General features: G+C 31.0%; 9 protein-coding genes across 14 annotated transcripts; 6 read left to right on the top strand and 3 right to left on the bottom strand.

The window, feature by feature from the left end:
* Positions 1-17,048: 17,048 nt before the first annotated feature.
* On the top strand, positions 17,049-23,802 carry TGA02 (bZIP transcription factor 2). Of its 2 annotated transcripts, none has more exons than XM_006574815.4 (11): positions 17,049-17,477; positions 17,642-17,745; positions 18,277-18,356; positions 18,474-18,677; positions 19,461-19,517; positions 19,618-19,677; positions 20,298-20,375; positions 20,457-20,508; positions 21,393-21,664; positions 22,162-22,407; positions 23,368-23,802. In XM_006574815.4, exons 1-11 carry the CDS (start codon positions 17,395-17,397, stop codon positions 23,512-23,514), a joined length of 1,383 nt encoding a protein of 460 aa, XP_006574878.1. In that variant the 5' UTR covers positions 17,049-17,394; the 3' UTR covers positions 23,515-23,802. The 2 variants fall into 2 exon arrangements, with proteins under 2 accessions (XP_006574878.1, XP_006574877.1); XM_006574814.4 differs by having other exon boundaries at positions 17,058-17,477; positions 19,461-19,538.
* Positions 23,803-24,243: 441 nt separating this feature from the next.
* LOC106797816 (uncharacterized) lies at positions 24,244-25,089 on the bottom strand. Its single transcript, XM_014772977.3, has 2 exons — positions 24,681-25,089; positions 24,244-24,482 (listed from the first exon to the last, which is right to left on the bottom strand). Exons 1-2 carry the CDS (start codon positions 24,982-24,984, stop codon positions 24,430-24,432), a joined length of 357 nt encoding a protein of 118 aa, XP_014628463.1. The 5' UTR covers positions 24,985-25,089; the 3' UTR covers positions 24,244-24,429.
* A 39,088-nt stretch (positions 25,090-64,177) lies between these two features.
* Positions 64,178-71,219, top strand: ALMT4 (aluminum-activated malate transporter family protein). 2 transcript variants are annotated; one of them, XM_006574813.4, is made up of 8 exons: positions 64,178-64,304; positions 64,410-64,812; positions 65,078-65,215; positions 66,561-66,830; positions 67,745-67,881; positions 67,972-68,118; positions 68,905-69,570; positions 70,672-71,219. In XM_006574813.4, the coding sequence occupies exons 2-7, from the start codon at positions 64,470-64,472 to the stop codon at positions 69,523-69,525; spliced, it is 1,656 nt and encodes a 551-aa protein (XP_006574876.1). In that variant the 5' UTR covers positions 64,178-64,304; positions 64,410-64,469; the 3' UTR covers positions 69,526-69,570; positions 70,672-71,219. The 2 variants fall into 2 exon arrangements, with proteins under 2 accessions (XP_006574876.1, XP_014621652.1); XM_014766166.3 differs by having other exon boundaries at positions 64,200-64,304; positions 64,414-64,812.
* A 10,867-nt stretch (positions 71,220-82,086) lies between these two features.
* LOC100796862 (serine/threonine-protein phosphatase 2A 65 kDa regulatory subunit A beta isoform) lies at positions 82,087-89,780 on the bottom strand. Its single transcript, XM_003518626.4, has 13 exons — positions 89,461-89,780; positions 88,703-89,116; positions 87,526-87,772; positions 87,291-87,403; positions 85,892-85,971; positions 85,494-85,635; positions 85,333-85,413; positions 84,181-84,285; positions 83,793-83,975; positions 83,610-83,702; positions 82,770-82,909; positions 82,619-82,685; positions 82,087-82,480 (listed from the first exon to the last, which is right to left on the bottom strand). The coding sequence occupies exons 2-13, from the start codon at positions 89,093-89,095 to the stop codon at positions 82,361-82,363; spliced, it is 1,764 nt and encodes a 587-aa protein (XP_003518674.1). The 5' UTR covers positions 89,096-89,116; positions 89,461-89,780; the 3' UTR covers positions 82,087-82,360.
* A 4,895-nt stretch (positions 89,781-94,675) lies between these two features.
* Positions 94,676-100,002, top strand: LOC100796330 (uncharacterized WD repeat-containing protein C2A9.03). Its single transcript, XM_003518625.5, has 9 exons — positions 94,676-95,010; positions 95,148-95,315; positions 95,451-95,537; positions 95,668-95,808; positions 96,151-96,261; positions 97,287-97,378; positions 97,450-97,555; positions 98,474-98,560; positions 99,369-100,002. The coding sequence occupies exons 1-9, from the start codon at positions 94,891-94,893 to the stop codon at positions 99,780-99,782; spliced, it is 1,326 nt and encodes a 441-aa protein (XP_003518673.2). The 5' UTR covers positions 94,676-94,890; the 3' UTR covers positions 99,783-100,002.
* Positions 100,003-109,144: 9,142 nt separating this feature from the next.
* Positions 109,145-112,737, top strand: LOC100795810 (probably inactive leucine-rich repeat receptor-like protein kinase At3g28040). The gene is made up of 2 exons (XM_003518624.5): positions 109,145-110,973; positions 111,060-112,737. Exons 1-2 carry the CDS (start codon positions 109,427-109,429, stop codon positions 112,534-112,536), a joined length of 3,024 nt encoding a protein of 1,007 aa, XP_003518672.1. The 5' UTR covers positions 109,145-109,426; the 3' UTR covers positions 112,537-112,737.
* Positions 112,738-113,680: 943 nt separating this feature from the next.
* LOC100795273 (eukaryotic translation initiation factor 3 subunit H-like) lies at positions 113,681-117,677 on the bottom strand. The gene is made up of 12 exons (NM_001254033.2): positions 117,542-117,677; positions 117,365-117,444; positions 116,858-116,974; positions 116,655-116,758; positions 116,441-116,507; positions 115,554-115,687; positions 115,430-115,478; positions 114,978-115,049; positions 114,795-114,896; positions 114,657-114,724; positions 114,168-114,320; positions 113,681-113,990 (listed from the first exon to the last, which is right to left on the bottom strand). Exons 1-12 carry the CDS (start codon positions 117,555-117,557, stop codon positions 113,933-113,935), a joined length of 1,020 nt encoding a protein of 339 aa, NP_001240962.1. The 5' UTR covers positions 117,558-117,677; the 3' UTR covers positions 113,681-113,932.
* A 2,772-nt stretch (positions 117,678-120,449) lies between these two features.
* On the top strand, positions 120,450-126,420 carry LOC100794743 (sphingosine-1-phosphate lyase). Its single transcript, XM_003518622.5, has 15 exons — positions 120,450-120,754; positions 120,850-120,895; positions 121,386-121,537; positions 121,683-121,742; positions 122,273-122,497; positions 122,576-122,717; positions 122,842-122,892; positions 122,995-123,086; positions 123,581-123,707; positions 124,895-124,910; positions 125,253-125,360; positions 125,460-125,514; positions 125,606-125,752; positions 125,868-125,946; positions 126,153-126,420. Exons 1-15 carry the CDS (start codon positions 120,567-120,569, stop codon positions 126,273-126,275), a joined length of 1,611 nt encoding a protein of 536 aa, XP_003518670.1. The 5' UTR covers positions 120,450-120,566; the 3' UTR covers positions 126,276-126,420.
* A 7,622-nt stretch (positions 126,421-134,042) lies between these two features.
* LOC102660341 (protein LAZY 1) lies at positions 134,043-136,894 on the top strand. Of its 4 annotated transcripts, none has more exons than XM_041011853.1 (6): positions 134,043-134,313; positions 134,398-134,496; positions 134,589-134,655; positions 135,166-135,959; positions 136,255-136,444; positions 136,689-136,894. In XM_041011853.1, the coding sequence occupies exons 2-6, from the start codon at positions 134,491-134,493 to the stop codon at positions 136,706-136,708; spliced, it is 1,077 nt and encodes a 358-aa protein (XP_040867787.1). In that variant the 5' UTR covers positions 134,043-134,313; positions 134,398-134,490; the 3' UTR covers positions 136,709-136,894. The 4 variants fall into 4 exon arrangements, with proteins under 4 accessions (XP_040867787.1, XP_040867783.1, XP_006575827.1 ...); XM_041011849.1 differs by having other exon boundaries at positions 134,115-134,313; positions 135,142-135,959; XM_006575764.4 differs by having other exon boundaries at positions 134,144-134,496.
* Positions 136,895-144,179: the final 7,285 nt, after the last annotated feature.

Raw genomic sequence — 144,179 nt, 5'->3', positions numbered from 1 at the left:
GACCGGCTCAAGAAAAAGGCTTTTATTCTATCATTTGTGAATCTGACTCCAAGAATGCTCTCTCTCTCTTGTGACTTATGGAGCTGCAGTTACTCATTGTCAAGGAAACTGTTTTATGGATTGCACGTGACATTCTTATCTTTTATTATTTTGGTAGTTGAATTAGACTCTAGTCAAAGTAGTGATTACTAAACTCTAGGAAAGTAGTTCCTAAATTTTAGGAGAGAATATTTATGTTTTATCTTAATTAGTTTTTTTGTTTTTGTTGCAAGCATTATAAATGTATTGGGTTGGTAACACGATAAAATATAACTCTTTTGATTTGTTTCTCTCCAAAATATTTACATATTATTCTCTTTGTTTTTAACATTGCCTTTATTCATTAAAAATCCAGGTAGTAGAGCTTTATTCTTACACGACTGGTAACATGGAAGGTGAAGCAAATTTTCCCATGTTACTCTTCTCATCTTTGATGGAGAGAGTTATGATCTTTGAGAATTGAAAATGCAATTCTACATGGAGTCTTTAGATTTATGGGATGTTGTGGAAGAGGATTATAAAGTATATCTACTGCCTAAAAATCTTACCATGACCCAAATTAAAAATCACAAGGAAAGAAAGATGAAGAAGACAAAGGTGAGGTTATGTTTGTTTGTTGGTGTTTCACAAATGATATTCACCAAAATCATGACTCTCAAAACACTCAAAGCAATTTGGGATTATCTAAAAGAGAAATACACTAGAGATGACAGAATACAAAGCATGCAACTTAATTTAAGAAGAGAATTTGAGCTTTAAAGGATGAATGAGTTAGAGACAATCAAGGAATACTCAAACAAATGGTTGGGTATTAGCAAAAGATAAAGTTGTTGGGCAGTGATTTTGCTTATTCGAGAATTGTAGAGAAAATTTTGGTAACGGTGCCAGAGAGGTATGAAGCATCAATAGCTTCATTGGAGAACACAAAGGATTTGTCTAAAATTACTTTAGCATAAGTGCTACATGCCCTGCAAGCTCAAGAGCATCGAAGGTTAATGAGGCAAGATCATGTTGTTGAAGGTTCTTTGCCCGCCAAACATCATGAAGTTGATAAAAACAAAAAGAATTCTTTCAAGCAGAATAAGGTGTCAAGCAACGAAAACACACCAAACATCAAAATTATAGGCAAGGGAAGAAAGAAAAACTTTCCACCTTGTCAACATTGTGGCAAAAAAGGTCATTCACTTTTTAGATGTTGGAGGAGACCAGATGCAAAGTGCAGCAAGTGCAACTAGATGGGGCATGAAGCTGTGATCTGCCCTAACAAAAATCACCATGATGAGGGATTTCATATTGCTAATCACGAAGAGGAGGACCAATTGTTTGTGGCCACATACTTCTTGAGTAGCGAATCAAGTGAAAGTTGGTTGATTGATAGTGGTTGTACCAATCACATGACTTTTGATAGGGCATTCTTCAAAGATTTGAGGCCAACAAATGTTACCAAAGTCAGAATTGGTAATAGTGATTATATCTCAGTCAAAGGAAAGGGGACAGGTATAATCACAAGTTTTGCAGTCACTAGATGTATTATTGATGTTCTATTCGTTCCTGAAATTAACCAAAATTTGTTAAGTGTCGGCCAACTAATTAAACGAGGATTTAAAGTTGTATTTGAAGACAAATATTGCTTAATTAAAGATGCAACTGGTCAAGAAATCTTCAAGGTGAAAATGAAAGGAAAAAGTTTTTCTCTAAATCCATTGGAGGAGGAGCAAGTTGTTTTCTATATCATAGAAAATCACATAAAAATCTAGCACAAAAGGCTCGGACAATATCATCATCAAGCATTGTTGCAGTTGAGTGAAAAAGGATTAGCACTTGATGTCCTTGTGCTTGAGGATAAAATTTTAAATTGCAAAGTCTGTCAATTTGGCAAGCAAAATAGAAAACCTTTTCCAAAGACAGCATGGAGAGCATCAAGAAAGCTGCAATTGATTCACACAGATGTTGCAGGGCCTCAAAGAACACCTTCATTGAAAGGCAATCTGTATTACACTTTATTTATTGATGACTTCACCATAATGTATTGGATTTTTTTCTTTAAGCTCAAATTAGAGGTGGCTGAATATTTTTGGAAGTACAAAGTTAAAGTAGAGAATGAAAGTGGTCTCAAAATTCAAATTTTGAGGTCAAACAATGGCACCGAGTACACATATGCAAAATTTAATCAATTTTGTGAGGATTTCGGCATCCAACATATACTTACTAGTCCTTATATGCCACAAAAAAATAGGGTGAGTGAGAGGAGAAATAGATATATCTTGGAGATGATGAGATGCATGTTGTATGAGAAGAATTTGCCAAGGAAATTTTGGGTAAAGGCAACAAGTACTGTCGTTTTTCTTCAAAATAGACTTCCCACCAAAGCATTGAAGGATCAAACACCATTTGAGGTTTGGTATGGTTACAAACAATCTCTAAAATTTCTTAAGATATTTGGTTGTTTGTGCTTCACTCATGTACCGCAGAGCAAGCGAGACAAGCTAGATAAAAAAGCATTAGCAGGAGTTTTTATAGGCTACAACATAGTCAGCAAAGCCTATAAAATTTTCCAACCGCAAACTGAAAAATGTAGTTGTTAGCAGGGATGCTCACTTTGTGGAAGATGAAGAATGGAATTGGGATAATCCAAGGATGATAAATCAAGCTTCTAAACATCTAAACTTAAACTTTCTTGCACCAAGTTTAGAAATTTGGCAAAATGAGCTAGTTGATGATGTTCTGGAAAGAGGTACTAGACTTATCTTTGGTATTTATGATAGGTGCAATATTGTTGCATGTGAACCTACAGACTATGAAGAAACCAAGAAAAATCAAATTTGGGTTACTGCAATGAGGGAGGAGCCCTCAATGATAAAGAAAAATCAAACTTGGCATCTAGTAGAAAGACCTAAAGACAGGAATGTGATTGGAGTCAAATGGGTATATAGAACTAAGCTTAATGTTGATGGCTCTATTAATAAACATAAGGCAAGACTTATAGTGAAGGGCTATGCTCAAGTTTTTGGAGTAGATTACTCAGAAACATTTGCACCAGTTGTTCGATTGGACATCATTAGGTTGTTGCTTACTGTTACTATGCAAAAGAATTGGAAAGTTTATTAACTTGATGTTAAATCAGCCTTTTAAATGGTTTCTTACAAGAAGAAATCTATGTTGAGCAACCTCAAGGCTTTGTGAAGGAAGGAGAAGAAGATAAGGTTTATTTCCTCAAGAAGGCTTTTTATGGGCTAAAACAAGCCTTAAGATCCTGGTACAATAGAATTGATGAACATTTGCTGAACTTGGGATTTTCCAAAAGCTTAGCTAAAGCAACATTGTACATTAAGAGTGAAGGAGTTGACATTCTTATCATCTCACTCTATGTCAATGATCTCTTGGTAACAAGAAGCAACACAAGTCTTGTGGAAAAACTTAAGAAAGAAATGATGGAGGAGTTTGAGATGACAGACCTTGGTTTAATGACCTTCTTTCTTGGCATGGAGATCAAACAAGGAGAACATGAAATCTTCATTTGTCAAAAGAAGTATGCCAAGGAGATTTTAAAGAAGTTTAAACTTGAAGAATGCAAAGAAATGAGCACTCCAATGAATCAAAAGGAAAAACTTTGCAAGGAAGATGGAACCGAGAAGATAGATCAAGCATATTTCAAAATCATGATTGGGTGTTTGATGTACCTTACAACAACTGTGAATATATGTATACATGATTTTGATGATGTCAAAAGAAGAATCAAACAAGGCTCATTTTGCTTCAAGATTAATCAAACAAGGCTCATTTTGCTTCAAGATTAATACAAGATTGTTTCAACAAACAAAGCCTTGATTCAAGATTTCTTCAAGATCAAGCCTTGCCTCACAATGAAAGGTTTCAAGTCATTCAAGGCACATGTAATCGATTACCAATGGTTTGAAAGTGTGTAATCGATTACACATCATATGTAATCGATTACTAGAGACTCTGAACGTTGGGAATTCAAATTTTAAATGAAGGGTCACAACTGTTCAAGAAAAACAACTGTGTAATCGATTACACTAATTCTGTAATCGATTACCAGAGAGGATTTTCAAGGAATATCGCCAACAATCACATCTTATCATTTGGATTTTGAATGGCCATCAAAGGCCTATATATATGTGTGACTTGGGATGAAATTGAAGAGAGAGTTTTGCTTGACAAAAATGTCTTATCCTCTCAAAAGAAAATGAGAGAGATTCCAAGAGAACTTCATTGTAAAATGCTCTCTCAAGAACTCTTTGGCAAACACTTGTAAATCCATTAAGAGTTCATCCATGGATCTTCATTGTAATATTCTTCTCTTGAAGAGAGAATTCTTCTTCCATTCTTCTTATTCAATGAGATTGGTTAAGAGACTGTAAGTCTCTTGTTGTAAAGCATCTGAACACAAGGGATGGGTTGTCCCTGTGTGATTCAGACTTTGTAAAGGATTTTACAAAGATAGTGGAAATCTCAAGTGGGTTGCTTGAGTACTGGACGTAGGCACGGGAAGTGGTCGAACCAGTATAAAACTATGTTTGCATTCTCTTTTCCCTTATCTTATTTATTTTGTTGCAATCAATTGTGTCTTGCATGTTTAAAGAACATTAAATTGATTATTGTTGCTTCTTCTACATTCTAAGCCTATCCCTCTTAAGATTATTGAGGCCACAAGATCCAACAACAACTCGACCTAATATTTTAAATGCTATGAGCATTTTGTCTTAGTTTATGAATTGTGCAAGTGAAATGCTTCTAAAGGATGCAAAAAGGGTGATAAGATGTTAAAGGCACTAGCAATTTTGGCATCAAGTTCAAGAGAATTGAAGAGTTCAAGCTAACAAGTTTCTCAGATAGTGATTAGGGTGGCTCAATTGATGATATGAAGAGTACTTCAGGGTATTGTTTTTGCTTTGGATCAGGAGCTTTCTCATGGAGCTCAAAAAAACAAGATACAATTGCTTAGTCTATAGCAGAAGCTGAATTTGTTGTTGCCGCTACTGTTAACCAAGTTTTGTGGCTTAAAAAAATCTTGATTGATCTTAACATGGAGAGAGTACAAGATTTTTGTTGACAATGAAGCTGCTATAGCTATTTCTCATAATCCTATTTTTCATGAGAAAACTAAGCATTTTAATATTAAGTTGTTCTTTGTAAGGGAAGTGTAGAGAGATGGAGTTGTTGTTCTTGTTTGTTGCAAAACAGAAAATCAGGTTGCAAACTTATTCACCAAGCTACTATCGATTAATAAGTTCGAGTTTCTAAAAAAGAAGTTAGGACTTTGCAGATTCTAAAACAAGAAAAAATGCTAAGAAAACTATTTTATGAACTGCACGTGACATCCTTATCTTTTATTATTTTAGTTATGGAATAAGACTTCTTAGTCAAAGTAGTGGTTATTAGACTCAAAAAAATAATTTCTAATTTTAAGAGAAAATATTTATGTTTTATCTTAATTAATTTTTATATTTTTGCTGCAAATATTATAAATGTATTGTGTTGGTAGCTAAATAAAATTCTCACGTCAAAGTGCAATTTTGGACATCGGTGCTCCGTGCTCTTGATCTTCTTTCTATCACTCTAAGAGTTATTCCCTTTTGATTTTATTTTTTTATAAAGAATCAATTTTTTAAAATTTTTTTATTCATTTTTAAATTATTCGGAATAAACCCCACAAATCAACATAGGATTGAGTTAGACTTAAGAAATCTCAACTCACAAGAATATGGATCGGACCTAGGCTGGCACAATTTCACTTAACCCGGTGGATTGAATCAGCTTGACCCATCCATTTTGTCAGCCCTAATCCTACATGTTAATCAACGCCCTAATCCTACATGTTAATCAAGTGTTGTTATGCTTAGCCTATAAGTAGGAACCTCTTGTAAGCTTTTAAGGCATTCAGATTAAGTAAATGAAATGTTTTTCTATTGTGAGAGTTTTTCCTTTGTTATTGGATCAATAACTTTATAGTGTTGATTGTTAGAATTGGACAATTCATTACTAGAGGATCAACACATCTCTTAAAGTTTTGATAAAAATAAAGATATAAATTTATGTTAATTGTTTGGTTAAATGTAAGTAAACATGACTAATTAGTGGAAGCAACACAAGATAAGATCTACTTTGTTTTGTATAAGTTTTCCATTGTACTAACACGTACTTGTTCTCATGGTCCAATCAATCAAAACATACATATAAGTATTCATCCTTATTAAAGTAAAATCCAATTTTGCTAAGTGAAAGTGATCTTATTAAAAGGAACATGGCTAATAAACTATATTATCCTTCCTGTTATATGTCTAACGGTCGTTTGAGTTATGAAGAACAAATTTAGAAAGTATTGATCCAGAATCAATCTAGACACGCATCATCTGTCATTAGCTGGAAACAAAGAATTAAAGGTCAACAATGATCATATTTTGAATGCTCAAGATCCTTCACGATTTTACTCATCTCTCAATATGAAAAGTGCATCAAAGCCTCACAGAACACAACGAACAAGTAAAGAAAAGTGATTAAGTCGTGCATTCAAAAGAGAAACAAAAGAACATCATTTTCAAGAAAAACACTGAGCTTGGAGAGTTTATTCTTTGTTTAACAAAGTTCTGTTATAAGATTAAGACCTTTATTGTAAACACATTCTGTGAGTGTTAGAATCATCGATTCTATTTCAAGTTAAGTGAACCAGTATAAAACTAAATGTTTCTACTACTCTCCTTTAGCTTGTCCAAATATTTATAAGGCATATTATTGATACATTCTTACACATAAGTTTTACCCTAAGAATTGTCTTTTGTAAACCATTGGACAATAGTCCATTTCTACTTAAGAAAATAGTTCCTGTTACTGGATGATAGTCCCTATAAAACCTCTTTGTTTAACAAATCACTTCCATTACGAAAAGCCTTTCAAAAGTTTATCTAACATATTGTTCAACCCCCTTTTAGTGTGATTTATTGTATTTTAGTACTAGCAGGCCACAGTTAGGGTCACGATATCCTTGATAACTTTTGTTCTACTGGCAGGTCGTAATTAAGATCAAGTTCCACTTTCTATCCTTTACCCATTTTCAAGACAATTTGTTAGTAGATTCATATCACTTCTTGGGTGGACTCAAGGCCATTCAAAAAGGCTTTTAGGCCTACCAAACCAACTTATTTTAATAAGCATAAATAAATATTTGTTGCCGTTATATCAAATCAAATTTGTTAAAATGTATTAAAATCTTACAAATAGCTACTTAATGAATTCTATATCAAAGCTAAGAAGAGAACTAGAAAAAAAATTAGTTTATACTTGTCCATTCAATATGAGCTACATCTAATTCTCCTTCACACAAAAGTAAAGGGTTCCATTAATCAACTTATGATTGCAAACAAGTATTCTTTCCTGTCACTCCTGGCTACACTTAGTATTCTCTAGGTCACTACTGGCATACTCATAGACTTCCCTTAAATCTAAGAACACTCAAGTATTGTTTATCACTAAGCTACTCCTGACTTTCACCAACAAAAGTTTGATATGAATACAAGATTCAACAACTCTCAGAGAGTGGATAGAATAGATTAAAATCGAATAACAAAAATGATTTTTCTTAACTAAGAATATACACATGTATCGTCCACTAAAAAAGTTCTACTTCTTTCTTTCAATTGCTTAATTTGTAATGTTTTTTGATAATTCATATGTTGCATTGTTCCTCTTCTTATTGCCTTCAAAAAAATATCCATTGAGTATTTTGGCACTGATCTCTTGATGTGGCTTTGTTCACCATTAAGGATAAAGTCTGGTGTGGCGCACTCTAATCGGAGAGAGAGAAAAAAGGTAAATGTAAACTTTAGCTTTTTGACAACATCCTTTTCTGCTATGATAATGACAACAGATGAAAGTGTTCTTATGAGCTGACTTTTTCCTAAATCTAAAATTTAATTACACAATAAAATATAGATATGACTTATGAAAAAGCAACTTTACGTTACTTTCCTTTGCAATGATCTTACCATTGGTGAGTACTCGATGTAGAGAAGTGATTTTGTTGCAGTGAGATGTCCATTGGTTGTGGAGACATTAACTAATCAATATCAATATGCATTCGTTGTTGTGAGGCATCAATTCACTATGGCGAATGATAGAGTATTTTTATGTTTTTTTCAAAGTTCAAAAATGAAAATCAAATGGAAAAGGTGTTGATGCATCTAAATTCCATGAATTCCTTCATATGTGACCTCGAAACCTAATCGTACTTCTGATTTCAACGCAATCGAGATTTAATAAAGTGATATAATCCTAATTCCTTAGGTAAGAGATCCTTAATTCTTAGACTAGATTCCTAATTCCTTAGGAAACCTAACCTAGAAGTTGGAAAAAAATTAGAAATGTCTACAATGTAGTGTTGAGTCCAAAATCCTTGGTGTTTTAATTATGACGAACCTTCTGAACACAAGTCATAAACCATGAGTTTATGCCTACTAATGAGCTTAAGTGTATTTAGAAAAGATAAGTTGTGTAAATAGTACCAATTGAAGTAAAATCAGGGCTGTCATTGAAGTGACAAAAATATCATAAGAAGGGGGTTGAACTAAGGTTTTAAAAACTTTTTAATTCTTCTTTGAAAACAAAAAAGGTTTTGATGTAAGTTCAAAATAAGTCAATTTAGAATAAAGAACTATTTTGAGCTCATAATGAAAATTCAAGTTGCTTAGAATGAATGCAAGTAATTATGGAAAATGGGTTCTTTTGCAGTTCACAACTTTTGTTTCAAAGAGAGTTATTTATATAAAATGACTTTGATGAAAACAAGTTTAGTTTTATATGTTAGTGAGAAAAGATTTGTCTAGTTTAGTGTTTAATCAAAATAGTTAACATATCTGTCTAAAAATCAAAGTAAAGAGAGAGAAGGAGAACCCATAGTGATTTTTAAACTACTTCACCTTAACCTTGGGTTACGTCCAACCCTCATTCTTGAAGATGATATTTAACTATCACAACCAGCCATTGTTGAACCAACAACTACTAGATTTCAACAACCTACCAACACTCCCACTGAACTTCCAACCAAGCCTTAATTATACCAGTTACATTATTGGATTTCAACTTAGCCAACCACCGCTAGACATATTATAGTAATGGGTATTTCTATGTTTACTGCATAGATTATAGATCTTCACCTCAAAGAGGGATTGCACTCAAGAATAAAGTCTCTCACTTCTATCTAATATCTATTACAGATTTACAAGCACAATACAGAAGTGGGTCACTCTTATAGAGAGGGTTGTAGCAAAAAATTGAGATTTATCATTGAGAGATTTTTGCTCAAGTTGTTATTTTTTGGAATGCTTAAACTTCTTGAAGATGCCCCTAAAAAAAACCTCATAAAGCTCCCAAGAAGACAGTTGAAGTGGGCTCCACTCAATTCAAAATCTTTTGGAGCAAGTAGGTACACCTGATAGTTCTTATGAAGTGACAACTTGTAGAGCCATTCTAAGGTAGTCATTATGAGGTTCCTATTTCGAGGAACCTTTCTTATGAGCATTCTGAAGTATCATCATAATAACGATTATGATGTTTGTTGAGAAAGAATTCATACTTGATAAATTTTGTTGATGAAGTTCAATCTGATATTCCATTCTGAAGTAGCACAACTTCATCAAAATTAATGCTTCTTCACAACTCCAAGCATTCTGAACTAGATTGTTTTATAAACATTAAGTGAAAATTCAATTGTTGGTCTATTAGTGTTATGTCCAAGGTCAGACTATGCCGTATCTCCAGTCTTCTATTCTGATGCTTCTTATGGACAAATCTTTCTTTCTTTAGTCTTGCATTAACTAATGCACTTAGCATATTGAAGTGCCTTCAAACATTGAAATTCTTTCCAACTTCAACCTTCTCATGTGCCCTCTGTATGTGTGATATCATATGGAAGATTTGATGTTGTTCCTTGAAAATCATTCTGAGGTAGTCATTCTGAACTCCATTCTGAAGTTCAGTCTTCAAAGTCATGCTCTTAATCATTCTAATGAAGACCATGTGTTAGCTTCATTCTAATGCTTGACGCTCTCTATGTAGTCTTTGATTTGAGACCTTGTTGTTTACTACAATGTCATGGATGAGTACTTAGAGGGATGAAATATTCATCATGTTATGATGGGCTTCAAGATTTTTTTTGAATTTACAACATACTAATAGTTTTATCATTGAATTCTTATGAGCAAACTTTTTTAGAATCATTTTGAGTATCTCAAAATGAACATATTTGTTCTTTAATAATTTTATCACCGAAACACTTGAACAAAATCGTAGTAATCTCTTAAACCCATTATCCTATCAATTTGCTTAACGAATTATTTGTCATGATGAAAACTAGGGATATGGATTAAAAAATCTTCCATTTTTTTATGATGACAAATCTTTAAGAGCACATTGAAAGATGACACTACCATTCTGGGTGTTTTAATTTATAACTCCCCATAGGAGTGTGAATTAGTTTTGTTTCATTTTAATTAAGTGAGGAGGCTCCCCTCAATTCACGCACTATACATATTATGACTCAAATCATATCAAAATGTAGAAAAACAAACAGAACACAAAAAATTATACATATTGAGGATTTAATTATCTTAATACTTTCCAAATAGTCTTTTCAAACTACTTTGTTAATTGTTAACAAATATATTTACCCAACAAAGTACAAAAGTAATTGAACAATTAATGATGTATTTAATTTTCAAGCATAAAAAATTCCTATGATTATAGACTAATAGGAAATAACATATTTCTTTGAGTCAAACATATGTTCAAGAGTTTCGAGCAGAAAAATAAACATGCTATAAGATTTTAGGCTTGTTTTCTTTTGAATTAAGGTTTATTTTATTATATCATAAACAAGTTTTATTGTAAAAATTGTTCCTGGAATCAATTTGAACACACATTTTAGTTACATTGAATAATTCAATATCAATTTCATTAAAATAATTCTTGTTGGATTGAAGAGTGAGTAAATGGTCTTGTAATATTAGATAAATCAGTGCATGTTGAGCAACATATAAGTGACAAAGACTCATGTACCTAATACCTTAAGGTTTTTTAATAGACTTATGGTGTCAAGTTCACTTGTGTGATTTTTTTGTGGTTCATCAATGAAGATCTCTCAGTGTTTTATCCCATAGTATTCCATAATAAGTGATATCAAAGTCAATGTTTCAACCTTTTTTTGATAATGACGATGCTTTATTAAGAAGAAGGGCCAATAGGCCTAACATCATCAAAGTTGATGTTTCACCCTAGTGATTGACTTCAATGACTATTGAGTAATAGTAAAATTAATGGTAGATCCGTGTATGAAAATCCCTTGTATTAAAAGTATTTCTTTTAGTGATGTGGAGGTCAGGCAATATGTCCTATTGATGTTAGCTAAAAATGACATGGTCCATTGAATACTCATGGATAGAAAAGCTTTTGCTTAAGGAAAACATACCATGTGAAAGAGACTCACACTTGACACCAATGAATCCACAGAGGAGGCAATGGGGGCAATTGCCCACACAAAGTAATTTTTTTAGGCAAAATTGCAAAATTGGTCCTCCTACATGTCTCCAATTTTGATTTTGGCCCCTCTTTAAAATTATTCACGCATTTAGTCCTCCTTTTATATCCAATTATGCAATCTTGGTCTCCCAGCCCAGATTTGGATGTTGACCGTTAGCAACTTACGTTGACTGACACGTGTCAACTTTTGAAGAGTCTGTCAAAGGGTGCATGATTTTTAACCCAATAACATTTTTACCCCAAGCCTTGAATGGTAATATCGTAAATTCTTCTATATATTCTCTCTAAAAATCCCAAATTGGAACTGCGAACCCTAAGGCAATCTCGTGTGCGTGAGGGCTTGTTGTTGATTGTTGACGGTGGTGTTCGTGTGCATGAGGTGTCGCTATTGATTGTCATAGGGAGATGGAAGTGCCTTTTCTTTGCAAGCAAGTTAGGTTATTTTATTGAAGTTTTCTTTATATTATAATGACGGATTGTTGACCTTTGTGGGGTATGTTTGTTGATGTGGTCCATAGAGTGTTTTCCAGTGTGATTTTTTTTTCAGGTTATGGGGTCCACAGGGTGTTTGGTGCTTTTTTTTGTTGTTGTGGTGGTCCCTTATGTCTTCTTTGGTAGGGTGGTCCCAATTTTGTCTTCCACGAGGTGCGTGCTTATTTTTTTTATCAACAACCCTTCATTGGTTATCGTTTAACTTGGAAACATGAATGATGATTTTTTTTTGTGGTGGTCCCAATTTTGGCTTTTGTTTTTGTTTTCTTGTGAAAACCTTTGGTGGGTGTCATTTTTATTCATTTTTTGGGCTTTGTTGTCGTTCATGATTTTTTATTTATTTAATTTACATCTTCAATGGGTTTAATTGAATAAAGCCATTTGCTTATGTTAATAATATAAATTTTTTGCAGGCACCCCGAAGAACAAACAGTGAGGTTAAAGATTCACCATGGTGGGATGTTTATTTATAAGCCATTTAATGTGCATATCAATGGTCAGATCGTTGAAGAAGAATGGGGTTGGAATGTGGATATTATGTCCTATATTGACTTCATGAAGTTGATTAACTCTCTTGGGTACAAATCATTCAAGTGCTTATGGTATAGGGACCCCCAAAAAGCACTCAGCAGAGGGTTGAAGCCACTTAATTGTGACTTTAATATTTTGCAATTGGCTGAAGATGTTTTTGGTTTTGATGTGGTTGAAGTGTATGTGGACCAGGAGGTGTTTGACAAATCTGCAAAAAAAGTCGAATAATGTGAAGGGAGATGAGGTTGATGTAATTGATGGAGTGGAGGCTGAAGCAGTGGTAGAGGGTGAAGATGAGGCTGGGGGGCAGGTTAATGGATAACCTTTGGTTGAGGTTCAGGTTGATGAACAAGGTTTGGTGGAGGTTCAGGTGCAGGGTGAAGATGAGGCTGGTGTTGTAGGTGAGATGGAGGTTGTTGTTGAGGGTGTGATGGAGGATTATGTTGAGGCTGAGGAAGATGATGATGATACCAGTGGTTGTAGTGAAGTTTTAGATAGTGACTTTGAAGAAAGCTGGGATTGGACAAAATCGTTGGACCCTCAGACATTTAGTCGGAGTAGTCGCCCAACATTTGAGACTAATGAAGTAGGCTTAACAAATTCTGATTTTGATGATGAAGATGGATACTCTGATGAGTTGGATACTCCAGATGAAAGTGACGATGAAGGTCCTCCAAAAGTTAGATTTCCTCATTTTAAGGTGCCTGAAAATGATGAAGATGTAAAGTTTAAGGTAGAGTTGCAATTCATTAATAAGAAACAAATTCTAGAGGCTATCAAAACCTTTGCTATAATGTCTAAGAAGAATATGAAGGTTAAAAAAAATGACAACAAGAGAGTCATTGCAATCTGTAAATAAAAGGGTTATCCCTTCTAGTTATGGGTCAACAAGTCCATTCAAGCGAGTTATTGGCAGGTAGTGACATTCAAAGATGATCGTTGTTACTTTAGAACTGCCAAAAATAGTAAGGCTACACTTGACTAGGTGGCAAAAAGGTTGATGTCTTTATTAATGCATACTCCCGACATGAAGCTAAAAGCCTTAATTGCTTATGCTGTAGAAAAATGGGGATTCATCTTGACTATGGATCAGGCATACATAGCAAAGGTTAGGGCAATGGAAAAAATTGAAGGTGCAACCAGAGATCAGTATAAACATTTGAGAAGTTATGTTGCTGAGATAATAGAAAAAAACAAGAACAACCCTCTGAAGATCAAATGTGACTTAACTCCTCATGGTCCTGTGTTTGAACGTATCTATGTATGGCTGGAGACTTGTAAGAGTGCATTTGCAACCACTTGCAGGCCTTTGATAGGATTGGATGGCTACTTTCTGAAAGGAGAATATGGTGGCTAATTGTTGTTTGCAGTAGGTAAAGATGGAAACAATCAAATGTTTCCTATGTAATGCACTCTTGTGTAATTATGTTTTGTTGTTTAGTTCAAGTTACTACTTTGTTTAGTACAGATTTCAGTCTCTATTTTGTTCTTAAAACTCAAGTTAAATCTACTTTCTAGTGAAAACAAACCACTAACGAGTGGGCAGAGTACAAAAAACCAACTTATCACCATTTGTCCAATTAGGCTTTTGGAACTTGCTACTTATCACCATTTGTACAAAAAACCAACTGCATAAACCACTAACGAAACACAATTTGTCCAATTTCAGTGAAAACAAATTTCAAAGTTGAATACTAAATCAATACCAAAGTTGAAAACCAACGAAATCTTCTTTCATTAACATAATTCAATAATTACAATGGGAATAGTACAAAAAACCAACTTATCACCATTACTTTCAAATTATACCATTACATAAACAAAACACTAACAACCAAATTCTTCCTAAACCATTACATAATCAAAACACTAACAACCAAATTATCACCAATATATCACATTCCCTTGCAACATAATTAAAACACCAGCTAGCAAACATAGACCCAAGAAAAAACCAATCCAATTCCTAAAATTTTTCCCTTCATCTTCATTTCACTGATCTTGGTTTGCAAATCCTTTTCCCTCAAGTTTAATTCGTCAACCTTCTTCATCAATGCTACAATGATCCTCTTCTAACGACTATTCACAATTGGATCATGCCACTCAAAATAATTACACCTTTTCCTACCTATAACCTATGTGCCCAAAATAAACAAAAATAATCAACAAATAAACCATAGCATAACCCATGATATACATTATTCCTTACCTTGTATAGACCACAACAATAAAAATGCATCCCTGGATTATCCTTAGTCCACGATGTCACCAGTGGAGCCTCTATGTTACACAAACACATCACGCGACTTCAGGACTCTGAGGTGTACGGCGAGGAACTCCTTTCCATGGGAACAGTGCCGACGACGACGTGCTTCAGGCGACAACCACGTTTTTCAACCACCACCTCCGACACCCAAACAGGACGACACTCTTGCTTCTAAAAACCAACTAGGCGATGACGATGAGGCAAAAAGCTTACGGGTTTGGGATTTCCATAACCCATAAGGTTAGCGATTTTCCTCGAAGAAAAGAATCAGGCAACGACGAACAAGCAACAACCTTAAGGGGTTGCAATTGCCCATGAAATCATGCGACAACTTAGGGGTTACCTCAAAGAATGCATAAGCTTGGTGGTTGCCACTGGCCGCAGAACATTTTAGGGATTTTGTGATACGAGGGTTTTAGGTATTTTGATTAGGTTTTAGGGTTACTGTAAAATAAAATTTACCACACTCAGCTAAAAATCGTGCACCCTTTGATGAACTCCTCAAAAGTTGACACGTGTCAGTTGACGTAAGTTGCTAACGATCAATGTCCAAATCTGGGCTGGAGGACCAAGATTGCGTGATTGGATATAAAAGAAGGACTAAATGCATGAATAATTTTAAAGAGAACCAAAATCAAAATAGGAGACAACTAGGGGGATCAAATTTTCAATTTCGTCTTTTTTTACTTAATATGTCAAGTAATAATTTTTTGTTGCCATAAAAAAATAAGTGTTGTCCCCATAAAATAATTATTTTAAGAAATGAATCTAAAAATTATAAAAGATAAAAAAATAGTACTAATTTTACTCAGAAAAATAAATTGGTTCTAACTTTACCCGCTTAACCTTTTTTTTCCCCAACTATTTCTAGTTTGTCTAATTTTTCTATTACCTAATATAAAAATGCATTGAAGACATTTATAATTTGTAGAAGTTTAGATGTTTTGGTTTTTTGTTTGGCATGAGATTATGTCTTTTGTAAAAAATTATAATATTTCTTGTCTGTAAAAATATTATAAATTATTGTTTTTGCCCAATAAAATTTTTTTTTGTATCCGCCACTACACTTGAGAGATAGATTATTGGAGTATAAGTAAGTTCCATATTAGATAGGAATGAACATGTTGAACAACATATAAATCACAATGACTTATATACCTTATGCCTTTAGGTTTTGGATTGGATGAGGTGTTGAGTTAGTTGTGTGGTTCACTCATGGCATATGGATGTATATCTTTTATGTGTTTTATTCCTTGTATTCCTTTTTTTTTTTACACAACCCCTTGTATTCCCTGACAAGTTGTATTAGAGTTGACAGTGCAACCAAGTGATTGACTTAGACAAGTATTAATTCATAGGATGTGGAAGTTAGGTTATTGCATATTAATGTGAGGTAATGGTAGTGCAAGTACTTTATTATTATCATTGAATACTCGTAGATAAAAAGACTTTCGCTTGAAAGACATTCCAACTTCAAAACAACCGAGCACCTTATCTCCCACATCAACATCATTCCATGTAAAATTAAGAAAAAAATTGGTACACTTAATACTTGGATGAGAAGAATTTTTTGAAGTATATACTTGCATGAGAATTTTTTTTGAAAGACAGAACATTTTTTTTAATTTGCTTACATAGGTAACCTAATAATTTTTTTATGGATAAATATTAGTTGGTTAGTTATTAGTGAAGGGACTTCAATCTACAGCTTCTTTCTTTTTTTATAACCAAATCAATCTTATAATTGGTGATGGACAATAAAAAGTTGACTTTTAAAATAAAAAGTTTTTGTTTTAAATTTTAATTTTAAACTTTTTTTTCTCTTGTTATTTTAAGCCGTAGTGGAGTAAGGGATATAAGTTACATTGCAAGTTATGTCTCACAAATTCGAATCTGGCCACTTTTTTATACGAATTCACACATCACTGTTCACCGTTATTATTCTCTTTTGCTAACAAAAGCACTGTGTAGGTGAATGTGTCCACTAGCTTTAACCCCTCTTCTTTTACATTTCTAAATTTTAATGCCCCTTTGGTGAGTGGCCAAACTACTACTTAGGAATAATCACCACCTTTATTACATGAAAAAAACAGCACAACACAACACCATGTCACGTAGGTAGGAACTATATAGGACTAGGAATAAAAAGGCACGAAGGAGACGTCTAATGGGGAAGAGATTGAGATGGTCATTGAACAGTGTGTGACTGTGTCTCAGAGGCATTGGAAAAATAAAATCCCAAGTCAGATAGCAATAATAATAATAAACACCCTACTACCTCAAATAATAATATAAATATATAAATAATATAAATAAATAAAACAAAAGTACCAACATGCCATTCTCTTCTTAAAGACACAGCAGGATCTTCTTACCTTCTCACACTACCTTGTTCTTGTTCCTATATTCTTCTTCTGTCTCAACACAACAACATACAGAACTTCATAGTCATGATGCTGCTGCTGCTTTTGTAACGAGTGAAACTAAACACTTTGGTTTTGGTTTGCACTAGTTTGATGAAAAATATGCAAGGCTTCAAGACAGCACAACAGCCAAGTTCACAACAACAACTCTATTGTCACTCTTCCTTCTTGCTTAGGTATGTTACGTAACTTTTCTGGTCACCCTTTTGTTTGTTTATTTCTTTTTTTTATTATTCTTTTTGGTATCTCTTTGTGTGCAACGAAGTTATGCCGTGTTTTGGTGTTAGGGAATTTTTTTTTTTTTTTTTTGCTGAAACAGAGTGTCTCTGTTTTGAAACAGGGGAAACGACCCTAACCGAAACACAACGCGATTCTCTGATCTTGGGGAGCTTCACCATTCCTCTAGTGTTTTTCATCATGAAGATGCTGCGGATTTAAGCTCAAGTAACCCACTCTCACTATTATATATGGTTGCACCGTATAAACAAAGTGAATGGTTTAGTGTTTTATTTTAATATGATAATAAATTTTTGGCTTAAATAACTTTTGGGTCTTTGATATATACTCTGATTTTCATTTTGAGTTCTTCATAAATTATGATAAATTATGTCGTTATCTTCAGTTAAGAGATGACATGATACCATTTCAATCGCTAATAGATATTGGAAGAACTTTTAATATACGATTGACCCATAACAATGAAAAAATTTATGAAGGACACAAATTGGGTATATATCATGATGTCAAATATATTTAAGTCTAATTTATTTTTATAACTTTATGAGAGAGCTTTTGAAATAACAAGCGATTATTATTTTTCTTTCTAAATACATGTTAAGTATAAATTTAAGTGAAGTAATCACATCATGAGATTACATGGTTACCAATATTTTTGAAGTTTTTACATGACATGCATCGTTTGTGTGTGTGTGTTTGTTATGGTGTGAATGATTTCAATTTTGTACTCTTTTGCAGGTTCTATGTTTAGTGTGAAGTCGAACAATGTTGTTGGTGGTAGTAACATACAGTATGGGACATTGAACACATTGAGCACGGTGGTTTTTCTTCTTCTTACTCTTTTCCATTGTTGTAGGAACATGGTAGATGAGTTTTGTTTTGTGAGGGTCTTGTGTGATTGAAATTTTTGGGTTTTAAATGTTGTGTTTGTGTAGAATGTTGGGTCTGCGGAGATTGGTACAAGTGTGCGAGGGTGCATGGATACAGGGCAGCAACTGATGTATCACAAAGGAGTGACTACGGCAGCCTTGCCTTTGGGGAATGGTCAAGTTGAGAATTGGGATGATTCAGGCCTAGCTGATAATAGCCAACAGACTGATCATACCTCCACAGATATTGACACTGATGATATAATCCAAGTAAGTGGTCTTTCTCAATCATGTGTTGAATGTTTTGGACATACAAGTATATTTCATTAATTGATTTGCACTTTGTTTTTTTTTTTTAGTTGGGGTGGTGTGGATCGGAGCATAATTTAAAATATTTTTAGTGAGAATTTTTGTTCAATACTTTGTTTATAACTGTTTTTCCTGAAAAAAAATATCAGGGATTTTGGTTTTAGTCCTACCAAGAGTCTTATTCAGTTTTGCTAGACACTAAAAGCACGTGATTTTGTTGTTTTTTGGGACAACACATGGATGAAACATTTTTATAGGGACTAAACTCTTCTACTGGAATTGAATAATACTTTCTTTAGAAGTGGCTTTGGGTTCAATCATGAAGTTTAAATAAATGATAGGGTGTGTTAATCTTTGTATACACGTTAGATCAAGTGCATGTGCGTTCCAAATCAGTGTTTGAGAAGCAAGAAATTCTTGCTTCCATGGATTGGAGCAAGAGTGCTTGTATACATGTTTGAGCCTATTGAACCTGAAAACAAACAGGCTAATAGAAATATATTTTTAATTTTTATTGCAGCAGATTTATGTTTTGGATGAATAAGTTTTTTTTTTTATGGGTAAATGTTAATTATTAATTTGTTAGTTTTTTATTAAGAGGAGGAGTCTAACCAGCAACCTTTCTCTCATTTATTTTATTCTTAACCACCCAATCAACCTTATATCTCCTTGCATCCGTTAATAGTTTTGGATGAATAAGTGAATCTTGATGATCTCTGATAGTGTTTTTTATCCTTGTATTAGTGCAATAGAGTCAAGAATGGGACACGAATGGTTGTGCACTCCAAGGATGCGACAAAGGTGAAACCTGGAGATCAAAAGGTTGTGTTTTCTTACAACTTGTAGCTACTGGTTTGTGTTTCATTACTGATGCGTTGTTTGTTTGGATGCCCTTTTCTAGACCCTTCGTAGACTGGCTCAGAATCGGGAGGCTGCAAGGAAAAGTCGGTTAAGGAAAAAGGTAATTGCTTCAAAGTATTAAAAATTGGATTGATCTCATTTTATACCTTGATATGTGGGAAACAATAAATGAGATCTTTTTGTTAAGCCAATCCGTACCCCTTTCCATTAGTATCTTTATCTATGGTTGATGAATAGAGTTGCCAATTCATTGACTACTTTGAAGATATGTGTACAATGTAGAAAACCATGATAGAATGGTACAAGTAATAAAATCACATAAATTTCTTATGAAAATTATCTAGCTTAAATATGTTTAAGGTCCCTATTAATTGATCAAATTTTATTTTGGATTACTAATAAAAAAAAATTATTATTGAATTGTTGATATATTAAAATTTTTGTTTCAGTTCCTATTATCAATTAAGTGATAAAATATTATCTTACAAATTGATCTTCTTAATATTATTAATGGTTGTGATGATGTCACGTCATCACTTAATTATCGACTAAGATTCAAAACAAAAGTTTTTATATATCATGAATTCAGGAATAAAATTCAATCATTTAGCAGGCATCTTAAACATATTTAACCCAAATTATCTAAGGTTTAATTTAGTGGGTTCAAGATTTTAAGTGGAACACATTTGATTCATCTTTAGGTTTTTTGGTTTTAAATAGGCATATGTACAACAGTTGGAGAGCAGCCGAGTCAAGCTTGTGCATTTAGAGCAAGAACTTCAACGAGCACGTCAGCAGGTATAACGAGTTCAAGATTTCCGGTTGATAATCGAAGATAATTTGATTTTATTATCTAAATAGGTTTCTATTTCAATGCAGGGTATATTTATTGCGACTCCAGGGGATCAAGGTCATTTGGCTGTTGGAAATGGTACTTAGACTTTTCTAGAGAATTATTTCCTTTAGCAGCAAGAAACATGTTACATCAATATATAACTGAACAGCTCTTGCGTTCTCTTGAAATTTTAGTAGACAAATATACGAACACATCTTCAATCCAAATGCAAAAATCATAGAAATAATGCATTTACAACTTCAATGGAAATTCATGTGAACTCGGTGAAATTCAAACATGAAATCTTGCGACAGCTTCAAATATCAACAGCCTTATGCAGTTATGCTAATTGTTATCACAGATTTATAGTGCTAATAAGGGAAATTGGTTCCCAAATTGCATTAGATGTATGAAGTATACTAATTTTGTTAAAGTTCTTACATGATGGTCCATGTGATAAGGATGAACTATGGGTTGATGTCGATGTTATAAATCATTTGACTTATCTAACATACCAATTATAAGTATTTTTTATCACACTGGTTGTCTGGCTAAGTTCTTGGTTTTGTTACACTTACTTCTTGTGTATTCATACATAGATAATATGTTGTTTGATACTATGGTTTTGGTGTGGTTGGGGTATAAATACTTTCGGCTACTTACCATTTCTATTGGCCAAAATAACATAGATTGTTCCTATTTGTGAACCTAAGATTTCATAATGAACGTGCAAATGAGCAGAGGTTCAAATGTGTCATGTTGTGTAAAGTGAAATCTGTAAAAATTTACTTTATCATAGGAGCCTACCAACATTCGCTATTAGTTTTTAAAGTAAAAAAAGTCACACATCTTGACTAAAAGTCTTCGCATATCACTTTTTTTTTAAAGTAAAAAAAATGTTTTTTTTTTTTTTTTTGCTTTAGACCTCACATTCTTGTTGGGTCGGTCCTTTAAGTAATAATATTTATTGAATCTTTCAGGTGCCTTAGCATTTGACATAGATTATGCTCACTGGGTTGATGAGCATCAACGTCTTCTCAACGATCTAAGAACAGCTATAAATTCTCAAATGAGTGATAGTGACTTACATATTCTGGTTGATAGTGTTATGGCACATTACAATGAATTATTTAGGCTAAAGAGCATTGGTGCAAAGGCTGATGTATTACACATACATAATGGGATGTGGAAGACACCTGTGGAAAGATGTTTTATGTGGCTTGGTGGATTACGTTCGTCTGAACTTCTCAAGGTAAAATTGACCAATTAAGTACTTTCATTGTTATTTTAGAATGTAGGTTTGGATTTAACTCAATTTTAAAAATTAACTCATGAGGTGAGGATTGTACCTTAATTGTATATTTTATCTTGGTTTTATTTCTAGTTAATGTGGGACTTGTGTTTTTTTCAATACATCTCTTCACATTCAACACTTTTTGGGTTTGATGCATGGATAAAATGATACCAGAATCTATCCCAGATTCATTCAAAGGGTCACTCGTCGTGTTATTCACGCATCAAATCCAAAAGGTGCTAAATGTGAAGAGGTATATTGAAAGAAATCCAAGTCCTATATTGAGAAGAGATAAGATCAAGACAGAGCATATAAGTGAGGTGTAACTCTCACCTTATAATCTAATTTTTGGGGTCGAGTTAGGTCAAATCCACATTCTAAAATGATAGTAATTAACTTCACTTGTGTACATAATTTGTTTGTTTTTGACTCGTTTCTTGTATTTTGGGTTTCAGATCATCAAGAACCACCTTGAGCCATTAACAGATCAGCAGTTGATGGGAATTTGTAATCTACAACAGTCTTCCCAGCAGGCTGAGGATGCTTTAAATCAAGGCATGGAAGCATTGCAACAATCTCTTGTAGAAATACTTTCCTCTACTTCCCTAGGACCCAATGGTAGTGGAAATGTTGCTGATTACATGGGTCAAATGGCTCTTGCAATGGGCAAGCTTGCTGTTTTGGGGAGTTTTCTTCACAAGGTATGATGTAAAATCACTTTGGGAAGCTAAATTCAATTAGAATTTCTAAATACTCTTTTCAAGTTTTCTCTACTAGTCCTATTTACTAAATGACAAAAAATATTGATTTTTTTTATGTTTTTAATATAGGCATAATTGTACTTTTACTTTTAATTATTTAATTTTTGGCGAATTTCACTTTCAACAAATTAATTTGGTATATTTTATCTCTAACTTTTAAGAAATTTGTGGGTTTTATCCTATGTTATTTTACTCTTAACATAATTGTACTTTTTATCTTCAACTTTTAATTTTTTGACAAATTTTACACCTAATTTTTATATTTATTAATAAATAAATGATTAGGTAAAATTTGTAAATTTCTTAAAAGTTTGGTATAAATGTGCCAAATTAAAAAGTTGAAAATAAAATTCGTCAAATTAAAAAGGTAGAATAAAAATATAATTAAGCCTTTAATATGATTTAAATATATTTGGGTCCCTGATAAATTAATGAGTTTTGTTTTGGGTTCCTAATAATTTTTTTTTTGTCTTGAGTTCCTAATAAAATAAAATTCTTTTTTTTTCCTTTTTATTTTGGTTAGTCCTTCCAATATATATATATTAGAATAACTAAAACCAAAGAATAAGGATCAATTTTTTTTAGTTTTATCAGAGATTTGAGACAATAAAAAAAATATTTGAGACCCAAAATAAAGTTCATTAATTTATTAGACTTAAAACATATTTAAGTCTATATCAACGGGACGGAAGAAAGGAGTGAATCTTAATGCTTAAATTTATTATTCTTTTTTTATTTATATGATGTTTAATCTTTTCATTCATCTGAGATATGAGATTTTACTTCATACTTGTATTCCAACACCTTTCAATTTCATTAACAAAACATTCACCACTACCATGCCCACCATTACAAGTTTATATGAATATTGTTCTGAGTATATATGTTTTATGTTCTTAGGCCGACCTCTTGAAGCAAGAAACTCTTGAACAGCTGCAACGAATCTTGACAACGCGCCAAACCGCTCGAGCCCTCCTTGTCCAAAACGATTACATTTCAAGACTAAGAGCGCTTAGTTCGTTATGGTTGGCGCGCCCTAGAGAGTAGGGACTGGACCTTGCTCTAGTGCATCCTACTACAGGAGTTCCTATGTTGGCTCCAAACTAATTGGCCATTTCTGTTCTAAATTCTAATAGTAACTCAGTCATAGGTTGCTGCCACCAAATACAGTGTTGATAATAATCGATTATACTGTGACGAAACCTTGTTACTGGTAGCTACTAATCTAATTTTCTTTTATGATAGATTGATGGCATGAAAGTTTCTGCGTAAGTTTTTATCAGTTGGAATGTTCTGTATATTGTTAGCAACTTAGCATATTTATGTGGCTATTAATGTGTAAGTGTTACATCTCAAAGTTGAGATTCAGGCGTGAATGCATATCAATATCAACAATCAGGTAGCATTGCATAAAAGCATGATTATTTCTCTCTTTGTACAAAGAATAAAAACATGGCTTTATTGATAGATCAACCACTCCCATTTGCTATCATGCCCAACATATGATATGGTTACGTGATATTCGGAAGATGAGTCCCAATATTTTGCTTTTTTTTTATAAATAAAACTTAAGTCAAGGCTATTACTTCATCATTAAGTTCTGATTAATTAGTACATTTTAAAGCATGTTTTTAGTTACGGTCATTTGATGTTAAAAATAACAAAAAGTTTGATTTGAGAACTTACTGGGAAGATATAAATTAGGTTTTATTTATTATTTATTTATTTCTTATGTCGTCTAAATGCAAATGATGTAAAAAGAATAAAACATGCATTAAACAAGTTCACAAGACTTTAGGCAACTTTATTGTAAATTCTGTACATAGTGCCTCTTAAATTGAGGATCTGGTATAAAAAAATTTCAGCTGCTTCCCATCTTTCCACTTGCAATTTGACCCTTCTCTAAATTATTCAAATAATCTTCAATTTCTACTGAACACAAACTTAGAAATGGTAGTTTCTTCAATACTTATTGGCCACTGGCCTATATATTTGTTTTCTGCTATTCATTGTTCCTGCAAAATTTCAAAAAGTACTCATATGAGCTAAAACTACTTTCTTTTAGTTTGGTCTTAAAAGAATTGAAAGATTAACAAGGGGTCTAGTTCAGTTGGTTGAACTAGCGTGAGTATTGTGAATTTCTTGATATTATGTTTAATTCCTACGGATAAAAAAAAAGAATTGAAAGATAGAAACACACAAGGAATTTGTACCTGGTCTCTGGTGTTTTTTACCAGTCACAACTTGGGGAATGAACACCCCAGTGCCTCTTCCACTCTTCCTCAAATTCACAAGCCATTCAGGTGAACCTGAGCTATGTGTTTCCCATGAGCAAAATTCGTTTGCAAGTGGTGATGTACTTTTATAAGCTAACCTTGTTGAACCATCATCACCAATAATAGCAGCTTGGTTGAAACTTTTTCTTTCTAATAATTCATCATCTTCAGATGTCAATTGCAGAATCTGCCTCTTAATCTCAGCATAGAAAGTGTCATCATCAAATTGTTGTGTCTCCATAGTGATACCTGAAAGATTAATTAAACAAGACCTCTAAAAGGGCTTAACCAATACAGGCTTGTGTTTGTATGAATATATAAAAAAATATATGACTTGGGGACTTAAACAAAGATAGGTAACGAGGTTCATATATATAGATAAAATAAGAGGAAAAAAAAAGGTTATATACTTATAGTATAAAAATCCAGTCATTCAATCATAATTTATTATGTATAATAAATTTGTTGAATTTTAAAATAATTTAAATAGTAATTTATGATTAAATAATTATAAAATTATTTTGTGCATAGATATTAAACTCTAAAATAATCACATGAAAGATAGAAAAAACTCATTTGTTTGTGGACAATGTTTTGGGTCCAAGATCCAAGAAAGCAGGACTGTGTAAGTTTCATTTCAAATAGTGTCCAAATTGGACGAATATGCTATTTTACGTACATTAATATGTCTTTGCTGCCTTGAGTGCTTTAAATTTTAGTATGCAATTATTAAACACATGAGCCAAATTAAATGTATTAGAATTTAGAAGGGATTTGGAGATTACTTTATAGTGACATAATGATGTGGTTATTTCATAGCCAAATACCAACCAACATCAACCATACTTGTAGTTTTGGTTACCATAAAATATTCTTGGTATTGTCTCATAACATTGACTTGATTTGTGCTTTACGGAGTGGCTAAATATCAATTAAGAGTATCAAAATTGGAGGTGGATCGCCACTCACGTAGCATAATTACTCAACTAGCATTAAAAATGTCAAACTTATGCTATATTTGGATTGATTCAGGTATAATCTTTGGAATATTTTTAAAGAGTTTAGTTTAAATATATGAATAATGTAATTATTATGAATTATCATTCTTCTTATGAGTAATTATGAATTACCATGTATCTTAAATTATTAATTTTTGTAATAATTAATTTAAAAGTTATGTGAGATAATTTCTCATTAGTAGCTTAATTTTTTTAATATAGTGTACTGAAATTAAATTTTTTTAAATAATTAAAGTGGAAAAGCAATATGATATTCAAACACTCTGTTCACAATAGCACAATAGGAGGGTTGTCAATTTACTAAGTGAAACATGAGAAATTATTATGTGGTCTAAAACTACCATCTAATTTATAGTTTTGATTGATTTTTATATGACATATAATTAAATGTTATTGATTTTTTAAATTAAAAAACATAAATACATGTTACATAAACATCTGTGAAAATGATAAACTGGTGATGATCTTAGACTATTTAATAGTTTATCATCAAATTATCATATACATTCAATTATGGTCGTAAATAATCGTTAGCTTTGATCTTAAAACTAAGGATTATTATGTAAAAGTTGTCAAACAATACATAAACTACACCTTGGTAATTGAGCTAATTAAAAAGTCATTCCAATAATAATGACGTTTTACTTTTTGAATAATTGATGAGTTAGAAAAATTATATATATATATATATATATATATATATATATATATATATATATATATATATATAATCATTTAAGAAAATTGAGTTTAATATTATTTGAATCAATGCTTTATTGATAATAAAAAAAAGATGAATAAATTTATGTGAACTTTTTCGGATAAATTTGCTTCTCAATTAACTCTCTAAGTCCGGTGATGATAAGTTTTGATAGTTTGTATGAAACTCTAAATTTAAATTTTATTGCTGTAATTATAAAAAAATGTATTTATTAAATGTAACATCTACATATAATAATGTAATATTTTATAATAGAGGAGAGATATGTGTATATGGAGATTACAGGATTTGGTCGGAATGATAAGGACAAATCTGAATTCATCCATCTAATCTATAATGTAGAGAATAAGGCTTAATAACTGTTCAAATTGAAGACTTATTATTAAATTATATGAATTTCATTGTTTTAGTTGATGATATTCACAATATATTAATTATAGAATATATCAAAAATATGTTTCCATATATAATCTTGCGAAGTACTCAAATCTATTGACCAAGGGATTGGATCTACATGATCAAACTAAATACGTTCATGCCTTGGTGTAGCGCCCCTTCGATCATAACATTCTGCGTTAATCATAATATAATTTATTTGTTGAATTTTTTTTTAGATTTAAATATATTTTTAATTCTTGTAATTTATTGTTTTTTATTTTAATTCATGTAATTTTATTTGTTTTATTTTAATCTTTATAAGATGTGTTTGTTTTGTTTTTGGTTCTTAAAATATTTTATATAACACTTTTTTATTGATAAATGTTAATTATTAATTTGTTAGTTTTTTTAGAAAAATAATTGAATCTTAGATTTTTTTTTTTCTTAATCACCTAATCAATCTTATATCTCATGTTTATCTGTTGATAGAGTACTGAAAAATGTTATATTTTCATGACATTCCATTTATTAATGTATCTATTATTTTAAAGATTTTTTTAATGTAATATATTAAAATTATTAAAAATATGAATTTTAAACTAATTAATTATTACTAAGGTCAATAACGTTTAATTATAAAATAATTCATTATTGGATCACAGTATTGCAACTAAATTAATTTGTTAATTTCTATTTAGAGAATTGTCAGTAGAAAATTACTTAACAGAAACTAATTAATTACGAGTGGGAACAAGGTGGAGATGGTTGTTTACATGTTTGAGATTCCTTGGACTTGGAGCACAGCACAGACTGGTGTTGTTGGCTGAAGATTCTGGTGGGCAAACCTGTTTGTGGGGCCCATTAAATTCATTTGTGTTGGGCTTTGGATACCGTTTCATTCGTAGTGAGAGAAAATTCCAACCAGATTCCCTAGCTGTCGCAATCCTAGCGAATTTTGACAAAAAAAACTAACTTAAAAATAAATCTTAAATATATTTTTAATTTAATTAATTTTATAAGTTTATTTTTTTTTAATTTTAGTTCATACAATGGATACAAGGGTTTCAGCCCCTCCCTAAAAACTTTAATAAATATATAATAATTAATGAAATATATACTATTTATAGTAAATGTATATATATATATATATATATATATATATATATATATTAATAGATCTAATAATATATGTTATTAAATGATTATATATTAATCTTTTTATAATATTTGTTGTCATTAATTATAATCTAACCCAAAGAGATATGTATATTAATTAATACATATCATAAGAATGATATTTCTATGTCTTTTTATCAATTGTTATTACCTTGGTTAATTATATGCTTTTGTGTATTATTATAAGTCTCATTTATTTATTTATATATTTTTTGGTGAAGTTATCTATATATCTAATTATTAAGATTATATTATAAACATATTTATATATAATGTTTATATATAATTGTTATAAAATTTGATGACTTTTAGTTATTATGATAAAATATGTTTTTAGTCTTTATATTTTCATTAAATCTTGTGTTAGTTCTCGAAATGTTATATTGAGCAATTTAGTCTTAGAATTTTATAAAAAAACCGTGTTTCACTCATTCTTCACAACTTGAAGTTAAAAAAAATGCAAAAATTAAGGAGTAAGCCCAGAGACTAAAACCATTTTTTTTTTATAAATTCCAGGGACTAAATTACACGATATTGAGCAATTAAAGTATTTTACCCTAGTTATTATTATATCTAATGAATTTATTTCTCTTCTTGATAGATCTCTATCTATTCCCTTAAAGAGTCATATCTCATCCATTTCAAGTCATCACAATATATCATAACTAAGGGGGAAACCATTCACACATAACACAACAGTAACCCAAGGCATTCACGACATCCACATCATCAATTACACAAGTTAGACAAACTAACAATAATGCACTATCAATGAAATGTGATGTTCTTTTCTCTTTTTCATATGCATGTAGTACTAGAAAAACATTTTTCAAAAGAGGCTTAGAAGGACATATAGTAACAAACCCACATGATCACATTACTACACTATCATCGAGACGAGATTTTCTACGGCATGTCAGGGTTGCCTAGTCTTGCAACGATACTTCATCTCATGGGATTAACATCAGCCACAAGAAGATTTCAAACTGAATACCCCCTAAGGACATACTCATACTTCAACTCATTCATGCCCTCCCCGGTTAAGCTTGACCACATCCTAAGACTTAAAAATAATGCGCATTTATGATGCATGTCTTAAACATTCAAGCAGAAGTGGTTCTATTGAACCTCACATCACATATAGTGAGTCCATTCTGGTCTTACATAAGCTAGATAACTCACGGTCAAAATACCACCTAGGCCCATTCTTGCACCACATAGGCTAAGTCAACTGTCAAAATGACATTTAACCACAACTCATAACAACATGGTGGTCCTTACTCCACATGAACTTGAACCGCATATAAATCTTTTCAAAACATTATCATTACATCACTTAATTCACCATGTACACATGAACATCATACATTAGAATTCACACTTTCAAGGTAAAACAAAACATTCAATGATTCCACAACTCTTGTAAATCACCATTCAAATTATAGCCTCAACACACATGTATTCAATGTCAATATTCAATCATGTCATGTATCTAAAATACCTTTTAATCCTATGTTACACACCAATTATGGTATCTATCTACTTTGTATGATGATTGTCATAACATCATTTAAGATTTGAGTATTACTTCTATCAGTTTATGTTACGTGTTTATGATCTTTGTGAGGTGTAGAAACAATATTTAGAGCTATACTAATTGTATAAAGATGATTGTTATCTTGTTTTAAACCTGAGACAATAATCTACAACTTCTATGTTTATCTCCAAGGCTAGTTCAATCATATTAGGAATAACATGAACTGATTTCACAATCCTAACAATTTGACCTTTACTTACTAATTTTCCATATATAGAATTACAAAAATCCAAATCAAGTGAAAACAAAATCATTTGTTAGCTAGCATCTAGGTCTACATTTCTTATGAAGACATCTAAGCCTAATTCGGTTATCTTTATAACTCTAAGACCTTTAGTTCCTAAGATGAGATAAAACACTTAAATTCTAAGATAGGTTATTTTAACTTATGAAGAGTAGCTCTGCGCTTAATACTAAGCCCTCTCTATTCTTTGGTGCTTCTTAGGCTTGGTGGTCTTCTCTATATATAGGAGAAGAAAGAGATTATTTTGTCCAATGTGAGATGGAAGCCAATTTTGGTTTCTAAGATGTATGGATGAATTGTACCTTTTCAACAAGTTTTCCAACAACATAAAAAATACCTCAATCGAATAAGTATAACTCACAATATGATGTGATCTTTCTAAGGTCTTCATCATAAAGCTATCACTAGACTTGAAGAGCTTTCAAGCATTCTAATTATATGAACTTAGTCTAACGCTCTCCTAACATTAATATAATAACTACAACACTTACATAATTATATAACAATAACACTGAACATAATATAATATAATATAATAAGGATAATAATAATAACATAAGATACAATGTACAAGAAGTGCACACATATAGGAGCACATGCACTAACATAAAACAATCGATAATATAGCATAAAGATAATAACTATAACAACAATACATTACAAATAATATAACAAGGTCTTAATAAGAGTTCTTCTTATGGTATATTTTTAGTACTCAAAACTTGGGGTGTTACATCATTGGTCTAATGTGTGGATCAATGGTGACAACAAGCTCTAATGAAGATGATAACTCTATGTAGTTATGTTTTTAATTGATGAAATTTATGTTAGTTGTTGTTGTTGTTTGTTTTATGAATTCAAATTTCGTTCTTATTACATTACTAGGTGTGGATTGTTTAAACATAAAAATAGGACAAACATAAACAATTAAATATAAGTTCATAGAGCATAAGAAAAAAATTTTACAAACAACATCATAAGTTGAATAATAATAATAATAATAATAATAATAATAATAATAATAATAATAATAATAACAATAATAAATAACAAATGTCATGAATAGTGATCAATTGCCTCTACGACCACCTCTTCTGGTTGCAAGACTCTTTTGCACCATCTAAAGAAGCGATTGTATGACTTGATGGCTATATGTTTCTTTAGGTACAACTCATATGTCCAGCATAGTCGACGTTGCCAAAAAATAGGCTCGACCAAATGTCATGAATAGTGATCAAATTGTTCTTTTTTTTCAACCTCGACCAGGGTTATTTTCAAAGGATTGTTATAAGATTTTAAAATGCACTAATATATCCAATTCATATGCAAATAATTGGATTGGATTTTGATATCAAACTTATCCATTAAAATGGATTTGAAGTGGTTTGGATATGGATTGATTTTATATAATCGGATTTCTTGATCACCCCTGACTAGTTGTGAGGAAGTACTAAAAGACCCAAAGTGGAAAAATGCAATGGAGGAGAAGATGTCAATGGTTCAGAAAAACAAAACATGGAAGCTGATTGACAAGCCTAAAAGATAGAAAAGTCATTAGAGTTAAATGGGTTTTCAGAACAAAGCTAAATGCAGATTGCTCAATTGACAAATACAAGGTCAGACTCGTAGTTAAAGGGTATGCACAATTTTTTAAATGTTGATTATTTTGACACTTTTGCTCCTATGTCCAAATTAGATACAATTAGATTGGTATAAATTGTTGCTGCTCAAACGAACTGGAGAATATTCCAATTAGATGTCAAATCAACCTTTTTAAATGGAGTTTTACAAGAAGAAATATATGTGGAACAACCAGAAGATTTGTGAAGCAAGGTTTTTTGTATAAACAAAGTGAGATGATGCTAAAAGGAAGTACCGAGATCCCTATAGGTTGACATCGGAAAGCACAACCAAGCAAAACAACAAGCCAAGAAGAATATTGTTCAAATAAAAAAAGGGATGGACAAAGCATCATGGGGGACAAGAACCTGACCCATGCAACACCAAACTATCCATTTGAACCTGTAGTTTGGGAGATCACATCTATATCTATAGTAATCATTCACTAAAAAATGAGGAATAAAATCCCACCAACAAGATCCAATGTTAGAAGAAGCTAGAGAGACAAGAGTATCTGCACAAAAATTACCTTCTCTATGGCCTAAAACAAGCACTAAACAAGATAAATGATCACTTATTGATCATAGGCTTTCTAAAAGCTTATCTAAATTCATTCCTTATGTGAAAACATAAGGGAAATAACTTTCTCATAGTTTTTTATAAGAATCTCAAAGCTGCCCAAATATAGGGACCTATGACCAGGAGTAGGACCAAACAGTCAAAGGATATCTTCCAACAAATGATAGCAATCATACTTGACAAGGTCCAAGTGGAGAAGGACGAAGGCCCAGAGGAACTCTCAAGAATCTTGATTGCTGAAGGCCCAAACTAATTTGAAGGTCCATGTGAAATATTTTTTTATTTTTGTAATTTTAATTAAATAAATTGGTGTCTTTTTAGCTACACCTCAACTACATTATATGTATTGAACTCATTTTGAAGAAAAAGGGACTTTTGGAATTTTGAAAAAATACATGTGTATTTTGTGAGAGTTTCTCTTTGAGTTTCTTGTTGAACTAATCTCAGACTTATCAAGGTTGAACCCTTGTGGCGTATGCCCTTGACTTATCTTCTATCTCTGAAAGTGGCATCATCTGATTCCTTGATCTGTACCAAGTGATCCGCTCCTAATAAGGATCACATCAGTTTTCCTCTATGTTGATGATCTTTTAGTGACCGAAGATGATATAAGGCTGGTTATGAGGAGTTCAAACAAGAAATGATGCATGCTTTTGAATTGATATATCTTGGCCTTATGACTAATTTCTTGGTATTGAGATCAAATGGATGATTGCAAAGCAGCCAACACCCCAATGAAACAAAAGGAAAAGTTTAGCCAGGAAGATGGTGCTGATAAAGTTGATGAAGGATATTATAGGAGTTTGATTGGATGTCTAATGCATCTCATTGCAACAAGGCCAGATATTCTATTTATTGTAATTCTCATCTTGATTTATGCCATGTGCTAGTAAATGCACCAAAGAGCAACAAGAAGGATATACACTGATATATATTCAGTGGTGGATTTACTTGGAGGCTAATGGGGTAATTGTCATCACAAATTATTATTTTACTTGAAAATATTGAATGCGTATTTTTTTCTCCCATAAAAAATAGATGTTGTTTTCAGTAGATAATTTTTTTAAAAAGATGAATGTAAAAAAAAATTAAAAGATAAAAAAAATTGGTACTAATTTTACTCACTTTATTCGTTTAAATTGTACTGTTTTTAATTTTTTTAATACTTTTTAATAAAAACATATTTTTTGTATGAGAAAATATTATAATAATTTTTGCCCTGACGGAAAAAAAAATTGGATCCGCCATTGGATTTATTAAAGTCACTCTTTGTTATGATGTCAAGTTGTAAAAGTCTCAAAAATTCAAAACCATACAGATTCTTTGGTAATGATTGGGTTGCATCTGTTGATTACATGAAGAGTACTTCGAGATATTGTTTTAGCCTAGGTTTAGAGATTTTTCTCATAGTGCACAAATGAGGAGATTTAGCTCGATCTATAGCTGAAGTTGAATTCATAGTGGCAACAACAACAGTAAGAAAAGTAACAGAAACATGAGACATTAATTTTTGTTGATAACTAGACAACAATTTCAAAAAATACGGTGTGTCATGAGAAAATTAAACATTTTAACATTAAACTCTACTTCTCGACAGAGCTCAGCAAAGTGGAGAATTGACTTAAGCTTACTACAAGTCAGAAGATTCATCAATTGGCGGATTTTTTTAGAAAGCCACTTCTGTTAGGAAGTTTGAGTATTTAAGGTAGAAGATTGGAGTTTTTATATCTTAAAGCAAGGAGGAGTGTTAATTATTTGCTCTTAGCCTGCATTACGTGGCTTTTTTTTTTTCCTTTATTGTGTTTCAGTATTTTACTTAGTGGCTGCTACACTTTAGTAATCCAACATTGTTGAAATCTTGGTAATTAATTCTTCTTTTGAAATATTATAAATGAATTGTTACTGATAAATTATAAGTATTTTTCCATCAAACAACAATGGTTAACACATAGAATAGTGACTTATGTCATTTAATTAAATAATTTAAGATTCAAATTTACATAGAATAGTGACTTTTGTCTTATCTATTTTTTTATCAGATTTTTTTTACTGAATTTTTCTTATCAGATTGTATCTCATAGTTTGGACATATATATAAGAATAAGATACATCAAGCACCTTTGTAGCTTGAACCGAATGAATAAAAAAACACACATTTTAATAGGAACTCTTATCAACAACTTTATTTATAGAATTAAGTTGGTTCCCTCGTCGCATCGATCCATGTTGAAGTTACAACCCTTTAAAACCTATTTTGTGAAACAATTTTACAAAACCAAGTGCTTTTAAAAACTAAAAAACAGAAACATTTTAGAGATATTTTCTCATTTTTTTCATCATATTCAACATTTCTCTCAATTCCATATTTTGTTTTGTCTTGCACAACTCCCCGCCAAGTTGTCTCAGTAATCTTGTTTAGTTATATTTTTAAAACTTGAAACAAATTTTAATAAAAGAAATCAAGCATATCTTTAGTGAGAAAAAGAGGTATACACATTAATAGTATAAATTTTTTTACACAATCATTTAATCACAAAAATTAATTTAGACTACCGATACATAAACATTAAACTCATCTTTAATATTTTAAATGCACTATGTCATAGCGAGATATATAAAAACAATCAATTGCATTCATGGATTTATTAGTATACCCACAAAATTATTAATATACACTCATACCATTTACAAACATGATTAAAAGCCAATACAACCTTAATTCAAATATGAAGATTAAACATCTATAACATTAACAACTTTTACTAAAACACAATTCCTATTACCTGATTGGTAACACATATTAAGTTTATGAAAAAAGATTTAAATTTAATTTTCACATATCACGTTTATAGGGATAAAGAATAATAAACTTAAAAGTGTAATTAATATTGAAACCAAAAATTAGTCTCATAATTCGTCCAAACTCCAAAGTACTAAACCTTATGAGAATTCTTTGGGTTTCACCGAAGAATTAATTAAATTTCCTTATTATGATGATTAAAAAAAGAAGAAGCATATGATATAATAATGATAGACCCTATACAAATACGTTCTTATCGTAACAACTCAATCAATCCAATTTCACAACACGTACGGTGGCAACAATTGGTAAGAACCCTAATCAACGAGACATGGTGGGAACAATTGGAGGATCTACGTCTTCCCTCTTCCACTTCTCAACGCTACCTTCCCAACCTTTTAAATAAAATGTAAATAACGCAATTAGTATATTTAACATTAACAAATTTAATTGATAAAAGTACATAAATAATGAATTAGTCTATTTAAATTTATTTGTTGAAATAAATGTTTATTTTAATAAAATAAATAATTTTTTGTTTTTTAATGTGTTTGTTTAAACTGTTTTTACTTAAAAAAATATTTTTTTGTTTATTTTAAGAAACAAATTCTATTTATTTCTTAAAAAAATGCTTATAAAAAATATTTATTTTAAAGTTATTTTTTTAAAATTTTAAACAAACTCACCATATCGATTGGAATTTGAATAGGTATTAATTACTTACGAATGGAAGGATCAATTCCAGGGTCTTTTAGTTGTTTGCAGCAACAACCATGAAGAAATGGATCAGAGTAGGGTTCCTGTGGCAGTGAGAAGAGTCGTCGCAATGGATGCAATTGATATGGTCTATTAGTGTTTTTTCTTTTCTTTTTCTTTTTAATGTTTTTGTATGGAGATCCAAGTCTTTAAGGCAATTGCCATGCGAACTGTGATCCCAATTTATTATTTTTCTTTCAGAAGGAAAAGGAAAAACATTTGTACGCAGCATAACTCCGCGCACGCGCGCATATATATATAGAACGCGTTAAATCACTAACGTTGAAGGTTTTGCTTAACATAAATCAAACTTTTAAATAGGTTTTAACATGAGTTTTATTTATTTATTTAAAAGTCTTATTACAAAGTAAGTTTTTAAATATATTTTTATGTTAGGTCAGATTCTTAAGAAGTTAGTTCAATTCATACAAAAAAGACTTATATGACCTAAATAAATTAGGTTTAAATTTTAAGATGAAGAATCAAGTCAATCTTACTCGTTCTGACTTTTTAATTTTTATACTCTAACCTAATTCAATATAAAGTCAAAATTTTAGATTCGAGTCTTGAAAAAAATATAATTAAATACTCTAATACTTTATAACATACATAATTTCATTATTTTGTGAATAATAATGGTATTTTTATATCTTAAATTCAAATAAATTTAAATGGCTAATATATATTTTTAGTCTTTTAAATTTAGATAATTATTTTTTTAGTCTTTCAAAAAAAATATTTTTATTAGTCTCTCAAATTTTTGAAAAGTTAATTTTAGTCTTTTTTTATTTATTATATTCATAGTTTTACATTTTGTGGTGATTTTTAACCACATAAATTTATTTTCTTAAAAAAAATTATGGAAGTTTTAAACCGCAAAAAAATATTTTATTCCTACAGTTTGCTGACCGTCTTTTATATATTTTGACAATTTTAAAGAATAAAAAAAAAGAATGTAGAATTATTGTGATTTTTTTATATATTTTGTTGATTTTAAAGTATCATAAATCATTTTAAAGAAATTATATTAAAAAAATATTTCTAACTATGTAAAATCGTCCCAAGTTGTGACACTATTAACATAACAATGAGAGGGACTAAAAATAATTTTTCAAAAATTTAAGGGACTAATAAAATTTTTTTTTAAGAACTAAAAAAATAAATACCTAATTTAAAAGACTAAAAATATATTTAGTTGCATTTAAAAAATACCTATACACAGAAATTAAACTTACTATACCCTTTTTTAAACTATATGAACATAGTAATTATATACGATATAACTCAAGCATGCCCCATAGACATCTTCTTGTGATATATATATATATATATATATATATATATATATGAGAATGATTATCTTATGTGTGAATGAGTGATTAATTTTAATCGTTAGATTAAAATGAAAGGTTAAGATTAAAATATTTTAAATTAAAATTAAAATTTTATTTAATCATAAAATCTCTAAAAGATTTATCAAATAAAAAATAAAAAAATTTAAAGATTTAATTTATGTTATCCTAGAATATCTATAACCTATCACCACCATAATCATCATCATCGTCATGACCGTTTTCATCATAACTTGCATAGTTGTCACTACTATCATGATTGTTGTCATTATTACTTCTACCACCACAATCGTGATTGTCACAATGCCGCCACCAACATGATCACCGTTGTCGGCGGAGATGATGACAACAGCGACAAAGATCATGTTGTTGGTGACAATGATGGTCATGATGATAATTGTAGTAGTGGTGATTATTGTGATGACTATCTTGATATAATTTTTTTTATAAAGAACATAAATTAAATCTATAAGATGTGTGAATTTTTGTTTGATAAATTTTTTAAAGATTTTACGATCAAAGACAATGTTAATTTGAACATGTTGGTGACGATAATAGTACCTCTGACGACGATTATGGTGGTTGTAATTTCAATCTTGACATAAATTAATATTTTTTTTTATAAAGAACATAAATTAAATCTTTAAAATATTTAATTTTATGTTTCGTAAATGTTTTAGAATTTTTATGATTAAATAAAATTTTAATTTTAATTTAAAATATTTTAATTTTGATCTTTCATTTTAATCTAACAATTAAAATTAATCATTTTTATTCTAGAATAAAATGATCATTTTCAAATGATACGTGATTATATATATATATATATATATATATATATATATATATATATATATATATATATATATATATATATATATATATATATATATATATATAATATTTTGGACAAAAACACATCACGCCCAATAGTAGATTTTTATTGATTGACTTACGTATCGTCCCTCCATCTACTATATCTCCGCAATCTGCCCAAAGGTGATGCATGGACAAAACCATGTGAAGCAACCTATCAATATCATAGCAAGTATATTTCAATGTTCAGATAAACCAAAAAATCAGGAGCTAACACGTGATGATGATTAATCCAAAAATCAATCGGAAGAAAAAAAAATATTGGACGTTACAATGAGAGGGATCATCCCAACAATCATAGAGGCCTGTGGTCCATTGTCCCCTTAGCGGCTAATTGCTTCCCGTATTGCTTGTATGTTTCTGAACCTTCTCTTGCAAAAAAAAAAAAAAAAAAAAAGAACCGTGATTTTGACTGCAATAATTGTGAAGTTTTTGAACTCTTCACAATTACAATTGTGTTTCGCATCAACCACATTTCTTTATAATTTTCCAGAACATTAAGGACCGTGACAAAAATGAGACCGTGATGGTAAGCGTAATTTGAAACCTTCTCTTGCATGTCTCATAACAACAAGTCAACAACAATAAATCAATGAGCTAGGATAAACAAAAAATGGAAAATGAAATAGCAAAGAGAGAGACGTTAATTAGTTGGTGATACAAGAAGGTAGGCAATGAGTTATGCTTGTTTCTAAACTTCAAATTATGCATGCATGTTTGCTGTATTTTCTTCTTTTCTTATGCATGCTTGGTAACAACGAGTTTGTTTAAACTTAAAAAAAAGATAATCTTTTTTTTAAGATAAGCATATATAACTTACTTCTTAAAATAAATATTTTTATTTTAAAAAAATAGACAAATACACTAAAAAATAAAAAATTACTTATTTTATTAAAATAAGTATTTATTAGACAAATAAGTTTAAACAAATTAGTCTATAGTTACCACTGGTACCATAACCTTTAATTATCTCTTCCATACATAACTAGGAGTGAAAATAGGGTGGACCATCCACCAAGGGCCTATGACTCGACCCAAGGTTTGGTTCGACCTAATTCATTTAACAAATACGTCAAACTTAAATATTTTTTAAAATTTTATTTAGTTAAATAGGTCAAGTCACAGATGATAAGAAAAGTCTATTAAGTCTGATAAACTGACTTGTTTAACAATAATATGTTATAATAAAAATATTATTATTAATATGCTATATAATATTATAATTATTTTATTTAAATTACAAAATTATTTTAGTGATTTGATATTTTAAATAATTTTAATTAATGTAGTATAAATATGTAGTAAGAATATAGACTATTTGTTTTTTAAGTAAATTTTGTTCATATCTTATTGTTTAAAATTATCTTATTATTTTTTTAATAAAAATCTTTAGTTTTATTTTAAAAAATAAATTTTCTACACTTTTTAATATAAAAGACATCTTTAAATGAATTTTTATAAAGGTTAGACTCAGACATAAAATAAGTTCATGATCATGTAACAGATCTAAAAAGATTATAAAAATATAAAATACAGTCTTAGGTTTGGGCAAATTTCCCAACATGGGCTTCTTTTCGAAGCTAATTTCCGATATGGTGTTGTTTTGGAACTTATTCCTGCATGGGGCTGTTCTTAACGTAAAATGCATGAAAATCGCAGAAGCCATTGGCGAGTTTGGCAAGGCTTTAACACGTGGCACTGGTCTCGCCAGTGTCACTGGCGATTTCAGCATGCATGGGACTCGCCAGTTTAACTGGCGAGTTGTGCTAGGGGAGCCAGGCTAGGGTTGTAGCGTTGCAGGCGGGGCGTTGCAGCGTTGCAGGTGGTGCAGAAGAAGGCAGGACCCGCCAATTTGACTGGCGATTTGGTTGGAGGAAATTGCCACTGAAGCTGGTGATTTGAGGTCCATAAATCCCCCTCCCCCGTATACAAGCACCCACTTAAACGCAAGAAAATGCAGAAAGAAGCAAAAGCAGTTGTTGTTGGAGTTGCTCTTCGTGTTGGAGTGAAGCTTTACAAGAAGGGGAACGTGTTCTTCCACTTTCAGTCTTCAAAGTTGGTAAGTTTGTTTCATTTTTTTTATTTTATTTGTTTAATTGTTTGTATACTGATAAATAAATTAGTTAGTTTAGATATTATAAAATTTGTATAGAGTTTTAGGTATAGTAAATTAGTAGTGTATTAGTTTTCTATCTTACCTTAGTTTTAGTTTTAAATGTTAAATTAGGTTTATTTTGATAATTTAAGTTTTGTACGGTAGGTTTATTTTTAGTTATAGCTTTAAATGATATTAGTTTTAGTTTTAGTTTTAGTTTTAGTTTTAATTTTAAATGATATAAGTTATGTACGTTAGGTTTAGTTTTAGTTAAATATATTTAAATTTTCTATGATAGGTTAGTTATATGATACATTGTATTAATTTTGTATATATATTGTATTAATTTTTGTCCATAAATATATATATTATACTATTTATTTAAATTTGTGTTTACTTAGTTTTAGTTTTAAATGGTAAATTAGGTTTAGTTTGATAATTTAAGTTATTTAGGATAGACTTAGTTTTAGTTATAGTTTTAAATGATATTAGTTTTGTACGTTAGGTTTAGTTTTAGTTAAAAATATCTGAATTTTCAATGTTAGGTTAATTATATGATACCTTGTATTAGTTTATATATATATATATATATATATATATATATATATATATATATATATTGTGTTATTTATTTAAATTTGTGTTTTCATGTAATTGAATTTATTTATGGAATATATTTAAATAATTTTTTATATTTAAATTATGTTATATATTTAAATTTTGTATGCTAGTTATATGATACCTTAGTTTGTAGTAATTTTGTATATATATTTTTTTAATTTTTGGCCAAAAATATATATATTATGTTATTTAATTAAATTTATGTTTGCATGTAATTTAATTTATTTATAAAATATATTTAAATTTTGTTATTTATATAATATATTTTTGTTATTTAAATATATATATATATATATATATATATATATATATATATATATATATATTTTGTTATTTATTCAAATTTTAATTATGTGGTATATACATTTAATTAATTTTTTGTAAATGTAGTTAATTTTTTTTACTTTACAAGTAATGTATAAATTTTTTTGTGAATTTATTGTATTATATTTATTTTGCAGTATCAATGGCATCTTCTTCGTCATGTTCATCAAATATTAAAATTAAGTCTGGCCCGATCGATGGAGACGTATTATGGATACAAGCTAAGCATGTTTCAGAACATGTTTGGAATGAGGAAGAAGATCGAAAATTACACATCAGACGAGTTGTCCCCACGTATCAAGAGGAAGAAGAAATACCAGAGGAAATTATTTCTCTACTTCGGCAATCTGGTTTTTATTGGATAATGAAGATGGGCTACCTAAAAATAAATGCGTCATTAATTATTGCCTTGATTGAAAGATGGAGGCCTGAAACACATACGTTTCACATGAGATGCGAAGAGTGTACGATTACTCTTCAAGATGTTTGTATTATTAGGTTTGCGTGTTGATGGGGCACCATTAATTGGTCAAACTAATTTTGATTGGGCTGAATTATGTGAAGAATTGTTGGGAGTCAGACCACAGGAAGGTGAACTTCAAGGCAGTGTGGTTAAATTAAGTTGGCTAGCTAACCATTTTTCACAAATAAATAACTATGATGGTAATGTAGAACAACTACAAAGATTTACCCGTGCATGGATCCTTAGATTCATAGGACGAGTCCTATTTGTTGACAAAAGCAGCAACAAAGTTTCCCTAAGGTACCTGCAATTTTTACGTGACTTTGAACAGTGCAGCACGTATGCATGGGGACCTACCGTGCTTGTTTTTTTATATAGAGAGATGTGCAGCGCCATCGATTACAAAATTAAATCAATCAGAGGTCTGTGCATCTTAATCCAAATGTGGACATGGGAACGATGCACGACTTTGGCTCCAAAGAGGACTCCTCCCGTAATAGAAAATAAACCACTTAGACACTGGTTAGTTGTTTAAAAAATAACATTTCATTTTAAAATAATTAATAATGTAACGCGTCGCCACTGATGATTTCATATTTTTTTGTAGGTGGCTGCGACGTGGAAATCAACATATTGGTAATAATGATCTGATAGTTTTTCGTCGCAAATTGGATATCATGAAACGACACCTACTATATGTTGATTTGACCAACGCTGTTATCGGTATGTTGCGGCAATCCTTCAATACCTTATTTATACATTTTGAGAGGTTCGTTGTCATGTGGCCATATCGACGTCCTTCTCTATCATAAGCCATGGTCCATTTTTCCTTTGAAATGTGATCAATCCATGTTGCTATGGCTGGACTCAGTTGACAGAATTTTTCTAAATTTTGATAAAAAATATGCTTGCAAGGAGTGTAGCTTGCATGAAATCAGTTAGCAACAATAATTTGAAGTATACATGAAAGTTAAATTAAGGTGACCATGATAAATGAAATCTTACCAAATTTCTTCAACATTTCTTTTTGTTTGGCATTATTGAATTTGCGATTTAAATTGCTTGCTATGTGTTGGACGTAGTAAACATGATAACCTTGGGGAGGTTGTCAACCAAGTGCTTCGTTAGCCACAGCAAACTTTATACTCACGTGACGATCAGATATGAGACAAATACCATTTTTATCTATGATGTGTGCACGCAAGTGTGTCAAAAACCATGACCACGCTGTTAACGTCTCACCTTCGACCACGACGAATGCTAGAGGAAGGACACCACCATTTTCATCTTGTGATGTGGCCATTAAGAGGGTCCCTCGATATTTTCCGTACAAATGTGTGTCGTCAACTTGTATGATTGGCTTACAAAACTTGAAAGTCCCCTTACATTAACCAAAAGTCAAAAACACTCTATGAAGCTGACGGAGTTCGCGACTAACCGTGTTCCCTACAATAAAATCGTCATGTAGTATTTGAAAATATGATTCAGGAGAATGATGTTGCATGTGTGTTAGCCACGACGAAAGTTTCGCATATGACTCTTCCCAATCGCCATATTCAAGTGCAATGGCTTTTTGCTTCGCCAATCAAGCTTTTTTGTACGACACCTTGTAGGCAAATTCACTGTTAATCCTCTCTTGAATCAAAGAAACTTTTATAGATGGATCTTCTTTGATCATGCCTGTTAATAGAATAACAAAATTAAAATGACAATTAACGCAAAAGTAGCATAATATGAACATCAAATACGTACCTACTACACAAGTGGCAATTAAATCAGAATCAAGTTTCTCGTGATCTTGTGTCATGGTCATATTGGGACATGTGTGTGGTCCACCCCATTGTGTGACTTTCCATGAATCAGTTTTTTTAGATAAAATTGCCCTCATATAGAACGGGCAAGGACACTGCGCTTTTATTCAAGCAACAAACAACATACTTGTTCGATTTGCTTTCAACAACTTTGAAAGTTTGATGCACCTTCATAACATATTGTTTCAGTGCATTTTTTACCGCATCTTTAGTATCAAAATCCATGCAACCATATAATTCTTGTCCAACATTAAAACTCGATGGCATCTCCAAACCACAAATGTCTTCCTCATCAGGATGACTCCAGTTGATATTGTTATAATGCAAAGCATCATTCCAAAAGGGATTTTCAATTCCTTGTACACCTAATAGTTAAAAAAAATTCAAATCATACTTATTTAACATTAAATACAATTGACATCAAATGATAAATGTATTCACCTATTTTTTTTAATTAATAAATTATACCTTCTGCTGAGTGAACAATTCTTGCTGGTTGAATCATGTCGGCGACTTCATCGTCTGTATCAGATATATCGTCAACACTATCATCTTCGTCTAAAGACTCTTCAACGTATGAGTTAGACACAAGATAATCATCATCATCATCATCTTCATCACCATGTAAGTTGCTTACATTTGTTGGCGGTTGCACCTCATTATTAGATAAATTATTTTTGCATGATGTAAGAGAATTTGCAAAATGAAACATAGAACCACCAGTCACATCCTTTTCTATGTACAATTCCAAAACTGACATTTGATTTTGTTGTTGAAAACTTTCGAGCATGGTTTCAACAACTTCGTCATCACAAGTTTACAAAGCAACATATTTTCCAGAAACTAAAAATTTACAACTGATAGCATAAATAATTTCATTATTTTGTAACTTTACCTTATCTCCAATTTTTTTTTTCAAAGCATTGAAATTAATTACACGTTTAATCTGAATCGCTTTTTTACTGTCTTCAAATATTACACCATTATTCTCTTCATATATCCTTCCATTGAAATACAACACTATTATAACTGAATTGATCATGTACCTACAAAAACACTATTGTAAATAATTAATCATAATAATAATAAATTCAAAATAAATAAATCTAATCACAAAAAACCTCTTTACTGAAAAATTTCACATTAAAACTTTATTTTAAATAAAAATTATTAACTTCAATTAAATATGACGAAAAAGACTTAAAACAGTTGAACGATTTGAGCGTACTAATTTTAAAAGCAAAATAATCCATCAACGAAGCAAAAGGTAGTAATTAATCTTAACAATAATAACTTTAAAAAACAGCAACAACGAGCTAATCTAATTAAAAAAATACTACACACTTCATATTGGAAATTTTCTCCGCACTCAAAATACTCACTTCAAATAAATATGATGTCAAATAAATTTTTGATTTTAAACAAGATTCCAGTTCAAGGCTCATACATTTTTAACACACACAAACAAACCATCAACACCCGAACCTAATCTAATTCAAAAAATACTAAAAATTCATATTTAAAAAATTTACCATACTCAAAATACTTACTTCAAATAAATATTATGCCACAAAAATTTTGGATTTTAAACACACTTCAAAAAAGGCTCATAAATTTTTAAGACAGTAACACAACAACAACACCAAAACCAACCTAATATAATTATAAAATGACTATAAACTACATATTCAAAACAATTTTTTGACTCTAGATATTTTCTTCAAATAAATATGATGAGATAATTGTTTTTTTAAAACAGACTTTTACTTCAATCCTCACAAATTTAATTTAAAAAAATACAACTTAATTAAAAAAAATTATAATAAAAATTTCACATTCAAACTTTTTTTCGGCGTCAAAAAAATTACTTCATAAAAACTACTTTCATGCCAAACACATTTCATTAAGAACTTCATACCTTAAGGCTGACTTTAAGAACAAAAGGTTCAACAATGACAAAAATTGGATAGCAAGCGATTCAAAATTGAGCAATTTTTAAAAAACGCACAACAAATGTGGAAGGAGCGTGCCTATTTAAAGCTGATGATCTCGCCATTGGTAATGGCTACTCCAAGGGCAACTCTCCAGTGCTACTGGCAATTCCAACTACAGCGCAATTCGCTAGTTCCACTGGCGATTTCAACCTGAAAAAGCTGCTTCTCCTGCAACGCGTCCCTACAACCCTAGACTGCGTGGAACACCTCCCCTAGCTCAACTCGCCAGTCAAACTGGCGAGTCCCATGCACCTCAAATCGCCAGTGACACTGGCGAGACCAATGCCACGTGTCAAAGCCTGGCCAAAGTCGCCAATGGCTTCTGCGATTTGCATGCTTTTTACGTAAAAAACAACCACATGCAGGAATAAGTTCCAAAATAGCACCATATCAGAAATTAGTTTCGAAAAGGAGCCCAGGTTGGGAAATTTGTCGTGTCCCATCCGTCTTGATCATTTTCACCAATAACCACAACACACACTAGCCACACTGAAGTAGCGAACGTTGTCTTCCATTATCGAGTCAGTGTATGCTAGCTGTTTTTGGACTTCTACCCCTTTTCTATTTTTTTTACTATATTTTTTTTACCCTTTAACTACTATTTTTTGCTTCTAAATTTCCTTACAAAAAAATATGTGTCTATATTTCACTTTTTTTTTGTATTTTAGTTTTTGTAAATTGGAATATTTTGATTATTTTTCTTTTTGGTTGCTGAAGACTGAAGAGTGCATGTTGCTAGGTCTGTGTGGACTCAATAATAGATCACCTTGAGAGTTAACCGCAAACAGTTTACGGCCAAGTTTCATCCAAAAACTAGGAGGAAAAGAATCAACTGATATCCAAGGTATGATGTATTTAATTTATTCAGTAGACTTAGTTTGTAATGTTCTTATCATGATCTGTTTAAATGGATATTTTACTAATAGTTGTATTTAGGTAATGTAATGCAATGTCTTTTATAGCAATGTGCACTAGGGGTTTTATTTCGTGACTTATCATGAATAATTTGTCCAATAATATGATGTTTTCATACCGAACTTTGTTTTAACAACAAACATTTTTAAATAAACAAGTTAATTGAAGCGGGCTATGTGTTATGATTAAAAAGGAAACTTTTGCCTCTATAAATTCAAACACCAATTCAAATGATTAATGATTTTATTTAATTTCAGAAATTCTACAAGAAATACCCTTATAAAATTAGTGTGTTTGGATGGAGCAATTAAAGTGGGTAAAGTATTTTAACTGATATATTAAAATACCTTCTTATAAAATAATCTATTTGGATAGGATATTTTAGAAGTAATTAAAATGTCATCATTTTTTAAAGCATTTTAATAGACTAAATTAGGAGAATTTCAAATTCTCACAAAAAATAGAGGAATTAAAATTCTCCATCCAGTCTCACGGACATGCTCTCTCCCTCTCAGCCACTCACGTAGACGCTCTCTCTCCCTCTCAGCCACTCTCTCACACTGCACACACTCTCTCTTCCTTTCAGTCACTCTCATTCACACGACGCTAGCGCTCTCTCTCCCTCTCAGCACACTAGCTCTCTCCGTAGCTCCCTCTCCCTCTCAGCCATTCTCACGCTCCACACGTAGCATTCTCTCACAAGTTTCCCTTGCGATTTCAACCCACACTCTCGTTGTGCCATGGTGTGTTCATTTTTTTCGTTAATTTTTTATTTATTTTTTATTTTGTCGTTTGATTTCATTAGTTTTGTACTGTGGGTACTCATTGTTTGATTTCGTTGCACATTGTTTGATTTCATTAATTTTTACTATGGGCATTTTTGCAAATTTGTTAGGAACAGACCTTGCACTATAGGTGCTTGTGTTTATTCTTCTATGAGAATCTTGGTTTCTTCACTTTGTTTCTTCACTTTGTGTTTATTCTTCTCCGTGTTTAATTCATTGGAGGCTGAATGGCATTTGTTATTTGTTCCCTCTGATAAATTTCTCTAAAAAAGTATCTAAAAAAGATCCAAGCCCATAAAACCTTGAAGTTTTAGAGAATAATAAAGAATGAGAGAGTTTATATGACTTTTAGAAGTTTGTGAAAAGGAACAGAGGAAGCTTGTGGTTGTTCCTTAAGCTTCTATAATGATTGAAGATTGAAAAATTAGCAACTGTAGCTCAAGTAATTATACAGTTTTATGTCATCAGAAAATATTTAAGTTTTTATTTAATTTGATTTTTAATATTAAACGATTTATGTGTTGACTTATGAAAACTAAAATAATTCTAAAATATCTTTTTTGTCCTTATAAATATATCAAAGTTCATTTTTGGTCCCTATAAAAATTTTCATCTCTTTTTTATCCCTATAAAATCATAATGTGTCTCTTTTTGGCCCGTAACTAGTTTTGGATAATTTCAACCTATATGATAATTTTTTAATTTAAATTTTAAATAAAAAATATGGGGTTAATAACCACCATAAATTAAAGGTAAAAAAGGAACCATAATATGATTTCTAATGGTTAAAAACCGTTCCAAATTGGAAAAAAATACATGAAAACCTCCAAACCAGAGCAACCAACACACTGTTACGAACTAACTACTCTATACTATGCTAACTACACTAAACAAGTATTTCATAATTCTTCTATTTTATTTCCATTCATTTAGTGCTTATTTATACATATAATTGTTTGTCTACTAGTGAGAATAATATCTGCCTAACAGAATTGCACTATTGCATAACAGAATTGTTCTAACTAATTCTATTATGACCTATGCTAGGTGTGCTGAAATGGCTTGTGTGTTGTAATCGTGCAAGTAGTTGGGGATGATGGTGATTCTCTTGGGTCTCCCTTCGTGGACTGTTGCTTGCTTATAATCTTTGGTATTGCCCTTGTTGTTACTAACAATACCCATCGCTGGAAAAACAACCTTGTCCTCAAGGTTGGACAATAAAAACAAGCTGAAACAGGGGTGAGGTTAGAAAACAAAAGGTATGTTAATGAAGTTACTTTCTTTGTGGGTTGGTTTGGGCCTAACAATAATGTCTAAATGAATAAGTGGTGTGTGTGACCCGTGCCATGGAATTGAATTGCCAAGGAAAGGATTGGGTTTATGACCCGCACCATGGAGCAATCAAGGAAGGTGTTAAAGACGGGTGGCGGAGATGCTGGTGGAGGCGGTGGCTTCGAAGGTGGTGGTGGATGTGGTTGCGGGCGTTGACGTCGATGACGAACAGAGCAAAGCTGAGTCTCAGTAGCGAAGAGAACCCAAATCCAACGCGGATGAATCTGTTGCGCGACGGCGGCGTCCCCGAGCAGGATGATGCCGTTGTCATAGGGGATCTCGTGGTAACAATGGTGGACAGTGCAGAGCAACAATGGCAACAGATGGTCAGGCCGGAAGTGGCGGTTGATCGAATGAAAGTAGAGAAGCTTTACCAGAACAGGATCAATGGTGTCAATCGTAAATGAAACTATTTTAGGTTCGAGATATGGAGAAGCAACGTAAGACGACATGGTTTAGTTACGCCGATCAGTGGCGATGATGTCAACACGGTGGTGCTGCCACACTTTGACGGGGAAGTAGGTGGTGCTGGAATCGATTCTGATAGCAGGACCATCTCCTTTTCCAACCATGGGAAGCAGAGTCGGGATGGGTGTGGGGCTTTGTTGTCGGGGTGCAGGGCATGGAAGTGGAGTTAGCATGGGAAGCATATTGGGCATGGGTGCATCAGGTGGAGGTAAGGTAGGAGGAGAGGGTGTCGGAGTGAGAGCATCAAGACAATGCAGGATGGAGTCAAGCTTGCCATTCAAGTCGCTTAGGACCTGGGAAAATGCGTTGTAGGTCTGGGTTAAGTTGGTAAAGCCCTGAGTGAGATGGATAGCTGCTTCTTCAAGCTGGTCAATGGTGGACTGACAAATATGGCGTTCTGGCATGGTGAAGTAGAGGAGAAGGAGGCAGGTCGGACCAGTTGTTACGAACTAACTACTCTATGCTATGCTAACTACACTAAACAAGTATTTTCATAATTCTTCTCTTCTATTTCCATTCATTTAGTGCTTATTTATACATATAATTGTTTGTCTGCTAGTGAGAATAATATCAGTCTAACAAAATTGCACTATTGCATAACAGAATTGTTCTAACTAGTTCTGTTATGACCTATGCTAGGTGTGCTGAAATGGCATATATGTTGTAATCATGCAAGTATTTGGGCCTATTGGTGATTCTCTTGGATCTCCCTGTTGGATCAAGTGACCTCAGAATAATTAAGAAGGGGGGTTGAATTAATTATTCATAAACCTTTACTAATTAAAAATTTACTCTTCTAAGGCTTTTACTATGTTGTTAAGTGAATAAAGAGTAGAAGAGAAACTTAACCCAAAGTAAAAGCGGAAATTAAAATGCACAGTGGAAATTAAAAGAGTAGGGAAGAAGGAGATAAACACACAAGAGTTTTATACTGATTCGGCAACAACCCGTGCCTACATCCAGTCCCCAAGCGACCTGCGGTCCTTGAGATTTCTTTTCAAACCTTGTAAAAAACCTTTTACAAGCAAAGATCCACAAGGGATGTACCCTCCCTTGTTCTCTTTGAACAACCTAGTGGATGTACCCTCCACTAGAACTGATCCACAAGAGATGTACCCTCTCTTGTTCTCAGTCAAACCTAAGTAGATGTACCCTCTACTTGTACCACAAAGGATGTACCCTCCAATGCGTTAAGACAAAGATCTCAGGCGGTTAAACCTTTGAAACTTTGTGAATGGGAATACAAAATAATTCTTAGGCGGTTAGTCCTTTGAAATCTTTTGTATATGGGAAAGGGAAGAATCAAAAGAATTTTCAGACTGTGTCGTTTTGAATTCTTTGACAAAGGAGAAGGGAGACACAAAAGAATTTAGGCGGTTAGTCCTTCGTTCTTTTGCAAAAGGGAGAAGAGAGACACAAAAAGAATTCAAGCGGTTAGTCCTTGGCAAATTCTTTTTGGAAAAGGGAGAAGGGAATGAAAAAGATGAATAGCACAGTTTTCAAGGTTTGAAAAACCAGAAAACTTTGAAAAGCTTTTGGCAAAATGAAGAAGAAGAAGAAGTTCAAAGAGACTCAGAAATCAATGTGGAAAAATTGCTTGTGTAAAGAATGAATTGGAAAAGATAGATGTCTAGAAAGAATGATTGAATTGATAACAAAGCCTTGCTTTTATAGACTCTTCATGTCTGGTCAAGAGAACCATTAGAAGAGTTATGACTTTTAGAAAAACTTAAAACCAATTTGAAAAAGTCAAAAACCATTTGAAGAGTTACATCTTTTGATTTGTTCAAAAACTATCACTGATAATCTATTACAAAATCAGTGTAATCGATTACACAAAGCTTTTTTGGGAAATAATGTGACTCTTCACATTTGAATTTGAATTTCAACGTTCAAGCACACTGGTAATCGATTACCAAAACATTGTAAACAATTATAGCTTTTTGAAATCAATTGGAACGTTGTAAATTCAGTTAAAAAAAATTTCAAAAACATTTTGCTACTGGTAATCGATTACAACAATCTGGTAATCGATTACCAGAGAGTAAAAACTCTTTGGTAAACAAGTTTTGAGAAAAATCCATGTGCTACTCAGTTTTTTGAAAAAACTTTTTCATACTTATCTTGATTAATTCTTCTCTTGATTCTTGAATCTTGAGTCTTGAATCTTGATCTTGATTCTTGGAAGCTTGAACCTTGATTCTTGATTCTTGAAATCAAATTTCCTCTTGAACCTTGAAGTGTTCTTTATTCAATCTTGAACATCTTGAACTCATTCTTTGATTCTTGATATCATCATCTTTGTTATCATGAATTGTTCTTGATCTTTAAGCTTTTTGTCATCACCTTTGTTATCATCAAAACTTGTTTGAATCAATCTTGATTCATCATGAAGCTTGCTTCTACACTCCCTTCGTGGATTGCTGCTTGCTTATCATCTCTAGTATTGTCCTTGCTATTACTAACACACACACACACACTCACAAATCACACCCACCAAACATGAATATAATTAAAAGCACAAGATGTGCTGGAAAAAACCTTCTTTGGCCATATGATTGACGCTAGAAGAAAGGCAACAAATGGTGCAAAGAGCAAATCAAGAACCCACTTCCCCCCAAAATCTTCTGCATGGGACAAATCAAGCACAAAAAGAAAAAACAAATTAAAAGGGGAGGTGAAAGCGATTTGCAAATGGGTGTGATGACGTGAAGACAGGTGTGGCGACAACCTCCTCCTTATCGTGGTGTTGCGGGAGCTAGCATCGCTGTTGGAAGTGCCACTTGGGGTCAAATTTGGGGCGTGACGAGAGCTTGCCATTAAAGGAGGTGTTGATGAAGGTGTGGAAGGGTCTGAGAAGGAGAAAAAGAAAAAGAAAAAGGGAAAGAGAAAAGGCGAAAACAAAGTTAATGCATGTTCTTTTTTTAATGAACAAATATATGCCACTAGGTTTGGAATCATTCAATTCTTTCTCGAAGCCAAAAAAAAAAATTAAAATTTTAGAGGAATGAAAAAGGGACAAAAAATATCACAAGAAGGAAAAACAAACTTTGGTATATTTAGAAGGACAAAAAATATATTTTAACCTTAAAATAAAGAGTTTAATGTCTATGTATTAACAGTATAATATAATTTTATATCGTCATCTAATTATAAATTACCGTTTAAATTATTTTAAAAATTAATAAACTTATCACACATAATAAATTATGATTAGCTAACTCTCTAAAACTTTTACAAATATAAGGGCATAACCTTTTTCTTCTAAAATGAATCAGTGTGTATTTGGTTTAGAATTATGATAGTTTTCAATGCACCGCAATGGAAAAATATCTCTTATAGTTTCCTACCTAAATCACCATAGTAAAAATTAGATTTTAATTAATATAGTTTTTCTAAGACAAATTAATTAATTAATCTTGCTAGAACATGTGAAATTGTGAATACGACAGTTAACTATAAGTATGAATTCTTGTTTGCTAATTAAATATGAATTATTTTACTAATTAAAAACTAAGACAAATTTTGGTTTAAAAAAAACTACGAAAAATTTATTATTTATGATTAGACAAGTCTTATTGCTAAAGAAAAAATGATTAGACTAGTCTTTTTCATAAACTATAAATTTGCAATTAATTAATGCCTATTAATAACATTTTCCATCTGAACCATTTTGGGGTGTGGTATTCGTTTACTTTCTTCATCGGTGTCATTTCCCTTTTCGAAGTAAAATGATAATTGAATCAGAGCATGTGATTCATGTCCCCCTTGTAGGCCTCAAGTCAAGACAAAAGTTGAATCAATAATATTTTATTGCATCCCAATTTCAAGAAATAAATTTCTGTAAATAGTATATATGTATTAATAATTAATGTAAAGAAAATTTATTTATTATTCAATTACAAGCAATTGTATAGGGTAATTTTGTTAATTTTTAGATTAATTATATTTAAAATACAATAATTTTTTATTAATTAATGTTTTTTTTTAAGTTTACACTGTAATAAACCAATTTATTAAATAATACTAGTAGCACAACTCATCATAAGTGCCGGGTCACTTTCAACAACTCCAATAATCTGCTTCGTAATAAGCTACAATATATATATATATATATATATATTGCATGAGCAAAATAATTACTTGATTTTGATACAATGTAGGAACGAGGAGTGTATTAAACTAGTGTCAATTTTTTTTACATAATTATTCAAATATTTAATTTTAATAAATAATAAGTTTGACAAAAATATTTATTATTAATTTTATGCATAAAAATAGAAATAGGATCCACTACTAGACGAAAATTAATAAATTAATATCAATTCAAAAATATATTTTCTTATACATTATCAAATCATTAAAATGTTAACTATCGTAATTATTATGTAAGAAATTAGAATCTTTAAATAATGTATCAATACATTATTAAATGAGTTAAGCATTAAATTTATTTCTAAAATTACAAGTACGGTAATATAGTCTTTAAAATTATAATAATATTTTAATCCTTGAAATTACCAAATGATAATTATTTTAGATTTTTAAAGGAAATTGTTATAATATTATTTTAATTTTTAAAATTATTAAACGATGACCATTCTTAATCTTAAAATTTTAATAATAAGGACTAAAGAGACTAATGTATATTTATTTTAGGGACTAAAATTAATACTTTACAATTTTATTAACTAAATTGATCAACACCTATAATTTCATATATTGATTTAATATACTCCTTTTATTAAATAGCATCATAAAAATATTTAAGTCTAATTAATATGATAATGCTATGTTATTATAAATCTTTCTTTTTCATTATGTTAAAAATATTATGTTAAGAATAACAAAGAATTCTGATCCAGTAAAATAATTTACATACCATGCTTAAAATTAAACCATAAGTAGTTCCACCAAAAAACAACAACCCCATAAATCGTTGACGTTTTAGAGCCCAATCAATAAGCTTTTAATTGGGTTGTTTTGTCTTTGTATAGTTATTTAAGATTTACATAGTTACTAGATGAGTTCAATAATCAAATGTGATAAAATTGTTGAGCATAACTATAAATGTTATTCAATCTATCATGTTATCACTTTTAGTAAATAATTATTCTTTATTTTATTATCATATTTATTATTTTATTAAATTGTTAATTCGACAAGTTTTTGATTAAATTATAGGCTTGTTATCATGAAGAGATTATGATAATGAGAAAAAGTTATTTATAATTTCATTCTAAATTGTTCTTGATTGTAAGATTATTGTGAATATGATATCAATAATCCGGATAAGTTAATATATATCTAATGGTCTTTATTGGATAAAGATCAATAGATCTAATTTATTAAATTGCATATAAGGATTATGTATATGTGGATGTTATAATTAAAGTGACTTAATTGAGAATTCCTAATAGATACTATTACCTTGATATGTCAATAGGAAGTTCTCATGAAGAAATATAATAGTTTTATTTGATATGAGATTATCATAATAATTAACAAGTTATTTGTTATATTTTAATTTCAGACACCTAATGTCTTAGGGTACTAGTTGAATGAATATTGAATATGATTAAATAGAATTAACAATTAATCAAGAAGGGATCCATCAACTCAACGTAATGAGTTTGAGCTTTATGATAGAATTAAGACCTTGATCAAGGCAATTGAATGAAAGAAGAAAAAAGTTTCTTAAGTTATTCATTGATTAAATGTGTTAGCTTATTAGAGTTTGACAATAATACTATACTCTAGGGTTAATCTTGAGCTATAAATGATGGAAGAAATATTATATTATTCTTCTAATGGTTCTTGAAAGTAAAAGATCTTACCTCATGCTACCTGGACGTCAATGAGTGTTGCTAGACCCTATTTTGATTAGTAAATTAATTATGATTAATTTACTACCGGTTTAATATTGAACCTATGAGATCACACAGAAACAAATGTTATAATCTTTGCAAAAGAAAATAATTTATTTGATAATTAAATTAGAGAATTTAATTTAATCAAATAAATATTTTAGTGAAATATTATTATATTTTTTGCTAACACCAAGAATATAATTAATATAAAAAAGGAGTATTATTGTATAAATGTAGAAGTTATCTATAAAATAAGAATAATATTTTATTGTTGCATGTCAAGATCAGATGATGCGATGATTAATTGTCGTAATTAGTCATGCGATTAATTGTTTAATTGTGAATTATATTGGTCTTATATCAGGAAGTTTTTTAAAATAAAATATATGAGATGATTTTTATTTTTTATAAAGATAAAGAGATATAAAATTATTTTAAATAAAATATTCCCTTTTTTCATTGAAAAAATACCTAAATTCGCATCTTTTTAACATTAAATGGAAGCATCTACCGGTAAAGTGCACACCAGTTTAGACCTGAATAGTAGAAAAATGATTGGTTCTTTAGATTTTCATTTATCAAAGAGTGGATAGCATAGATTGGTTGGTTTTAGTGTGAATACACTTATAGTCTTCACACTATTGAAGAAAAATTTTGTTGTTTCAAGAACGTACATCCAGGTACGCAAATCTATTTTTTTTCTATTTATTATTGTTGTATATTTTTTTAATGCAAAATAGATTATAATTTTTGGGAATGCTACTGTACAAGAAAGGTCATAAGCCATGAACCTTCTTTTCTTCCTGTTGTTTGGGGCCTTTACAATGCATTAATCTGTAATTTGGGGGGCTGTTATGGTATATTTTTTTGGCACTTTTGACCTATGATTTTTTATGCATATTTTAGACATATATGGTAGTTCGACACCATTACTATTTTTTTTATGTAAGTAATTCTTGTACACCTTTATAGCTCTCCGATGTAATTTTCTTCCCTCCTATTGGTATCAATAACACCTTTTAGCCTTCAAAGAAAAAATTAGGTGCAAATTTAACCTCAAAATCATTGGTATTAGAGATATAGATTAGTTTAGTTAGTTACAAGTTAGTTTAGTTAGTTACAAATTAGTTACAAGTTTAGTTATATAAGGTTCCATGAGCATTATCCAAAGTAACATTTAGTTTCTCTTTTCTCTTCTTTGCATCTCTCTACCTTGAACTTTAACATGGTATCAGAGCATTCATCTCCATTTTTTTTCCACTGCCTCGTTCATTTTTTTTTTTTCGTTCAGATTTATCATGCCCACATTGGCATTGCCACATGCGTTTGTTCTCTCTGCTGATCTCTACTTCTTCTTCCACACTGTTTCAATTTTCCATTTCCAAGGATAACATTTTCAACTATGGCACTTTATGGAACCATTTTATCCTTCAATGGTGGAATAAGCATTCACATAGCCAAACACATGAAGACCTGCTTCTTGCCCTCACCGTCACAACCACCAAATGGTGCAAGTCCCTAGCGTTTATTCACAGATTCATGGTGGTGACGACCTCCCTCACCGCTTTGTCTAAAAAACGCGCACCTTTGAAACACTTCCTCATAGGAATGGATTGCGCGACACCCTCCCTCACCAATGTCAATGTGATTAGTTTCTGGTGGCACATAGCGCACTACCCCTCACACCTGCAAGCCATTATATTTGCACCAACCAATGTCAAAATTAGTTTGATCCCAACACTCGTATATCTGCAGCAAATGAATGTGATCACCCAATCCAAAACCATCAGGAAGGTTAGATATTGTATGTTTCCTCTTGCTCTCAATCTTCCTCTGCCCTAGTAGCAATGTAGTTTCAGTTGATAACATGGCAACAACAGTCAAAACCTCATATAAGCAACCATAATTGTATGCATCCATTAAAGTTTCAGTTTGCCTACAAGGTGTTTGATTAAATGCTACTGAAGATTTTGAAGATATTGACTATTGTTTGAAGTCCTGCACTATTTCGAAAAGGTGCACACCAACTGTTTGGTGAATAATCTTTTCATTGTTTCATTGATATTTGGCCTGTTTTGGCTTATTGTTTTCAGCCTTTTAGGAATGTTTTGATGATTTTAGCTTTTGCCATGGGTGGTTAAGCCTTAGTTATTGTTGGTTCACAAAGTGTTTGTAAAAAGTCCTCATAGAAGACGAATTTTATGATTCTTCTATTTTATTTATGTAAGCTTCTATCCATGGTGATTAAACATTGTTTAAGCTTTTGCCATGGATGGTTAAGCATTGAATTGTTGTTTTGCTTCTGCTCTTGATGGTTAAGCCTTGTTGCTTTTACCAAGTGGCTAAACTTTGAGGTATAGTTTTTACTTGGTGGTTAAGCTTTGATAGTTTCATGGATTAATGATTTGAGTTTTTGCCAAATGGTCTTACTGTTGATTTCGCTTAATGGTTAAGCTTTGATGCTTGCTTTGAACTCTTGGAAAAAGATTGAGAAAGTCAAAGTTGGTCGAAGATTTCTAGAAGCTATAGTTTTGGCCGATGTATTTCCGACATGTTTAGATATAGTTTTCAAACTTTATTTTCATTTCCTTTGATACAAATGTATTATCTTCTTCAAGGGTGGGGAATATTAGAGATATAGATGAGTTTTGTTAGTTACAAATTAGTTATTAGTTTAGTTAGTTACAAGTTTAGTTATATAAGGTTTCATGTATTCATATAAAAACTGATTTGCTCATTTTGAGCATTATCCAAAATAACATTTAGTTTCTCTTTTTTTATCTTTTCATCTCTCTACCTTAAACTTTAACAATTGAAAAGTATGCACTTGAAATTTGTTTATAATTAAAAAAAGTGTAATTCATATCACATTCCAAAAGAAAAGAAATAAATTTTAAAATCTAAAGAGATAAAAGTATAATTTAAATATTTTCCGAGAAAGTGTTTAAGATAGATGAATTTTTTTCTTATATACTCTTTGAACTTGCATCCTAAAGTGATTGAAACGCAGCACACATTACAAAATTCAAAAACACTTAATGACCAAAATAACAATTAAAGATGACGGATGAGATTAATTAGTTCCTTGTAGTGAAGAAGTTCGTAATTATGTTTCTGATCTATCTTTGTGTGGGGCAAGAGGACCCAAACATGAAACAACTATTCAGTGTACATTCGTCCAAGTAAGCATGATTGCTCAATTAGTTTTGTCTTGTTTACGATGCATTATTCATAACAAACACTCACAGTTTTCAATGATCATGTCGTGAATGATACTTTTGCTACATGAGTTATATACCAATAATGTTAGCTAGTGAAACTAGGAACACATACATTTCTATCAATCGTACTTCAAGAAATTGACAACTTGTGATTGTATACTTTTAACAATAACAAAAGTTGTGTATCCTAGATAAAAAGAAAGAAAAAAACAATAACAATGTATACGCATTTCTCCACTGTCAAGCATTGAAGTGGTTGTCTCTAGGAATGAACTAAGCTAATCTAAAACTTAAATCACGCACATGCCTAAGTCTAAAACACCAAATAGAATGCCACATCCACACATGTTTGGCATATATAAAAGAAACCAAAACAAAAAAGATCTTCATCACTTGATTATCAACACAGGGCGGCTTGAAAACTATAAAGGTAATTGGTAAGGCCAAATGACATGACCATAAATTCATAATGCCCATAATAGGTTCTGAAAGTCATTTTATGTGTTTAAGTAGGGTTGACTTTGATTTGATAATACCTTGACAATGTTGGAAAAAATGGAAGCACCCCCTAATTCATAGAGTAACTCATCAATAATGGGTGTATGAAAATGATCCTTAATGATTATGGTGATTAAGGAATGATAGTCCAAGCAAAACAGGTTCCATCTTTTTTTAACCAACAAAAAATAGGTAAGGAGAATAGGAGCAGTCACCAGAAGTAATAATTAAACCCATCCTTGAGTATGTCGTCGATAAGTTTGGACATAGTCTCCTTATGGGAATGTGGGTAACGGTAGGGTTGCATTTTATTGGTAGGACATTTGGTATTAAGGATAGGTGGGTGTGTTTGTTGTGAATGGTGTAAATGAGTCCAGTGGGTAAAATTTCATGATCCTCCTGATAAAAGATTGCATGACTTATATGAATTTGAAAGTCAATGAATTGCCTCAACTTATGGTAAATGTGAATGAGAATCTTCTCTTTGTTGTTAAGAACCTCTAGAAATTTTCATGACACTTCTAACAAATGATTGCATGAGCAAAAAGCCGATCCATATTTAAAATAACAAAAAAGAAGTAAAAAAAATATGTTTTAAAATCTTAAAAATTTGAAAATGAAATAAAAAAATATTTTTTCAAATAAGGCTTGTATTTTTCGCCTACAAAGTTTCACAATGTTACAAATTTTGTCCCCTAATTTTTTTGAGAGTTTTGCCCCTCAATTTATAAAACATTGTGAATTTGCCCACACGTAAACAATAGCCACGGTTAATGGAAAAGTTATGACACAATTATAATTATCTGAATTATGATGAATTAAAGGAAAAACACCACAAAAGTCCTAATTGTGGCAACTTTTTTTATGTGGGGAGACAAAATTTGCAACATTATAAAATATTGGGGTAAAAGGTTCAATTTAGTCTTTCAAATATAATGAAGGTTCGTTTTTGTCATAATAAATTTTAACTATGCTAGAAATGATTATGAAAACCAAATGAAAAATGCATCATCATTCTTTTTTCCTAATTTTTCACAACAAAGGAGTATTTAATTCCAAAAACAGAAAAAAATAAAATTTTCCAAATTCTATTAAAAATAAGAGTAAATTACATTAACTAATTCTGAAGTTTTGAAAAATTACACAAAATTCTCATACTTTTATCAATCTCTACACTAATCCTCCTTTTTTTATTTATAAATATACACTACACTAACCTTCCTTAATTGTGTGAAAAATATTACATCATATTCTTCTTACTATGTATTATTTTTTATGAATTTCTACGTCAATTTTCAGAATTAAATTAGAACGTGCAGAATCATAGAAAAATGTATTTTCTACATCGATTCATAACAAATGTAGAAAATAACTTTGTACATTGGTTATTCCTTCTCATCCCCTTTAACACTGAGGCCAAGACCAATTCATGATTACTAAATAACACACATGTAAAACATGACAGGCCGAAAAATTAGTGAGTGGACCATTCTACTGATAAAAAAAAAAATAGTGAGTTGAGCTATGCGGACAAAAATTTGTGAAATTCCAATTTCTTGCTCTAAAGTTCCTTTTTTTTCTTTCAAATTTATGACCATTAATGTCATGGTGATTAATGTCTCAATTCAATATTAATATAAAACAATCAAATATACCAATTGAATGAGGACAAAATTCACATATCAGTAACAATTTTGTAACATAGTAATTAACAATAATGTAGTGCAATTCAACAAAGATTCTAATCAACAAGAAATAAGAAACATATCCTATCAAATTAAGTAATTATTGAAATCACTGAACGTAACATACCCAATCTATCGATTTTAGAATTATATAATTATTGAAATTAATCAACAGATAACGAAAACAATATGACAATTGAAATCAAAATTTAAACCATCGAGTAAAGCAACTTGGAGCATAGCAATCATTTAACTAAAAATTACATAGTGCAGGTGTCATCAGTTGAAATTGCAAAACTCGAAATTGAAAGAACGAAATAACAAAATTTGACGTATTTTGAAATTCCCGTATCCATTACTGAAGGAAACATATATAATAACTAGTAATCAGGTCCTAAATCATATAAGATTTGCTCTGTTACTAAAATGTAAGAAAAATTAAAATGGCATATACTTTATATAAATTTAGAACAGAAATTAAAGTTACTTAATTGTTGAGGACATGATTAAATGTTTCAAAATTGTTTGTGTTGCACGCACACCAATCTTTAAAATTGGAAAAATAAGTCTTCATTTGTCTTATCAGATGCTCCAAATGGGTTTTTAATAGGACAAACCAAAAAACAATTAAATATTATGACAAACCAAGAAATCTAATCACGTTATTTATTAGCTCTAGGACCCGACCATCATTAGTTAGTCCCATATGACCCTGAAGAATTATTGGAAAATTCTAACAAGTCCCATTGCATGCCCATGAAGCAAGTAAAAATGCAAAACGTGTAACGTATATATGAATTCTGTTAGAGATTCTGTCAGATGAAATGATTAAAGGCAGAGAAAAGGATGGAAGAATGGCAAAAATGGGGAATAGATAGTGAACTAGTGGTTAAAAGTGGGATAGGCCTCACTCCAAGAAAATCCATAATCATTGTTCTGGAAATAAATAAATAAAAAAAGAGATTAATCTATGGATATATACTTTGATGTTAAATGACACCAGAGTGAAGAGTGAAAAGGGAGTACAGATGCATATAAGTGTGATAAATGATAAGATATAATAAAAAGGGATAGATTTAAAAGAATGGTAAGTTTTAATAAATTATTTGATATATAAAAGTATATTATTACTCTAATGGTCTAACCCAACAGAAAAATATTAAGAATACATTATTTTAAATACACACTTTTACTTGGTTACATTTTATTAAAAATTTCAAAATTAAAATAATTTTTTCTCTTAATTTTAATTGATAATTTTTAATAAATTTTAATAATTAAAACATAGTACCTTAAAAAGAGTATATTTAAAATGCGTTTGGTTCTAGCCGTCCTCTGTTAATACTAGTACCGGTTTTGGGTAGCTACATCACATCAACCATAAAGGCCTTCGGCCTATGCGAAGAGATGTGGGGTAGAAGAAAAAAGACACATCAAGATAGTGAAACTCACCATTCTACCTAAATTGGTAGAAATTTTATAAATTCTACTCATAAATTTGCAAGAATTTATTTAATATAAAAAATATATTAATATTTTTATATATAAAATTATAACTAAATTTTAATCTTAAAATAAATCAAAATAGTAAACTTTAACAATAATTTAATAAATTAACGTAATCCACATCCAATCAAACAAAAATTCATATAATATAAAACATAAATTTTTAAAATAAAAGTATTTAAAAAAACATAGAAATAGTTAGACATGATAACCGGAAGGTGATGGATATTGTCTCCTGAATTGCCGATCCAACTTTCCAACATATACCCGGACCCGTTCCTTATACTTAACGGGTTAAAATTTGTTATCTCGTTCTCGTACCCGTCGGATATTGAATATCCCGTCCCCGTCCCGTCCCTAGTTTAGATTTGTAAAAAAAATTGTAAAAAAATTATATTAAAAATATGATTTTAAAAAAAATTAATTGTTACACATTTATTTTTAACTACTTGTATTTGTAGAGCATTTGTTTACAAAAATCATCAAGAAAAGAATTTAAATTATGTAAAAATTAACAAGTAATTAATAAAATTTTAATAATTTCATCATAGGGACGGTACGAGAATGGTATGGAACGGGTAGTGACATCCTCGTCCCCGACTCCGATTATAAAAGTTAGATAATCCTTGAACTCGTATCCGATCAATTCGGATATTTCCCGTCAAAATCGGAATGGGTTTGGGCGGATACCTACGGATACGGGTTCCACTGTCATGCCTAGAAATAGTTCAAATGTTCATCATTTCTCTAATTAAATCATCTTTAATATCACCACCACCATTATCTTCAAGCTCTTCTTCGATTAAGAAATGATCTTCAACATTATCATTTAAAACCAAATTGTTAATATCAAATGCATATAAAGTTAAATCACTTATAAATTTCCTCCAACCAAGTTAATATTGCTTCCACATAAACTAAGTTATACATCACATAAACTAAGTCATTCATTTTCTTTTGATGTAAGTTATTTCTCCTCTTTGTACAAAGTTATGAGTTTACTCTAAGTCTGCCAAAAAATGATTATGTGTGATTCAAATTCGTTGGAATTGTGCAAACTCATAAAATAAAATCGTACCATCTTACTATTTAAAACTAAAGTTTAATAACCATGGTATAAATTATTATCAGTTTAAATAATGAATTTATATAACGTGTGATGCTGGCATGTGTGGTATAATTGGCTTCATCATCTCATGCATGCAGTGTTCAAATAATGAATTTTATTTTGAAACACACGCGTTTAAGCCCTCTGATTATATCCATTTGTTGATTTAAAGCTATATTCAGCACAAACTAGTTGAAAAAGACTAGAAACAAAAAAAATTAACTGATAGGTAAAAATTGAAAGTTAAAATATTAGTTTAGTAAATTATAAATATTTGATAAAATTAACTGGTGAAATAACTAAAAAATATAAAATAATAAAATTATGATTTATTTTTTAAAAATATTAAAAAAATAAATATATTGAGAATAAAAATTAAAAAATGTAAAAATTAAAAACTAATATTTTAAAAACACTACTTCAAGTAACTTTATAGAAACATTAGAAATTACTAAAAAAATTATTTACAGAACATTGAAACAAATTTTTCAATTAATAAAAAATTAAAAACTAATGAAAACTCCTTGCAGAACATTCAATGGAATTTGGAGAAAATAAAATTGATGTTTTGCGTATTGAAATAATATAAATAAATAAATATATTAAAACTATATCTGGCAGACAATATTTTATTATCTTTTTGAGATCTTTGTTTTCTCTTTATTATTAGTTTGCTTTAATTTTGTGATAAATAATAGACAGAGAAAATAATTGTGGCAATAGTCAATCAATCAATTACTCATACGAATGAAGACAATACATGTGACGCTCACTATGAAATAATTGAAAATAATGGCTTTCAGTTTTTTTTTTTCTGAAGGAATATAATCACTTTTAGTTATTCTTCGATCAATTAGAAAAGATTTAAACCTTCGTGTAAATACTTTGATACACACTTGTAAGAAACAATTAATCATTAAGATATATTAAAAAGAAAAAATTCTCGCAAAGTCAAATTGATATCACTTCAAACCAAGAAGAAAGACTGAGTGGGTGTTTGGATGTATATCCAAATTAACCCTCCCAAACGTGAATTTAGAATGTGAAAATCTGAAATAATATAAAGTAATTAGGGCTTTAACATGAGAATTTGGGTTGATTTTCACTATAGTGACATTAATTCAACCAAACACAACCAGAGAAAGAACTCATTCACAGTCAACACACATTTAATCTTACAAGTCAAGATGAAAATGGAAGCCACACACATGATCGAGTTACTTAAAGACGATTTTTGGTTAACCGATCGGCACAAGAATCCTCCACTTAAAATACAAAAAAAAAAATGCAAAAATAAAATATTTTGTGTGTATATACAATGGTAGAAACAAAATTAGAATCTAAGAACTCGTGTAAATTACTCAAAATTCCTTCACTGAACCAACCTTATCCTTATACAAATAAAATATTTCAATAACTTTTATCAGAACAATTTTTTTATCAAATCATTATATATTTTATTTCTATTTTTAACTAAAAAACAATTATTAATATTTTAACTATGTAAAAAAATAAAAAAGAATTAAAAGGAAATATATATATATATATATATATATATATATATATATATATATATATATATATATATATATATATAACAAGTAATTGTTACGGCAATAAGTTCAAGAACTTATTAGAAAAGGTGGTAAAGCCAAAATGTTTATAAGAAAAAAACTTAACTGGAAATAAAGGTAAACTTACATTTGCTGTGTGTTTCGCTGTTTCTGGTTCTTCCATCTTAATAAAGGTAAACTTACATTTGCTGTGTGTTTCGCTGTTTCTGGTTCTTCCATCTTTTTCACTAGTGGACCCTAACTAACTGAAGATCAATGGTTTATTGTTCATGTTCAAGAAAGTTTCCATTAAAGAAAAAAGAAAGAATTGAAGAAGAAAAAGAAGAAAAGTTGCAGTGATGGTATCGAGAAACGTGTCCTTGAGGCAAATATTCGCGGAGAGGAGCAAGGAAAGACTCCTCTCGCGCCATGAGTTGCCGCTGAATGGCAGCAACAACAGAGCTGGGGGAATTCTGCGTGTCCTTGCAGATCGTACTGCGACGGTCTACAAGGGCGTGTGCGAGTTCTTCCGGCAGCTCCAGGAGATGGCGCGGTCAGATCGGCGGAAGGTGGCGTTCGCAGCAAAGGCGGGGCTTTCGCTGGCCCTGGTTTCGCTGTTCATTTACGTGAAGGAGGAACAGTTGAGCAAGTACTCCATCTGGGCTGTTCTCACTGTCGTTCTCATTTTTGAATTCAGCGTAGGTACGTCTACTTTCAAATTTGAAAAAGCACCACACAATTCTCAGCGGAAAGCCTTCTCATTTTGATCAATTTATTACCATTATTATTATTATCATTATTATCTCTATATATTTTAAATAAAAATTACAAGTTAAAAAAACTAATAGTACGACAGTATAATAGTTGTAAAGAAATATTTCCTCTATTATTATTATTATTATTATTATTATTATTATTATTATTATTATTTGATGTTTTCGAATTTTTTTTTTTTTTTTGGGTGTAGGTGCGACATTGAGCAAAGGGTTGAATCGTTCTTTCGGAACGCTTTCCGCTGGAGGGCTTGCTCTCGGAATTGCTGAGTTGGCCATTTTAGCCGGAGACTTCGAAGAACTTATTATCGTACTCTGTATATTTATTGCAGGTAGAATATTTAATGTTTTAAGTGTTCTTTGCAGTAAACATAGTACTGTTTTTTTGCACTGAAACACTGTCTCACACTTCTTCACATTTTTTTATATAGCTCCACACATTTTTTTGGAACACATTAGTGGGTCCTGAGAAAAATTCTGGGGGTACACATTAGTGAGATATGTAGATAACACTAAAATATTAATTACTTGTGTTTATTTGGTTCTCTCTTTATTCAAATTAGTTCTACAAATTTTTAAACTTACTAAGTTTAGGTACCAAGTATATCCTTAGGTACCAAAACATCATAAATAACATATTTTTAAGTATAAAAAATTACTCTATTCTTCATTTTTTTAAACACACACTTTATATATATATATATATATATATATATATATATATATGGATAAATTGGTCATTTTCTTTCATAGACCTAGCTTTCTCACATTTTATGTAAAAAAATGGAAGCATTGAAAATTCTGAGTCCCACTTACTTTTGCTTCTTTCCTTCCATTTATATGTGAAACCAATCATAGAAACGAATGCAAATTGTTATGTTAATTTTCTTTCCTTCCACAGTCAATCTTTCCATTTTCCCCATTCCAAACAAAGTGATATAAGAGTATTAATAGAGTAAGATATAGTCAATTGAACTAATATTTTCTTTGCAACTGATATTATTTATTGATTTTTCTTATTCTACTGTGAAACCTATGATAATTATTATAACAAATGCTAACAATAATGCACTCTTTTTCTTAGATGAATTTCATACGAGTTCTACTAAAAGGTTTGGGCCAAGTCCTGGTTTAATATGAATTGTATCAAAATCAATAAAATAAGAATGTGTAGCCAGCAGTTATCCCCATAATTATTTTGAAACAGGGGATTTTTTTTTTTGTTTTGATCCATATTTATACCATTTTTTTTACACCAAACTGATTCTTTCAAACCAAATTTCTCGTACCATTTTTACACTCTTTAATGATATGGCTTAATTCTTAGTTAGAAAATTTGTACAGATAGGTTAACCAAATAGAAATATGTTAGAAAGCCAGAATAAGTTTAAAAAAAAAATAGCTTATTTTGTTTACTTATCAACAATCAAATATGAATAAGATAAAATGAACGAGCCTATAGGAAGATCATAAACCAATAAAATCTCTGTAAAAATTCTTCTAAGTACCTCCTAATTCATGAATCAATCTATGAAAATTATTAACTAATAATTAAGTACTCGTCATCATTAGCTGGTGTAAGAAATAGTAAATTTCTTAGACTCTTATGTTTATTTACAATATTTGTTCATAAAAGAAAAAAATTAGGATTGATGATTCTGCTTTTGTGGTGTGCAGGATTTTGTGCAAGCTTTGTGAAGTTACTGCCTGCAATGAAGACATATGAATATGGCTTTCGTGTGTTTTTGTTGACATTTTGTATTGTATTGGTATCTGGTAGTACTACCAGAGATTTTTTCTCCACAGCCTTATACAGATTAATTCTCATTGCTGTTGGTGCTGGCATATGCTTGTTTGTGAGTATTTTCATATACCCCATCTGGGCTGGGGAGGATCTGCATAAATTGGTGGTGAAAAATTTCAAAGGAGTTGCTACATCTTTAGAAGGTTTGCTTGAACTTCCTCATATGTAGTGAAGAGAATATTTGTTGGTGTTGTTTATGTGTAATTTCTCTATATTTAGAGCTTGTTTGGATAAACTTCAGCATAACCACTTCAATAATAAAGAAAATAAGAAAAATTAAATGAATTTTTTTTATAAGCTAAAATTAACTTGTGCATAAGTTAATTTAAAAAAGTTGTTTTATATTAACATCCCTAAAAGATGATTTTATTAATTATTGTGCAATCAAGGAAGATAAATACGGGTAGATTTTCACCAATTGATCATGAGCAACTACATAAGTGAACTTGATCTCACACTATAATAAAAAATCTTAAGGTTCAGGTTTGTGTCTTTCCTTGGCATTGAATCTATATATGTGGGGATCCTTGAATCAAAAGTCTTCTTGGCGGTGAGTTTAGGCGGCGTGTCCCATAGGTGCAGCGATGATGTAAGTATCTAGAGGATGTGGACTCTAATGACTACCATGAAATACATGTGGATAAAAATGATTTCCGTTCGAAGGGGAGACTACTATGTGGATGAGATTCACACTTGAGAGGAAGATTGTTGGAGTACAAGTGTGAGATGAAGTCTCACATTGTGTAGAAATGAGAAGGTTGAACATCATATAAGTGAAGGCAAAATCTATAAACTTGATTCTTAAGGTTTTAGATTAAAGTATGGTGTCAAGTTGACTAATGTAATTATTCATAATCCATTGGTGTAAATCTTCTCAATGTTTACCCCTTTGAGATGCACAATATTAACTTATGCAAAAGCTAATTTTAGTTTAGAGAGAAACTTATTTAATTTTTTGTTTCTTTTTTTGTTCTTGTAAAAAAATTGCTTAGGAAGAAATTTATCCAAATTTGGTGGTGTTGTCACTCTGAACTTGTTTCTTTGTAACGTTGTTTAGGTTGTGTAAATGGATACCTTCAATGTGTTGCATATGAGAGGGTCCCTTCAAAAATTCTGGTTTATCAAGCCTCAGATGATCCACTTTACCGTGGCTATAGAGCAGCAGTTCAATCGTCAAGTCAAGAAGAGTCTTTGGTATTCATATTTTGTAGTTTTCATCTCTCCTTTTTTCAATAGCCTAAAAAGTAGTGGCTAGAATTTTTTATTTTATCTTTACCTTTGCAGTTAGATTTTGCATCATGGGAGCCACCTCATGGTCCGTACAAGACATTCAATTATCCTTGGAGAAGCTATGTTAAAGTCAGTGGAGCTTTGAGGCATTGTGCTTTCATGGTCATGGCAATGCATGGATGCATACTTTCGGAAATTCAGGTAAAAGGAACATTTCCTTGTATGATTTGTACTAGACGTTACCTTTATTGTATTTTTTTTATGTGTTTTTCTTTGTTTTGTTTTGTTTTGGGGGGTTGGGGTTGATTTAACCATGACTGAACTTTTTGTTTATAATTGGCTCTGCTCATTGTAAATTTATCCAGCTTCGTCTACCTGATTTTTAGTTTTCTTAGAGGTTCTTTCATAAAGTGAAAGGAGGGAATTATGCAATGATCAATTGCATACATATTGAGGACTTCTAACTTATATATTTATGTTAGAAAGTTCCACACCGTCTGTCTCAATTCTTGGAGTGTAACTTATATATCTGTTAGACAATTTCGCTTAGTGTCAAATTGTTTTAAGCCGAAATCTAACATGGTATCAGAGCCTATAATCGTCTGCTTCAATTCTCGCTTGATCAATCTTAACTTACATTATTAGCATTACAATTTCTGTTTCCTGTTTGATTGCCATTCTCCTAAAACATTTTCCAAATGCCTGATTTTCAGTATAGTATAATTTCTCTCAAGTCTCAAGATAATCCTTTTAAATTTCATGAATAGCATCAATTACCAGACTATCAAGCTACCACTAAACAAAATTCATGAATAATTAATGTCTCTTTTAATTAATTTTTGAACTTGGCAGACTGATACAAAAATGTCTGAGGTATTGCTTTCCTGTTTTACACATAATCCATCATCAATGAAGTTTTCCTTGCTGCTACTCGTACGTTGGTGTTAATTAATAAAAATTATTGGTAATCAAATTTCATAAATACAGGCACCTCCAGAGAAGAGAATGGTTTTCAGTAATGAACTTCAGAAGGTTGGTAATGAAGGAGCTGAAGTATTGCGTCAACTAGGAAGCAAAGTGGAAAAGATGGAAAAGCTAAGCAATGTAGACATACTCTTGAAAGTGCATGAGGCAGCTGAGCAATTGCAGATGAAGATTGATCAACAATCATTCCGCTTGTTCAATTCAGAGAGTTGGCAGGATGCAAAAAAGCCTAAAGAAATTGAAAATAATGACAATTGTTTGTTGATTGATGTCAAAGACAACGAGAACAAAAACTCACTGATATCTTCCCTCAGTGAAACAGGAGCTGATTCAAGACTTAACATAAACATAGAGCCTTCGGTTCCTGAATTGCACACTTCACAAAGCTTGATGTCCAATAAAATGTCATGGCCACGTCTCTCATTTTATGGAGATAACATGTTACTTGAGCAAGATTCCAAAGTATATGAAAGTGCAAGCTCTCTGTCCTTGGCAACATTTGCTTCCCTTTTAATAGAGTTTGTTGCAAGGCTTCAAAATCTTGTGGATGAATTCCAAGATCTCGGTGAGAAGGCCAATTTCAAAGACGTCTTTGATGAACCAATGTTGAAAGAGGCAATATGACACTTTTGGACCAAACTTCACAGGGCCTTTATTCCAAGATTGGAGGTATGTATAATCTATCACTCTAATGTGTAATTTTATATATATATATATATATATATATGAATCCAGTGATTGAGTATAAATAATTAATATGTTGAATTAAAATTAAATTATTTAAGTATTATTTGAGTTTGATTTTTACTGGTTATATTTTACTTACTTTCAAAACAAATTTTGGACTAGTCATTATACATAATATAAAAGTTATCATGCATATTTCTTCAATTTGCATTTTTTATTTTTATTTTATTTTATTACATTCTATTCATCTACTTCATTTTCTTCTTTTCTCGACTCATTTTTTGTATAATTTTATAAAATATCAGTATTAATTTCATAATTTTTCTGTAGATACTTTACTAAATTTTTTAAACAAATAACAATCAAAGTACATTAATTTTCAATAAATTATTGACAATATTTTTTTGTTATATATATATATATATTAATTTTAAATCGAGAAAGATAAAAATATACATTAATAACATACTCTTTAAGTATTATTTGTAAATTCTAATCTTAAAATTTGTTATAAAATAATATTTAATTATATATATATAATTTTATTTTTGGGGTTTTAATAATAATATATTTTAATTTTACTTGTACCAATAATATTAGTATAAAGGAGTGTAATATTTTTTCAGAATATAATAGGCATGTATTTATATCGCAAAATTTTTACATTATCGACTAATAAAAAAATATTTTTTGACTTATAAGCTAACTATTATAAAAGTGAAACAGATTTATCCTAAATGACTAAGAATAATAATTATACTTGAATATACTTTATGAGTATTGACAAAACAAATACTCAAAATGGGGATAAATATTGATGATATTTAGAATTAATTTATATCAATGTAACTCACGCTAATTATTGTACCATCAATAACTTCACATAAAATATACATTTCATTGAATTATAGTTATATATTATCTTGATGATTTATATCAAAATTTGTAAAAATTGAAAAGAAAAAAAAGTAATCAAATAATCATAAGCCAAACAGATTCTAAGATCTGGATTTTTCTTTTTCAAATCTGGGTTTTGTTTTCTTTAGATTAAAGTTTTTTTTCTTTCAAATTTGGATATTGTAGATCTGGATTTTGAAGATATGGTTTTGTGGATATGAGTTTTGAAGATCTGCTCTTCAAAGGCATTATTGTGACTCAACAAATGCAGCAGAAGCAGTAAGAACATTCGTAAAATCTGAGGTTTCACAACAGAGAGGTGGTAGACATTCATAGATCCAAGTTATATTTAGTCAGGTTTGGGTGTTTTGGAAACATTATAGCATTGTTTTGTAAACCTACCTTCTTTTTTTCTCTCTACTCTATCTCCAAAAGATCCTTGAAGCAATTTCATCACTTCTCATTTAATCATTATTTGGGATGGACGAAAACCTTTATGATGAGTTACTTGTATATGTTCCTTGATGCTATTGCTATGTATACATACGTGGTTTGGACCTTTGGGGGTTGTTATTGACTGGAATTTCTTTATTGTTGCAGTGAAAATTTCTTTTTCTTTTAGTTTAAGTTGATTATGGATGTTGTATTTTAATTGAAATGGAGATAATAGAAATTTGTAATAAAGTTCCCCTTGTTCATCAATTGGTATTGATACATGATATGACTTTATAGCATTGTTAATTTCTCCTCCTTTCTTTCATATTTGTTTAGTAAAGTTCCGAGGACAAATTTTGTATTCAATTTGGAAGCCATGTGAAAGGTTCTGTGTATAACATAAATCAATGTCTTTGATTCCAGTGTGATGGCTTCTTTGGTTCATACATGCTTTAAATATGACAAAATTAAAAATGCCCATGAATTGTTTGATAAAATGGTTGAGAATAAAATGAATTTTCTTGAAAAATAGTATTTAAAGTGAATTAGAAGATCACTAAAAGGAGAGAGGGATTGAACAGTTACACTTAATCGATCATAACTTTTTCTATAAAAGAATACGTAACTTCTAAAGTTTTAATGATATATTAGAGTTTTAACTTCGAAAAGTTTTGTTGGGAGATATCATTATCTTTGATGGTAATTTATATAAAATAATTTTCTAGCAAAAGTCATACAAAAATATTGTCGTATAAGCTACTCAAGAAAGGGTTCTTAATTAGTATTCAAATTCAACTTATTTTTCTTGCAAATCAAACTTGTACTTTAAAATGAAATTCGGTAATTGAAGCCAGTTTAGTTTGTGTTGAATGTGATGGGAAGGATTCACAAGTAATACGTTTGGAAGTAGACACTTAGCAATGTTAACTTACATTATTAGCATTGCAATTTCTATTTCCTGCTTGATGGCTTGAGTGCCATTCTCTTAAAACATTTCCCAAATGTCAGATTTTCAGTATTGTATAATTTCTCCCAAGTCTCAAGATAATCTTCTTAAAATTCATGAATAGCATTAGTTGCCAGACTATTATGCTGCTACTAAAAATAAAGTTCATGAATAATGTCTCCTTTAATTAATTTTTGAACTTGGAAGATTGATTTATTACAAAATGTCTGAGGTAGCTGAGAAGTTGAGTTTCATAAGATACCTAGCAATGGTTAACTTACATGATTAGCATTACAATTTCTATCTGCTGTTTGAGGCTTGTAACAGACATTATAGATAGTTAATAGTTAGTTAGGAAGTTAGCTAGGAATGGTTAACATAACCAGCTCTATAAATAAGAGCTTTTAATGCATAATTTTTTTTCCAATCAATTCAATATGATCTCCATCTCTCTTATCAGTTTGATTTCCATCCCTTTGATCCATGGATTCGTAACACTTTGAGTCAGTTTAAAGTTTATATTGTTAACTAATAAAATATTATTATAAGAATGACTAATAAAATAATTATTATAAAAATTAATAAATTTATTATGCAACAAATAATTTTTATGATTGGAAAACACTGTAAAAATCCTTTATATTACTATTGCATATATTATATACTCTTTTCTTTAAAATCTTCCCAAACTCCAAATTATCAGTAATGTATAATTTCTCAGGAGACATTTTTTTGAAGTCCATAAATAACATCCGTTACTTGTCTATTTTGCTACTAAGATTATCTAATTATTCACTTCTTTATCTTTCTTTCTCCCCATATTTAAGACAAGATAAATGAAACTGTTACAATATGTTCTTTATTGTCTAAATTAAATTAATTTATTATTGCAGTAATTAAAATTAAAGCATGTTGACTGAATATAATTAAGTTACAGATTCAAAATATTGTGGATGAACTGATAAAAAAATTATTGTGGATGATGTGTGATTTATCAATTGGTTTGGAAAGCGGGAAGAGTTTTGTTTTTTTTACCCATAACCCATAATCAATGGAGTTTTCATTGCTTTTACACGTATGTTGGTGTTAATAAAAAATGTTAGTAATCAAAATTCATAAATACAGGCACCCCCAGAAAAGAGAATGGTTTTCAGTAATAAACTTCAGAAGTTTGGTATTTAAGGAGCTGAATATTGCATCAACTTGGAAGCAAAGTGGAAAAAATGGAAAAAGTTGAGGCAGCTGAACACTTGCAGAAGATGATTGATAAACAGTGATTCCTCTTGGTCAATTCAGAGAGCTGGCAGGATGCAAAAAAGCCTACCTAGAGAGGTCCAAATAGACTGAAGATTTAGATATTATATATCCTTTTACATTGTTTAGTTTTATTTTATTTTTCCTAAAATTACTATAGGGTATGCGCTGTGTAATGATCATCAATAAAGAATATTAATTTTATTATTTTATCTTCTCTCTTAGTTTTGGTAGAATAATAGGAGTAGATGAGTAGCTATAGAATAATTATCTTGAGTCTATCACAATGAAAATGAAAACAAACCCTGGCTCACTAATCTCTTTCCTCAGTGAAACAGGAGCTGTTTCAAGAATCAAAACTTAAAATAAACATAGAGCCTTCAGTTCCTGATTTGCGCATTTCGCAGAGCTTGATGTGCAATAAAATGTCATGGCCATTCGTTCATTTTATGGAGATAACAAGTTACTTGAACAAGATTCCAAAGTATATAAAAGTGCAAGCTCTCTGTCCTTAATTGGCAACATTTGCTTCCATTTTAATAGAGTTTGTTTCAAGGCTTCAAATTAAAATCTTGTGGATGAATTCCAGGACCTTAGTGAGAAGGCCAATTTCAAAGACCCATTTGATGAACCAATGTTGAAATAGGAGGCAATGACACTTTTGAATCAAACTTCACATGGGCCTTTGTTTCAAAATTGTAGGTGTGTATAATCTCTCACTTTAATGCATATATTGATAATCCATTCATATATATATATATAAAAGCTACTCTACATTTCTCGTCAATTTTCATTTTTTTTTATTTCTCATAAATTGTAATTTTATTTTATTACTTTCCATTCTTCCACTTCATATCTTTCTTTCTTGTCTTTTTCTTCTTTTTTTTTAACTTTCGATTTTAATTTTTCTGTAGTTACTTTACTAATTCTTTCAAACAAATAATAACCAAAGTACATTAGTTTTCAATAAATTATTAAATACATATTTATATATATACATGTATACATACATATATATATATATATATATATATATATATATATATATATATTAATTTTAAATCAAGAAAAAATGAAAATATATATTAATAACATGCTCTTTAAGTATCTTTTTATTTATTTGTAAATTTTATTGTCTTTTAGTTTTAATCATGAAAATTCTTCAAAATTAGCATTCAAATGATATATATATATATATATATATATATATATATATATATATATATATATATATATATATGTAATTTGATTTTTGGGTTTTTAATAATAATAATAATATATTTTAATTTTATTTATACTAGAAATATTACTATATTAGTATGAAGAGCATAAAAGTTTTTAAGTTTAAGTAACAGACATGTATTTGCTTTGTAAATTACATTGTCAACTTATTAAAAAATTAATATGTAATCAATGATAACATATATCATCAAATTTATTAATTAGCATATAATATTATTTTATTTATTATTTACTCTTTTTTTCAAAAGCCAAAATAATTTTTTATTAAAAAAAATCAACTAATTCACAAGATTGGCCTATCTAAGCTACAAAATTAGAAAGCATGACAAAGTCTGAATAGAGAAATACACAGCATAGTCACACTACTTATGTAAAGCATATATAGAAACATCCTAACAAAAAATTCAATCCACGTACAACTCCAATCTACCTATTTATTCTTTTATTTAAAAGAAGTATATAAGATAGTTATTATAAAAATCAATAACTTTTTTTAACCATAAAAATAAATATCATTAAACAGTAGTCACAAAGTGTGGCTGAAACAAGCATTATATACAAGAAAGGAGGCAATGGCAAATCCTTCCAAACGGTTCAAGGAATAAAATACATAAAAAAAAAAAAAAACTACTGAACTAGAAAATTAAAACTTTAACTGTGATACATTCCATAGGTGATTAACACCAATTACGAAATGTAAGGCCAGAAGAGCACTTTCCTTTATGTCTAAACCAAAAATTCATTCAAATGCTAAAATTTCTTAAATGAATCTTTAAATTAATTTTATAGGTCCTACCATGCTTGAAAATTATGAGTCCAGCCAATTGAGAAAGTAAGAAACGTGCATCCATCAATTTTGGTCATGTTGAAATTACTTCAAAGGAAATATGAAACCTGCAAATTTGTATTCGGTGCGTTTAATGTAAGTTAAATTTTTCAAAGCCTACAACCTACAACAATTTGGTGCCTTTGGGATACACTGTTGTATTTTGTAGTCCCATTATTATTATAGTGGAGATTTAAGAGACATATGGGTCCTGTGGTTTTTCCTTTCTCACGCTAAAAATTATGGCGTTATTATTTTTACGTTTCCGCATTAGTGCCTATTTTGATTTCACGAAGGAGGGAAATTATGATGGTACCGTATTAATAAGAAAATTTTGAGTATGCTATGTGGTTGCGGCGTTATCTGATCATCCACTTCAGAAAAGGAATATTCTTGTGTTGTTGAAATAAAACGTGGGATTGTGAAAGTGTATAGGAAAAGATTTGGTTAAGGAAAAACTTGTTCGCGAACTACGGTAAATTTTTCGGTATACGATAATTCTTAGTTTCGTTAAATAGCCTATGTAACTCAAGATGGAGGGAGCCATGACTCACAATGGAGATATGTTCAAGCTAGCTACTTATATTTACATGTATTGGAAGCCGATAATGGAAGACTATTTATACTCTAAGGATTTGCATGAACCAATCACCCAACAAGACAAACCAGAAAGGAAAATTGACAAGATTAGGAGCTCCAGAATCAGAAAGCAAGCAGTAGCAATGATTCAAAAATATATTGATCGAAGCTTGTTCAAGCATGTGTCAACTTACACTAATGTCTATGAGTTGTGGACAAAACTTGAATCCTTGATTCAAAAGAGGACGCCCAGAAACAAAGCCTACCTTGTCAAACAATTGGCAAAGTTGGAGTACAAGGACGGCCAAAACATGATCGAACATTTGAACATCTCCAAAGGTTTTGTGAACCAATTGGCCAAAGCAAAAATAAAGATAGAAGAAGATTGACAAACTCTTCTACTCACCAGTTTTTTGCTTGAGAATTGGGACACTCTAGTTGTCACTCTCAGCAATTCCACTCCAGAAGGAAAGCTCAACATGGATTATGTTATAGACAGTTTGTTGATTGAAGAGTCAATACGAAGAGAAAGAGGCTTGAACAACCAGTTCGAAGCCAACGTCGCTGAAAATAGAGGAAGTAAGAATGTGGAAAATCACAAGGCAGGTCCAAACCTCGCACTAGACTAACTTGTTATTATTGTGGTAAACCTGGCCACAAAAAGTTTGAGTGCAGATTTTTAAGAAAGATCAACAGGCTGGAACTGTTCATCCTACTCAGATTGACCCAAAGAGAAAGAAGGAAAATGGAACAACTACTACAGTGACCTCAAATGATGAAAGTGTTTCATGATGAAATCCTTGGGAAATACCCAAGTCCCACATCGGCTGCCTCAATCCTTAGAGTGCAGCTTATATATATGTTGGACAACTTCACTTAATGCCAATTGGTTTAAGATGAAATCTAACATGGTATCAGAGCAGGCTCTGACCGTGACTGGAGGACGAGATGTAATCGATTACAGGCTGTCTGTTCTTGTGTAATCGATTACCAGAATCATTTGATATTACTTGTTGGGCTTGTTGATCAAGTGGTCTTTGTTTGTTGTCTCCATAAATCACATATCCATTTATCTTTGGGGAGAAATATGAATAAACTTTGATGCATGTCATGTGTTTGAAGAAATTGCTATCAATGTATCGACTTTGCTCTTCTCCGTTTTCATAGTCTTTCATCATGATACCCAGATTTATGATTTTATTTTTCTGAATCACTTGAAGAATTTTTGTCATTTTCTTCCCATGTGATTTATGCTTTCTTTTCTTTCTTTTCTTTGAGATTCCTCTTGTCAGATTTTTCAATTCTTCTTTCAAAGACAAGATAATCGAATCTCATGTGCCCAGGTTGATTGCTTTCATAGCATGTTGGGGCTAAGGAGGAGTCTTCTTCTTTCTTCTTTGTATTGATGTTTGATTCCCTTTTATTTCTTTTGTTTCTCAGAAATTTATTGAACCTTTTCACAAAGAGTCTGAAATCATCATCATCTTCTTCTATTTCAGTCAAGTCCTCTTTGTCACTTTCTTCTTGAATAAAAGATGATGAGGCTCTGAGTGCTATTCCTTTTCTCTTTATATCATTATCTTCATGTTGATGGAGTCTCATAAGTTCCATTCCATGTTCTTGAAGTTTTCCAAAGAGAATGGCAAGAGACATATTAGTGAGATCTCTTGATTCTGCAATTGCTGTTACTTTTGGTTGTCATTGTCTGCTTAAACATCTCAACACTTTGTTAATAAGATCTTCATTAGGAAATATTTTTCCTAATGATGCAAGATGATTAACTATACGAGTAAATCTCTTCTGCATATCTTCTATGGTCTCATATTGAAACATTCTGAACAGTTCATATTCATGTGTGAGAGTGTTTATTCTAGATCTCTTGACATCAGTTGTGCCTTCATAGGTTACTTGCAATGTATCCCACATTTCTTTTTCATTTTTACAATTTGAGACTCTAAAATATTCATCCATGCCTAATGCAGAAGTGATTATATTTTTTGCCTTTAAATTGTATTGAACCTTTCTTCTTTCATCATCATTCCATTCCTCTCTTGGTTTTTCTATAGTTGCATTTCTCACTATCCTTGTAGGAATAAAGGGACCAACTTCAATGGCTTCCCATATATTTAAATTTATGGCTTCAATAAGGATCTGCATTCGGGTTTTCCAATAGTGATAACCCTCGCCATTGAACATAAGAGACCTATTAATAGAATTTCCCTCAGGAAATGGAAAGTTGGATGAGGCCATATCTATTCTTGAAGTTTTTAAACTTTATACAAGAATCTTGCTCTGATACCACTTGTTAGACAAATGACCTCAGTTATCTTAAGAAGGGGGGTTGAATTAAGATACAAAGACTATTCCCCAATTAAAATTTCACTCTCTCTTTTTAGATTAACAATGCACCCTTAACATGAATCACTCAAAAGACAATTCAAAATAAACTTCTTTCAAGCCAAAGATAAATAGCAATAAATAAAAGAAGTTTAAGGGAAGAGAGAAATGCAAACTTGATTTATACTAGTTCGGCCACTTCCCGTGCCTACATCCAGTCCTCAAGCAACCCACTTGAGATTTTCCACTCTCTTTGTAAAACTCCTTTTACAAAGTCTGAACCACACAGGGACAACCCTTCCCTTGTGTTCAGGAATCCTTTACAACAAGAGACTCTCGGTCTCTTAATCCCTTTTCAGAAGTAAGAAGAATAGAAGAAGAAATCTCTCTTGAAAGAGATAGATTGTACAATGAAGACCAATCAAAATTCCTTATTGAATATGCAAGAGTTTGACCAAGGAATCTTTTTGAGAGGATGAGACATTTCAGTTCAGAAAAACTCTCTTAATCTTTTGAGAGGACAAAACTTTTTGGGCAATAGAAACTCTCTCTAAAATTCGTGTTTCCAAGTCACATATAAATAGACCTTTGATGGCCATTCATAAACCATTTGAATAGATGTGACTCTTGGAAGTTATTTTCTGAAAATCTCCTCCGGTAATCGATTACAGGTATTAAAATTTGAATTAAAACGTTTATTAACTGTTGGTAATCGATTACCAATATTGTGTAATCGATTACACAGTGTAAAATTTGAATTCAAATTTCTAATAGCTGTTGTAAACCATTTTGGCCACTGGTAATCGATTACCAGAGAGTAAATCTCTTGAAAAAAACTTTTTAACTTAAATTTCTTGGCCAAACCTTTTTCTATTTCAATTAGGAATTTCCTTCCTAAAATACTAGAGATCTTCTTGATGTTGTATCTTGTATTCTTGAATCATTGTCTTGAATTAAACTTGAGAAGCGCATTTTCATCAAATCATCACGATCATCATCAAAGACAAAGGCTTTGCTTCTACACATCTCCCAAGCATAAAAGGGAAACCACTTGAATCCTGATAGCAATTCAGCGGATACCAGCACAGGCCCAATTAACTCAAGAAGTTTGTCTGAAGGTTGTTGCAGTAGATGGCCTGATTCAACATAGCAGCTTCTAGAGTCTGTTCCTTTGCTTGTTATCATTTTGCACGTTTTGTTTTCATTACCTATGTAGTGGCAATATTCAAAAGTTTGTTATAACAAACTTTAGATATTTTGTAAGAGCAATCTATAAATAAGGAACAGAGTGAATAATAAAGGTATCAGAAAACTTATCTTGCATTTTCTTAGCTTCCTTTGTTTCCTTTCCTTAGCAGTAGCAGTAGAATGGAATAGTGTTTCGTATCAAATCCTGTGAAGATTGCCTAGCAGGAAAATAACACATAGTATATTTTAGAAGACCAGATGATGCAAGAAGAAGAAAGCATTTTCTAGATCTTTTTCACTCAGATGTTTGTTCAACATCTGAAAGGTTCATTGGCAGTGCCTAATATTTTGTTACCTTCATTGATCACTCAAGGAAATTGAAGATGAAAGATCAAGTTCTTCAAGCATTCAAGGAGCTTTATGCCTTTGTAGAATGATCAACTAGAAGAAAGCTGAAATGCTTAAGAATTGATAATGGTGGAGAATATATAGGCCATTTTGACGCATATTGCAAAACTCATGGGATAAGACATGAGAAAGTACCTCCCAAGACTCCTCAGATGAATGGAGTAGCTGAAAGGATGAATAGAACGATTGTAGAGAAAGTCAAAAGCATGCTTTCTCAAGCAAAACTTCCCAAATCATTTTGGGCTAAAGCAGTAAGAACTGCAACTTATTTCATAAATTTGTCACCTTCAAGACCTTTAAATGAAAAACTTTCAAATGAGGTATGGTTTGGAAAGAAAGCCTTTTATGGTCACTTGAAAGTCTTCAAGTGTAAGGCATTTGTTGACATTCCAAAAGATGAAAGAGCAAAGCTCAATGCTAAAGCAAAAGAATGCATATACCTTGGTTCACCAAGAAATGAACTTGGCTTCAGATTATGGGATCCTAGATCCTACAAACAAGAAGATTGTTCAAAGCAGAGATGTAGTATTCTTTGAAGATCAAACGATATAAGATATCAAGTCTAAAAAGCCAAAATGGTGATTCATGATTCGAATTCCATAGTGGCAAATAAATTTGAGGGGAGAAACTCGTGAGATGGAATAACCTCATCAAATAGTGCAACTAGATGAGATGAATGAATAGCAAGTTGTGGATAATAAACATGGTCCCTAAGTAAGACGATCAACAAGAAACAGGAAACCTTCAAGAAGGTATTACTCAGATGTCAACTTTACCAGTGAAGGGGAACCACAGAGCTTCATCAAAGCCATTGAGATAACTGATAAAGAAAAGTGATGCAAGCCATGGAAAAAGAAAAATCAGACGTATGACCTAGTAAAGTTACTAGAAGGAAGGAAGACATTGAAAAATAAATGGGTATTCAAATTTAAGACGGAAGAGAATAACCCAAACCCCTAAGTACAAAGCATGAATTGTCATGAAGGGATGCAACTAGAAGAAAGACATATATTATTAGGAATAAATAAAAGATTAAAGGTATCTAGTATTTAACAATATATATAATGAAGCATAACTAGTGGAGTTTGAAAAGGTGATCAAATCTATTATTTGGTATCTAATATATATCTATATGAGGAGGGATCAAATTAAAATGATGTAATTTTGATAACTATTATAATATTCTTAACTTTCAAGTGAATAATATTTTATTAAAACTCGATATTAAATTGAAAATTCTTTTTATATAGATCACATGCAAAATTTTATACTAATTCAAAATCATTTGTTACCTTGTTCATATTTATTAAAATCTACGTAATATAAACATTTTAAAATATACTAAAATATGAATCAATTGATTATCTTGTTGTTGTTCAATTTTGACAATTTGACATAAATGATCTAAATAATACATAGATATAATTCAATAGTATAATAAATAAAAAATCATATTTTATATTAAGTTATAAAATTGGTGTAATAATTATTAAAGTTACATCAATGTAAGGTTGTGTCATGTGAGTTGATGTCATGTGACAATTCCATATTCATTCTCATCATTAAATGCAATTAATTGATTTAAATGATTTCCATTTTATTAATTGATCATGATACTATTAAGTAAGACATTTCTTCTGAGATTTAAAAATTAATAATTAAAAAATAATTCAATACTGAATTGACTCATTTTATTTTAAATTGATTCTGGAAAATCTTATGTTATTTAATATTCAATTTATTTAATGTATTATAATTATGATAATTTTTATTAATTATCATTATTTTCTATAATTTACATGTTTAATTATTTTATGGATTATACATTATTTTGTGACATTTTACGGGTTCCGTATACTTTTTGTTATTTGTCAATATTTAATATAATTATTCTATGTTCACCAAAAAAAATTAAGAGACAAAAAAATAATTACAGAACTAAAAACATAAATTCAAAACAATTTAGGAACTAAAAAGATATATATCCTAAAATTATTATCTTTACAGCTGGACATTCTGAATCAATAAACAATTTATTTACTATATTTAGTGCTAATCTGTGAAAAAGTTTGAAACAACCCCAATGTTTTATGGGAATTGAGTGAAAAGGGGTAAGAGAAGCGCTTCCTGCAACCTAAAAAAATCAAGTGCCACCCCCTTCAATTGCTGGAAGAAACACCCAAAAAGTAAATGCATTGGGTTAAGGTCCATAAAAAAATTAATCTAGGTTGGCCAATGGGAGAAAAACTAGTTACAAAGAATTTTCATTTGTTATATGGTTTAACAATACCCACACCCTAATAGGGTTAAGGGCCATGTACCATTACTGCCCTTTGCAAAAATGCATAATGAACCAATGTAAAATACATTTTTATACAAGCTAAGATTTCATCGCACTTAACCTATATTGAGTCCTTAACATTTGAAAATCATTTTTTTGCCGTCAGAGACCAGCAATTTGCTGTCTACGAGGACAAGAAACAAAAAAGAACCTAGCAAAATACAATCAACATTAGTACAAAATTACATCAATCGTTAATGACTAAGATGTCGCTCACAACGCCGAGAAGCACCAAGTAGAATAGAAGTATTCTGATAGGTGGCAATATTAGCATATCTCTACACAGGCCTTCAATCTAACGCGTGTTGAAGATTGCTTCCTAGCTAGACATCATGACATGATCCATTGCGTGAAGTGCTTGATTGGAAAAAAATCTTACATCAACATCAGGATCCTCGCTGAGCTCAACCAGACTTGGACGAATCGTCTTCTCCACAACCTAAATGGAAACGAGATTCACAGAATAAGATTGAAAAACAAAAAGGAAGAAAACAAAGAAAGGGGATATAAAGAAAACAGAAAGGACAATAAATGTTTATCATAATACAATATAAGCTTGTGATGCTTAGTTGCTTACAGATTGATCCACTATGGGGAAGATTGACTCCAAGACCTTTGCCACATTGAACTTAATGTTGGGTACTCTACAAGGGATACAACAGGCAGCAGTTAGAAAGGTAATTAAAACATTACTCTTTACCATAATCACACTAAAAAAACTAAAATACCTGTCTTTAGATGCAGTAATAACAATAGGCAATAATTCTGAACGAGTGATTTCAGAGCCCATCACAGGAGCAAGTAGAGAGATAGCATGGAGTATGGTCATTCGATACAAATAGTGAGGATTGCTAATCATCTCCAAAACCTGTTTCATGCATGCCAATATGTTAGTCGTTACTTGTAAGTTATGTTTGGTAGATCAACTTAAATGGTAACAGTATATTAGATTAAAAGCAAATATTACAATATGCATCTTAGACCTTGGAAAAAGGGGAGGGGGGGGGCATATAACAAGCTCAAGGGAAGTTGGTTCAGTTCAGGTAATCAGGTTAAGCACCAAAAATTGCCAAATATTTGTTTTGGAAAATGAAATCACTAAAATAGTTCCCCATAAAAGCCCTAACACATCTGTTCATAGTGCCACTATCCTGACTGACAGCCAATACTCCGTCCATGACAACCGCCCCACCAAATCGGCCACTGTAGTAGCAAGGGGCCATTCCCCCACTATAGTGTGCTATTTACCCTAGCTTATGTAGTTATCTAAGTATCAGTTTGCTTTAGATTTTGGTAAAATTGATTTTGAACCATTAAATGTGATTGAGATGTGTGCCCATTTAGCCAGTGTGAAATTCATTTTGGTAGTAAATCAAATGGACCATAAAACTGTTCTTTGTTAATTCACAGCTCACATTGTAAACAATGAAATGTACCCACATAAAATTACAAAGCAATGCAAGGATAGGAAATTCAAGTAGAAGATACAGAAACATACCAACACAAACACATTCATATAGGCATAGTGTATAATACTGAAATAATAATTCTTAAGCCAAGACATGAACCTGTGGAATTATGTGTTGCATAGCCCACTCAGGACCAAATTCTTCAGCTAGGCGCTTCAAATTGTTAGCAGCTGCCTCACGGATCGAATGAACCTACAACAAACAATGAGGTTAACGACAATAGTCATGTAGAAAAGGTGGTTTCCTAAAATATGCTCAAACTAGCATGTAGAGTCCACAAACCTTGTCCTGTAACCACTGCATGCAAAGAGCACCAAGTTTGTCATAAAAAAACCCAACCCCCAATTGACTTGCTAATAAGGGTATATATTCTATTATTGCAAGTCGAACCCTCCAATGCCTATCCTCAGCAAGCTCAACAATGGCTGGTAACAAAGATTGAGATAACAAATTGATTCCAATAACCTGCAAGAATGACTTGATCAACATATCTTTGAAAAGTTTTTTTCGTTATGTGATTTTTACTCTGCATCTCTATAGAAGGTGGCATAAGATCATAAGCTCTGTGCTAGAATTAACAGCATTACCAGAGAAAAACAAAAAGGAAACAAGGTTGTCGAAAGTTTATAAAGCAATTTGCAAATAGAAACCACTCAAAAGCTCTACAAACCTGATTCACTTGATCAAGCTTGCTTATGATATTTAGGCGTACATCAGGAAATTCATCCTTCAAAAGGGAGAGAAAAATAGGAAGAAGCTGCTCAATTGTTGCATCCTGCAATAAAGAAAAACACATAAACAGGCATAGTTTCTTGGAAATTTTGAAAGAAAAAAAGGTTAAACAATGCTGCCACAGCATTAGTTGTAGCATTAAAAGTATCACAATCCGAATGCAGTATAGCCAACATAAAAATCTCAATAACAACAAAAAATAGAAGTTGGATACCATAAAATAACTACCCAAGCACAAAAATATACAACAGACAGCTCATTAAATAAATATTTTAAAAAAAAAACTTAGGAATGGTATGCAGAACACAAACCAAACATGAAACATTGATAACATTCACATAAACTCAGTCTGTTGTATATTCAGGATATGTACAGAATGCACTAAATTCAGCGTTGTTGATTCTCAGGAAAGTAGCATACTCATGTTTTGCTAGATTTTCATGCACATGGTGGGGGTAGGAATGTTGTTTTCTCATGGTTGGAAGTTAATTTGTAATAGAACATATAAACTTCCATTCCCACTCCCATTTTTTTCTCCAATCATTATAATTTTGGAAAACATTACCAAAAAGATTAAATCATAACCAAACATGTTTTGAATTTACATAGAAATAACACTCCTTGTCATAGTATTCTTGTAAAGATATACCTTGAAACAAATGCCTCCTAAAGGGTGATCCTGTTTAACTACTGCACAGGTCAATAAACTCCATCGCATTTATATCACCAAACAAACTTGCAAAAGACAAAATTACATATTTAGAAAAATCATATATCTCCGTACATAGCTGTTTTATGTCCAATGGCCAATGCACCACAATCAGGTGATTCACATGTGAAACAGCAAAATATACAGAATGACCCAAAGCACTGAATGATGTCTACATCTCAAGTTTAGGCAACGGGAAAAGGAAAAATAAAAAAATGTAGGCTTCACTTAGACCACAATAATTTTTTGCAGCTAGGTTCCAAAAGAAAATTTGAGTAATTTGAAGGACACGCAACCCACATTTAAGCATGAATGACATGGACAATGATATTTCTTGCTTAGACCACAATAATTGTAAAGAATGCTATTTGGCACCTATACCTTTCCTAACACTGGAGCCATTCCCATTATCACGGAAGCCAAAGCAGAGCGAACATGCTGCAAAGAATCCGTTGACAATTCCTGCAAAGATCTTGCAAAGTATTTTAGCCTGTAAATATAATTCAGAATACTGAATTTCAAGACCAAAACCAAAGAGACACCTTCACGCAAGGAAGAATATGCTGAATTGAAAGATCTGGATTTAATATCCGGCAAAACTTGGTCACTTTCCCAGCAGCTGCAATCCGTACTTCAGCTTCATTGTCTCGAAGCAACCGCACATAGGCAGGAACCAATTCCGTTCTTTACAAAATAATAGTGACGAGAAAATCTTAAGAAACATAACCAGTTAAATTTATAGGACACTGAATCTGGACCTTCGTAAATATAAGAGGAAATCAATATAGGAATCACTAGTTTTGTCATTATTAAACCATTAGCAGGACTGTTACAACTAATGAACACAGGTCGCAATACAATAATACATTGACATAATATATTAATGAGTTATATGATAAAAAGATATGCAGCGTGTTTAATATGCAGCAAAACATAATACCTGGTAGGTTCAGGGCCTACAGCTTCACAAAGCTCATACAATTGATTTGCAACCATGTACCGCACACGCCACGACTTATCCTGTTTGGGATCAAATCAAGTCAAAGGAAAACTAATCAAATCAAAATGGGGACTTAGTTTGGTGAAAACACATTCCACATACAAACACACATATATACACAATATATATGTTTTTGACATAAAATTAATTCAATGTGGATGTGTCCTTTGCAAAAAAAAAAAAAAAAAGTCATTTAATTATTATTCATTTTGTATTCTTAATAAAGCTTAGAAAACAATTGTGTTTAATTTATGTTTCCCTTCCTTTTTACACCATAAACATATTGAATAGAATGAACTATTTTTTTCAAACGAAATTTAGAACATGAATTTTAATATCCGTAAAATAAAGTAAAATAGATCCAAAACAAATAAAAATGCAGTTAATCCTGCTATGGAACAAGCTATTATTGTGAAAATTGGAGAATTGGGAGGAAAGGATCAAAAAGCAACTAGAAATGGAGAAATTCTTTAGTCCTTTTAATAGAGTTACACTCAACAAAACAAAGACAAGAAGGGACTGAGATGGAGAAATCTCCTATCTTATTTACAGAGTTACCATTATAAGAAAACAATACAAAGATGAAAGAACCTTTATTGTTCTCAGATCCTATATTCTAGTCAAATGATTTGGATATCAGAAACAAGGGAATATTTCAAAGTTCAAACACAAAATCAATGCATACGATTTATAAGAGCCAATCAAGGATGCAAAGAAAACTTGCATCTCAATTTTTTTCATTATGTTTTGCAAAAAGTATATACAATACCTATTAACGAATTTACTACTTATTACTATCACATTAACATTATTTGAACAATGATATTTTTATGAAATTTAAATGTATTTTGGAGAGTATAACCATTGTAGTTAGTACTATGTGTCATGGGTGTATCATTTTCTTTAAATTATAGTAAATCATATATTCATATACCTTCAAATACTTTGAGAAATAAAAACATGGTTCTCTTTGTTTTCAAAACATCCAAAGTTGAGATTAATAGCAATTATTTCAGCAATTTCTTTTATTTCAAAATACTGGACATTAGGCATGTATTATGACACAGAATAAGGCCATGTTATTTTTTCTTTTTGCTGTAGTATTCTTTGTATCGTTTGGAAGACTTTTGACAAGGTTCATGTCTGACACTATTCAGTAAATATCCCTTATATATAAAATATACCAAAACATTCTTACAGAAGAAAAGCCTCAGGAAAACATGTAGCATAACATATTAGAAACTGAACATTACTAGATAAAGCAATAGTTTTAAGCATAATGAAGCAGAAAAATTAATTTGATGATAACTAACAGTATATTTCACTGCTAAAAATACACCTGCGAGAAGTTGACAATAACCGGTAGTATATGTGTGATGCAATCTTGTGGCTCCAGCAGTTTCCCAAGAGCAGCACAACCCTCCACAGCCAACAATCTAACAGAGTCTTGATCTGAGCCAGGTTAAAAAGTTAAATTGCATACTAGGCCAATTGTATTAAGGAAAATTTATTATTGAATTTATGATTGACAGGCCAAGACATCAAGAAAGAATGAGAAATATGTATTCAATTACCATCCTTAGTAAGATCCTCAAAAATTGACATAGTGTCTGCCTTCAAATGGGCATATTCAACAGTAGCAGCATACTTCCCAAGATTTGAAGCAGCAGATCTTCTAACCATTGGCATGTCATCTTGACATAACAGACTGTACATTGATCTCAATTCTATCTTTGACATTTCAGGTGCGCTAGGGTAAGCAATATGAAATAGTCCACATGAAGACACTCGAGCAGTGAACCATTCACCTGATGCCAATCTCTGAAACCAAATTAAAAGAAAATGTTGAAAGGATGTTCAACCAGTAAAACGAATGTAAACTGCCAACATAGCAGGATCTATACAATGCATCATAAATTGATGAATATGCTTCAAGACATATGCAACCATTTAGCACCACCAAAGTGTTCGATATTGCAGCCCACGCAATAAAGTGATATAAGTTAGATAAGGAGCATGTCATTGAAATTATAGGATTTTGGTAGAGAAAGAGAAGAGAAACAAAATAGAGGAAAAGGGAAATAAAATAGACTATGACCAACATTCTCTTAAGAATATTATTGATGTGATACAAAACACAAAGAACCCACCCCTATTTAACTAGTACTAGACTCCTCCTAATCAAATAAAATAAGGAAACACATCAAGATATAAATAAATAAATAAAACCTTAAAATATCATCTATTATACTCTAAAATATTCTATGATACAATATTAATATAATGAGATATTTTCTAGATATTCTAACACAAGCTGACGGGGAGCTTTGGTGCAACAGTTAAAGTTGTTCCCATTTAACTAGGTGGTCACAGGTTCAAGTTGTGAACTGCCCTCTTGCAAATACAAAGGCAGCCGAAAATAGACTCATAATGGGTCTAACCCATCCAAAAACCCCACCATGGCGAGATATTGTAGCACCCTTTTTATTATTCTAACACAAGCTAACACAGATACATTAATCAACCACTTTTTTGTTTCACAAGAAGACTAACACGTTTACATTACAGGAAACAGTTAAAAATCCAGGAAAACTAAATGAATGTGATAATCAGAATTAGAATTCAGAACAATAGGCACCAGAACAATGGATGAAAAAGGAAAAACTATACGTACAAACTACAAAGTACAATCATTCAATACATGGTAAGGACAAAAGCATTTATTATATCAGTGGAACAGCATAATCTGACCTTCACTAAAGGGATGAAATACTCAACCAAATCACTCTCCCTCATTTGCAATCCAATCCTACATAGTGATTCCACAGCTTTATCTCTCACACAAGTTTCCTCAACAGTGCAAAGCATCTCCAAAGGCGGGAGCAACACATGGGCATGTTCCACTCCCCCAACAAAAGGAATGAACACCCCCAACTCTTCCGCCATCGCAAGAAGTACCTCATCATCATCGTCGTTATTTTCACCCAAAAATGGTATCAATTCCCTTCGTGTTCGCTCCTCCCCGAGGGCCCTCGCAATTGTCGAGAGCTTTCTAATTGAGTTCAACCGCAGCTGGATGTCATCATTTTTCAGCTCATCTATGAGCACTGCTATTGGATATAGCGGCTCATCAACCATAGACATTTTCTTTTCTTTTCAAAATCTCTAGTCATAACAATTAAAATCAAATTGTTAGAAAATACCACTAAATTGTCAAACTACCATAAATGTTAATGTATAAACCATTCAACTAAAAAAAGGAAACAAGAATTGAACTTCGAAACTAATTAATATTAAATTAATTAATTTCAAAAATAAAACTACACTACTCATTTACTCTCCGTAGAGAGATTTTAGTCTGTACTTTGTATCGCACCTCATACAAAATATTTCAACATTTTCTCGAAATAAATAAAATGAAAATGAAAATGCAGTGAAAATGGCAAGTCAAAAATTGTCAACAAAACCCTAGAGTTAAAATCCAAAGACAAAGGAACGAAACACCGTACCGTGTAGCACGATAATATCGATATCCTTCGAATTCGCGATTCGACGGAACGGAACTGCGATGTTATGTGGAACCGTGGGATAGAGTCAAAGAGCGGTTTCAAAAACGCGTCGTTTTGGTCTTGGAGGTGTGCAACACGTGGCCAACGGCAAGTGAGTGTTGAGGGGGAAAAGAAAAGAGACTCTGAAAACCCTAACGCTATGGAGGAAGACGAAGGCGAAAGGAGTTTTCTCCAAGCTAGAGTCCTTCGAGTTCTTGTGTTTTAAACGCGCGGTAACTTTTGTTTTTGCGTTTTCAATTACAAAATTACTTTTATAGAGCGGAAACGGCTTAAGGGTGCGTTTGGACGTGAGTTTGTAGAATTTATTTCAACTAGTCGGGTTGGCGGTGCAACGCACGGTTTTTTTTTTATATATATTTGATATGTAAGAAAAATGAAATATACTAGTATCGGTAATTGCTGTACCTATCAAAGTAAAAGTGAGCTATTCACCAAAAAATAAAAGTGAAGGTCAGCACTCTAAGTAATAAGTAATACGTAAAATTGGTCCCTTATTTTATCTTTAATTTTGGATTTGGTTTTCCTATAATTTAATTTATAAATTTAATCTCTCAGTCTTATAAATTCTTATAAAATTGGTTTTGAAAGTTCGATTTAGACATTGATCATTAACCTCAGACGTTTACTGTCACGTAAAGGCTTCATTTTTTAGGTAAAATTGTACTTTTGATCCTCCAGTTTTACTCCAATTTTGATTTTGATCCCCTTATAATTTAATTCACAGTAATGAAATTTGGCTGAATTTATAAAGGGATTTATAAAACTGAGGGATCAATGAATTAAATTATAAGAGGACCAAAATCAAAATTGGAATAAAACTGGGATACCAAAAGTGCAATTTTACTTATAAAAAATGAAGTTTTTACAATGAACCACTCAGACATTGACACGTGCCATTGACACATGTTGAGGTTAGTCAACGTCCAAATCGGACTTTCAGGATCAATGATTTATAAAACGAGAGATCAAATTTGTGAATTAAATTATAGGCGGACCAAATCCAGAATTGAGATAAATTGAAGGACCAAAAATGCAATTTTAAAATATATTATTTTTAATGTATTAAATTAAATATATATTATAGTAAATGAGACCTGTATATTAACTCTAAAAGATTGATGCGGTAACAAATATAATTTTCATATTTTCTCCTTATAGTTATTGGTAGATATATTTATTTTGTGCTGTAGAGATTAAATATTATGTTATATTTGATTTAGTTTAATGTGCAATTTTTTACATGCTATATGTTGTTAATGATGATATTTTAAAGAAAGTTATGACTATTATATAATTTGTTATATTAAAATTAAAAATAAATATTATTAAATTGTTATCGATTTGGCCACGATGTAATCACCTAAAACCATTAAATCTTGAAGTTGTATCTTCACTAGTTCAATAGTTGGTCCAATTTGAAAAACCTTGCTATTAATAACATAAGTAAGTGAACTTCAGTAAAAAGTCTAGATTATTGATTTTATTTATAAGTATATATATATTTTAACAACCTTGCTTTTAAAAGACTATTGATTATACTATAATTAAAATGTTCTATATATAATAAGTGTTTAGCTTTAAAACACATTTTCTTGTAAATCTTTTATCTATGTAATATATCTATTTTTTATTTGTGTGAAGAAATTTTGAAACTTTATATAGGCAAAACTTTTATAGAAACTTAATATAACAAATTATCAATTTTATGTTTATCTTCTAGATTTTAGACTACAATTTTATTTATTAAAATTGATTTATTAAAATTATATAATCAAGTAATTCTAACATTTCACTCTCAATGAATAAGATTATTAATATATTTAATTTATTTTTAAAAAGCATACATTCAATTTATCTCGTAATGTTGAATAAAAAAAAATCTTATAACGTTATTAATCTTAAATAGAATTTAAATAATATAATTTTGAAAAACTTCATGCACTGTCAATAATATTCTATAAAAAACATATACTTGAAAAAAATATAATTTTTTATATAATCTAATATTTTGATCGGAGTGTTATTTATTTCTCTTACTACTTTTTTTCTAAATATTTTCAATTTTTAAAATAAATAAAGATTATCAATATCATAATATTCATTAAACTTTTTTTTATATGTGAAAATCAAAGATAGTATCAAGTGACCTTAGTCAAGTGACTTCCCTCTTGACTTTTTAAGATTAAGATTATATTTTTGCAATGTATCCTCATTTATAATTTATAATTTATATATTCATAATTAGTTGCTTCCGCATTCATACCTATTAAAATTGATGTTATATAATTTTTTAAAAATATACTAAAATATGGATTGTTTGATTACTTTCTTATTATTGTTCAATTTTGAGAAAATTTCACACAAAAAATCTTGATAATATATAGATATAATTCAATGGTTGGGTCGATATCTTTAATAAGAGGGGAATCAAATTATACCCGTATAATTTTGATTAACTATTACATTGTTCAATAAGTTTCAATTGAATAATATTTTCTTAAAAAATGACTATTTTATTAAAAGATCCTTTCACTTAGATCATATACAAAAAAATTCATATTATAGTTGTGTTATATCTATTATGTGAAATTGTTTAAGTTATAGAGTCCATATAATTTCGATAGAATTTGTTTTGAAGATGACAAAAGACTATGTTAAAAGATTATCAATATGTGAATGAGAATTCGAGAAGTTGAATTGGTTATCAAAGAAATTCATTTGGATAGAAATTGATGTTTTCGACAAGTCTATTAAAACATGTGGAATTTGAAAGTGTTTAGAAGCATGATCCTTTCAAAATTCAAAATAATAGTTGTAGCCATTATTGGAAGAAGTTATGAATATCATTAGATCATGTATCCAGGAAAATGTTATATACGTATCAAAATCATAAAATTCAACCATTAATATTAGAAGTATATAAATAAGGTCATCCACAATCATTTTCAATAGATTGAATCATTTTCACTTAAATCACACATCAAAATTAACTACTGGTTAAGAGATCAAGCATGTATTCATTCTCAATTTTAATAAATTTATGTTTACTTTATTTTACTGCATCTTGGTTGATTTAGTTTTATTTGATAAATGAATCCATAATCTATAGCAAGACATTGAGTGAAACCCAATCACAACATCACAATTAAGTAAACTAATGTTATCATAAATTATAAAGACTTAATGATGACAATGAGATTGTAACAATTAATTTTTTTTTTTATAATTCATGTATTTAAATTATGTCTAGACCTTGAACTTTTCAAGTTATGTTTTTAATGATATATTGTAAACATTTTATATGTGAAGTTAAATAATGATATTAACTTGTAATAAATTATAAGATTTTAATTTAAAAAATATCAATTTGATGATTGTCTATTTTTAATATTTTACCGTTTATTATTTTCCTGTTAAATTTGTAGTTAACCGTTTTTTATGAAAGAAAAAATTAAGAATCATTTTTTTCTTCTATATATACGTTATAAAAGTTTATATTTTTTACTCCATTCTCTTCCCTACTTGTTTACCTTTTTGGTTTTTTCTCTTTTTTTCTCATTTTTGCTAACTTTTTTAAGACTTGAAGTTGAAGTCAATTGTCAACTGGATAATTAATATGTATCAAATTATTGTAATTAAAAAACTTGTAATTCTCTCCATTTTCATGTTATATTGTTTGATTATTTATTCTTATTGAATATTATTAACAATATTTATAATGGTTGTTATTGCTGATTTTTTTAAAAATTAAAATTATTTAAATCTTATATAAAATCAACAATATTATAAAATAAATTAAATGAATTAACTATTTTATTTATTGAGGATGAAATATTAGAATTATTAAATTATAAAATATTAATAAATGATTTTACCACTCAAAACAATAAAAAATTAATATAAAACTAATATTTTATTAAATTTTTTTTCATAAATTTTACCTTAAATTCTAATTTCTCTAGACACGACTCTGTCCATAAGCATAAGTTTAATCCAGAAAAGACATGTACACATTCAGCAAACAACGATATGCATAGTCGAACCTGACCCCGATTCTTTGAGTAATTTAGCACATTTTTTTCATGAACACGTGGTGTATTCTTTTGTAGCAAATGTAGATTTTCTAGTGCACACTAACTCATTAAAGTAACCACCTTCATTAATTAAATTGAATTAAAATTGGATTTTGTAACTAATGTCTTTAAGACATTAATTATTAATATAAGAAAACTTAAAAATAGTCACCAACAATAAAATTTTGTACATTCTAATAAAAATATTTTTTTAGTTTTTTTGAAAGATTTTCTTTCAATTTTTTAACTAATATTTTAGAACACTAATTAACATTTGTCTTAAAAGTTATAATTAAGGTTAATTGCATGGTTCTTTTACCTATCTAGCCAGAAGATGAATTAGATTCAGAAGTTACCGTTCCTTTGTACTAACAAGTACTATCACTGTTTAATTTAAGTTCACTTTTACCATAATAATAATTTGATAAGATGAATTTGAAAATTCATCTACTTCAATAAAGAATCATCCATGATTAGAGAAATTTAAAAGCAAATTATGGCACTATGCTAAAAACAAAGAAAGAAAAACAAACATCCTTAAGGTCCCACGAGGTTGTCATCATCTCCTTTTTCGTCCACACACAGCACAATGCTCCTTTACTCAGTTCACATCCACATTCCCATCGCAATTCGCAAAGCAATAATATATACCCATTCCGTTCCCCTGCCTTGGTAATTATAAGATATGAATCATAGGATTTGTAAACCAATGTAATATTTTTTTTTATTTTTATATGCATCTATTCAATATAGAGTGAATTAACTGTTTACCGAGACCCATAAAATTTAGTTTTTAATAAGAAAACTGTGTTAAAACACATGTAATTTATATTCTTTTAAGATCTTAACATCTTATTAAATAGTATCGTAACGGCTTTAATTAAGAAAAATGTGATATACTTTATTATATATTTTTAATTTCTTAAAACTAAATATTATGCTTTTTCTTACAAGATTTATAACGTTTCTTTTGGACCTACATATTAAAAACAAAACAATAATTGCTTTCTTATAAATGATTTAAAAATATATTAAAATACTAAGATATAAAATATTTATATAGATATTTTAATTTTTTCAAAGCACACGTTACAGAAGAAACCCTTTAATCCCATTTATTGTTGCTTTCTTTTGTTCCTTCGCTTAGAAATTTTTATTGATATATTAAGATGCAGGAGAAGAGGTAACCGTGTTTGTTCATTCACCTTTCCTAATCCTAGAACAAACAAACGAACGAACGAAGACACTGCAATCTAGAAAAAAAAAAAGGTTCGAACTTTGATGCACGAAAGCCTTCATGTCCGATCATGACATGTACCCTTTAGATCACAAGGACGAAGACGATTTCTTTGACGAAATTGATGACCAAAACCATGGTGGGGGTGTTGGGGATGCTGCTCTTGATGAATATGAGATGGTTTGTTTCTTTCTTTTCCTTTTTCTTTTTAGGTTTGCATTCTTATATTTATTTTTTGAGTTGTTTTATGTATTCATGTATGTATTCATTGAACTTGGAGAAAATTGGGTTTTTGATGTCTTTGGTGATTGGAACAGCTTACTAAGGTGACTGATACATCAGCTGCTCAAGCAAGAAAGGGAAAGGATATTCAGGGAATTCCATGGGAGAGGTTGAACATATCAAGGGAGAGGTACAGATTGACAAGGCTTGAGCAATATAGGAATTTTGAGAACATTCTTACATCTGGGGATGCTGTGGACAAGGTCTTTTTCTTTTTCTGTTTCCTCTTTGTCCTTTGTTTGGGGTTGTTGTGGAGCATGGAAATAGAATCAGAATTTGTTTCACAAATGTTTTGATGTTCAAAAGTTTACTTCTTTTTTTCCCTATTGGGGTCCCAGGAGTGTAAGCAAATGGAGAAGGGTGGCAATTACTATGAATTCTTCTATAATACAAGAATGGTTAAGCCTACCATCCTTCATTTTCAGGTTTGTTGACTTTTTCATGTGCTGCATGCACCTAATATTTTCCTGCTTTTGGAATGGTTAAGCCTAATGTAATGACTTTTACTGAAGAAAAAAAATATAGTTTAATGTCATATTTGTTTGTGGGATGCAGCTGAGAAACTTAGTATGGGCAACTTCAAAACATGATGTCTATCTTATCTCCAACTACTCAGTTAATCACTGGTCATCATTAAGTGGTAATTTGTCTGAGATAATCAATTTTGCTGGGCATGTGGCCCCGACCCCTACTAAGGTAATGCAGTGTCTTACACAACCTTGTTCATCTATAAAGAAAGAGGAATGAGTGTTACTTGCATTTTTTCATGCTTATTAATGCAACACTTATGTGGAACCTGCAATTTTTATAAATCATAAGAAACTTACAGCTGTTCAATATACGTGTGTCATGTGTGGTTACTGGTTAATGAATTGGAGAACATAACATGGTTCATTTGAGAATTTCTTGTAGTTAAGTGTGTTAATTATGATTAATTTTATACAGGAACACAATTTAAATGGCTTCAATAGTGCTTTACTTAAGTATACATATGTAATTTCTTTGCTTTACTTAATTATGCATTCTTTGGTCTTGTAGAGATATGCAGGAAATTTGTTGGAAGGATTTTCTCAGACCCAGATTAGCACATTAGCCGTCAAGGATAATCTTCTTGTTGCTGGTGGCTTCCAAGGAGAGCTTACTTGTAAGGTGAGTCTACGTGATTTGTTCCTTATCGTATACATGTTCTTTAGGCTTCTGATACTTCATTGAATGATAAGTAACTTCTTTAGGCTACAGATACATCTCTCTCTTGGGGGCAGGGGACTGCTATTGTAGTTACTTCACTTGCCAATATGATTATTTAAAATGAGGAAATAATGTCTGGTATGCCACTTTTTATTTTTCCATGCTTGTTCCCTGGGATGTGGGTTGCTGTGAACAAATTCTCCCGTGGCAAATGTAGGGCAGGTGGTTAGAGAGGGCTACACATTCATTAAAAGAATTGCAGGTTATCAGTATGGAATCAGTGATCTGGAGGGTTTGGTTGATATGTGGTTCCTTGCATTAAGTTACTAAAACTTTGAGTCTAAACTCACTCTTGTGAAAACCTTATCTTTTATATTTTCCTTATGATCCTTGTATGTACTAAAGAGGAACACATTTTTCTTTAGATTTTCATTTCTGGCAGATTCCCTGTTAAATATTGTTGAACTTTTTGACTTTGGAGAGTAATATCTAGAGGTAAGATTGAATCTTGGGAAACAAAAGGCCTGTTTGACCAGTTTGGTTCAAAATACCACCTTGTTTACACTTTAATAAATGGGTACCTCTGCTTGTGAGGAGTTTTGTCTCCCTTATTTCTACTTTTCCTGTTTCTGTCACAATCACTTCTCAATCAAGCTCCACTTAATAGCCTAAGATTAACTTGTAGTTAATCACACTTGCTTTTGGGGGTCAAACCTTCCTTAATTCACGGGGCTTGCCTTAATAGATATTCATGATTCTATGATCTCGGTGCTTGTTCCTCTCTTTCTTCTCTTGTGGCTTGCTTCTGTCTGGTTTGGCAATATATACTTAGTGTGTGTGTGTATATATATATTAATTTATTCATTTTATTGGATATGTAGTAGGAATTATTGCTGCTACACAAGCCTGCTACTTCTCTCTGTTTCTCTAGTTTGTCCTATTAGGATTATGTTGGATGCAGCTTATAATGTCTATATTGAATGCAGCGTTTGAATAAGAAAGGAGTAAGCTTTTGTACACGGACCACACATGATGATAATGCTATAACAAATGCAATTGAAATATATGGCAGCTTGAGGTATTTTTCGTACCAAGTTTATTTGTCTCAGTTTGGAACATGAACATTGCTTGACATGGAAACTTTTGCAGTGGTGCAACTCATATTATTGCTTCCAATAATGATTGTGGTGTGAGAGAATATGACACAGAAAGGTTTCAGCCTTTGAATAACTTCCAGTTCTCTTGGCCGGTGAATGTGAGCACTCTCTATGCAATCTGACTGATGCAGTATATTTTTTTATTTTCTTTTCCTTTTTTAGCTAATTATTCTCCCATTCAGGTTCTTTTCAACTTTCCTCTCTTATACTGTTGTATTTTTTTTGTTATTTTCTTTAGTTGATTAGAAAAAAAATTGTATAAGGAGTAGAGAGAAAACAGATAAAAAAGATGCAGGATAAGAACTCAGAACTGATAAATAAAATCAAAACAGAGACACAAAAGTTGAAGTCCTATAACTATAAAACTAGTTAGTGTAGAAAAGCTGTCCAATCTCTTTGTATATATTATATGTTGATTCCATGAAATAATACATGTGCTGAAGACCATAGGGAAGCCACACACACACTTCTATCTATAGCAAATTTAGAGGATATGATGCACCCTTATAGATTGAAGCATTCCTTTCCAGTCACATACACTACACCTCACAAACCACACAGGGCCATATTGTTTTGATTTTCATTTTAATTCTTATTTCCAAACCCTTGAAAGTGGGCATGAAGAAACTGATCCAAACAACTAGGTTAAGTTCATCTCTAGCTGGAAAAAATTTACCTTAGAAGAAGCTTTGGATTTCCAAATTGAATTATCTAGGGAAAGCTTTCCCTTGTAGGAAAATAAATGAGAAATTGAAGATTTGCATGAAAATTTGAAAAATACCAGAAGAATCCAGGTTCCAAATTCCATATCTTGATTAGAATGAAAGGCAGCATAATCAAGTAAAGCAAAGAAGAATTGAATTTGACTAGTTTCTCTATTGTTCAAATTTCTTGTACTCTTTGATTGTCTTAAACTGATTTTCTTGTTTCAAGCATGGCAGTTGCATTAACAACTTATTTATAATTTATATTTTATATGTACTTCCTTGATTCCTAACCATTTGCTCTTGATACAGCACACATCAATCAGTCCAGACCGGAAGCTTATGACTGTTGTTGGAGATAACCTAGATGGACTGCTAGTGGATCCTCAAAATGGGAAGGTACATAGTTCCACTGAACATGCATCTATTGGAAATTTCTTTTCAAGTACATTTTTTCCTACTTTTCCCGGGGAATATTCTGTTGCTGTCTTTGGTTTAGTTCATGCATTTGCTAATGGATCAAATCCTTTAGTTTTTTTTTCCTAAATTTATGTCTACGATTCTTTTTGTGACGGAGAATGATTCATATGGTTGTGAAGCTGGAAAAGTTTCATATTTGGCTTGTATGTAGATTTGTAAATGCTAGAGAAAACTAACATTTATCCTTTCATTAGCTTGGAATTTTCTTTATCTTAAATTATTGGTAGAAAGTTGGAAAATATTTTGCAGTTTTTTTGTTAAAATAAGTCCCTAGCTCTTTGTTACTTTTGGAAGCATGCCTTTAGATTCAGGAGGGGTAATCATTTTAGATCTTCCTTATTCCTTTGGTTATCAATTTTTGTGAATTATTTTGATCAATTTGAATCTAGTTCCTTGTACTTATCATAATTTTTTATGTGCATGTTGCTGATCTATCTATCTTTAGTTTAAATTGATCATACGAGGAGAAAATGTGAAACAAGTAAAACTTTCTTTGAACATATATGCTATGATATGGCCGCATGGGTACTCATTGTTAAACATCTCCAAGGGATAGTGAATGCATGCTAGATATGAAACGGGCTGGGAATGGGAGATAGTGTTTCAAAATACGAATGCAATGAAATTAAGCACTATGTAGTTACTTTTAGCTTTATACTTTCCCAAACAACAGCATACCATGCTGAAGAAACTTCCACTAACTTCTGAGGCTTGTTTGATTTTTTAGACTGTTGCCAATTTGGTTGGTCATCGAGATTACTCTTTCGCTTCTGCGTGGCATCCCGATGGATGTACCTTTGCAACGGGGAATCAGGATAAGACTTGCAGAGTATGGGATGTTAGACACTTATCATCTCCTACTGCCATTCTCAAGAATAACCTAGGGGCAACCCGGTCTATTCGGTTTTCTTCGGATGGTCAATATATGGTGGTTGCTGAGCCTGCAGATTTTGTGCATGTTTATAGCACGAAAGCAGACTACAGAAAACGTCAAGAGATTGATTTCTTTGGGGAAATTTCTGGGGTTTCTCTGAGCCCTGATGATGAGTGTATGTATATTGGAATTTGGGACCGGACTTATGCAAGCTTACTTCAGTATAATAGGAAGCACCAATATAAATATCTTGATGCCTACTGTTGATCTTGATTTCTGCTTGTTTGATTTAGGAATATCATGTTGATTTTTAGAGAAGTTTAAGATTCTAGATCCTTTCCATTTGTTTTTCGCAGTACTCTATGTTGGTCAGTCTGATTAATCAAGACCACAGCATCATCATAAGATATCTGTACAATGAAATCATGTCTCACCTTCCTTGTATTTCTGAGTTTCTGATGTGAATGCCACCAGCAGAAATCGCAAATTGCATGGTATTAATGTTAAGTACATTGTCTTCATGTCTGCATCCTACAATGGATAATAACATAGCATGGCTTACTTTTATTCGGAAAGCAAATGGTGCTCGGTTAAGTAACTTCTTAGGAGTAAATGCGCCTTGGCATTGGCTGTTAAATGTTCTTTTTCTGGATATTGTGTTTGAATGATTATTTTGAAAAAACTTAGTAACATTCTTTATTATTAGACAAGTTTTACGAAAATGTCACTAATAAAAAGTGAGTGCAAGTTAATTAGTGAAGTGTATATGGAATGTGTTTATCAAATATAGAGATTATATTGGGAATGGTATGTTAAATTGTTAATGGCATTTATCTCGTTCTCTTTACAGTTTTTAAGTAATTTTTGAAGGAAACATCATTGCTTTGTGCATACTGTATAAATTGAAATTTATAAAAACGGAAAGGAAAAAAAAGTAGAAAAATGTCTGGCTATATCTGGAAAGGAAACAGAAAAATTAATATAAAGAAGCACAGGAATCTCAAATCATTTGAATGCCACTCATTTCATCAAACAAGTGATTAAAAGCAGTAGATAAAAGTGATCTTTCTTTCAAGCATCATTTCAGGATTTTTAGCGTGTTTGGTTCTATGTTTTAGATGCAATTTTCAAAAGCTAATAGTAATTCATAGCTTCCACGTTTCAAGCCTAATTCTTACATCTTCAATGATCAAACACGTTACTTAAAGGACTATTTTTGCTCATTCTGTTCTCAACCTTCATAGCTTTGAGACATCCACTACAAAAAATGACTACTTTGGCTGTTATGGTATGTTTACAATTCAAAAATTGAGAAAATGAATTCTTAGCACGTAATCATTTTTAGGAGTTTTGTATTTTAAAGCTTGAGTATAAATCTAGGGATTTCATCTTCAAAGAGTCTTCTGAAATCTTGATAAATTGGTTAGCTATAATCTCCTTGGTAATTTTAAAGTAGTTTTATGAGCAATTTAGCCTATCTTTGCTTTACCTTGGTCAGCCCTTAGACCTTAGTGGATAGTGATGATAATTATTTGTTTTTAATATTTTCATGAATTTTATTTTAATTAATTTGTTTTGATATTCTTGACTAAAATTATTTAATTGGCTACCAAATAAAGGAGGCCTTCAAAAGAAATATATCCGGTAGTATGGTTTGAAATTGAAACTATTAGTAGTTTATTAAATTATAATAAGGGGCGGGTTATATAGACTCAATGGGAACATAACAACCACAATGAAATCAGAAGACAAACACGTGGATGATTTTCGAGGAGCTAATTTTTTTTTTCTTTTTTTTGAGAAGCTGGTGAGTAATGTTGTACCATATAACATTACTCTTTCTAAATGAAAGTTGCTAAATTGTACGAAACAATTTAGCACGAAAATTCATGGAAACTTAAAATCTAAGGTTCTCCAAGATTTTTATCAAATGCTTTTGTTTTTTTTCTTAAACTTTTTAACCAACCAAAAGAAAACAACTATCCTTGTTCTTATTTTCGTAGAAACTAATTTCGTAGCATATAACATCCCTCTTTCTAAATGAAAGTTGTCAAATCTTACCAAACAATTTAGCTCAAAATGAACAAAAACTTAAATCAATGGTTCTCCATGATTTCCATCAAATGCCTTTATTTTTTTTCCATTTTCTTTTTAATTTTTTAACTAATAAAAAAATAATTATTTCGGGCTTACCTTCGCAGAGACTAATAATTTCGTAACATATAGCAATATAGCATTAGCATTCCTTTTCTAGATTCCAAAGAATGTGGAATAACTCGAACAGTTAGATGGGTCATTTTGATAATCCATTTCATGATATAATTTGAGTAGAACTCGCATTTGTTTGATTTGAAGTCATATATATAAAATGGTGCATCACTATTCTACGTTAAGGGGATTGGATTGCGTAGGATATATGATGAATGTTTGTTTTGGAGCAGGAAGGTGACTAACAATATCCCATTTCTCAGCATCAAGTACCAACTCAAGAGTTTTAAATTTTAACTCACACAATTAATGAAGATAAATCGACTTTATTCAGAATATCAACATTAGGGGTGGGTAAGCGGGCCGGCCAGTCCCGCATAAGGTCCGCCCGCATAAGCCCACATTGGTGGCGGACTTGTTTAATCCGTCCCGTTTCTTACACGGACCAAATAAATTGGTCTGCCCCCGCCCCGCAGACCCCGCGGGTCAAACGGGCCGGTCCGCAGGCCTAGTTTTAAAAGAATTTTAATTTCAATAAAAATATAATACAATCAAATTAAGTTCAATACAAATGTAAATAAAATCTCAATAATTAGTCAATTACATCAATAAAATAAATAATGTCTTAACAAAAGAAAATTCAAGCAATAAATCTAAAATATGAAATTTAAACATCTCCAACAACGAATGGTTTCATATTTGAAGTAGCTTGAGTCTTCTTCATCTCCATATCTTCATCTTCTTTTCCTAAAACTCGAAATAATAATAAATATTAGAATAAAATCAAGTTAAGTGATTAAAAAACAATAATTATTACATATTATTTACCCTGCATATCAAATACTAGTAACCAATTTTTAGTATATATTGTCAACAAGAAGTCTAGTTCGGTATTTGTTAAGCACACGTGAGGAGAAAAAATGTTTTTAGCCTGCTATAACTACTAAATATGATGTGAGCTATTTTTTATAATAAAAATATATTGAAATATCTTTAAAAATATTTATTTAACAATTATTTTTGGCTTAAATGATAAGAATTGATATTTTTATTATTTATGACTTTCAGATATGAAAATGATAGATTAAAAGAGGAAAAAATCAAGAAAATATCAAAAAAGAAGATTTGTAGGAGGTTATCACTTATCTTTTTTATCTTAATCTTTTATTTTTCTTATCTCATCCTTTTTTATCTTTATCATCTTTTAATTTAAATCTTTTATTTTTATCCTTATATCTTTATCTTATCTAATATATTTCTTTATTTGTTATTTTAAAAAAAAATTAAAGTGAAAAAGAGAAAATTAAACCTAATATAATTGGGTCAAGATCACACAAATTAAACTTAATGCGGGTTGCGGGCAACCCGCGGATCCCGTGGGCCAAACCCGCATAGTCCGCGGATTAAGCGGGGCGGGCCCAAAAATATGACATAATCATGGACCGTTTAAAAAAATTGGTTCGTAACTCGCGTGGACCGCGGGCCCCGCGGGTCAGTCCATGGACCTGGGCCCGTTTACCCACCCCTAATCAACATACATGAATTCTTTTAGAAGACTAGGAATCACAATGTGTAGAATTTAGTGAGGGTAATAAAGTATTTGTAGTTACACTACCTGCATTAAAAGAAATTGTATTTAAACTTCATCCGAACAATAAGGTTAGCATTAGTGTTCATATTGATGTGTACACATATACTTGGTCTTATTACTTACATTATAGGTAAATAAATTATTTTAGTGTACCTTAATTCTAACAAGTAAGACAATTTTTTAATATTAAATTAATGAAACAAAAAGTATTAATAACCAGCGCAACATCTAGGTTCTACATACTTAAAGTATCACATGAAAAAAACCTTTTGCCTTAAAAAAAACCTTACTCCTATACGCAAGATTTTTTTTTTCGAATCATTCAAAAATAAAAACAAAACACTTAAGCTCAATATAGAATATAAAGCTTGTGTTGTTTTTGTATATTTTTTTTAAAATGTTAGAATCATGAATATTTTCAAAATTTGATTTTTAATGATTTAATTTTCAATTTTGCGCATGACTTGATAGGTCAAATTTTGTGACAATTGTGATGAGTATGTTTATTTATTTTCTAGATTGAATTCCAGGAAAGCCCAACCCAAATGAGCATGACCCAAAAAGCAGATCTTAATACCCTCTGCATCCGGATTGTGAGAGAAGAGAGGAGCTGAGGAGTAAAGGGAATATTCATATAAATGAGATTTTAATTTTTTTTCTATTAAAATTAATTAAAAAAAAACAACCAAGATTCTTTTAAATTTTAGTATATGTATTAAGCACATTTTTTATAGTGAAATTTTTAGAGAAAGATAATAATGTGTTTGTTGACTCAGTTCAGAGTAGAGAAAATATAAAAAAAAACAAAAATATACATTTATCCTATTATAAAGATATAAGAGAGGCTCTCAAACCTACAAATTATTAAAAGCAAGATCTTGCCTGCATCTTGTTTTGTTCTCCTTGATTAACTCTTTCAATTTTTTTTAACCACAACATTTTCTCATAAGGATTAAACTTTCAAAAGGGGGAGGAATTGAAAATCCCTCTCAAGGTATAGTTGCATAAAATCAGAATTTGATGCACATAATTGGATCTTGTGTTGAAATATAAGGGGACAAAGAAAGAAAATAGGAAGAGAGTGTGTGTAGGGTAGTGAGAAGTGCCCCAAAAGAATCCCGTGAATCAGATTTGGATTTTCTGAGTGAGTTGTGTTGTGACCACCGCCGGTGCCCATCACGCGTAGCCCATGTTGCCTTGGACCCACATCGACTAAAACATATACACATTCCAAATTATTATCTCTTACCCGTGGTCCTCTCAATGAAAACTAGTTGCTATCATCTTAATTTTAAAAACTATTTCATTTTCTTTGATGAACAATAATATTACTGCATGATTTTTTTAGTTTCCATTTACTAATCACTTCATATATTAATCCAATTAATGTCTCTGACTCAATTAGTAACATGAGTTTGTGTAGAAAGACTCCAATTCGATTATCGCATAATACATCCTTAAAAAGTGATAAGCAACTTTAAATATGACTAAATTAATTATATATATATATATATATATATATATATATATATATATATACGAATAATCACTTAATATACATAGTAACTAGCAAAAAAAATTAATCATAAATTTGTAAGTTGGAAGGGAAAAACGGTTCCTTTCAAAAAAAAAAAAGAAGGAAAAAAGCTGTTCAATCTCCCCCATATCATTAAAAGAGGTTTTTATTATAAAAAAAAAAAAAAAGAAGTTCAGTAATTACCACAGCTATTATTACTCTCTATGGCTTGTTTAAAGTTGCCATATCCTTTATGTGATGATCTTAAAAAATAAAAAAAGATTGAAGGAGTATGGGAATCAGAGAATATATAACCATGTTTTCAAAACAAGACTGAACTCATTCAACCAACTATATCATTATTTTATCCCGTTCAAAGAATGGTACTTTCTTTCCCTATTCGATCTTCTCTTTTGTCCGGAATAATTGTTCGTGAGCACTGATTCAAAGCAAAATAGCTGCCCCAAAATAGTGTTATATGATGGTTGGGTAGGGCTCGAATTTGTAAGGTTTACACCATACGTATAATGGAAATATAGAATTCAATTTACAAAAGCAAGTAATTCAATCCTTTAACAAGCATAGAGTTGAAAGTGATAAAATTCTTGTAACTTTATTCCATTTAATTATTGTATTGTATACCTTTTAGGCTCTTTATTTAAGCTTATCTTTAGTACTGACCTAGCTTAGTTGCACACCTATGGGGATCAAGGTTAAAGAACATGTGTTTTCTTAGTTATTACTTATTACTCGAGGTTTTAAGACTAAGATTTGTGTTTTGTATTCTATTTTACTTCATAATCTCAGTTTAATATCACCAACATTATGTGGTTGAATAGTTTGGTCCATCACCGTGTGCTCCTGACAGGATGATGTGTACCTAAGCGCGAATATATGCTTAGTTTGAAACCCTAACAGTCTGAACACAGTGTAATTTTTTATTTTTATTTTTTATCTCATGATGAAAAAAAGGAAAATGAAGAATTTGGCTAAAAGTTATGAGTTTTGAGGAAAAAATAATTAAACCACTTGTAGGAGAGAGAAAACCTTTTGAGAGTGTTAATTAAGGCACCGTATCGATGAGATTGTTATTATTGTGTTCCTATTATTTTTCATAGTCGAAGACATTTTTATTATCTCACTGTGATAACACTGTGTGAAAAAAAGTCAAATTCAAAGATAGTAAGTTATTCATTGGCCTTATATTGGGCAATTTTATTTGATATCTTTGCCAACATGTTTTTTTTTTCCCACAAGAATCCTCTTTTAAAAACAATTTTGTTCAATATACGGTCGAATCAATATAAAATATGGATATATCTCTTAACACAAATTTAAAAGTTGATTACTATGTTGTATGGGACTAATGTCTTCCATTAGAATCAACCCATTGATGGGGATCATTTTGTTTTACAATAGAAGGGACATTTTTTTTAAGGTTTATTGGATTGTTTACAATGATTTGATTCTTGGAATGATATATTTAAGAAAGGTATTTTTTTTTATGTTTTGTTAAATCCACATTTGGTTGATTTTGAACATTAATTTGTTTTAATTGTTAAATAATATTATCTGATATTTTCAGAAATTTCGATTCTCTAGCTTGAATCAAGGACATTGTTTTCAGGAATGTTTCGTAATTTTCTAACACACCCTTGACAAAAACAAATTAAAGTAATAAAAAAGACAACTTAATAATTTACTACGTTCGTTTTTTTTTTTTTGGCAAATTAATTTACTACGTTTGTGGTTGAATATCATTTCAAAATTTGTGCAATACTAATACGCAAATGATTAAAAGCTTTATATACAATACGTACATTTTTCTTATTAATACATTTTAAAAAATATAATGTTAAGAGAATTAAGTTAAAACAAGCACGCGTATAATATGTTGGTTTTTTAACTGTTAATTATTTCATTTTATTATTAAGTTTCCAATCAGTGGGAGAAATCCAAAACAAAAAGAAATTTGATTGGGAAGAGGAAAATAAAAATAAAATAATAAACGCTAGATGCTAACGAACGCATGGGGTCGAGAAAAGAAGTATGCAACCGTTCGAGGAAACAAGTTTGAAGACTCGTCACTGATGAGAAGAACACTGAGTTCAATGGAAGTTTGAGATTGATGGGTGGTTGCATACTTCTATTTGTCTTGCACAATAACTTTGTATTTGTATTTTTTCACAATAACTTTGGAATAAGTAATAAATATTTTCTACTTTTATATACTAACAAAACAAATTATTTTTTTCTTCTAAACTATGGGTATTTTACATATAATTATATTTGAATCGAATAAAATTATTATAAATCATAAAATTATTTCTATCTTTAAATATTTAATATAATTAGATACTCAGAATTTGAACTTTAAATCTGTGGTTAAACTACTGTAACAAAATAATTTATTTGTTAAAGGTATAAAAGAAATTAGACTTATAATACATAGAAATTAAATAAAAAAAACATTTCATTCTCACTTCCAGTGCCAGTTTCTTAAGAGTAAAATATCATAGCTTGAATTAAATGCGATGGACAAGTTGCACTAGAAAAGTACAATTAATATATGACTTGCTTGATCTGATACAGTCCACAGTCCAGTTTGCTGTATATTGATGGATTCTAGTAGACTTGGATTCATAATAAAAAGGAGATGTACACAATAATGCACTCATTGCACGGGTGTTTTCAAACTTTTAAAATGATTATAAATAAATGGATCGATTTCTCTATGATCAGGAATTGCATGGAGCATATTTTGGATGATAATGATAATAGTATGTTAATTTTTTATATATAAATTTGCGCATTATACATTTCTAACATTGCATCAAGTCTAAAGATTTAAATAACAAGAAACATACTACTAAAATGTTAACTAATTCTTATATCAACCAGCATTGCAATTAAAAATAGTTTAAAATGATTGATGTGTCATAAAAATAAAGACTTAGCCTAACGTGTTAGTTTTATGTCTTGAGCTCTGAATTTTATATATTAAAATACAATAAAAATAATTATTATGATAATAGATATATAAGAGAAATACCGATAACATTATTTTTACTATATTTTTTATTATTGGTTAAAATTGATTAGAAATCATAAGATTTTGTAGGTCACATTTTTTTTAGTTTCTCTCAGTAATTTTGAAATTTTAACGTATAACAAAGAGAAAGTTAAAAGAAGAGTGTTGCTAATAATATCCTCAATATAGATAATAGAAACATTCCTAGCCACACACACAAAAATTAAAAAAAAAATTGGAAAGCTACCTTACAGTTGGAAATTCTACCTAAAGTGAAGATATTCACATAAAAACTCCCTAATAATATTTCTTCCTACTAGAGTTAAACAATGGGAAAAGTGGTAGTTGTCATGGATTGCCTTACTTTCGAAGGTGATGATATACTGAAAAGTGAATCAGCTTCTTATTTTCATTACACATGAAAGCAACATGATTTTTGTCACCTATTGTTGTAGGATCTATTGATATATACCAAGGCAGTATTATTATAATGGAGTGATTTATGACTGAAACTAAACGACATTAGGAATCAAACAATTCTATATATGATGTAGTTAAATTATTTAATTATCTTGAATATAAATTTATTGTTCTCATTTTTATTATTTTCTTTGCTTTAGCAATATAGACATTTTCTACACCCACCTTAATTAATGTTGTACTACTCATGCTATATTATTTTTTTATTGCAATTATAGCAAATGAAATTAATACAGTATTATTTTTCATCTGAACTACAATCTCTCTAGCTCTCTCTCTCTCTAATATTCTACCAGGATCAAGATTCTTTTCTCTAGATTGAAGGACAACTATTTTTTTTTCCTCGATCAATTTTAAAATCACCAAAGAAAAATAAACGACATAGCATCATGCAGTGACAAGAGTTGGAAGTATCATAGTATCTGTAATTTTAAACTACAAGAAGGGACCTTTTTAAATAGACTGTTAGCTCCTCCTCATAGAAGCATCAAGATCATAGCATTTAACAACAATATTCTCACCAATAAAATACTCTTCCCCATTTGAATGATAGTAAAACTACAAAAAACCTCACAGGGAAATAGTAACACACATATACACATGCATGCACACAAAATTATTCTTCAATCCACATTAAAAAAAAATGAAAGAAGCATATGAACTCTCTCAATATTTGAAAACAAGAGAAAAGGAAGGCACAAGGAGGTAGAGTAGAGGTTGTAGGACGCGACAAAGGCCTTGTAAGGGTGGCAATATTTGTCAGTAGGTTAGCCACGTTTGTTGGACCGAAACTGTTTGATCACGGACTACACTAACAATACCATATTCACCCCATTATTGGCTTTCTCAATGACCCATCTCTCACCCCATTTGGGTAAAATATTCTCTTCTCTTGAGCACACATGATGTAGTATCGTTTTCGCTTAAAGTAGTGTAACTAACATCTGCCAGTCATTACAGTTTTCACATACTATGTTATCCCTAAAGAAAAAAAAGAAGCCATAGTTAACTACTAACTAAAGTCTAAAGATAGAAATATAACTCCATCAACCTCAGCAAGAGGGAGAGAAAGAAGAAGAAGAAGAATGAGCAGTTTTCAGTTTCACTTGAGAGTTTTGAGTTTGCTGATTTCAGTTTCATACTTGCTGACGTGTTTGGGGAACAATGACATACCTGTCCAGTTGAATGATGATGTTCTTGGCCTAATTGTGTTCAAATCAGACCTTGATGACCCTTCTTCTTATCTTGCTTCATGGAATGAAGATGATGCCAATCCATGTTCATGGCAGTTCGTGCAGTGCAATCCTGAGAGTGGAAGAGTTTCTGAGGTCTCATTGGATGGCTTAGGACTATCTGGGAAGATTGGAAGAGGTCTTGAGAAGTTACAGCATCTAACGGTATTATCCCTTTCTCACAACAGCTTGAGTGGGAGTATTAGCCCATCACTTACTCTTTCCAATAGTCTTGAGAGGCTGAACCTTAGTCACAATGCTCTTTCTGGTTCCATTCCTACTTCTTTTGTGAATATGAATTCAATAAGATTTCTTGATCTTTCAGAGAATTCATTCTCAGGACCAGTCCCTGAGAGTTTTTTTGAGAGCTGTTCTTCCCTTCACCACATTTCTCTAGCTAGGAACATATTTGATGGACCAATTCCTGGCTCACTGTCTAGATGTTCCTCATTGAATAGCATTAATCTTTCCAATAACCGTTTCTCCGGTAATGTAGACTTCAGTGGGATTTGGTCATTGAACAGGCTTAGGACTTTGGATCTATCCAACAATGCCTTATCAGGGTCTTTACCTAATGGAATTTCATCCATACATAACTTTAAAGAGATCTTATTACAAGGTAACCAGTTTTCAGGTCCATTATCCACTGATATTGGATTCTGCCTGCATCTGAGTAGGTTGGATTTCAGTGATAATCAGTTGAGTGGAGAACTACCTGAGTCACTAGGGATGCTAAGTTCTTTGAGCTATTTCAAGGCATCAAACAATCATTTCAACAGTGAATTCCCTCAATGGATTGGTAACATGACCAATCTGGAGTACCTAGAGCTCTCAAACAATCAGTTCACTGGAAGCATCCCACAGTCAATAGGGGAACTGAGATCACTGACTCACCTGAGCATTTCAAATAACAAGCTTGTTGGAACTATTCCATCATCATTGAGTTCCTGCACAAAGTTATCTGTGGTCCAGCTCAGAGGTAATGGTTTCAATGGCACCATTCCAGAGGCTTTGTTTGGCCTAGGATTGGAGGACATAGACTTGTCCCATAATGGATTGAGTGGCTCAATTCCACCAGGATCAAGCAGGCTCTTGGAAACTCTCACCAACTTGGATCTTTCAGATAACCATCTCCAAGGGAATATCCCTGCAGAAACTGGTCTTCTTTCAAAACTAAGATATTTGAATCTGTCTTGGAATGATCTTCATTCTCAGATGCCTCCAGAATTCGGCCTCCTTCAGAACCTGACGGTTTTGGATCTTCGCAACAGTGCCTTGCACGGTTCAATTCCAGCAGATATATGTGACTCAGGCAATTTAGCTGTCCTCCAACTTGATGGAAATTCATTTGAAGGGAATATTCCGTCCGAGATTGGAAATTGTAGCTCTCTTTACTTGCTGTATGCATCCTATTTCTCAAGCTCTAGTATCATTTTTCTTACACATCTTTTTTGGAAGATACTAATTCCTATCTATTTTTATGCAGGAGTTCGTCTCACAATAATTTGACAGGTTCAATTCCAAAGTCCATGGCAAAGCTAAACAAGCTCAAAATCCTCAAGCTGGAATTTAATGAGCTTAGTGGAGAGATACCAATGGAGCTTGGAATGCTGCAGAGTCTTCTTGCTGTGAACATATCCTACAACAGGCTCACAGGCAGGCTTCCTACAAGTAGCATATTTCAAAACTTGGACAAAAGTTCATTGGAGGGAAACCTGGGTCTTTGCTCACCCTTGTTGAAGGGTCCATGTAAGATGAATGTCCCCAAACCACTAGTGCTTGACCCAAATGCCTATAACAACCAAATAAGTCCTCAAAGGCAAAGAAACGAATCATCCGAGTCTGGCCAGGTCCATCGCCACAGGTTCCTTAGTGTATCTGCTATTGTAGCAATATCTGCATCCTTTGTCATTGTTTTAGGAGTGATTGCTGTTAGCCTACTTAATGTTTCTGTAAGGAGAAGGCTAACATTTGTGGATAATGCTTTGGAAAGCATGTGCTCAAGCTCCTCAAGATCAGGAAGTCCAGCCACAGGAAAGCTTATCCTGTTCGATTCCCATTCCTCACCTGATTGGATCAGCAATCCTGAGTCCTTGCTCAACAAGGCATCTGAGATTGGAGAAGGAGTCTTTGGAACACTCTACAAGGTTCCATTGGGATCACAAGGTAGAATGGTAGCAATCAAGAAGCTTATATCCTCAAACATAATCCAATATCCAGAAGACTTTGATAGGGAAGTTAGAATCCTAGGGAAAGCAAGGCACCCAAATCTAATTGCATTGAAAGGATACTATTGGACTCCTCAATTACAGCTTTTAGTGACCGAGTTTGCCCCAAATGGTAGCTTGCAAGCCAAGCTACATGAAAGGCTTCCTTCAAGTCCTCCTCTTTCTTGGGCTATAAGGTTCAAAATCTTGCTTGGAACAGCAAAGGGGCTTGCTCATTTGCACCACTCTTTCCGTCCGCCGATCATCCACTACAACATAAAGCCAAGTAACATTTTGCTTGACGAAAATTACAATGCCAAGATCTCGGATTTCGGGTTGGCTCGGCTTCTGACAAAGCTGGACAGGCATGTGATGAGCAACAGGTTTCAGAGTGCATTAGGATATGTGGCACCAGAATTAGCATGCCAGAGCTTAAGGGTCAATGAGAAATGTGATGTCTACGGTTTTGGAGTGATGATCCTTGAGCTGGTGACAGGTAGGAGGCCAGTGGAGTATGGAGAAGACAATGTGCTGATACTGAATGACCATGTGAGGGTGTTGCTTGAGCATGGTAATGTGTTGGAGTGTGTGGATCAAAGCATGAGTGAGTATCCAGAAGATGAGGTGTTGCCTGTTCTGAAGCTAGCAATGGTATGCACCTCTCAAATTCCTTCTAGCAGGCCTACTATGGCTGAAGTGGTGCAAATACTGCAGGTCATTAAAACCCCGGTTCCTCAAAGGATGGAAGTGTTTTGATGAGATATGCTTCTCTGTTGAACTAGCTTGACATATAGAAAATCTGTGACTATTGAGATTTTTTTTTCTTCTTTTTCCTTTATGTTCTGTATCCTTTTTAATTTCCTTGGCCATTTGGTTTGTGTGGACTGTTCTTTTATGTACAAGCAGATTTTCCTCGTACAAATGGAAATCACTATCATATAAATCCGTATTTCGCAACTCTTGTTTTCTCTTTTACTGATTTCAGTTTATGCTACAAATGCAAACTACAATATAAACACATGATTAAAAGTAGTCACATTATTCATTGGAAAGGACAAATCTAAAAGTCTTGGGCATGAATATGGTTTTGCGGTGTTATTATTTTTGGATGAATAAGTTTTAGGGAAGTTTCCCCAGTTGAGCAAAATGGAATTCAAGAAATTGTCTTATCAATGTTATTTTTTGCATCTGAGTCGAGCAGCGATTAGAATTGAAACAGAACTTGTATATTTTTGTCGAAGTATTTTTTATGCAGTTTTTCATAGAAACACACGTATAATTTATTATGCGTCTTATATTTTATTTTCATTAATAAATTATTGCACTTCTTTAATAAAGAATAAATTGTATTTGTACTTCATTAAAAAAAAAAAAAAAAACAGCGCAAACGAGTGCTCAAAATCCACATCCGAGAGATCATCCCGTAAAATATTCAGAAAAGATGTTAATACAAGTCGTTTTGAATTTTCTTTTTTCTCGAGTGTTTATTCCTTAAATACGCATTCCTCAGCTGAACAGAGCCTGTAGATTTTTTAAAAAATTACTATTGCAAAATGCAAAGCTAACCTGTTTGAAACTATGCACCCAGTAAAAAGAAATAAAGAACTTCTAGTTGTGATTGTTTAGCTGTTAACATTGTAAATTTCTTTCCCTTAATACATAGAGCTCACCAAAGACAAGTAGATTTCCAGATTGATTTAAAATTGAAAAAATTAGTTAAGCCATTAAATCATTAAATGCAATTAAAAATGAACTTAAATCTAAATTATACATTTTCGTTAAAACGTTTTTCATTAGAAAGTGCGAGGATTGGTTTTCCAACGTTAAATCAAAGAGACTTCTTTTTCACCATCAAATTTCTAATCTTACAAAATGTCTTAATAAAAGGTATAAATATTTTCCACAAATAGTTGGTTCATATAACGGGATGCCAAATTTTGTAACATAACTCAAAAGCAGCAAGTGACACCGCATGTATCTCTAAATAACATTATACTGAATACAATTGGATGGGTTCATAAAATAAACAAAAATTGCGTCGCCTTACAAGCATATCCTCTAATATTATACTACCAAATTCGCCATAAAATTCTCATCCTATACGGAAAAGAAATTGGTTCAAACTATCAAAATGACAACAAAAATGGCATTCTCAATCCTCATGCAAAGCCTTCATCAAATAGAGTCTGTTAAAGCTCTGCCCTGACACCCTGCAGAACATGCAACCGAAAATGTAAGGGCGATTAAACTCTATTGGCTAGAGAAGACATACCCATGATGATATAGGAAATAAAATAAAGACAGAAACTTCAAATCGTTAACTCAAGTGTCTTGCTCTGCAAACATGGAAAATAGAGCCTCGTCACCATCAAAATCTAGTCACATACCCATTGATTTGATTGCAGTAGTTGGAAATTTGATTTGTTATGAGGAAGCTCTCCAACCGGGATGGCTCTGGGAGCGGCTTGAAAATTGGATTTGAAGGATCTTCCTCCGGCAAAGGTTCTTCTCCAGCAGCTTTACGAGCCATGTTCTCCGCCCTATTATTACAAAAACCAAAACAGGTGATATGCTAAACCGATAACTCAAAGGAATAAACTTGAAAGATCAAATGGGTAAGTATCCACATTCCACACTTGACAAACTATCCAATAAACCATGAGAAAATAAAACTAGACTCTAAAAAGATTAGATAAACAATATTCAAATACAAGGAATCTCAACTAAAACAAAACCATTAGTTAGCAAAAGCATCCATTCAAATATGTTAAATCATATTTTTAAATCACATAAGACTAATTGCCAATCTATGCATTCTAATAAAAAACATAATGCAGTTATTCATTTGAACAAACACAAGTTCAACTGAACCATACCTTCTCTTTTGAAGCCATGCTTGCTGCTGAGCTTGTTGACGAGACAGGCTCCGATAGTAGAATTGGAACTAAAATAGAAGAAATTTCAGTCAAATACATTCTAAAACAACAACACACTAAATGAAGACCTAAAATAACCTTTTGTTGTTCTAGTGACAAGTCATCCATGCATTCAATCAAAAATTCTGTATTCCTCTCCATTAATGAACTGGTTGACAATTGCAAGCGATCATAATCACACTGCAATGGCACAACAGCATATGTAAACACAAACTAAATATAAAATGACCAAAAGAATCTCTACTAAAGATCATAGATCACCTGGGTGACTGGAGTATCAGGTTCTAGCTCTGTCATAAAGGCACTGATAAGTGCAGAATTTGAAACTTTGATCTGATATAAATTATATATGAAGCATTATCATAATTAATTACAACCTGAGTAAACAACTTAACAAAAATAATCCAAAGCTAATTAATACACTTCCATACAATAATATGCATGAAAAAGTTATTAATCTTAATGCCAATAGCATGTCTAATTCATTCTTAATTGATGTGTTAACAAATGTGACAGACTATTACCATTCTAATTCACCATGAAAAATATGTTTTACAATCATTTCAAAATTTCAATCACCTTACTTCTTAAGATTTAGTAAGTATAGACATTCCATATTAAAAAAGTTAAGAGAAAAAAAAAAGTAATTCATTATATGAAGGACTATTTGGTCAAACCCACTTAAGAGAAAGGCAAATTTTAGAAAAGCTTACCGGTATTTCCTCAAAGATATCCACCCATGATAAGTTCTTCTCCCTCAATCTATTTCACAAGACAGAAAAATAAGAAATCAAGTGGTTCAACTTAAAGACAAGACATCCAAAAGAAAATTCATACTTCTCTCCAGTAAAATTATTGCTGCGATAGAGTTCCATGAATGAGTCAGAAAGCTTCAAGGCCTTCAGAGCTAGAACACCTTGATCAGACCTTGATGGATCATATATTATGCAAACACAGCGTCTAATATTCTCCTGAAAAACATTGCCAAGTTTGCAACAAATGGTCATTTACCAGATTAGATACTTTTGAAAATATTCTTTTCAGCCAAAAAAACAAAATAGTGCACAAAGTACTGCATCCAATAAACTAATTTTTCTGTTTGAAATATCAGAAATCATCATCAGCAATTTATAGTAAGCAAGATATTCTAATCATCTGGTTACACAAATGTAATTTTGTTCGTCATTCTACCTAGTCTACTCAACTTCCCCTATTTTACAAACAGTTGTTTCTACTTCAAAGCAATATAGTAAGCATGTTTGTAAATTTAGCTAATTTAAAATTCTCAGTTAATACTTAAGAGTAACAGAGGTAACCTTCATCCAACAAATTATGCCAATATCTAACACTCTTGATCAAGAATCAAATACTGCCTCATCATCATTAATTCATAATAGGTGCCCATTCTGAAATTCAAATCCTTGGTGGTGCAGACCACATCCTGTGTTAGCCTGTTGTACCTTCTCAAATCTCAATTTATAGTTTCACAGGTTATTATGTGACTTACTGTAATCACCTCCCAATAATGACCTCACTAGACCCAGGGAGAATAGTTAGGAGAGTCGCAAGCAAAATTAAACTCAGTGCATTTACATTAAATATCAAACTATGGGAGCATTAAGTTTCTTTCCCTAATAAAATATAACTATACAAGATACTAACCAAGAAGCCCCAACTTAAGCAAAATGATTCAAAATAAATAAATAAATTGACACATTCATTACCTGGTAGTTCATAAAGGTTTCAATAAGCTCCACAGTCTGAAAGGAGCCAAGCAATGTAGACTGGTACCTAGATTCAGACAATTATCCCACGTGTTAGAGAAGTTATTACAAAAATCATATAGAACCAAATTTCAATCACACTCATAAAACCAAATAAGTTTAAAACACTTGGGCAGGAATCTCATTTGAAAGGTGGTATTTTCATCTTGCGTACCACCCAACGGTGTTGTTGTCAACATTAACCTCCCTCAGGCACCTCATCATTTCAAGCTGATAATTAGCACCATCAGCTTCAATTTCCTCATCCTCTTCCCTCATCTGCAATTTTTAGTAACAGAAACAACGATAACTTTAGGAAGGAAATGTTAATGGATTAAAAAATGGAGAAACAAAAGAAAAAGAAAGGCGATAACATACTGGAAAGGGGAAGCAGTTGGTAACTTCAAGAACACTGCCAACATCCAACCCAAGAAGTTGTCCAGTGACTAAAGAAGGCGAGTGGTCCTTACAATGCTTAATTATCTTCAGAATAACCTATTCAAACAAGGGAAAACAGCACCCTGATTAGTGTCAGTATTTTCTTCACTTTGCAAAAAATTACTGAATGTTGTCTCACAAACGGGGACCTGCCACAAAAACTTTACAAACTTCTTCTATGGTCCAATGTTAACAAACAGAGAGGTACACATAAAACATGAAACCTAGCTAGAACAAGATCCCCATCAGCATAATAGACTATAACGTTAAATGTTACTTAAATGTTGCAATTTCAAAATCCTATATAATTGGTGAAAACAGGTATAGATTAGACTGATGCGAAAACAAATTGAGGCTTAACAATGGACCCTACAAAATTAACCCCATGTAAAGGTAAAATTGTGCAGCAGTGGAGCAATTGAAGTTTGGAAATCATAGAATTGATACCAGTCCTTCAATCTGAACGACTCTGAGAGGCGGCGCGGCCTCCTCTGTAGCGGCGACTTGGAGAAAAGATCTAGCAGGAGCTGCACGCATAAATCGAGACATCATTCAGTGTGTGAAAAAAATAAAAAATAAACCCTAATTTGGTGGAGATTGTAGGGAGCGTAAACGTAAACATACTGGTGGTGGTAGCCATGTTTTGAATCAATGGAAAGGAGCGAAGAATCTGCGATGGTGTTTGAAGGAGGAAGAAACCCTAACGCCGGAGCAAGAGGACGGGGTTTTGCTTACAATTGGGCTCAAATAGTCCACACCTAAAATTACTGTTAGCCCAATTTTTCATTTTAAAATATATAATATAAATGCAAAAATATGATTATGAGGGAAAAACAGATCCAGAAAACGATGAAAGAAGAAAAGGGATTAAAGTTTATGCGTTTTAAAATAAGAGGAAAAAAAACAAAATTTTATTTTATTCAATGTTCATGCAAATCTAATAACAGATTAGATAATATTGATATATCATTTTGTCCAGTATTTCATATGATTTAGATAATAATATGATTAAATATAAATTATGTTCAAATGATAAATTTATTTCTTCGTTAAAATTATAATTTCTCTGAAAAGTAATTTTTAACTTACTTTTTTAGTTTTTAAAAAATATAAAGAAAAATATAATTATAACCATATTATGCAAAATTAAATTTCATTTATGCAATTATTTTTCTTAATTTTTTTTAAAAATGGACTTAAGAGGAGTAAAATATTTTTTTAATAAAAAAGTCTAGTTTAGTTATTGAGTACAATGCATATTTTGATGTAAATTTTCTATTACATACATATAACACAATGTAAAGTTTATGTTGTGCTAAAAACTTTCAAAATAAAAATAATCTAACATAAACTTAGTTACATTGTGTATTTTGAATTTACACCTCTCACTTTTTTTTACAGAACAAAAAAAAGTTTCCATTGTGTTAGATTATTTTTAACATAGTGAATATAAGCTCGTTGTCTTAATTATTAAGAAAAACGCAATGGAAAACTTGTTTCTGCCGTGTTAAAAAAATTATCACAACAGAAACTTTTTTTGTCGAAATATTTTGGTCAAAAAAACAAAAGCAAAAAGATGGGATTTAAATAGGAATGCGGGGTTGCCAATAGCAATTGCCTAAATGTATTGATCAAATGGACCTTAATATTTTATTTTCTTTCTTTTGTTGGATTGACTCAAGTAGAAGCCCAAGAATGAGTAAGTGGTGTTAGGTGGGATCTAAGTGCACTTGGGTGATTTTTTTTTCTTTCAAAATCAATATAACTAAAATTTATTAAATGAAAAAAACTCAACAAAATTCACTTAGGTGATTTTTCTTCTTCTTTCAAATTCATCTAACCTAGTATATGTGTAACACCTTTTTTTTTCCTATTTTCTTTTAATTGCAAAAATAAATATCTAAATAATTATAATTTTATTATATTTTTGTTTGTCACTATTTTTAGTTGATAGTTTTAATATTTATGTTTTCAATTATATTTGAGTCAAGCTAAAATACTGAAAACAAATTATAACTAATTATTTTTTTAAAAAAATATCATGGATTTAGAAAAAATAAATTTGTGAGCTCAAATATTAAAATTATTATTAAAAACTGCACAAATTATTATATGTGTATGAAAATAATTAATTATAATTAAATTAAACCATTAGAAGAGTGTTAAATTAAAGTAAATGATAAAGTGAAGATTAAATTGAATTAATTAAATAATTAGACTAACAAGAAGCTAGTTGGATTGAGAGAGATTATTTTTATTCTTTGGCTTCTAGAATGCCAAACCATGTAAGCTAATAATACATGTCGAATTTACAGTTAAAAATATTACATCCTCCATTCTAAAGCAAATCCAACAAATAAAAAATTAAAAAATATATATATAAAAATAAAAGTCTTAATCTATTGATAAAATTACTTTTGATCGAACATAATAATTTAGAACCAAACATGTTCATAGTTGTTGTAAGATGAGTATCATATTTTTCTCATCTCTCTTTTTCATGCCTCTGCTGGGCCACGAAAATCTCTCCAAAGCCCTAGTCATTGGGGAGCTTTCTCTTGTCTCTTGGTTGGGCTGGTCATTTTTCTTTCTCTTTCCCTGAAGCACAACTAATACAATCTTTTTTTTGTTTTTTCTCAGCAACTAATAGAAACTTGTAATTTGTAAATAAATGCTTACGACTTGTTGAAAAATAAATCCATTGAACTGGGTTACCTATTTACTACTACCCAAGCAACGTGTCCCCCTGTATTTTGGTGCCGTTTTGTCTTAGTGCTGCTTAGCTTAAATGAGTTTTAATTATGATTAGACCTCATTAGGTCATATCCTACTGTTACAGTCTGCAATTCCTGAAATTGGGAGGATGTCTTGGGGAGCTTGGCTTTTCTGTTGTTACTCTTGTGCCTTGTGCTGTCTTTTGTGTTGTCTTTTTTAAATTATACAGTTTTAATTATTTTTAAAATTAAATATTATCATTAAATATTAATATATATGTTATGTATAAAGAGACAGAATGAAAATGAATAAAGAGAAGTCAAATTCAATGTTTTGGTCTCCAATATTAACTTGTGGGACATAAAATTCTTTTTCACAATTGGATTTTTTTAGTAGGAGAGAACAAAATACAATAGGTTTGTGGAACTCATATTAGTGATTGGAGACAATTCAATCCCGTGGAATATGTTTGGTTTAGAGAAAAAATATATATAATAGAAAAGAGATAATTTTTTTAAAAAATAGTAATAAAATGATATGTGATTATGTTGCTTATTTTAAGGAAGATAGTTGACAAATAAAATAAAATATTACTACTATTGTATAGTTATTTAGTAGGAATAAAATGAGAAGTTAAATGGTTAGACCCATAAACTGATTACTTATATATTTCTAAAATATCATCTGCACCAAACTCTTTCCTGTCTTTTTTATTTTTAACCAAAATTGAATTAAAGGAAGAAATTGAATTAAAAAAACTAATTTAACCAAAATAAAATATGTTTATGGACACATACGAGACGCCAAGCAACATGTCAATGTTTCTTCGTTATCGCTTTCTTTCTTTCACCAAATATTTTATATACTGCACTGTCCTTATTCCTTCTTCTCCAATCTCCATTGTTGATATTCTCTTCTTCCTTCGTTCCTTCCAATGGATTCTTCGATCTCTCACTTCAGAGCCTCCGCGAATTCCTTCCTCTCCCAATACGAACCTCTCGCTTTGCTTCTCGCTCCTCTCCTCTCTCTCCTCTTCGCCCTCGCTCTCCGCTCCTTCTTCCACCTCCTCTCCGAGAACGGACTCAAAGCCACGCTCCTAGGGTTTCTCATTAACTCCTTCAAGTACAACACATCACTCCATGCAATGTTATTATTTGCCAATTGCTCTTTTCAATATCGTTCCTTAACTAATTTGTGATCCCTGTTTCGATTCTCAGATTGGTCCCAGGTGTGAAGAGATACATAGATGCCGAAAAACAAAAGGTCAGAGGTGTATTGTAATTCTCTTTTGAATGAGATTCGATTGAACTTTGTTTTTCTTGTCTTGTAAATGGAGTCAACTTCGCATGCATGCCTCAAGCTCTGGTTTTGTTTGTTGTGACTTTTTTTACCTGTGGCAATTAGTCTAATTTGATTCTTGGAGATGGTATATGACTTTCCATGTTCCTTTATTAAATTAGTGGCTAGTTCGGATTTGTCCAACAACATTATTTGTCAATTCCAAAAGAGTTCAATTCATGGTATCATTCTTGTTCCTCAATAGGTAGATGAGTGCTATGATTTGTTTCTGGACCTGAGTGTCAAAAATAGCATTGGGGATTCCTTTTTTAAACAGGCTTCTACTTTTGTTCTTTGTTAATAAATGGGTCATGACCATCAGGTGTACATTGTTTTAACAATTTTCTGCTTTCTGTAAACCATAGATCATCACTGGTGACTGATTTGCTTATTAATCTGGCCATTGAGCTCATAGGTTGTGGATAAGTTGCAATCTGATAGTAAATCTAAAAGAGAAGGTTGGAAAACTGAGTTGCCAAGCACAGGATTAGGGACAACTGTCCTTGAGAAAATGAGAGAGGAGAAAATTAATGACGCAGTTTGGCAAGGCAAATGCTCTGGTACAGTGTATGTTAGTAATTATGGTAAAATATTCAATTCTGATAAAATTTGTACTTGGGATGGTCCCGCCCCCCATCCATTTGTGTGTACTACTTAGGGATGACGAGTTCTGTATTGTTTTCTAAATGTATTTATTGTTTATGTCTTGCAGCTACATTGGAGGAAGTGAATCTGATGGACATTTTTCTCTGATAAATGAGGCATGTTCAATGTTAGTAAGACATGACAGAGTTTTCAGTTGTATTTTATGTTTTTGTTAATATGAACTGATTAACAATTATATCATTTTACTTTGTAATATTCTTGTGGATGGATTTTTGCATAGATCAGTGGTTTTGAAACTGATTAAAATGTACCTGAGATCATTTGCTTTAGGAGCTGGGGGCATCCCACTGTTGAGTACTATTATCAGATTATGTATTTTTCCTCAACATTAATCTGGTTTCTGACTCTGATCTTGGCATTGTTGGAAGTTTTCCTATTTGTTTGAACTTGAAAATATTCAAAAGCATGCCTATGGTTAAGACTTTCAGTTTTTCCAAACAAAAATAAACTGTTTCAAAATTAAGTTTTGGCATCAATTAATGTTGAGGCACTGAAATGACTGGCAGTGTAGAGAATTTTACATCCAATTGGGATTTGGGATATTGTTTAAGGTCATATCAATGCTCCTTAGCTGGGTTGCTGATATTGCTCTATGCTGTTGCATGTATTCAACAATTCATATTGATGACATTTCAGGTTTGCACATACCAATCCCCTGCATTTGGATGTATTCAAGAGTGTTGCACGCTTTGAGGCAGAAGTGGTTGCAATGACAGCAGCACTTCTTGGAAGTAAGGAAAAAAGTTCTGGAGGACAAATATGTGGCAACATGACATCCGGCGGGACTGAAAGTATATTATTAGCTGTCAAATCATCTCGTGACTATATGAAATCTAAGAAAGGAATTACAAGACCTGAAATGTATGCCACCAATATTAATTCATTATTATATATTTGGTAAAATATTTTTTAATATATTTTCAAACCACTAAATTATAGGATTATTCCCGAGTCTGGACACTCAGCATATGACAAGGCTGCACAGTATTTTAATATCAAATTATGGCGTGCACCAGTTAACAAGAATTTTCAAGCAGATGCGAAAGCTATTCGACGTCACATTAACAAAAATACCATCTTGGTATGAAGTTTTTCTTTTTCATTTAAAAGATTCAAATATCTTGCTATAGGATTTTATATGTATGCAAACTGCTAATAACTTGAATTCTTGTTGTCAAATGAAATTGACTGTCATGATAAATTAGATTGTTGGATCTGCTCCTGGGTTTCCTCATGGAGTAATTGACCCCATCGAAGTAAGTTTTTCATTTTTTTAAATCTAATGCTGAAAAAGAATATAAGTTCAACTTGCTTGCTGTATTACCATAATGCAGATAATTTGGCAATTTCTTACGTAGGAACTTGGTCATCTGGCATCAAGCTTTGGTATTTGTTTCCATGTGGACCTTTGCCTTGGTGGCTTTGTACTACCATTTGCTCGTGAGCTTGGGTATAGTTGGCATGACTTATTTTATATTACTGATTACTGAACCATCATTCAGTGCCGTTGCCTTTTTAGTTATACTTTTGGCCTTGCTTTTTACCTTTTTCATTGTTTTAGGTGCTATGCTTTTATATTTGAATCTGATCTTTGGCACCGAATCCATCAATATATTAGGCCTTTTCTTCTTTCTTTGGTAATATATTTCATTTTTTTTAAATACACGAATTTTTCAATATATCTCTATTTGCAACTGCAAGTCTTATTGTTTGTTTTGGGATTATGTTGCTAGCATAGTATTCTCTTCAGCTTCTATTGGGCCAGTGTTAATGTTTTGATGATTGATGATTATTTTAATTGTATAACACATGCAATTGCCCTACCCACACACAATGAGAAAAGAGGCTCTGTTATATTGGAAATCATATGTAGCTCTTGTTGTAACTTTTTGTTAAATGTCAGTACCAATTTAAGTATTTCATGTTCAACCTTTTTCTTCCCAGGTACCACATTCCACCTTTTGATTTTTCTGTTAAAGGGGTTTCTTCAATATCAGTTGATGTACATAAATACGGTTTAGCTCCCAAAGGAACAAGTGTAGTTCTTTATAGAAACCATGAAATCAGAAAGGTAAGGCAATGATTTACTCAAAAAGTTTTTGGCAGTAACTGATGAATTATTTAGTGTTTAGTTTATAGCTGAATTCCAAATTGGTTATATAATTATTTTTAAGATTCATTTTTGCATCTTCTTCAAAACATCTCACAGAATATGACATGTTCTAATCTTCAGCATGTATAATTTCTTTCATACTCTTTTTTTCTTTCCTTGAGTTGATATCCATCAATGCTATGAAAATAACAATTTAAAATATCATATTTGATTACTGGTGTTTCTACTTGATGACTCAAGTTTTTTTTCTGGTCAAAGTGTCATTTTATTATACAGATAATATGTTGCATTCCTAGAATCTGAATTATTATTTCTCTTGGCTCTTGCACATAGCATGATAGATATCCCAGGCCATACATGCAAATGGTCTCAGTTCAAGAGTTCTTCATCTCTTTCTGTTTGGAAATCATGAAGAGTTGGTAGATGAAACATTCTTGCATATTTTTCTACTTAAAGTATAGTAGGATACTATTGGAGATAAAAACTTTCTTTTGCTTAATACACTTATAGAGACTGGAGATAGAAGATGAATTGTATAACATGGCAAGTCCTTGTACTCATAAACATTAAATCAATTATCAATATCTGAAATTTTAAGTACATCATTTTTTACTTGGATATTTCTTAAAATCACCCCTCTCATAGTGCACCTCAGATCCAACTCTTATTATTTTATTGGAATAATAAAAATTTCAAGTTTACAACCCTTTTAAACAAATGAAATTTCATTTATAGGAAAGCCTGTTAACAGAAAGTGTTTTGTTTGTGTGGGATAGTTTCTCTGAATGTGTAATCTGAAAAACTACTCAAGAAAGTGTAGAGATTAGGTACTAGGTAATCTTGGCGCATTCTATAGGTTTTGTTTTCCGCTTGTGTTCCTTCCTGTTTGTTGTATGGATATTTTCTTCTTCCCTTGGTCAAATTTTTCCTCTTTTTTTCTATCTAATATTTTTTTCCTATTAAAAGAAGACATTCCAACAATATATCCTAATTATCTTTTATGTGTATTCCTCCTGCCATCCCTTTCATTTCTATTTTATAGATTACCTTCTTGCAACATGCCTTTCTGTTATTGGAAAATTGGGTGTTGATTTACTTGCAGCTGATTACTAATGTATTTTCTTTCTGTCTTCTGGACTCTACAGCATCAATTTGTTGCTGGTAAGTTTATTATTTGTTTCTGATAAATGTTATGTCTTGGGTAGTTGGGGTTATCTTTATATTGTGCATGTGCTGTGCATGCATATAATAGGGATGATCTTGTATAAAAATATTATAAAATGTCCAGGCTTATTATTAGTTTCCTTTCTTTGAATTGTTTACATGACAATCTGCAAGGAAAGGGGAAGATGATAAGTAGTGACATAAACTTTATAGTTTAGACAAGAGCTAGTCTTTATTTTTATAGTTCTGTGGTGGGAATGTTTTGTCTCTTACTGGTAATAATTCCGATACAATGTTTTCTTTTTCTTTTTTGTAAACTAATTAGTGTCAATGTCGCAGTTACCGAATGGTCTGGTGGGTTGTATGTGTCTCCAACCATAGCTGGAAGCAGGCCTGGAAGTCTTATTGCTGGTGCATGGGCAGCGATGATGTCTCTAGGGAAAGAAGGTTATTGTCCACGACCTCTCTGTTCTGCCTTTGAAATAATGATTTGATTTCCCTTTCTGCTAACTCTGATGCCTAATTTATGATCTGGTTTATTTTCAGGTTACTTGAAAAATACAAAAGCAATTATGGAAGGGTCAAGAAGAATACAGAAAGGGTGAGATACTGTGTCTCTTTCTTTCTGTATTTACTCTAATGTTGTGCCTTATATAATTTTTTTGAAAGTAATGATTATGTTATATCTGTAGCATAGAGGAGATTGCTGAGTTGTTTATTGTTGGAAAACCTGACATGACGATAGTGGCTTTTGGATCTGCTGTTCTGGATATATTCGAAGTCAATGATGTTATGTCATCCAAAGGGTGGCATTTGAATGCATTACAGAGACCCAACAGGTAGGGCTTTTAGATTGGGGGGACACTGTCCAGTGTTTTCTGGATTAAACTAACTGCTAGTGCTTGATGGTCACTTTTAAGAAACTGAAGATATTTTAATCTGTGCTTGAATCAGCATCCATATCTGTGTGACCCTGCAACATGTGCCAATTGTTGAAGACTTTCTCAATGATTTGAAGGAATCTGTGAAAACTGTAAGTTCTTTACTTACGTAGAATCCTAGTTATAAATGAATAATTTATTTCGAGACTATGGCCTAAGATACTCTCTCCAGGCCACCAGCAGAGGGTGGTTGCAGGGGTATGGCAGTTGATGTAACAGTTCACTTGTTGATACAATACCACTGGCTTAATTCGATTCGTATTTTCTGTTTCACTCTTTTCTTTCTTTCCAATTCCAGGTGAAAGCAAATCCAGGTCCAATAAGTGGAGGCCTAGCACCTATATATGGTGCCGCAGGGAAGATGCCAGATAGAGGCATGGTCCAGGAATTGCTGGTAGATTATATGGATGGTACCTGCTAATGGCGTTCAACATTTGTACCAGACTTTTCAGGAAACATGTACTGTAGTGGACCTTTACTTTGATAATATTCCATTTTATAGTGCATTCTTTCATATTGGGGAGAAAACTAAAGACTACTAATAAGGCCTTGTTTGTTTGTGTGTGTATGCTCTTGTACGTTGAAGAGGCCACTTCGTTTTATATTCATATCTAAGCATTATCATGGGTGGTGGGGGGACATTGGGGACAGTAATACTTCTGAAACTCCCAGAACAAAAATAATGCACATGAGATTGATTGTACAAAAACAAAATGTACGTGTGTTTGATAATCATCATAAAAATAAGGGTAAAAATCAGGGTTACAGACTTAACAGGCCAGTGTAATTATAAGTAATACTTGAATCTGGTCTGTTAAGTTTGCAGACTTAACAAATTTTATCTGCAAGTTCATGGGTAGTTCTTATAAGACAAAATTAATTTTAAAATAAAAATTATACATATTGAATATTTGAGTTGAGAGTTGAGACTTCATAGCCTCCCCTTTCAAACCCTTACTCCATTGCATGCCTCCCCTTCCAAACCCTTACTCCATTTCGTGCCTCGCCTTTCCCAACCCTCATTTTGTCGTGTGTCTCTTTCCTTGACCCTCACTTCACTACATGTCTACTTCCCCGATCCTCATTTTGTCGCGTGTCTCTTTTCTGACCCTCACTCCACTATGAGACCTATGACATCACTTTCTCTTCCTTGGCTCATGCGTGACCTCCCTACCTTGGTCAGCACCGCATCACATTTCCCTTACCTCGACCAAACATCACACGAGAAGTTCACTTCCTCCTCCTTGATTCATGTGTATCACCTCTCTCTACTCGTCGCACTTCTTTCTTGCACGTTGCACTTTCCTATGCCATTGTGCCTCCTATTGTGTTGTGCCTTTCTCTTGCTTGTAGTCGTGTCAAACAACAAAAAACATATTGTTATTTTTAAAAAAATTATTAATTGAACCTGTGAATTGGTCCATTTATCTGCAGGCTTGAGGACCGGATATAAATTTAAAAAAAGTCCATTTATTTTGCGGAACAAATTTATGCAGTCCACTTAAAATACAGGTTTCAAGGCTCGAGTCTTAAATGGACCCGGCCAACCATTACACCCACCCCTACTTATTTATGTCTTCACACTTATAGTTGTATGTTCCCTCTTTTTTTAGCTTTCCTTATTCCTCTCTTCTAAGGGTCTCTCCTTCTCTTTCTCTTTCTCCTCCTCTCTTTTCTTTTGCACCCTTTAGTTTCTCACCAATCTTTATCCTCATCCACTAGCAAATGTATTTTAGCCGTAAGATACAAATTTAGGCTTTTATTAGTATTTTTTCTTGTTAAAAGATATTTTTTTAGTCACATTAATTATATTGAAATCAAAATACAAATATATTTTTTGTCAACAAGTCATTGGAGTGATCGAGCTAAGGTGCTAGAAGCTGGAGTAGGCAACGCTTGACTTGGTTTTCATAGCTAAGCGTGATTGTTAATATTTTCAATCTCTCCCTATAGACTATATTAGTTAGAACTAACATGTTAATTCGAGCAATTCTACATTGATCAAACTAGGCTAGAAACTTTTAATTATTGTAAAACAAAATGAGTAAACTACTAATTTCATCCTTGAAGTATTATCCTCCTAAGTGCTCCACAAAGCAACAATTTTTTTATTATGAAGTTCTTGAAATATTAAAAATCATGTTTAATAGTCTTTCTAAATACTTAAAAAAAAACTTCAGTATGATCGTTAAACTTTACTCGAATACGTCAACTTACAAGGTTAATTAAGTGATGAATATTTAACATATAAGAGGTTATTTAAATATTTTTATTACCTTAAAACTATTTAAGAGAAGGGGTAATAATTTGTAGACAAATTTGGTAATTTTTTTTACAAAAAAAAAATTGGTAGTTTATTCAATACAAAATCATAAAAAGCTATTAATCATATCGAAAATTGCAGTATGATGACATATATATAGTTTATTGATGAAATATCTTGAACTTAAACTCAAATTCTTCAGTAGTAAAGTCCTTAAAAGCAATACTATATTTGTTTTAATTAAATGTGTTATTTTCTGTTTAACAATAATATGAATATCTACTCCTGTATTTGTTTTTTTCAACCAAAAAGATAATATGATTAATAAAAAAATGGATGATACTAGTTAAAAAAATAGACTTAAAGACAAAAGGAGAAGGAAAGGGAGAGACATTCCCCATAATTACAAAAATATTAATGCCTCAATGCTAACATAAATATAAAATAACCATAGAAAGATAGACCTCTTAAAGACTCTAATAGCCATCAATAATGCCAAGACAACAAGACCACCACATTTTTTTAATTAAGCATTTTTAATATTTACTTTTTCCTCTCTTGAGAACATTTTCAATATTATCTATACAACATACATATTTCAATACTATTTTTTTAGATTTGAATTACTACTATTGGCAATTTGGTATCAGTTAAATGAGTGAAATATTATTGTCCCCCACTCCCCCCTAGGAATCTATCACGTGGAATGCCATGGTCGCATAATCGAAGAAGGCTAAATGTAGAGTCGAGAATATGAAGTATGAACATGAAATAAACTAGAAGTCGAGGAATATTATCTCACCAACCATTGGTCATGAAACTCCCAGAACCCGTAATAATGTAAATGCAATTATTACGTTTCTTATTTTTCTTATTCGTATTTTTAGAAAAGAATGTTTCTAGATCTATATTTACTCGTGTAGTAATTTTTGCATGCCTCTATAACTTCTAAAATTATATTTAAATTATAGCAGAGAAAATTTGCAAATATTATTAAATAAAATTGTCTTTTAGATTTGAGTTTTAAGCGAACTACGGCTTTCTTTCTGACGCATAAAAAAACGAACTACAGCTAATATTTTTTAGATATGATCGTATTTGTAAGTGGACTATATAAGAAGAATAAGTGAGAGAGGAAAAAACTAAAATATGTCATTTTTCACCGTTGATCTTTTACTTATCGACTTTTACGACCATTGCCAAAACATTGTTTGAAATAAGAATTTACATAAAGTAATTAAACATGGTTGAGGAATTATTGTATCTCACTGTCAAATGATATATATATAGCTTTGGTTGGTTTAAGAAGAAAAGAGTCCAAGTGAGGCAAATTTTAACTATTGCATTACGCGTGGATGGTTGTCACGCGTCACAAAATATATCTATCGTCAATATCGTTTCATTCGAATCTTAAAAATATATAAGGTTAATAACTTCATCCAACAGATCGAATCACAAAGAACACTAGGGACACTATTTAGATCGGGTCGTGCAACATTACTACTGTGCCATAATCTGCCAACATATATGCCCTAGTTGCGTTCTCCACTTTTCTAGATGCACTCACTTACAACTCACAAGTGAATCTGTGGGTCAAATAATCAAATTGCAATACTCTCGAAAGCAATAGCCCTGTTTTTTATAAGAAAAGTTACTGTCAACATTTTACATTGGCTAGCTATATTAGTCAAAATATACCTTGTGCTAGTTGCAACGACTTGAATAAATTTGTTTCTTTGGATTTTGGGTTTTCTTATTTATAAAGTAAGTAAAGATAAAGTATGTTATCTTAACTGTTAATGTTAATGAGAAATCAATAGTTAACATTCTAATATATTTATGATTTAATGTTATATCACTTAATAAGATTCATTAGTTATTTTATTCATAGTTGAAATTGTAACATCATAATATTTTCCGCAAATAAATTAAAAAACTTTTTACATTTATGATATATCTAGGTGCTCTCTCTTCCTCTGAAATTTGTTTTCTCTTTTTCCTTTTTCAAAATCCTCTCTTAGCTTTTTCCGCATACACTCAAACATGTTTCATTAAAATGATGATCCTGGATTCATTAACCGTTGGATCATCGTAAAATTTGAACACGAGGTTCGGAACTTATTTCCACATATACCCATTGTTGGAATTTTCAAGATAATGTCCGTGATGGAAGAAATGTCCCTTGCACTGAGCTTTCTCTATTCCCGCATACACCCAAAACCTATCCCAACAAAACTATGATCTCGGATTCATCAACCGTTGGATCGTCATGAAATTTGGACACGACCTTTGAAACTCATTCTCGCACATTCTCACCATCGGGATTTGCAAAATAATGTTTTTGAAGAGAGAAATTAGTCTGACAGTGAAATAGAAGTTATAATCTCTTTTCCTTCTCTTTAGCGCTTGGAAACCCTAACAGAGCAAATAGAGGAAAAGGTTGAGGAATCTCAGGGAACTACTAGAAACGCCACTATCACTACTGGACTACACACACGTGAGCCCGCTTAGAGGTAAGGGATAAGTTATTCACAGTTGACGAATAGTGAGAACATGTATAGGGATCCTTAGAATATCAATTGGAATGAGTTTTTGGGGTGTTTTAACAAATTTTGATTCTATTTTTACAATTATAACTATGAAATATACATGTTTGACAGACCAATTGATGTTCCAATGAAAAATTGTTGTGAAATTGATGTGTTTTTGTGTTGAGTGTGAATCCTAAAAATTGAGTTTTTTTTGTTAACATCAATTGTACTCTAAATAATATTCTCTTTAATTGTGTATTTTATACAAATTATTGTCTTTGTTCTGTATTTTCCCACGATGATGATCAACATGTTATATATATATATATATATATATATATATATATATAATAATAATAATAAATTAAAGAAAGTTGTAAAGTTAATGTCTAGTAGTATTTTTTTATGTAATTTTATTTTAATTGTTGTAGAAACTCTTTTTGATTGAAAATAATGTAATTTGATTTAGTCTATATGTGTGTGTGTGTGTGTTTTGTGTCATGCAAATATTATTAGTGTGTGATGTGCATATGAGTTATGAGTTATGAGGCGTGATAAATTATTATAATGAGATTATAATATTGTTGTTGAGATTGAACACAAGTGCAAAGTTGAACATGTGTTCATTTTTGAGATACATGTAAACATGTGATGATGGATTGTGACATTATGAAATGTCAAATTGTGTACATGGAATTTGGTTGTGAATAAGTGTGTGGTTAACACTTGATGTAACAATACTTGTGTTGTGAGCTGTGAATTATACAATAACCCGATTGGTGTTTACCTTGAGAAAAATGTTTATGCACAGTGTTAAAGGAAAAATATAGGATTCCTAGTGAGAAACCTTAAATGTTAAATTGTAGCACAATATGTTAAATGTGTTTGAAATACAAGTGTGAGATCGTGAGTATTGTATAATTCATAAGCAGTGTCTGCATGCAAAAATTGTTTTAGGGGTTGGACCTGAATCAGGAAGGTGAGACCCTAACGAATTTTACAGAGTCTAGGTCTTAGTGGTAAAGACACTCGGTTTGAGTGCTCCTTTAAGCCTATATTGATCTCATATGGTTAGAGCATTCTCGCAAAACAGAGTGACCCTAATTGGTCATCTTATGATTTTACTTAGTGAGAATGATCTGACATACCCATTGTGTGGTGTGTCTTGTTATATACTCCTAAGTGTCCCAGAGTAGTTTTTCATTAACATGGTATCACATTGCATATAGGCTTGAATTTTAGTATAATTGTTGCATAACGCTTGTTAATTGTTTATTATGAAATTAATGAGTGTTATTACGTCTTGACTCGAGTGTGTGATTCATGTGTAATGTGATTAGTGATTGAAAAATGAATTTTAAATGATAAAGTGGTGAAGTGACGTAAATTGTATTAAGTTGAGTTATGTTATAAACACTTTCATAATTTATTTTGATTACGTCTTTGTTTATTTATTTGTGTTTGGATTCTATGATGATCTCAAACTTTGTGTTCGTGAGAGCAGATGACTAGGTGAATGACTTTAAAGAACCCCTCGTGCCAGAGGGCACTGGAACATAATGCTCTGATAGGATGTGACATTGGAGCATAAATTGTTATATTAATTGCATGAAGTCTTAAACGATCTTATTTTGAGCCGAGATGATTTTATTATTTATTTGAACATATTCTATTATGATGTCAGAAAAATGAATGTGAACCTTTTACCTTTTGAAATTTTTTTATTTAAATGTGGTTAAAAAACTTTTAATTAATTTCATATTCAAATTAGTTATTTTACTCGCTAAGATGAGCAACTAACTCTAGAAGAGTTAGATCTATTTATTTAAATAAACTTTTTGATATTAATTTTAGGGGTTTGAGTTAAACCTTCTCAATTCTAACACTATTTATTTAGATAGAGTTAGTGTGGAAAAAAATAAATATTGCCAATGACTATACAAGATTATTGTGAGACAAACTTAAGTCGTGTTTAGATAATTCTTTTCATAAATACTTGTAGGAGAAAATAATAAGAAGATAAAATAAGTTGAGTTTCTTATATAAGCTAAAATTAACTTGTGTTCTTAATATTTATAGAAGTTTTTTTTATTTAATTTCTCCAAAATTTAACTTACATAAGTTAATTTTAACTTATGGAGAATTTTAATATATTTTATCTTCTTATTTTTTCCTTTATAAATTTTATATAATTTTGTTTATCTAAACATAATTTTAATAAAATAGATTTGAAGATCAATTTGTCCTTAATTACTCTGCATCCCGAATTGGGTGCTTCCTTGGAAGGTTCCTAATAAATTTTTATATTTATTCCAAAACAGGTAAAGTGTGCAATATCTACTGATAAACAAGCAACAAGTTGAGTTTCCATTGAGTGAGCCAATAAAACTGTAATATATTTTAATAGAAATAGATTCACAAACACATAAAAAAAAAAGTCTCTATATTCAAATTTTTATTATTATTTCTACTGTTCTTTCTCTCATCTAAACTAATAGAACTTTTTTTTTTAATCTTTTCTTATTTTTTATTTATCCAAGTGATGCAACAACAGTTACCAAATCATTATAACCATGTTGGCAGAAAGAGTCAAAGATGTGGATCAAAATATACAAGAATGGGAAAGTACATTTAACTTTCTTCTCGAAAGAGGAGTACGTAGTGAGTCTGAAAACACCATATGGCAACATTGCTAACGACAAATAAAACATACCATATTCCTTTTACGGAGGGAGAGGGTCCCCTGACCTACCATTTGGTGCAGAGTTTATGAATAATGAATTTATCATCACTGCTCCAGAAATAACACAGTACTAACGGTTGCCAAGTGTACTAACTTGGTGTTCTACCAAACCCAACTCACTCTAGTGAACATGGAAAAAAAATGTCAAGAGCATACATTTTTTTTTTCTTTTCAAGATTAAGACATGACATTCTCCCCATTATAGTTTAATCAGCACTTATCTAACCAAAATTTGTCAAAATTTTCCAATTGTACAAGATTGTTCAATAGACAATTAATTAGCTTCAACACACACCACAATACCAAATAACGAACATCAAAATTACAACACTTGGGGAGAAAATAATATTGAAAATGAAATAGGAAACATAGCATATCATTTACAAGGGTCTAAAGTCTTAACGTGTCTAGACACTTTTTATTGCCTTCAAGCTGAAGAGATGGGGCCATGGATTCTTCTACGGTCTAGACTATTAATTCTAACTTTCTTGTCTGAAGGAGAAAAGATACACTTGTTGGTCAATTGTTTTTTGCTCTATTGGCATCAACCAATGATTTGGGGTTTATCCAATCACAAGAATCAATGGCTCATCACTACTCAAAACTCAAAAAACTCAACTAAATAATGAGATGCACGAGGCACAATATGTTGCACACACGCGTCGTGGTACATGAGTACCAAACTAATATTTCATATGGTTAATATTCGTGTTCAAGTACAAACCAGAAAGTGTGAGGCAGTTGATGCATGACATCTTAATTCTAAACAATGGACAAAAGAATGCTGATAAGCAATATTTTCTATACCAAAATCATGCATAAAAATTATAAGCCTTACTGTTAGTCGACCTTGCACATGATCAGATTAGTGTGTTTAGGACCCACTTGATTTAATGCTGAGATATAACAGCAAACAATGTTTGTAAGTTTCTCTCTGTTTTTCTTGCTGTATCCTCTCTATAAGACATCACTGATTCTCACCAATGTTTTATATGTTCTTTTTAAGATATCATTTAAGTACGATAGACACTTCCTTCAATTACCTTATCTTCCTCAGTTAGGCAACCAAAACTCCAAAGGTTTTTCTTGAATATCAAAGATGAAGGTGATCAATCATGCCTTGCAGAACAAAATATTCACTGTACTCTTCTAAGTTGGTTTCCTCATTTTTTTTAAATTTTTTTTTTTTTGCTGCAGTTACTAGGCTGGATGCACAGGAAACTTCGCCAGAATAGTAGTGAGCCATTCAAGGACTTGGTCATTGGTAAGTCATATGCTGTTATCATTATGTTCCTCCATACATGCATTAACTATGTGATGGCCATGAAATTAGTAAACAACCAGTGGTACATAAAAGCAAAATTTACCATACTACACATTAGATAACTTGATGATGACCTTTGAACTATAAGTTAAGGAGAATTCAAATACTCTCTTGCATACACTTATGATCACAAATATATGTAGGCCCATGAAGACACAGTAGTAAACCACCTAGGTACAACCATTGAAAGGCTATGATTAAATTAGAAGATTTATGAAAATAAAGTAGAATGACTGGCTAGAATTGAAAGTTGGAACATAAAAACTAGACTGTTTAAAAAGCTGTCAAGGGTAATAAGATCCATAAAATCTCTATTAGCATAAGATCAGAATTTGGCAGAGTCTAGCTAGCTGAACGCTATCATGGAAATCCATTTCATGTTATGCTTCTCAATTACCATAGTTCTTTAAAATTTGTTTGTTTCAGGGAATTCTTGCAATTGTCTTTCAGGGCAGGCACCACTTGATGATGAACAAGTATATCAGAAACCAAGCCTTGGGGTCAAACTTTCCAAACATGCTCAGAAAGGTCACAACAACCTTAGAAACTCTTTTGCTGGTGTAGAAGCAGCAAGGGTAGATGAAGACTATGAGGGAGAATACTTCCCTGGCTTCCTTGCAATTGGAACTCTTGGTTCAGAACCAATATCCGACCCATCAACAACACCATCATTTCCCATTTCTGTTGAGAGCATAACTGAAAAAGAAGATGAAGTCACTGAGAATGATCTGAAGCTCATCAATGATGAGCTGGAGAAAGTGCTAGGAGCTGAAACCAAGGATGATGTCAGCATTGACTCATCAAGGAGGACTAGCCATGTTAGCACTGGGAGAAGCAGCCATGTCAGCACTGGGAGAAGCAGCCATGCGAGTATAATAACACTCAGTGGAAAGCCAATAGAAGGCACAGAAGCAAATGGAAATGGTGCTGCAATTTGTCCACTCCAGGGATATCTCTTTGGAACAGCTATTGAACTGTCTGAAACAACAACAACTGCAGCAGCAAAGAAAGAACATAGGACTTCGCTCGGGGAACTGTTTCAGAGAAGCAAATCATCTGAGGAGAATTTCGGTGCAAAATGCGAAAAGGAGGACAAAAGAGCCGAGAAGGAAGTGGACAAGTCTTCCATGAACCTGATGAAAGAAAAGCTGAAGAAAAGAATGCTCCATGCTTATTCCAAGAATTCTACTTCAATAAATGGTGGGCCTATTGATTCTGCTTCTGCTGAGACAAAACTGAATAAGGTACACAAATAGTTTCTATAACTAGCCAACCTTAACTTTCTATTTGCACTTGTGTATGTATAACTATTATGCTATGCATTACCATTATCTTTAGTAAGAGTAATGATTATCAACGAACGGGTCACATTAAAATTGTATATAAATATATTGGATAAGGACTATTATATAAAGTAACCAGCATTTTAAAGTTCTTTCCTTTTAGCCTTAAATAACATATTATTTATTTATGCTCTTAGTCTTTGCATGTTGTATTATTCTTTCTGGTCATGACTTGAGCTATTCTTGTGGTTTTTAGATTCTCCATATGTTCCGCAAGAAAGTTCACCCTGAAAGTTCAACAGCTGCACAAAAATCTGGTAAACACCATAAGAACCAGAAGAAGAAGAAAACAATCAATAATGGAGGCTACAACAAAAGTGACCTGGTGCATCCAGAGGAAGATTCATCTGTCAACAGGGAGTACTGGATCAAAACAGATGCAGATTGTAAGTATACAATTTTTTTTTTCATAAGCCTATTTCACAGTTTAACCTATGCTATGTATTTCTATTTTTCATAAGCCAATTATAGAATTTCATGATTCACTTGATGAAAGCAGCAACTGATTGTAACACGGCGGCAAATCATTTGTAGCATGTCTATTTTCAGTTTCAGTCTTATGTGTTGCTTCTTCTACCCTGACTCAGTTTTTTTGTTTTTTTGTTTTTTTTTATTTTCTTTGCATTGCAGACTTAGTTCTAGAGCTGTGAAAGATGGAGCAGAAATTGTGCTGTTTATAAGCTGTCATCCTCTATTAGTAACACCTAATATTGTGTTTGTACTATGAAAACTTATATATAAAACGAATAATTGAGGTAGTTTCAGTGTCTACCTCATAGTGGTCAGTGTGAAATGTAAGATTTGTCTAGTAATAATAAAAGAAGAAAAAATAAAAACCATAGCAATTGAGTTGACAATATAAACTATGTATAAATTATAATCACAGAATCCACCGTCAAATCATCGAGGTAAGCAAGCATGATGAATAAATAACAGGAACTAGTTTATGGGGAGGGATCTATACATGACACTATATGTTTAAATTGTGCTTGTGGCTATTTTGATAAAGATTTGATTATCTTTTATCTCAATAGTTGAAACAAGTAACAATTTTTCATTTTAGTCTCAATAGATTGAACAATCTCATTTTTGTATATATTGTTGAATTTTTTTAACCTTTATAGTCCTTGCAGTCTAAAATCGTCTAATATTTTGATCTTTTAAAATTGTTACAAATTGAAAGTATCAAAATTTTTTGGTATTTTTTCACCATCGGTTTCAGTTTTGTAATAAATTTTAGACACTGAAGACTAAAAAGATTAAAAAATTATAACTATCTGAGACTAAAATTGAAAGTTTTAAATGGGCCCATATAAAAACTTGTTACAACTATAGAATTAAAAGAATAATTAAACCATAAAATATCAAACATCCAATCATGATGGATAAAGGTTTTGTTGAAACTTAAAACATAATTGAATTTGATTGATTTATCAATCAAGAAAAAATTAGGGAAAGGGCAATTATTTCACACTAATTACCTTGAAGTTTTACAAAATTATATAAACTTTTTTTTTATCTACTCTTACATGTCTTAGTTTTTGAAAAATGTATATTGACGTCCCCTTATTTGTTACACTAATTTTCCTTAATTGTTTAAAAAACATTACACTAGTCTCGTATAAGGGAGGTTACTATAAGTCTGTAATGGTTAAAACTTAAAAAAGCATCGAGAGTTTGTGTAATAGAGATAAATAGTATAATTTACTCTTATTTTTATTAACTTTCAATCAATAACACAATAAACTAAAATTAGATAAACAACTAATTAAATTCAATTAATTCTTTTACAACTTTATTTTTTAAATATATTTTCTAAGATTTAGTTAACATGGCATTCTAGAATAAAAGAAATTAAAATTCTTCTTTATCTAGTTAGTTATTAACAAAAAAAATATGAAAATGAGACATCAAGGATTTGTTTTTGCTTATAAATATTTTTTTAAAAAATAAAAAGAAAATATTAGAATTTAATAATTATTAAAAGAAATAAAAATATTTTCAAAACTCAAATATAGTCTTATATTCCTTTTTCACAAGCTAGCAATATTTGTTTTTCTTTTTCAGGAATTATTTTTTTGATTTATTCACCTTGTTTTTATTATTTTTTTTATTAGAAACTAACAAAAAAAAAAAAAAAAAATTTAAAAAAATCTTATTACATTATTTTAAATGAGATGAATGAATTTTTTATAATTATATTTATAGTGCCTAAAATTTGCGGTAAATTCATTTTCTTCCCCCCAAATTGATAAAAAAAAAATACAGTTTCTCAAATTTAAAAAATACATTATTAGTGATTGGAGTTAGACATTTTTAACAAAAGTAGTGAAATGAGGTTGACACATTTCAAATACTAACAATCACTTATTCCCATTTTTGTTAGCATCGTCTGACCATAGAGATTAAAAAAATTAATTTGAGGAATTAAAATATTATTTTTTAAATCAAAAGACTAAAAAAATTATTCCAAATTTTAGAGATTAAAAATATAATTATTTTTTATTATATTTCTCGGTTTTTAAAGTCTAAGAAATATAATAAAAAAAATATTTTAACAGTATCATGCATACATATATTTTTGTTTTTAGCGCAAATTTTATGGCAACAAATTCAATACAATAATAAAAATAAAGAATGACACGATTACATGGATGGAAGGAAGTGCTTTAGGTTTTCTTTTTCATTTTAATTGTTTTTTTTTATCTTATTTGTTATGTTTGCATTTTTTTAATTTTATTTTATTAATTGTAAACCTTTTATTGATTGTACTCATTATATAAAAATTAGAATAATTATCTTGAATGGAAGCGTTTTTAGAAGTTACTTTCAATGAGAGTATTCTTAGGGTTGCTTAGCCTCTTATCTTTTTTAATCTGTTTTTTTTATTAAAAAAATCAATATTTAAAAAATGTCAATGGTTCAAAGCATAATTGTATCTTGACATAAATGGCTTATTTTAAATATATAAGTACAAAAAATGTTATTTTTTATTATTATAATTATAATATATTTTACATATTTAAAAGTATTTGTTTATCATAAATTTTAATTATATTAAATAAATTTTTGTTTTCTGCATAATACTAGTTAAACTAAAAAAAAAAAAAAGTTTATTTGGGATAAGCATCGAAATCCTTGAATAAGTGATTCTCCCATTAATTTGATGTAGGACAGGAAAAAGAACCAAAAGATAATTTTAGGATAAATTTGTCAGATTAAGGAAACATTAAAATCATTAAATGGTTTGCCTATCCTTAGCTAAAACCTAAAAGATTCGTTTCCCTGTCACAGAATGCACCCCAAGCTTTCTAAGAAAAGCCATCGACAAGAATAAACCCGTCAGCTAAATATTATATAATGTTCGTATTTTCTATAATAAAGTTTAGCTACTCAATCTTGATTCTTTTATTAAAAGAGTGAAATCTAACCTTGGCACCTGACTTATTCAAGAATATAAAGTTGAAGTTCCTTTTATCTAACTTATGCAACACTTTAGATTTTTTTTCCAAATCTGTTTAGAAGTATATTTTTTTAGTTTATTAACTTAATATTTAATAGATATCTTCAATTCTATAAAATGAAGAAAAGAAAAAACATGCATATGACAAATAACAAATCTCTAGATAGAATTACAATTAATAAATAATTAATATTATCAATATGATTCCATATCTAAAATTATACTAAAAAATGAGCCTATATATATATATATATTTGAACTTAGTATATTTATGAAATAAAGTATGAGTTTAAACTTAAGCTTATTAGTTATTAAACAGGCGAAATTAATTCAAGCTTTGAAGATTGAAGTTTATACACATGCATTTCTATTTTTTATTCTTAAATTAAGACTCTGAAGATATTTGTTAACGTTCTTCTCCTCTTTATTTTCCTTTATATCTTTTTGCATCCGAACAATGCATTAATAGTTTTTGAAGATGGGTCTGCAGGCAACCTATTAGAGTAAAAAAGTGTGGGTGTGAACATTATGCAGGCAAATTATTTAGTTCTCAATACGAAATTCAATCACTGTCTTTAGTTTCGTGAGTAGTGTAAGTTGTAAAGAACCGTCAAGTGTATTGGATGGAAGTCAAGGTACGTAGTATATGCTTGGATTAAAATCATCTCCTACTTAAAAGAATCATCCAAAAATAACTCTTGAACATTTTGAAAGAAAAAAAAACAGTTCTTAAAAAACAAAACGACAGCTAATTAATTCAGAGTGAGTTTTTATGCTTGATTAATTCTTTTATTAAACAAACGAATTATATATATGCAAACGATCCAATTAACGAAGTGTATGGTCTATTGCTGTATTTTAACTATGATTTGAATAGATATACACAGTTAGTGTTTTTGCATTTTTTTTTTTGACTGAATTGTGTTTTTGCATCATCAATCATAAAAATCATTTTTAGTATGACTTATAAATAAAATATTAATTATAAAAATTAATAAACTTCTTATATAGCATAATGATTTGTTATTTAATGATAATATAAAAAAAAATATCATCGAAGCATACAACTTTTTTTTTCCTTTTTAATTATTCTCCAAACAAACGTAGAAAACTATATTTTCTTTAGACAAAATACACTTAAAAAAGCAAGTCAAATGAAGAGCAACATAAATATTTTAGCTGTAGATTGTCCTGTCATGTTGATTGTGGTCTAAACCAAGCAGTGACTTTGATTTAACTTTGAACGCCCGTTTGTAGAATATCTATTCTTTCACATCCAATTAAACTCTAGTTTGAATGTGTATGAGAAAATGTTTCCAAACATTGAGATACCCTCTATCATGTCATAATTCTTAGATATGACTCAAATATATCATGACTCTGAGATATAAAACATAGGACTTTTATCCTAAAGTCAATCATAAAGAAAGACTTATTATATATATCTTTGAAATTTAATCACCCTACCTTATTTGCCCAATTATTCACCTACTCATGCACACCCCCCCCCCCCCCCCCCCCCTTTTTTTTAATCTCAATCATGAATCATCCTCATCCATTCACCCTTCAATAATGATGCAGAGATAATGGGTAAACAAACCACGATGGGAAAAGTTGATAGGTGTTTGTAAAGTATTATTGCTTTTAATTATCGCATTGCCATCAATGAAAGTTGTCAATTAAATTTTCATAAACATTCTCTTCTAATTTCATTTCACATGGGAATTTGATAATCTTACATCCATTTTTAAGATAAAATAGTTCGTGTATTAACAATGTAAAGAGATTAATAAAAGAAGCAAAATAATACAAAAAGTTATTTTATCTGTCAAAAAAATAACTTTATTCGGATAACCCAAATTAGTCTTGATCGAAGGAAGATGAAGACGAAAATGGATTGCAGATGATTAATAAGTAAGGGTAAAAGGAATAGGGTTAGTATAATATTTAAACTCTTCGAGTGCTATCTTTCAAAGTTTTCCTTTTTTTTATTGAATTTTTCAAAGTTTTCCTCTTCATCACTTTTTTTCATTTTCTGGTGGCTAAGATAACACTTAAGCTTAAGTTGATATGGTTTCTTTAATTCTTAGAGTGATATTCAATGCTGGTGATACTTTGGAACATGCATTGCTTGAGATCGATCTACCGTTTTTCATACTAGTATACTTTACTACTAGTATTAATTAAATCTCTTGGTGATTTGTTTACTTTATATAGGTTGTTATTCCGATAAATATGTTTTTAGTTTTTATATTTTAGTTTTTTTTATTTTTAGTCCTTGAAATTTCATATGGTTTAATTTAGTTCATGTATTTTATTAAAAATGTGTTTTAGTCCTTTTGTAGTATTCTTTACAAATTACATTAATTTTTAGGAAATGGATTATTAAGGGTGTGTTTGATTTGTATTTTCATTTTCTATTTTCATTTCCTGTTTTCATTTTCTGAAAACTGTTTTCATTTTCAAAAGATTAGAATTTTGAAAATATGTTTAGTTTGACTTCTTATTTTCTGTTTTCATGAAATAAAAATACTGAAAATTTATGATATATTAATTTCTTGTCTTTTTGTATTTTTAGATTTGCTTAAAATTACATTCATTGTCATCACAATTTCATTTTACTTTACCCGGAATGAGGTTTCTGTTCTCAACTCAAAACACTGAAAACGAAAATTTATTATTTTCATTTTCTGGTTATTTCCTGTTTTCATTTTCACTGAAAATGTTTTCAGAAATCTAACCAAACACATTTTCATCACCGTTTTCTATTTTCAGTGAAAATAAAAATAGAAAATAATCAAACCAAATACCCTTATAATTTTTCCACACAGGGGCACATTCCTTTTGTCTTGGTTGGGAATGACAAGCTCTTAATTTCGAACTACAATTCCTATGTATAGATATGAATCTGGAACCATGCAAATTCATAGAACACTTGAAGAATGAAAGTGAAAACAAAGACAAAAATGAAATAGTTGAAAATGAGAGTTCAGTGTGTTCGGGTAAGACATTTTCATAATTTCTTTTTTTTATAAAAATTCACGTCATTGTAATTAATTTACAATTTTTTTAAAAATCCTCACTATTAATTATAACAGACAAAATTAACGCCTTTGGAGGAAGCAAAAACATGATTTTAATAAAGTAGAGGAACTAAATTAAACGATATGGAACTCATGGATTAAAAACATGAAAAAGTGAAACGAAGAGACTAGAAACATACTTTTTTATAAAATTAATTAAGGAAAATGTCTTTTTTTTTTGTTTTTCGATATAAAATTTGTCATCTATGTATAATGCATAGTTGTTTAGATGAGTTGTTTATCATAATTTTGCAAGTCTTATGATGTTACATAAATTTAGACACTTAAACCTGAAATTCATTTTAAAGTTAAAATTATTGAAGTGAGTGATTAACTTAATTTTGTTCGTCTTATAATGTTTGAAAAAACAATATATTTATAGTATAAATTTGTTAAGTAATGTTATATCATCTGATGTGGGAAAAAATATTAAATAATATTACTTAAAATTAAGGTTCAATTACTCATTTAATCTTTATAATTTTCAAATTTTAGTCTTTATAGATAATAAGGAAAAAAAATTTAATCCCTGAAGTTTACATCTTAATTTATGAAAAGTCTTTGCTGGTAAAATTTTTTAATAAACAAAGTTAAAAACATTTAATGATAATAACTTTTTGAGAATTAAAATGTAAATTTTAGGAACTAAAAAATTCACTTATTAATTATAAGAATTAAAATTGATAAATTTAAAAACTATAAAAATTAAATAAGTAATTAAACCTAAAATTAAATTAAATATTTTCATTAGAGATGTTTTAGGCCGCTTCAATTCGGAAGTGTCATTAATTATGAGGAGAACTTGTAAATTTTCCATCAAGACAAAATTATGCAGCCTCTCATTTAACCCAAGTATTTCAAGATTTGTTTGATTAGCACTTTCCACTCGGAGTAACGTTTTTAACGGATGCATATATATGTTTTTTGAGTTAAATTATTAAAAAAATGCAGAAATAATTTATAATGTTTTGGAGTAAACGCGTGTATAATAGTGAAAAAGGAACATCCAATAATCCATTTCAACACGTTGACTCTTCACGCAAAGTTTATGTTTTTCCTTATTGATTTACATGCATGATGATTTTCTTCTTCTTTTTTTTTTCTTTACCAGGACAGGATAATTTTCTTTATTAGTGAAAAAGGGAGTAACTTTTTTTCACTAGTTCTTAATTAGTAACTTCCCAACAATAACCTTTTGAATTAAATCAATAAATACAAACTTGAGAAATAGAAACTATTTGTCAATTTTCTTTTTTAACTTAAAAATTTCTTATGAATTAAAAAGCTTTAGTTTTAAAACTAGTTATGTCGTTCAATAAAATATATATTTATGGGTGTAAAATTATTTTATGGGAATAAAAATAGATAAAATACAAATATTAACATTTATTTTGAATACAAATTTCAGAAAATTGTATTAAAGCGTGTTGCTAACGCTCTTTATGATTTTATTATTTAAATATACTGATTTGAATTAGGTTTTATAATTACATATAAAAAGAAATTTATTGATTTAGAATTTTGCCGTTAATTTTAATCACTTAATCAAAGTATGAGTTAGGTGGTGTAGACTCA

Source organism: Glycine max, chromosome 2, assembly GCF_000004515.6.
Source record: "Glycine max cultivar Williams 82 chromosome 2, Glycine_max_v4.0, whole genome shotgun sequence".
NCBI lineage: Eukaryota > Viridiplantae > Streptophyta > Magnoliopsida > Fabales > Fabaceae > Glycine > Glycine max.
The sequence above is the reverse complement of the archived record's forward strand: the minus strand, read 5'-3'. Positions and strand labels throughout refer to the sequence as shown.

Coding starts and splice junctions, on each gene's coding strand:
- LOC100796862 (XM_003518626.4), bottom strand. CDS start 89,095: ATGTCTATGGTTGATGAGCCGCTATATCCAATAGCAGTGCTCATAGAT. Junction 87,404..87,525: donor TGAGGATCTTACTAAGGATG/GTAATTGAATAC, acceptor AACCTGGCTCAG/ATCAAGACTCTGTTAGATTG. Junction 82,910..83,609: donor TGCAACACATAATTCCACAG/GTTCATGTCTTG, acceptor TGCATGAAACAG/GTTTTGGAGATGATTAGCAA.
- TGA02 (XM_006574814.4), top strand. CDS start 17,395: ATGAAAAATATGCAAGGCTTCAAGACAGCACAACAGCCAAGTTCACAA. Junction 19,539..19,617: donor TGAAACCTGGAGATCAAAAG/GTTGTGTTTTCT, acceptor GCCCTTTTCTAG/ACCCTTCGTAGACTGGCTCA. Junction 19,678..20,297: donor AAAGTCGGTTAAGGAAAAAG/GTAATTGCTTCA, acceptor GGTTTTAAATAG/GCATATGTACAACAGTTGGA.
- LOC100795273 (NM_001254033.2), bottom strand. Junction 115,688..116,440: donor AAACCTTTATGAACTACCAG/GTAATGAATGTG, acceptor AATGTTTTTCAG/GAGAATATTAGACGCTGTGT. Junction 115,479..115,553: donor AATAATTTTACTGGAGAGAA/GTATGAATTTTC, acceptor CTTGTGAAATAG/ATTGAGGGAGAAGAACTTAT.
- LOC100795810 (XM_003518624.5), top strand. CDS start 109,427: ATGAGCAGTTTTCAGTTTCACTTGAGAGTTTTGAGTTTGCTGATTTCA. Junction 110,974..111,059: donor TGTAGCTCTCTTTACTTGCT/GTATGCATCCTA, acceptor ATTTTTATGCAG/GAGTTCGTCTCACAATAATT.
- LOC100796330 (XM_003518625.5), top strand. CDS start 94,891: ATGTCCGATCATGACATGTACCCTTTAGATCACAAGGACGAAGACGAT. Junction 95,538..95,667: donor CTACCATCCTTCATTTTCAG/GTTTGTTGACTT, acceptor TGTGGGATGCAG/CTGAGAAACTTAGTATGGGC. Junction 97,556..98,473: donor AGTTCTCTTGGCCGGTGAAT/GTGAGCACTCTC, acceptor CTCTTGATACAG/CACACATCAATCAGTCCAGA.
- LOC102660341 (XM_041011849.1), top strand. Junction 134,656..135,141: donor ATTCAAGGACTTGGTCATTG/GTAAGTCATATG, acceptor TGTTTGTTTCAG/GGAATTCTTGCAATTGTCTT. Junction 135,960..136,254: donor CTGAGACAAAACTGAATAAG/GTACACAAATAG, acceptor TGTGGTTTTTAG/ATTCTCCATATGTTCCGCAA.
- ALMT4 (XM_006574813.4), top strand. CDS start 64,470: ATGGTATCGAGAAACGTGTCCTTGAGGCAAATATTCGCGGAGAGGAGC. Junction 64,813..65,077: donor CATTTTTGAATTCAGCGTAG/GTACGTCTACTT, acceptor TTTTGGGTGTAG/GTGCGACATTGAGCAAAGGG. Junction 67,882..67,971: donor CAAGTCAAGAAGAGTCTTTG/GTATTCATATTT, acceptor TTACCTTTGCAG/TTAGATTTTGCATCATGGGA.
- LOC106797816 (XM_014772977.3), bottom strand. CDS start 24,984: ATGGAGACACAACAATTTGATGATGACACTTTCTATGCTGAGATTAAG. Junction 24,483..24,680: donor TAAAAAACACCAGAGACCAG/GTACAAATTCCT, acceptor GAAATTTTGCAG/GAACAATGAATAGCAGAAAA.
- LOC100794743 (XM_003518622.5), top strand. CDS start 120,567: ATGGATTCTTCGATCTCTCACTTCAGAGCCTCCGCGAATTCCTTCCTC. Junction 121,743..122,272: donor ATAAATGAGGCATGTTCAAT/GTTAGTAAGACA, acceptor ATGACATTTCAG/GTTTGCACATACCAATCCCC. Junction 122,893..122,994: donor GAGTAATTGACCCCATCGAA/GTAAGTTTTTCA, acceptor TTTCTTACGTAG/GAACTTGGTCATCTGGCATC.